Source organism: Hibiscus syriacus, unplaced genomic scaffold (genome assembly GCF_006381635.1).
Source record: "Hibiscus syriacus cultivar Baekdansim isolate YM2019G1 unplaced genomic scaffold, ASM638163v2 tig00000340_pilon, whole genome shotgun sequence".
NCBI lineage: Eukaryota > Viridiplantae > Streptophyta > Magnoliopsida > Malvales > Malvaceae > Hibiscus > Hibiscus syriacus.
Genome location: NW_024061783.1, coordinates 13,763,565 through 13,907,743, shown reverse-complemented (window position 1 = coordinate 13,907,743; position 144,179 = coordinate 13,763,565). Strand labels below are relative to the sequence as shown.

Here is a 144,179-nt window from a genome sequence, read left to right as displayed (position 1 = left end):
GATAAAGGTTCATATATGTGCATGTGATGTGTTTATATGGAAAATATGAAGTGATTTGAAAATGTGACAGATACTTATAATTAAGCCCATGTTATACGATATGAAAGCTGTAGGTATAATTGGCATGCCAAGAGTCGAGGGATATCAGTGGTCCTTCTGGACATAGTGGTCATTCGGAACAAAATATTCAGTGCCCCTAGTGGGAATTTATTCGAGTTGTGGTGACAACATTCGTGCACAACCTCAATGTACTATGTACCTCATGTTCTCAATAATGTACATGGGCATCCAAAGATAAATTGAATGAAAACTCTTATATGAAGTTAAAGTTCATATATGCATATCATAATCATATATGTCATAACTTAGTGGATACATGTAAATTACAATGTCATGATGGATTGATAATATTGCATGTTCATGAATTTATTGTTATATATTCATTTTATGCCTCACTAAGTCTGTGACTTAGCGTGTAAGTGATTTACACGTAGATACCAAGAAGTAAGAAGACCAGAATTAGGAGTTGCACGGACAACATACCCTACTAAAAGATCAGATCATAAGTAATTGAAAAAGTGTATATTTTGTTGTACATAGTGTGTTGGCATGTAACAGGTTATGAATTACACATGCTCTGATCGATTTTGTATTATTTGGTCTAATTATGTAAATTAACATATTTTATTTTATTGAAAGTTTAAAATTTCCATGATTTTCTTTAAGAGTCTAGTTTAAAAAGTCAATGTGACACATCAGTATCCGAGCCGGGTACGGGTTGGGGGTGATACAATCTTGTAACGTGAAGACTTTTATCTCTGATGAAAATTGTTCTATGATATTCATCGTTATGATCAACATTTTTTGTGATGACAGATCCCTTTGTGTTTTACCTAATAAAAAAAATTCTGATCTTTATGAGTCTTATCTTGTTTGTCATAGTCATACAAGTGTATGGCTCCAACTAGGGTCAATGATCAGCACCTTATGAATTTGCTTCTAAAAATCAATACAAAGCTTGGAGGACTGAATTCGATGTTAGAAATTGAGTAAACACCTTTAATTCCAGTTGTTTCTAAGGTTCCAACCATCATCCTTGGCATATATGTGTCTCATGGTTCTCTGAGGCAGCCTAATATTCTACTAATTGTTGTGATGGTCAGCTCTAGGCAGTGGCCTTTGATTTCCCCCTACAGAGCAGCAACACATACACAGTCTCCAAAGCTTGAAATGATAGATTCTTTTTTCAAAGTAAGGATGAAAGTTATATTGGATTTCTACGTAAGTTTAGGCAAAGAAAGCAAATTTATCAAGAAAAAAATTTGTAAGGACAAGAAGAAATTGACACATATCAAGATTTGCAAGGATGCACGCTGGCACAAACAAAGAGTGGAGACAACCTAATCAGAGATAGAATAAGGACTGCTCATGCATTCATTCCCACCATTGATCAAGAAAATATGCATCAACATAAACATACACAAATTTGCACATTTACATCATACATTCATCATCGCATGCAATAAAACTTTGTTTCCCTTCTCGTAAGGATGCTTTTATAATTACTTTTGAGAAATTAATTTCATCTTTCTCAAGATTATTCGTCTAAGAACATCAATTTAGTCTTTCTTAAGACTATTTTTTTCTGAAATCCTTATTTTATTTTTCTTAAAGGCCATTTTTCTCCTCTCACGAGAACATCATCTAATTTTCCTCCCTCAAGATCATTTTCTCCTCTCATGAGGAAAATTTCAAAAGGTCATTTTTATCAAAATAAAAATTAAAACAAATACATGAAATAAACTTCATCTTAATATCCATAAAAAAAATTCAAGATAATTATTCATAAATGCATCATTTTATATTGATATTTCAGGAAATAAAAGTTTGGTGATGACTAGACGTTCTCAACATGAATGAACAATGTCATCCACATATTTGACATCCTGAAGTGAACGATCAGATTTTCTAAAGGCATCTAGATCTCCTCAACATGCAGGAGCAAACTGTCTGCCACCTTTGAGATTGTTTCTCTCGAAACAAAGTTGTCTCATTTGAGACAGTTTTTCTTGAAACAAAATTTATCTCACTCGAGATTATTTTCTAAAAACAAGTTGTCTCACTTGAGACAGTTTCTCTTTAAACATAAGCATTGAGATTGTTTCTCTCAAAACAAATTTCGTCTTGCTTGAGACAGTTTTCCATAAATTTTGAAAATGTTTCAATTAAAACAAAATTTTATCTCACTTGATATAGCTTCTTTAACATCCTCAATACCGGGTTAGTGACCAAATTGTAAAGTTTCAGAAATTGGTGATTAAAGTAGGATAATTGAATAGTTCAATGATTTATTTGGAAATATTACCTCAAAGATGCTAGTAATTATAAAAGGTATTAAAAGGAAAAAGGGTTATTTGACCAAGAAATGAATTAAAAATAGGATATGGTAAGGATATATACACGTGGAAAAGGAGATATTTCTCCAGAGCTTTCTTCTTTCTTCTTTTTCTTCATATGTGAAAGAGAGCCAAGCAAAGGTAAGCTTTCTGATTTGTTGATTATTTGTTAATTTAAAGTTTGAGTTTTGATTGTTAGATGATAACTAAGCTTAAGGAAAGCTTAAGTTATCTTAAAATCAAAAGATAAAAGAGTTAGGGAAGATTAAAGATTTGGAGTTCTTGAATGAAATTTTGATATAGAGTTGATAATTAGAATTTGAAGTTGGATTTGACTTATCATCAATCTATTTAAGACATATGAAGTGTTAGAAGTGGAATTAAATCATGTTACAAAGTTGGTATAATTCTTGAATCTCATAAGAATGATAGGATTTTGGGGTTTAAGATGAAATAAATGAGTATAGATTAGTTTAAATAGGTGTATAAGAGTTAAGAATAGAAAAGGGATGGAATATGAAGAGTTGATAGAATAAAGAAGGGATTTTTGTGCTCAAAGTATCATTTCTGGGTTGTGTGCATCGATGTATCTTCAATGTGCATCGATGCACTCTCAAATAAATGAACATCGAATGCAATTAGTGCATCGATGCACCTGCTTAAAATAAAAACATCGAATAGGATTTATGCACCGATGCAAAGACAGTGCATCGATGCACCCGTCAAGGGATGCATCGATACATGGTGTAGTGCATCGATGCATACCTTCATTAAAAGATAAAAATAGCTTTCTTATTAGCCTAAGGAATGATAGTTTAGAATAGATCAATTAGTATACTGATATGTATCAATGTATTAATATGTAGATTTAGAACGTAATCTCACTCCGGAGCAATTAAAGGATTAGAATCGAGTCAAAGCAAGGCTAAGGTGAGTACATATTAGAAGTATGGTACAATGGAATAAGACTTGTGATAAGTCTAATTCCTATGTTGATTTTCATAGCACAATAGTTATGAACATGCATACATGATAATTATTATGATACATGCATAAAGTATATATGTTCATAGGATTTGATAAATGATATATATGAATAGATTCAAATGTACATGTGACATGGTAAAGGATATGAGTTATATGATCACAAGAGAATTGACATGAATACATGAACATATAAAATATAAGAATAATGCCCATGGTATACGATATGAGAGCTATAGGTATAGTTGTCATGCCAAGAGTCGAGGGTTCTACGTGGTCCTTCGGGACATATATGTATCATTTGGAACATTTACAGTGTCTTTTGAGACAGATTTGATCTACTGGAATATGTATATGGTTCTTAAGGAGTGGTTCTTCGGGACAAATACAGTACATAGGTCCTTCGGGACAAAATTTTAGAGCCCCTAGTGGGACCCATACGAGCTGTGGTGACAACATAGTGCACAACCTCAATGTACTCGAATACCTTGAGTTCTCAAAAATGTACATGGGCCTATAAAAGTTTATCAAAGGTAATTACATTGTTATAGTTATATGTTATCATATTATTATTGTTTACATTGAATTGTATACGAGAGGATTGAATGGATAGATTGCATGTTCATATTCATATTGAATGCATTATTATTATATTTATATGCCTCACTAAGTCTATTACTTAGCGTGTAAGTGATTTACACGTAGGTACCAAGAATCAGGAAGAGCAGAAATAGGGTGGCAAGAACATCATCACTGCTAGAAGATCAAATCAGAAGTAACAGATAAAGTATGTCTTTTATCGTGTATATGGTTGGCATGTAAGAAAAATGTCTGTTACAAATGCTCTGATCAGTTTTGTTTTGTTTTGGTTAACTTGTGTAAAGTAACATTGTTATTTTAATGAAAGTTTTAAATTTTCCTTGATTTTTTGTCAAGAGTCAAAGTTTGAAAAGTCAATGTGACACCTCGGACTCGTATCCGGGTCGGGTACGGGTTGAGGGTGTTACAGCTTCTTTTGAAACAAATTTCCACTCATTTATTTTCACTCAAATGTCGAATATTTGACAGGAATTCAAAGCAAGCAAAGAATTTATTTTGCAATTCCATGTTGAAGAGGAATATTTCATTTCAAGTCAACCATTGGCAACTATGACTAGATCTCCTCAACGAGAATGAGCAATGTCATCATTAGATTTGACATTGAGCAACGATTATCTCTCCTCAACATGAAGGAGCAATGTCATATTCAATAAAATGATCGTACTTTAAATATTAATTAATTATTTTTGAATTATTTATTAAAGGGCATTCTTTGTTTTAAAGAGAAATCACGAGATTTGCACAACTTCTGATGGGAATGATATCCCATTTATTTCTCTTTTACACGAGAAATGTTCCCCTTTCTAATGTAAAGAAAAAAACACAATCAAATATAAATTGAATATTGGTAACTATATAAATGAAGTACTATTTAAAGGAATATATATTGCATCCTTTGAATAAAAATGAATTAATTATCTTTTTTTATAAACTCGACTTATTTCGAGTTCACTCTTCGTTCGAATTGTGCCAGATCACACTACTTTGATCAATCAGTGCTTTTTACGCCTATTCTACGATAGAGTGTTCTTTGAAAATATTACGAGTGAGAAAATCTTGTCAAATATTAATAGACGAAAATATTTTAAGTATTAAAATGCGTATGCACAAACATAATACAAAAAATATACATGCAAAAAGTATATACGCCTAGATATACATTCATAAAAATATATACATAAGAATTAAACATATATATATATATATATATATATATATATATATATATATATATATATATATATATATAGTATACACATGCATAAAAAAATCAAATAATAAGAAGAACAAAATAAGTAAATAAAACAAATGTGAAAACAACTAGCATACAAAGCATTCATGCGTAGAATGTCTATATATATAAGAATATAGTATAAAGTATAAATACATTTCAAATTTACTAAATATATGAAAGTAAAATACAAAATATTTCATGTAATAACTTCAGGGGATAAAAGCGAAAAAAAGAACATCGAGGATCTAATGGGTAATAAACCCCGAACACTAAAGTACTAAAGATATTGACCAAAGTGAATACAAAACTAAGAATAAGGCTTCAAAGCGTAAATAAACAACTCTACATGTATGTAAATATGAAGGATTACAATAAAATATTATGCAAAATTAACTGTCAAAAGTCTAAATATAAATAAATATAATGACCAACTTATAAGGACTAAAATAAAACATAAAACAAATTCACATTTCAAAATACAAAAGGGTAAGATGCATTCAGTGACTAAAAAGAATATTATATAAATTAAAAGCAAGAATCAACATATATACATAAATATGATAAAAGGAGAACATGAGCTAGAATGAAAAAGAACATAAACAAAAGGCTCGAATTAAAGAATATTAAAACTTCATCTGCGATCAAAATAAAACGATACAAAAGACAAAGAACCCAAGGTGTAATTAGCCCATGCGCTAAAATACTCTCTGGTCCCTCTCTGAACGGTGTCATTTCACACATTGTATATATAGCAAAATCCAAGCCAAAAATGGCTAAAATACTCTCTGGTCCCACTCTCTCCCCCTCTCTTTTTATCCCCACTGAGGGGGAAAATGACAAGACCACGACCATCGTAAATTTGTGGCGGTGGCGTGGAAAATTGAACTTAAAACCCATTTTGCTTTCCCTTTTTGAAAACACGACAAACAAATAAAACCCCTTTTATTTTAACCCCTAAAAATACGATCTTTACCTTTCATGATGAAGGAACTTTTGCTCCGGTGAGGTGACGGCGGCGGGTGACCCAAAGGCGAGAACTTTTTTCTTTTTTCAGTTTTTTCTTTTTTTGGTTCCCGAAACTCTCATTTTGTTCGAATGTCTTTTGCCCGATCCCCATTCTCTCGATCTCTGCTCCCTCTTCATTCATTTATGTCCGAAAAATCCCATCATTTTAATCCCTTGTATGTTGATGGCTGATGATGTCTTGTGTATCCATAAATCATAGGGTATGAGTGCCTTATTTTAGCTTGTGACAGGGCTCTGATATTCCTCGGGATTTCTTTTGGATTTGTTTTTATTTTTATAGGGCTTTTAGATTGATTTGTTTGATTGACTTGATGTGGTGTATTTTCTATCACTGTTCAGTCAGATTTGATGACGGAGGCGGTGTGAGAGTTGTTGGCGGCGACTCACGGCTGAAGAGGTGACCGGTGAAGCTCACGTGCCGGTTAGATGATCGGTCTTTACTGGATGACAGCGACAGTTGAGATTTGTTAGAGTGAAACCCTAAATTCTGGATAATCTGAACCATTGATCTTCAACCCGATAGGACGACTGAGATTAAGTGGCGACATTGAGCTAAAGTGAGAAAAACCTAGTGGGTTTGGGCCTACAAGTGGGCCCTCTCCTATTGGGCCTGATTTAATGTGTGGCTTTAGAGGGCTTGGTTTTGTATTTTGGGCTTTGAGTTTTTGTTGTTGTTGTTTGGACCTTGGTTTTAGGCCGACAAAAATGTAAAAATATAATAATAATAATAATAATAATAAATAATCAAAACCATGACAAAAATGAGTGTCTACATATATAATATTATTTATAAAATATACATAATTTAAAGCCTCTAGAATTTGTACTTGAGTTCAAATTATTAATATCAACTCTTATCATATAACAATAATTTTTATTCAAATACAACAAATGTGTTTTTTTATCAAACGCACAGTCGTAAGAAGTATATATCTATATATTGAGTAGAAAAAAAATATTAACATAAGGTTATGGGTGTTGAATGAATTTTACCCAAGCGTATCCTAATTTTTTTAAATATTTTTGTGAGGTCTTCTTCTTCTTTGAATTTTTTTAGTCGGTAATGAAAACAATCTCAATAGTTGTTAATGATATTTTTTTTCTTCATATATTTTTTTTTCATTTTTTCTTAAGTTTTTCTATTTTAAATAAGAATTTATGTAATTTTAACATGTTTTTCTCTGCTCTTATGACATGTTCTTATAGTATTTGGTATGTTTTTCGCATACCTCTGTAGTCATGTTGGTGCTCGCACAAAGATCCTCGTGATATTTCTCTTATGATTGATTTATTTGTGGTTACGTATTGTCAGATATCTGATCTTTTCATCCAATCCAGTTGGCCTTCCATACTTTGCAACCCCTACAGAAGTGGATGCCTCATTGATGGTACTAGGAGTAAGCATAAAGGACTCAAGTATTGAAAAGAAACCGGTTCTCAAACGAGGTTGTAGAGTAAGCAACTTCTTGCCATATGTACACATAAACAGGCCATATATTAAGATACAAACATAGCTGCTCCTGTACCACAACAATTATGTTCTAACTTCATTAAAAGAATGCGGATTGACCTAAAAGAAATTAAAAATCCAATATATACACTCAAATAAAATTCTCTTGTATGATATCCTCAACAGTCACCTAGCAAACCAATGAAATCATTTCTTTTGAAGAGCTGTTATCCCACATTTCTTAGATTCTCTATTGCTTACGGTCTTTATGTCCAAATTACTCAACTGGTTTAAATGAAAACATTTAAAAATCAAATGGAATGCATTCAATCACTATAGTGATAGCAAATTGATGATTTTCAGTAAAAACTAACCAGAAAGAGTGAGAAACCTGACTTGCTTCTGAGGCGAATCCGGGTTTACCTTGACACATTTTGCCAATTGAAAAGAATAGCTGTTATTACGATTCCCAATACTCTAATTACCGTAAAGATTGGAAACATAGAAATCACCGGAACCCCCATTTCTGTACCACAAGCAAGATAGAGATACAAGAACAAAAAAACTAATAGGAAAGAAAATATGTGTTGTCTTGAAGGTTTTGAGGGATGGGTTTTCTCAGAAGAAGTCGAAAAAATGGTGGCTTTTGATTCCAGTGAAAACATTAGAGGTCAAAAACCAACTTTTAAACAAAGCTTGCGTTTAGATTCCAATTTTTTAACTTCTTCCTACATTTTCTTGTTAGCCAGACATAACCCATTTCAAAATTCCAACTTCAGATTCTCAAAAACCAAAATTTAACATGAGAAAGAAATTAGTGAAACAGAAAAATAATGCAAAACACAAAAATGCTTATGCATTAATCTAACCTTATTTGAGAGCTTGGGAATATGTTGAAAGATCCGAGAGCTTTGGTCTACAGAAAAGGTTTTGAGTCCATTGGATTGAATTTATGTCCAAGAGGGAAGAAGAGGAAAGATAGGAAAGAAGAGGGAAAATGAATTAGGGATCGGGCAGGAGAAAAAGGGGATATAATTGTCCTTTCGCGGCATTTACACGAAAAAACGTCACAACTGTACGTGATTTTGTGGCGTTTTAATTAAAAACGCCACTATCGCACAAGTTTATAGCGGCGTTTTACAATAAACACCACCTTTTGTCGTTATATAGCAGCGTTTATTCTAAAACGCCACTAACATATGCGTTTATAGCGGCGTTTTTAATTAAACGCCAGTACAGCTGTATATTTTAGCGGCGTTTTTACATAAACACCACTAATGTATGCGTTTTTAGTGGCGTTTTCCTAAAAACGCCACTATATATTCGGATATCGCAACGTTTGTCCAAAAACGCCGCTAAATGTAAAAAACTACATGCGTTTGCTGTAAAAACACCGCTACATCCGCCGCTAAAAACCATTTTTACTGTAGTGAATCCTCTTTGGTAAAATATTATTTGCCGATATAATCAAAATTATGTAATGAAACAACCTATCAAAATGTTTGGTTCACTCACCACTCTTTATCACTTCGTAAAGAATCTCGTTCAAAGGGAGATAATGAATTTTATGAATGTTAATGGGTTCTTTTAATGTTATATGTTATTATCATTGAAATATTTTATTTTTCTCCGTATCTTTAAGTTTAATACTTTTATTTTATGAATGAATTTTATGATAACTATTATCTTTATTTTTTTATATTTGGGTGTGTTGTAATTTAATTATTTAATTATTTTTATTAATGAATCCAATATCAATTGTTCCAAAAATATTTTACCCACACACAAAGAAGAAAGATAAAAAGAAAAGAAAAGCACAATTAAGCTACAACTAGGGGTCGGAATCAGGCCAGGCTTTAATAGGCCTGGGCCTGGCCTACAATGATTTTTGTAGGCCTGAGCCTGGCATGTGGCCTGCCAAAGGCTTTTATTTAGGTCTGGCCTGGCCTGTTTAAAAGCCTGTTTAACAATAAACATTTAATATTTTCAGTTTAGTCATTAATTTTAGAGTAAAATCCCTATTAAATTACTCTAACTAAGTGCATTTTACAAAGTAGTCACACTAAATAGGTCGGCCTATCAGGCTTATAAGGCTTTTTAATAGGCCTAAGCCTGGCTTGTTTAATTAAATAAGCTTTTAAAAAGGCCTGACCTGGCCTTTTTATTAAATAGGCCAGGCCAGGCCAGGCTTTATACAGGCCAGGCCGTAGACCCCTGTAGGCCGGCCTAGCCTATTTCGACCCCTAGCTACAACGTTCCTCGTTAGATATGGTAAGATTTAGGCGGTGTTTATTTTTGCAGAGGTAAAAGGTCTGCAGTCTGCAAACCACATCTGCAGGCATCTGCAGCAGAAGAGGTGGACCAAAAGTCTGCAGTCTGCAATAAGAAGACTGTTTGTTTTTAACGTCTGCAGACTGCTAAAATAAACTGAAATATAAATAAACTAATTTTTTAAACTTAAAAGAGTTTTGCAATACTGAGATTTAAATAATTTTAGTTTTACAATACTAAAATTTAAATAATTCATATAACTACAATAATATTTTTTTTAGAAAAACAAACACCATCTTATTAATTCTATTGTAAGTCTCGCATAATCACATGTATTATTAGTTTTATAAGTTTTATATAATAAATTTATAAATGATCATTAAATTATATGATTTTTTAAAATATGCAATTATGTAATACTTTTAATTTTTTTAAATATATATTCATAATTTATTTTTATAATTATATGATATTTTTAGAAAATATTTTTTAATTTTTTAATTTTTCAAATTATTTTATTATTATTATTTATTTAATTGTGATTATATTTTAAAATTTTAAAAACATAATTTATAATTTTTCATATTTTAAAATTTTAATTATCAAACAATGAAATCATTTTTTTATTAAGCAATGTGGTTTAAATACTTACATTTTGTATAAAAAGTTTAAATATAATTTAAAAATAAAAAATCCAAAAAATATTATATTTAAACTTAAATCAAGATAATTAAAATAAATATAAAATTTTAATAATACATAAAATAATTTATATGATATAAAATTAAATATCTATAATATAATATTAAAAAATTGATATTAAAATTAATATCTATAATATAATATTAAAAAATTAATATTTAATTTATTTAAAAAATAATATTAAAATTAAAATCAAATATAATATAAAATTAAATATAAAACCTCTTTGAAGAGGTTAGAAGACGTCTGCAGACATAAGACCACGTCTGCGCCGCACAGACCACTCGCAGACGTTAGAAGAACTTTTGTCTTCTAAAAAAACAAACGGTCTGCGAAGCCCAATGTCTGCGCGTGGTTTGTGCGACGCAGACATAAGAGCTTTGCAGACCTTGCACAGTAAAAACAAACACCACCTTAGTGTCCATTTCCTGTCTCTCTGACTCTCATGACGAGAGTGACCCTTCCTTTTCCCTTTGTCTAAGAAATACAATCAAATCATTCATTCCCCTTATTCTCTCTTCTCAAAACAATCCCCATATATATATATATATAATGTCCTATTTCACAATGTAATTTTTTTAATTTTATATAAATTTATGATCGTTAAATAAGTAAAAATAGATGACTGAGATTAATAGTAAAAAATGAGAAGATATTTAACAATGAGTCAATTTCAGTCATATATTTTCACTAATCGAACAATCTTAAATTTATATGAAATTAAATAATTTTATGTTGTGTAAGTAAATACTAACCTTGTATATATATATTTTTCTCTTCTACTATTCTAATTATTCTTGTACACCCTTCTCTCTTCTACTATTCTAATAATTCTTGTACACCCTTCTCTCTTCTACTATTCTAATTATTATTGTACACCCTTCTCTCTTCTACTATTCTAATTATTCTTGTACACCCTTCTCTCTCTCTCTTACTTCCTTTCCTGTCTTGATCCTTGCACTACTTCACTCCGCTGCCATCCCATTATTTTTCCTTTTATCTCTCTCTCTATGATAGTTAGTGTTTTTAAGCTGTGCTTGGCATCAGCTACTAATTTAGGGTTTTAACCCGTGTTTAGATGATGTCCACTTTAATCTTTTTGCTACTTTGTCCGTGATTAGATCATATTGATCCTGCTTATTATCTGTTTTTTATGATTTATCTTATCCCAAGCGGAAAATATGGTGAGTGATTTCCGCCTGTCAAAGTTTCCGGGTTAATTCTTAAGGCGCCATAACTCTCATCCCTTAACATTGCCTTGCTGCTTTTGACAGTAAGTTCTCTCTCTCTCTCTCTCTCTCTCTCTATATATATCTATATATATATATATATATATGATCTGTTAACTTCAATTGTATGCAGTATACACCCTTCAAGGATAAAGGCATGAAACTTTAATTGACCCAAGACCCTAGATGCAGGAAAATGGTTCCTTTCATTCTTCCTCTTTTCGTAGCAATCTCTCTCTCACAATCAAGAGTGTTAGGTGTTCTCGTTGGAATTGGTATTGAACTCTTGATATTAGTGATTTTGACTGAAATGATTAAATGATGGAACATCAGTTGGTTCCTCAATTTAATGTTTGACACTGCCTGTTTAGCTTAAGTAAAGCTAAAACTTGTCCTCGTTATGGAGGAACATAAAAACCAAGTGATTACTTGTGAACCAGTTCTTGTGTATGTCAAAATGCAGCTTTTTGCATCTTGGATTTAAATGTTATTTTTGTTAAGCTAAGTTAGAGAAGTTGGCATGAGAGAGCTTCCATCAGCCCACTTACGGATTCGAACAAGGGGGTTGAACTAGCTGCCGACTCATTCATTCAAGCACCCAGTAGAAAATAGATTCGTGGTTTTGCTACTGTGATTGTGTGAATGATGCGGGAGATAGTTTTGCATCCTCCTTTCTCCGTGCTTGGACTGAAGGGAGCTCCTTCTTTCTCATTTATTTCATTCTCCGTGCTTGGACTTGAATCATTGATGGCACCACACCAGTGCTGAAACAGTTTATGTATCTCCGGCAATGCTCAAATACTAGTTAAATTGGTTCTTTCTACAGGAAAAGAAAACCAAGGAGCATAGGCGGCGTATGTTAGAAGGTTAAAGCTCCATGTTGGTATGTTAAGATCAATTAGTAAAAGGACAGCGAAAGCTAGCAGTGCAAGTAAATAGTAATATTGATGTCTACTTGCGCAGTACTTCTCTTTCACAAAATTTACATTTGCAATCTCAGTGAGACAGTGGCGCACGTGTTGGCATGTGTATGTTTGGGTGCACACCTCGAAATTTAACAACAGATAGCAGCATGAGCCATTACTAACCAATAGCAGATGCGGTAAAGTAAGCTCGGAAAAAACTCTTTTATTTCCAAAGTCGCACAAATATCCTGCTTTTATGGCTAGTTATGCGTGTTGCAAGTACAGATATTGAGATTATAAATATATAAATAAATATTCTTGAAGGCTCTCTCTCTCTCTCTATATATAATGATAGTTTTGGTTACCGAGAAGTAAGTACATTTAGAACCCATACTATTTTATCGTTGGCTGCAACTGGCAGTGTGGGGAGAAATAGAAATGGCATTATTTTATGTGGTTGAACTGACACTAGTTTAATTAAATAACTAATCACCTATTGGTTGCCCTCACTGTATCTGAACTTGTCAAGCGTATTACCAGAAAGTCTGTTGTGCGACAGTTAAAAAATAACTAAAAAATGGTGTGATCGGTTAAATAAATGATCGGTTAAAATTTTGACCGGTAATATTATATTATTTAACCGGAAATATTATCAAGTATAATAACATATTAGATAGCGCTTATATAATATAATAGGTAGCGCTTATATAATAAAATAAGCATTTAACCGGAAATATTATCAAGTAAAATAACATATTAGGTAGCTCTTATATAATGTAATAGGTAGCGCTTATATTGATCTATTTTCAAAGTAAACCGGTATATTTATACCGGTAACATTGCAAATTAACCTATTACATTATTAGTATTGGTTTCGATGTTTTTTAGATCGATACAATTTTAAATGTATCGACACTTTATGCTTGCACCTGGTTGGGAATTTATATTTCATTCTGGAAAAAAGTATCGACACAAACTAACAAAGTGTCGATACATTATTTAGACCTACTCTCTCATAAAACCGATATATTTATACCGGTTACATTGAAAATTTACCTATTACATTATACTTATGGGTTTCGATGTTTTCGGGATCGATATTTTTTTATAAATGTATTAACACTTTATGGTTGCACCTTTTTTGGCATTAATTCAGGACCAAAAGTATCGACACAAATTTAACAAGTGTCGATACTTTATGCTGACCTATTTTATCATAAAACTGATATATTTATATCGGTTACATTGTAAATTTACCTAATACATTATAATTATCGGTTTCGATGTTTTTGGTATCGATACTTTTAATAAATGTATCGACATTTTATGCGTGCACCTCGTTTGTGCATTCATCCTGGACAATAAGTATCGACACAAATTCCACAAGTGTCGATACATTATGTTGACCTGTTTTCTAATTAATCGGTATATTTATACCGGTTACATTATTAATTTATCTATTACATTATAATTATTGGTTTTGATATTTTTTGGGTCGATACTTGTATAAAATGTATCGACACATATTAAGGTAGTTATTGTACATACTTAAATATGTACTGCGAATTTAATGTTGTATCCACCCTTTAACTACCACTACCAATACCACAACCTATTGAAAGCATCACGACTGAAACATGTTCAATGAACCTTTGCTTACATCTCCATCAACTCTAGGACCACTGAACTTGCACAACAAAATTTTTGCCATGGATCATACTGATGCATACAATGTTAAGCCAACCAAGGAATGCCATGAATACATAATGCCTGATGAATCTGACAGATTGGTTAGTCAGCTCTTCTGTTCACGTGATCAAGCTTGGTACTTTTACAAGGGATTTGTAGGGGAACATGGGTTTAGTGCACGTAAGGGAACAACACGGCTTGACGTGGAAGGGAATGTGAAGACATAAGAATTTTGTTGTTCCAAATAAGGGTTTTGAGTATCAAAAGTCAATATTGTTGATCGTCAACGTGCTCATACGCCAGTCACAAGAACAGGATGTAAGGCTAGAGTCGTAGTTACAGCAACAAATACAAACGATCAGTGGGTTATAAGTAAGTCTTATCAGGAACATAATCATGCATTGTGCACACCTGCTATGACATCATTTATGCGTTCTAATAGAGCTGTAAGTAAGGCTGATATCGATGAGGCAACAATATTGAAAGAGGTCGGAGTTGGCACGACACAAGTAATGAACTATTTAACGCAGCAGGCAGGGGTTATCATAATGTTGGATTTACACATAAAGACATCTACAATGCACTTCAAAGAGGTAAAACAAAGGAAATCGTCGATGGGGATGTGAATGCCCTTATTGCCTACTTTGATTATAAGAAACATGATGATCCCGGGTTTTTTATGACATACTCGGTAGACGAATCAGGGGCATTGCATAATCTTACTTGGTCGGATTCTACATCGAGATCGGATTATACATGCTTCGGTGATATAATTATGTTCGACACAACGTACAAAGATAATTTGTATGGTCGACCAATTATGCCTATTGTCGGTGTAAATCATCACCATAACACAATTGTGTTTGCCACTGCCATAATCACTGACGAGACGTCTCAATCTTTCGAGTGGGTGCTACAGAATTTTTTAGAAGTCATGATGAGTAAATCACCTATTTCAGTTGTCACCGATGGGGATAGGGCAATGCAGAGGGCTATCAAATCTGTTATCCCTTATGCTAAACACAGATTATGTTCTTGGCATCTTTCTCGCAATACACAAGCTAACATTGGTGACCCAAAATTTACAGCAGCATTCTCAAAATGCATGGCTTCCTAGTGGACAACCAAGGAATTTGATATTCAATGGCGTTCGATTGTTTCAGAATTCAATGTCGAAAAGCATCCATGGCTGATTGAGAAGGGAAATACATGGCACTTATGGGCACAAGCATATCTAACCGGTCATTTCTTTTCCAATATTTGCTCAACACAAAGGTGGGAGTTTGTGAATGCTTCATTACCGATTGCACTGAAACACAAGAAGACGTATTTAGATGTTGTTCCTGCAATTCAAGATGGAATTAGTAGAATGCGTATGAACGAGTTGAAAGTGGATTACTTAAGTTCCCATACGAAGCCCTTCCAGATCAGAAAACTGGTCGACCTTGAAAGCCATGCTGCTGCGATTTTTACCCGCAAATCTTTTCGTACGTTCCAAGATGAACTTCTACGGGAGACATTGTACCAGATTGGGGCAGAGATTTAGTCCTTATCATATGAATGCCAACATTATATTTTGTCAAAGTACAAAGAAAAAAATAGGAAATTTGAAACTAGTTTTGATTCTCATACGAAAACCCTAATTTGCTCCTACAAAAATTCGAGACCGTTGGATTACACATATTTGCCCGAGACTTTGATTCAAAGTAGGTGGACTAATGGTGCAAAGGCTTCTGCACCCAGTTATGTTGACTTGAATGTGTCTCCAGAAGTGATGCAAATGGCAAGGTTCGCTGCTCTACGTTCAACGTCAAGTAGGTTATGCTACATTGCATCCAAGACAGACGAGTCTTTCAAAACCGCAAGAGATGAGATGAAAAGACTAATAGAAGAATTAGAAAACTCGTTTGGTTTGAATGATTCAGTCAACCAGAGCATTGTAGTAAACAACGTTCGTGACCCTCAACGAAAACAACGCAAGCGAAAAGAAGTACCGAAGAACAAGGTCGAGAAGAAAATTAGGTGATGTGGGTACTGCAACGGCGAGGGACATAACAAACTAACATGTCAGTCAAGCTCAGTTTGAATACAAACACACACCTACATCAACTGATTTTTTCGAAGACGGAATGGAATGACAACAATCTCCATATATCGTAAGTATCGAATCAAAATAAAAAAGTGTCGCTACATGTTGCAGACCTTTTCTCTTATAAAATGGTATATTTATACCGGTTATATTAAAAAATTACCTATTACATTATAATTATGGGTTTCGATGTTTTTGGGATCGACACATTTTGAAAATGTATTAACACTTTGTGCGTTCATCCTTTCTGGCATCCATTCTGGACATAAAGTATCGACATAAATTTATATAGTGTCGATACATGTTATAGACCTATTCTTTTATAAAACCGGTATATTACCTATTACATTATAATTATGGGTTTCGATGTTTTCAGGATTGACACTTTTTGAAAATGTATCGACACTTTATGTGTTCACCCTTTTTGCTATCCATTCTGGACAAAAATTATCGACACAATATTAAGAAGTGTCGATACATGTTATAGACCTATTCTCTCATAAAACCGGTATACGTATACCGGTTATATTACAAAATTATCTATTACATTATAATTATGAGGTTTCGATATTTTTGGGATCGACACTTTTAATAAATGTATCGAAACTTTATGCGTGCAACCCTTTTGGATAGACACTCTTTGAAAATGTATCGACACTTTGTGCGTTCACCCGTTTTGGCATCCATTGTGGACAAAAAGTATTGACACGATATTGATAAGTGTCAATACATGTTGAAGACCTATTTTTCATAAAATCGGTATATTTATACCGGTTACATTGAAAAATTACCGATTACATTATAATTATTAGTTTCGATGTTTTTGGGGTCGTTACTTTTTATATATGGATCAACACTTTATGGGAAACTTTAAGTTTGGATTCATTATAGAAAACGATTATAAATATACCGATATTTCTAAGTATGAAAACTTTGTTGTGGAGATCATAGAAAACATTTCTTTAATAATGTGTTTCGATACATTTGCACGTAGATGTAAAATACATTAATAACTAGTATTGATATTTCAACAATCCTCAAATGTATCTGTATATAGAGAATCAAATATGGAATAATTAATGAAAATATACACATAATATAATCAAACCAAAAGATACATACACAAAAATGTTCAAATAATGTACAGACAACGAAATTAATCCGATGAAAAAGGGTTATTTCTAACGAAGTCCGTAACATTAGGCACTTTCAACAAATTTTCCAAATACTCTCGTATGTTTCCGCCTTTTTCTGAGGACATACATAAATAATTTCAATTATCAAACTAATGAGGTGCAATTTTACTAACAATAAACTAAATTCGCATAAGTATGAATACATTTTTGTCATACCTAGAGCACTGTCGTTCGAATGGGAAGCAACGTCAAAGGTATGTGGACATATGTAATTGTATTTCAATATAAACACATAAATTGTTAATCAATCAATGTATGAACACCTGTTTAACTGGAAAAAAATATTGCATAAATGCAACTTACCAGATTATAAATCACTTTTTCCGCTGAATCATCGACCAAAAGTGTATTTAGCTCGTTAAAATCAGGACACGCGTTCGAAACATCATTGAGATCTTTACAGTAGGTAACATTATCGCATGTTTTGAATTTTTCTTGATCCTGTTCACAAACAGTCGAACATAAATATGTAGAAATCATAGACAAAGAAAAGTCAGCAAACTGTAATGACATTCATCTTACCCAAACGAATAGAAAATGCTCAGAAAATAAAGGTAGTTTCTCAAGTACACGGTCGACGTTATGCCTGAGATTATAATCAAGTTTGAATTTTACATTCAATTGTATATTAATGATTTTGGCTACAGTAATTCAATTGCTCAAGAGTTCTAACCTCATATTGGAAAACCAAATGACAACAACAAAATTGTCTACACAAAATTGCATAAATTCAAATAATCCTGTTCTGAGGACAACATCTACAACATGAAGAAAATGATATTAAAGTTCTGCACTTATATGTTAAAATAATGGATACAAAATAACAGAATTAAAACCTCCAGGCATTCTTGGGATGTAGGCAAGGACACCATTGAGATCAAAAATTAAAAGTTTTCTTGAAGGCGACGTTGTAGACACGATATACTTGTTTGGATCATCATCGTCATCTTCATCTTCATTGACCGTTTGGTTGTCCACATCTGTTAAAAGAAAATAAAATACATTTCAGAACGTGTAAATGTTTAGAAACATAAATAATGAATTACCTAACTCGTTTGATGTCGTTGACGTAATTCGTCATGCAACATGGAGACTTCATCGCGCAATGATGAAATATCAGCTCTCATTCCACTCACAAGGGAATCAATATGCTCCCAAAAATTGACCATGTATTCCATCATGATCTTAATTGTGATATCCTCTCCAACTGAAGCTTCTGGAGCTTCTTCCATCATTGCGTCTCTAATTGGTTGCTCGTATTCATGGCCAATGTGGTCCATTTCCTCCCTCTATTGATCTAATCCGACCTCCTTGACAAGTTTTCAATCGAGTTTTTCAACAAAATCATATCCCGTTTTTTTATTAATAACATGTCAATCTTACAGGTTAATCGAACAGCGACATCATGCGAAAAATCAACTTCTTTCTTCTTCAACAAATGGGTGATGACACATCCATATGGTAGTGAAGTTGAAATTGTTGCTCCCTTTGTGACCATATATACAATTGTATTAACTATCAGTTTAGCAATATTTGGAGCCGTTTTGGATTTGGATTTATACTTTGCTATCTACCAATAATCGTTGTCTCGAAGCGTTGAATGTTTTCCCCTACTAGGCCAGATATACCATGTGAGCATTTTGTGAAACACTCTTGACTCTACATCTAGGTGAATTATGCTATTTCTAACAACCCGTTGTATTATAGTATCTAAATTATTTTCATCTGAATCCCTTTTATTCTCGACACCTAGACCCTCCGCAATAGTTTCCGGAGATATATATATTTCCTTCCCCATGACATGGGTATTAATTCCTATTATATTTGTCTTATTAGGCTCGTGCTGTAAGGAAGCATTGCTGTAGAAGACTTTAACTAGGTTGGGGTAATATTTTGGTTCTATACCAAAGAATTCAAGCCAACCCCAAGATGTAAATGTGGATTTAAAACTAAATGCATATTTATCATCAAACAAGAAACCCATGTCAATGACACGTTCGGGACGAATCTTCCTTACTTTAAAACTCGTCTGCCATATTTGTTTCTCAATATCGGATCTAAAGTTCAGAGTTTTGAAGGACTTGATTTCCTCAGAAGAAACGTTTGTTTGAGAAGGAGGTTGTGGTTGAGAAGAACTGGATTGAGAAGAGCTTTGAGAAAGACCGCGCTTCTGACGCTGACGTTTTGGAGCCATTTTGGGTGTGGATGCTATTACAATGGAACACAAACACATTCAGGAAAAAAACTCCAATATAGAAATCAATCAAACCCATAAAATATCGATAAATTTACCTGAATATCTTATCGTCACTGTTATGATAACGCTAGTATTCATCGGAGAGGAAGAGTTTTCTTTAGCCTTTAAGTTTAGGGTTTGTCGATTTAGAGTTTGTATCGATTTATATATAAATAATGAAGGGGGAAAAACACGCGATATTTAAATTAGTATTGACACAAAATTAAAAAAGTGTCGATACATGTTGTAGACCTATTCTCTCATAAAACTGGTATATTTATACCGGTTACATTGAAAATTTACCTATTACATTATACTTATGGGTTTCGATGTTTCTAGGATCGATACTTTTTATAAATGGATCAACACTTTATGGTTTCACCCTTTTTGAGATTCATTCTAGACCAAAAGTATCGACACAAAATTAAAAAGTGTCGATACATGTTGTAGACCTATTCTCTTGTAAAACCGGTAAATTTATACCGGTTACATTGAAAATTTACCTATTACATTATACTTATGGGTTTCGATGTTTCTGGGATCAATATTTTTTATAAATATATTGACACTTTATGGTTGCACCCTTTTTGGCATTCATTCTGAACCAAAAGTATCGACACAAAATTAAAAAGGTTCGATACATGTTATATACCTATTCTCTCGTAAAACCGGTATATTTATACCGGTTACATTGAAAATTTACCTATTACATTATACTTATGAGTTTCGATGTTTCTGGGATCGATACTTTTTATAAATGGATCGACACTTTATGGTTGCACCCTTTTTGGCATTCATTCTAGAACAAAAGTATCGACACAAAATTAAAAAGTGTCGATACATGTTGTAGACCTATTCTCTCGTAAAACCGGTATATTTATACCAGTTACATTGAAAAATTACCTATTACATTATACTTATGGGTTTCGATGTTTCTGGATCGATACGTTTTATAAATGGATCGACTCTTTATGGTTGCACCCTTTTTGGCATTCATTCTGGAACAAAAGTATAGACACAAAATTAAAAAGTGTCGATACATGTTGTAGACCTATTTTCTCGTAAAACCGGTATATTTATACCGGTTAGATTGAAAATTTACCTATTACATTATACTTATGGGTTTCGATGTTTCTGGATCGATACTTTTTATAAATAGATCGACACTTTATGGTTGCACCATTTTTGGCATTCATTCTGGACCAAAAGTATCGACACAAAATTAAAAAGTGTCAATACATATTGTAGACCTATTCTCTCGTAAAACCGATAAATTTATACCGGTTACATTGAAAAATTACCTATTACATTATACTTATGGGTTTCGATGTTTCTTGGATCGATACTTTTTATATATGGATCGACACATATGCTTACTTATTTTTTGGAAACTTTACGTTTGGGAATGATACTGGATAAAATGTTAGAAACAAATCAGTGTTTATTAATTTTTCAGTAAAAAGTCTATTTATACCAATTACATTGTAAATTTACCTTTTACAATAATCTCCATATATCATACGTATCAACATGACTCTTAATGTGTGTAAGAAACATGTACAACAACCTACTTGTAACATCCGTAATACCGGGTTAGTGACCAAATTGTAAAGTTTTAGAATTTGGTGACTAAGTAGAAGAATGAAATAGTTCAATGATTATTGGATATATATGATGAAAGTTATTTAGTAATTATTAAAGGAAATAAAGGGCAAAAGGGTCAATTGACCAAGAAATGAATTAAAAATAGGATTGGTAAGGATAAATACACGTGGAAAGTGAGAGAATTGTCCAGAGTTCTCTTCTCCTTTCTTCTTCTTCTTCACGTGGAAGCCAAGAGCAAAGGTAAGTTTGATTTAGCTGTTGATTTCTTGAAAGTTTTAAGTTGGATTTGAGTCTTTGGGGGTTATATAAGCTTAAGGAAAGCTTATATAAGTTTAAAACACCAAAGAGAGAGAATTAGAAAGGAATTTCTATTAAGGGTTTATAAATGAACTTTTATTATAAAAAGGTTTTTGAAGTTCCAAGGATGAATTTGACTTCTCAAGGGTTAATTAAGAAGTTAGAAGCAATATAATTGATTTTGGAACATGTTGAAAATTTAGTGTAATTCTTTAATTACATATGGAGAATATGATTTTGATGTTAAGGAGGTGATTAACGAATAGAAATGAGTTTGAATATGCGTATGTGAGTTGAGAACATGATAGGGGATGAAAGATGAAGCATTTGAGTGGATTTGAGTAGATTTTCGGGATTAAAATTGAATTCTGAGCTATGTGCATCGATGCACATTCAGGGTGCACCGATGCATCAAGGGTAAATCTCTAGAAATTGTTCAGTGTGTATCGATGCACAGGGAGTGCATCGATGCACCCATTAAAATGGAAACATCAAATGCGATTGGTGCATCGATGCATAAGGAGTGCATTGATGCATCCCCTAAATACAAACATCGAATGGGATTTATGCACCGATGCATAGATAGTGCATCGATGCACCCGTCTAGTGATGCATCGATACATGGGGTAATGCATCGATGCATGCTTCTATTAAAAGTTGAAAATATCTTTCTTTTTATCCTTTGGAGTGATAGTTTAGAATATATCAATTGGATACTGATATGTATCAATGTATGATTACGTAGATATCGAACACGAACAAGTTCCTGAACGATCATCAAGTTAAGATTCGATCGAAAGAAAGGAAAAATCACAAAGGTGGATTGGAACTTAGTGAGGCTCAGGTGAGTGCATATGCATTAGTATATGATGTGTGTGGAAAAGACTCACGATGAGTCTACTTCTAACATTTGATTACATGATTTTATGAATATTAATATGGGTGATATGATTATTATTTACGCATGAATATAGTCATAAGTGTTATATGTGAACATGTGAATTATATGAAAAGTAATATGAATTATATGAAAAGAAGCTATATGTCAACATGTATATGTGAAAGAAGCTATGAGCTTATATGAACAGGTGATATGAAAATGTATATGTGAAATGATATAAGTGAAAATGCCCATGTTATGTGTAAAGAGAGCTAGAGGTATAGTTGGCATGCCAAGAGTCGAGGGTTCTACGTGGTCCTTCGGGACATATATGTATTCATTGGAACATTTTCAGGGTCTTGTGAGACACATATGTGATCCATTGAAATATGTATATGGTTCTTAAGGAGTGGTCCTTCGGGACAAATACAGTACATAGGTCCTTCGGGACAAAATTCATAACCCCTAGTAGGACCTCATACGAGCTGTGGTGACAGCATAGTGCACAAACTCAATAGACTCACATATCTACAGTTCTCACAGATGTACATGGGCTAACAAAGAGATAATAATAAACATATATATTACGTGTAAAGTATATGCTTTTGTGATATGAATTGTATTATATGATTGATATGATGATGTATATATGTGTACATTTGATTACATGAAATGCTATATTGTTTTGTGTGATAGCATGATATGATATGTTCATGCATGATTAAGTAGTTAAAGTTACTTTAATGTGTTTAATGCCTCACTAAGTCATAGACTTAGCGTGTGAGTGTTTCACACGTAGGTTCTGGAAAGCAAGAAGAGAAGTTTAGAGGAGCAAGATAGGTCAGCATTTTCCTTACAACGTTTCAGATCAGAAAATAAATAATTTAAATGTGTTTGGTTAATCTGAACATAGTTGGCATTTACTAATTGATTGAGTTGAATATGCTCTGATCGATTTTGGTTATTTTGGTCAATTTATGTAAATAAACAGTTTTTATTTTAAATGAAATTGTTTAATTTTCTTTGAATTCTGTAAAGAGTCAAAGTTTGAAAAGTCAATGTGACACCCTATACTCGTATTCGGGTCGGATACGGGTTGAGGGTGTTACACTACTGCTAACTTTTCTCATCTCATACATAATTACATTTACATACAAAATTATAAATCGTATACAAAATTATAAATCTTGTACAACATTAACCCTACATTTACATCATTGCATCCTTTTGTTATTCTTGTGTATCATGGTAGTTTTTGTTATCTCCTGTCTTCGTTGATTTTGATTGTGGCTTACAAGATCGTTTAATATTCGCTATCGATCTCACTCTCCAACAACCTATATTCAAATTGTCAGAATGTTAAGTATTGTAAACCACAGCATTCAATATACGAATTTTAACAATTTTACCATAAACTAATTTTTAATTCCACTTACAAAATCACCAGTTGCCCCTGTATAACCGATCGATTCCATCCACATCATCACATACATGCCGCAATCGTATCTGTTACAAAATTTGGAAACCACACATGTCAATTATGAATCCTGCATAAATTAAGCTTTCTATTTATGATAACATCTCATACTCATTCAATTGCTTATTCTTCTTATGCTCCACAAATTTGAAATTTTTCAAGGGGAACTTTCCTAGAGATCCACAGTATTCTACCCAAATGTGTTTCTTATTATAAACATCTAATATTTTAATCTGCATTAAAAAAATATGAAGTTATGATACAAAAAAATTATGCATTATAATTTACATAATGTCCTTTCATACAAACATACATATCAATATCTTAGCATCCTTCACTCTCTGTTTAGCTACTTCAGATGTAAACATACTATCATATATTGTTGCAACACGATCTACCATATCCAACACCAACAGATACCAATGTGAATTATGGTAGTTTATTATGATCATGATCTGCAACAAATTTCACACCCAATTTGACAAAATTCAATATTCTATATCCGAAAACATCATTTGCAATTGGTATGATGTCTTACCTTCTCACAATCGGTGAATTTAACATAGTTATTCAATATGTGACCCCAGAAGGTAGCAATACTCTCAACACTTTTGTTGTTGGTATCCAACGCCTGTTGCTGCAATTACGCAACAAACATTATTAATTTACCGTCTATAACACTACTTTTCAACATTTATTAATTTAACTCACCGCTAAGTGGTATGGAATGTAACCAATACTCTGGAGTGACTTTTTCGAATCGTAGCATACTGTCCAGGTGAGCAAATCAATAACCTAACAAAATTAATTACACAATCAGAACATATTCAATAGGTTTTAACATTTTGTACTTTCTACTTACCACACCGCCAACCCATTCCGTAGGCTTCAATGTTGCAACGTCGTATACACTAGCGAATTGATTTCCCATTGAGATTACAGAACATCTGTATGAATCATTAGGATTAATATGTTGTCATGAAATATTTAAATATCACTTACAAAGCAATATATTTCACTTACCCCGATTCTAACCCACTATTCAATAAATAATCACAAATTGCATCTTCGATGTCATCAATTCCGCTTGGAATATCCGCTTTTTCAACCTACAATTTTGCATACAAATTTTTGTCACAACAACATGATAAAGATCAAATTAAGTTTTCTTTTATTCAACTTACCTTCTGCTTCTTCTTCTGGGGTGCATGACATTTTGAATCCAAATCTGCATTTATAACACTCTTCGGTGTATAGATGACATCGACATCCTTCCTCCTCATTTCTTCCATCTTTTCTTCTTCCTCCTCCCTCTTTTCTTCTTAAAATTTTTTCAGTTCATCGTATTTTTGCTCTACATAGCTCTTCATCTCTTTTATTTCACCCTTCAATTTTTCTCCTCCATCCAAGTATTGATCAACCACCCCCTTCATCCCCGTAAGTTCACTCCTCAATTCCACAATCTCCTTCACCACTCCATCAAAGTTTTCACCTGTCACCATCTTAAGATCACCCGTTAACACCTCAACTTCTTTCACCACTTCACCTCTCAACACCTCTACTTCTTTCACCACTCCATCTATGTTTCCTTCTACTTCCCCCTTATGCCTCTCAAGTGTATCTTCGACTCTCTCAAGTTTCTCTTCGACTCTTGATTGTCTTTGCATGATATAAAATTAGATTTTTTTGATATCATCCAATTCATACATCAAAATGTCGAAGTTACTCTGTTTTCCCTCACCGTCATCCCCCAATACAACTATCTCTTCTTTCTTCTCCTTTGCCTCCACTGCCTCCTCTACCTCATTGCTAATAACCTTCAAAATTAAATTACAATATTAAGACATTGATTATATTCTTAATATTATTTAATTACATTTATTACCCTTTCTTGCTTCCTCGGTCTATCCAACTTCAACTTCGCCATCACTCTAACCACCTCTTCCTTCCCCCATACACGGATACGTGCTACTCCGGTTCTTTCATAAGCCGGCATTGCCTAACAGCCTGACCAAAAATCGAACAGTGCAACCTGCATTTATAATAACATTTATAATTTTATATAATAACTATACTATCATTTTATATAAAAACACAAAAAAGTTCTTCAAGTCATTTACCTCTAAGATTGTTATGCACCCTTTGAGGTATCTCTGGCTGCCATTTTTAAAGGTGATTATTGATTCAATCAATCTCGAATGGACATATTCAGCCCAATTGAATTCACCCTTCAAGCCTTCATCGCAAATGAGCTTCATATAGTCCTTGTTCGTTGACGTATCACCCGTTGAACAAAGAAAGATACCGATAAGGTACAATAGAACTCTGGCCTTCAGCTCATCCCCCCCGTAAGATCCACTTTTGATTTCCTCTTCAAGTTCAGCATATGTCATCTTCTGCTCCAAACCATATTTGGAGGCAAGTGCTTTCCAGTTCTTACTCTTACAGACTTTTACAACACTTTTGCCTTCATTTTCTACCCCTAATATGGCTGCAGCACATGGGATCCCGAGAGGAAATGAAAAATCACCATACTTAGCAATACATTGTTTGACATCAAATTGCACCAGCAAGGATCGACACAATTCCCTCCGAATAGGTCGATCCCTTACTCCTACCAAAGATCCAAACCCTATTTCTCCCAGCACATTCAACTGACTCTTCTCCTTAAGGTGTTTAATTAATGAATTCACCCTTTTATTGCTGCACCTTGTGGACACTTCCTACATTTTTTAACAATATATAATGTTATAGTTCTTATATATTTTGTATCAACGTATTTACAAGTTTAATGAATACCTTATTTTCATGTGCTTTCCTCCGTTCTTTGTATTCTTTACTATCATTCATTGACTGTGTGATGTAAGGTTCCTTTTCAGCATAACTTATCGAATTCCATTTGGACCTCACATCTTTTGTCACCTAATATTAAGCATAAACATTTCTTAATCAATACATTAACACTAAATAATACTCAATGTCAATTTCATTTTACATACCGAACCGCTCTGTGTGCCATCTTTCTTCATCCTTTTGCATTCGGCCATACTGTCAACATTTAAAATTTGTAATCAATTTAAACTTCTTAAATACTTTAATCCAATTACCATTTCAACAATAATAACAAAAAGACATTGATACTTACTAGAAGTACATATATTCACCCTTTGATTGCTTTCGAGTCTCGGCCTCAATTTCAAAGTCATTTGCGCCACCAACAATTTTTCCACCCATTGACTCCATTTTTCCTTCATATATCACTTTACGCAAATCAAATCAAATACTTGTTACATACACTTTATTCAATATACAAATATAGATAACTACTCTTGTGGTAAAACGATTTTCTTCAAAAGAATTTGAATGGCCACTACAAAATGTATCGGCACATTTATACAACCTATAATATCATTTTCTACCTATAATATTTAATAAAAGTATCGACATTTATATTTTACCTTGAATATCACTTTCTACTTGTAATCGGTCACAAATGCTTATTTACTCCAAAACCCCAAACAACACATAAAAACCCTATTTCTGATTACTGTAATAATTAAAAACTAGGGTTTCGACAACATATTTTTCGATTCGACTGCAGCAACAAACAAACAAACAAACTTCGCTTTAGAAACACCTTCTGAAATGCAGTAACAATTACGCTTCGATTTCAAAAACTCGTCCGTTCTATATATTTTCAGAGGATATTTAGCTATGGCCTTTATATTTTCATCGGATATGTTATTTATATTTAATCGATACAACTACCAAAGTGTCGATACTTTTATGTCAGGTGTCGATACTTTCGAAAGGATAATTACCTATTTCTTTGAAAGTATCGATAATTTATTACACATACTTATTAAAGTATCGATGCTTTCAATATATCCGATAGCGCTTTACTGGTTTTATCATTTTGATACCGATTTTATCATATTTTTACCTGTTATATCGTTGTGGATCAATACATTTTTATAAAGTATCGACACTTTATAGGCGCTAAAACTGATTCTCTTTTAAATTCACAAAGTGTCGATACTTATATTAAAGTACCGACACTTTAAATATATCTGATAGTGCTTTACCGGTTTTATCATTTCGATACCGATTTTGTCATATTTTTACCTGTTATATCGTTGTGGATCGATACATTTTTATAAAGTATCGACACTTTATAGGCGTTAAAACTGCTTCTCTTTTAAATTCACAAAGTGTCGATCCTTATATTAAAGTATCGACACATTCAATATATTCGGTAGGGCTTTACCGGTATTGTCTTTTCGTGACCGGTTTTATCATATTTTTACCTGTTATATTGATATGAATCGATACATTTTTAATTTGGATCGACACAAATCGATAAGTTAAGTTTGCCGGTTGCCAAATTTTTTAATATTTTTTCATGACTTAGACTTACTACATTATTATTATTCAACATTTCCGATAGCGCTAAACCGAATTTATTAAATATATTTTAATATATCCGATAACGCTGTATATTAACCGTATATTAACCTATCTTTTCTGAGACAATCATGTATTACCATGCAATGCTTACTCTACTCTGTTTTGTGATGGTAATTGCTCCTTGGAACTTGAAATCTATTTATGGCTATTATATTATATTCGGCGATGGACTGAACTTGGGTTAATGGATGCAATCACTCTCTAAGAAACAGTGAATTGGAGAAAGTGATTTTAATGCACGATTTTAACAAAGAAGGTCATCATGTATGTTAGAACGCTTACGGAGAATTCAAAAACAAGGAGTTGCATCATAATAATTTCGAAGATGATGAAAGTCGATCCTAGTTCTTGAGATGTAAGATTCAGTTCTTGAAAATAAGTATAAGAAAGCTTGACTTTAGTCCAATGGGTAGAGCTGTAAATGAGATGAGATAGATCGTGAGTTATTTATGATCGACACGATCAAAACTCGATAAATACTCGATTCGAATGAACTTGATTTGAGTTCGACTCAAATTATTAACGAATCGAAATGAGCTACTTGATATTCGACTAAAAACGCTCGCGAACAACTTGAAAAAAATAATATGTTAAAATTTTATTTTTTTAAAAATAAATTATTAATAATATTAACATTTATGTGTTGATTCTTTTTTTAAAAAAATACAGTATAAAATTTTCATCTACTTAATATTTGATTTCGAGTTTGAGCTTCAATCAAGTTAAGTTTAAGATTTTTTTTATTTGAGTCTTTTCGAGCTTCAATTTATGATTTCGAGTTCGAATTGAGCTTAAAAATTTTAGGCTCTTGAGTTTTCGAGCCGAGTCGAGTCGAGCTCAATAATACTCGAGCTCAACTCAGCTCGTTTACAACCCTACCCACATATATCAATATAATAGTTCAGGTTAATGATCCCAATAATGTTTTAACAATTTATAAAATTGTTAATAATTTAATTTCATAGTTTAATAAGTATTTCAAATTAAAATAAAGGTAAACTTGATAGTATTTTTAAAGATTAAAGATTTATTTTATTATCTTTGATTAAGACCAATTTGATAGATTATATATATTTTGAGGGCTAAAACTATTATTATCATGTTACATCATTGTTTATGTTAATTCAATGGATAAACTTAAACAATGAGTGACCAAAAAAGAAATAAAACGTAATGTTAGACATGAATTTTAAAAAAATAGTTAAATGATCAAAATAGAAAAATAAATATATTCTAGTGACCAAATATGTAGTTTATCCTTAAAATTATGGACCAATCTAGCTATCGGTTGATATGGGCCGGTATCTCCCCTTCAATTTTCGATTCGATTCCGATCAGTTCAGGATCTCCTTCTATCTCTAGCTGACTTCCCTGTATCGTATATCCCCCCTCTTGCTCGCCGTCTGCGGCCAACACCGCTGCAAGACAACGAAAATTTCGTCTTTCATGGTGGTGCTAAACTGTTTACTATTTCAATATTTCCAAAGAGCAAAATGGACTCGATCATCTCCTCAGCTCTGGAAGAAATCTGCTTCCACGGCCAAGTAGGTATTTCTCTTTCCTCTCTCTGCACCAAAATCGGTGTCCCTCTTCCTCTCAAACCCTCCCTTTGGAAAAATCTCCTCTCCATCCCCGTTCTACGGTTCAAGGCACCAAACGCCGAGTTTCTTAACCCTACCGATGCCTCTATTCAATGCTCTGAAGTTGCGGAGAAGCTCAATATTATTATCTTGGCTCATGAAACGCTTAGAAATAATTTCGTTGGACTTTACGATGAAAATGTTCAAATCTCCTCTCAACAACGTCGCACTCTTGAGAGACTTGCTATTGCTAGGTTTGTCTTCCTTTGCATATCTAATTTTTCCCTTTGGAATATTTTCAGGTCACTTGTGTTTCTATTTTCTGGATATGACTTTAAAAGATTAGATTTTCATTCGATGAATTATACAAATTGTTAGAATAAAATGCACATGCCGTGCATAAATTACTTTGCATTTGACATGCCCTCATATTGCAAAGGTATAACAATATGAATTTCAAATTCTAATTTTTAACATTCACCATTCAATTGGCATCAGCCGTGGAGGTAATTTTGAAGGTACTGTTTATATTTGTCTTATTACACAGTTTATACTAAATTTCAAATCTAAATACTTCCTCTCAAATTCAAGTTCTCAAGGTACTCTAATTTTGAAAATGGTGGGTTTAAGAGACTTTTGTATCTAGATTGTCTTGGTCAAACTAATAATTACTTCGATTAATCACCATGGAATTCAATATTCCGTGTATTGCAACTAGTTACGCCCTTCTGACTATTAGCTATGTTATCTGATTGTTAAAGTAATAGAACTTGAGGTGAATTCGTCCTTTTTATGTGAGGCTCAGTGGTCCTACCTGATTTTTGGATTAATGGGTAGAAAATTGATGGAAAGAGGGGAAAGCTAATAAATAACTGCCGGAATTAGATTGGCATATATAATTGTAATGGACTCCAGAAAGTATTATTGCATTAGGGTTCATGATAATGCAATTCTTTAATATTGGTACGTGCAATTTGGTTGGCAGAACAAATGGAGTGACACAAAGTCATCTTGCAAAGGAATTTGGTATTGAAGGGAAGAATTTCTTTTACATATTAAAGAACCTTGAATGCAGAGGGTTGATTCTGAAGCAACCAGCAGTAGTTAGGAAGAAAGAACATTGCAGTGAAGGGGAGTTCAAAAACAGTTCACCGGTGGTCACCAATTTGATATACTTACATAGATATGCAAAGCGTTTAGGCTCTCAACAGAGGTTTGAGATTAATAAAGAAGACGAAACAGTTGAAAGTTTTGGGTATGATGATGAAAATGTTCCAGATGGCGATGGTTTTGCTTTAGAAAATGCGAACGATAATGTTCTTGTGAATGATTATCTACCTGCAATGAAAGCTGTTTGTGATAAACTAGAAGAAGCCAATGGAAAGGTCAATTATATTCAGAATGTTGTTAGATTCATGGATTTTATGTTATGCCATTATGCTGATTTTCCTTCTATTGAAGGTTCTTGTTGTCTCAGATATTAAACGAGACTTAGGTTATACAAGATCCTCTGGTCACAAAGCCTGGAGAAATGTAAGACTGCTATCTTCACTTTTTTTTTTTGGGGGGGGTTCATTTTAATTTTTGTCTAGTCCACCATTTTTTGAACATTCTTTTGAATTTGTCTTCCTCATAACATGTGTTGCATATATGTTCTCAGATCTACCGCAGGTTAAAAGATGCTGGTCTCGTTGAAGAATTGCATGCTGTTGTGAATGAGAAGGTGATGTAAATGTATAGTTCTTAATTCATGCTTTTGCAAGATTCCATATTTAATTTTTTAGCCTTTTATTCCTGTTTATATCTTTAACATTGTGTAATTGATTTTAACCTTGTATAACTGTTTAACTGTTGAATAGTTGATATATATTTTTTCAGTATTATAAGCTTTAAGAAAACTAACTTTTCAAGATTGTACATCTTTTATGAAGATTGATTTCTTCCTTTGACACACAATATAAGATCTCCTTTATGAAGTTAATGCAACTGTTCCATTCCTTTGGTCGTTCTTCGAGGCTTGTACTGTCAATAAAGAAACTTGCAGTCAATCATACGACATAAGATCATGTTAAACATTCTAGATTATATATGGAAAATATTCTGTCTAAATCTTCACTAAGTGAGTATCTATGTTCTGATATGTTCATATGTTCTTTAGGCTGAGATTTGCCTAAGGTTGGTGAAGAGGTTTCCTGAAAAGAATTTAGAGCCAAATCTTCTTGGATGTGATGATCATCTTGACAGTGGACAACAGCTGAAGTTTGGAAGGTCAATTCTGAATGTTGACCAGATTGTAGAGCTTCCCATCGATAATCAAATTTACGATATGGTTGATGCTGAAGGATCTGAGGGTTTGCCTGTTATGACGGTGCATATATATTTTCTTGACTTTGCTGTGTTATAATTTTGTTGATCTTAATGGCTATGATGTGTTTTTGATTGATATTTCCTCAATAATTTTCTCAAATTGAAGACTGGGTCTTAAAATTTAAATCAAGGCCTTTAGATATTTACTAATCATGTTTTAACAAAATTGGAATTCAATTTGAGTATGTACTGCATGGTGTTAATGGAGTAAAAAAAGCACAAGCAAGTTGTTTATTCCATAAAGTATTAGCAATTCTTACATCTGAGGGTTTGCCTGTTATAACAGTGCATATAAATTTTCTTGACTTTGCTGTGTTATAATTTTGTTGATCTTAATGGCTATGATGTGTTTTTGATTGATATTTCCTCAATAATTTTCTTAAATTGAAGACTGGGTCATAAAATTTAAATCAAGGCCTTTAGATATTTACTAATCAAGCTTTAACAAAATTGGAATTCAATTTGAGTATGTACTGCATGATGATGGAGTAAAAAAAGTACAAGCAAGTTGTTTATTCCATAAAGTATTAGCAATTCTTACAGGTTGTTCTTTTCCATCTTAGTTGAAGATTCACTTGAATTTATGGTTACCATCTAAGACTCTTCCATTAGGGATGGTGATACATTGTGAGAAATTGAGAGAATAAAAAAGAAGGAAAAGAAATTTTGTAATCGAAATTCTCATTGAAAAACAAAAAACACGACATGTATTTATAGGCTACGGATTGCAAGTTAGAGTCCTACTAGGTTTCCTTTCTTCCTAACTTTTATCTCATAAGAAACTTAACCCTAATAGCACAATATAAGTAAATTATAATTAAATTAAACTTTATCTCCTAAAATAAATTGAACTTGTAAGTAAAATAAAATTCTTAATTGTCAACAACTTTCTACACTCCCCCTCAAGTTGGGTGTTTATTTTATACAAACCCAACTTGAACTTGAATCTATGTAAGCTCTTGGAAGGGCTTTAGTAAGAATGTCTGCAAGTTGCATTTGAGTAGGAATGTAGCTCAGTTTAACAGTCTTATTGTTGACTTTCTTTGAAATAAGGTGTTTATCAATCTCCACATGCTTTATTCTGTCATGATTAACAAGATTTTTGACAATGCTTATGCTGATTGATTGTCACTTTTCACCTTGAAATAATCCTTAAAATCAACCTTTAATTCTTTTAATAGTCGTTGAAACCGTATTCCTTCACAAATTCATAAGGCAAGAGCTCAAAATTCAATCCTCTGTGCACTTCTTGAAACCATATACTGCTTGTTGCTTCTCCATGTAATAAGATTACCCAAATAATGGAGCAATAACCACTTGTAGATCTTCTTTCGGTTACTGCAACCCTTGCATCAGTATATACTTATACCTCGCGGGTTTTACTCCTTTTAAAGAGTAAACTGTGACCTAGTGTCATCTTTAGGTGTCTTAGGATTCAGTTTTCAACCTCTAGATGCCATTCTTGTAAATTATTCATATTATAATTGACAATACTCACTGAAAATACAGTATCTGGTCTTGTGCGTGAAAGATAGATTAGCATGCCCAATAATCTTTGGTATTGTTTATTAACTGACACTCCATTCTTCCTTAATGTTATATTAGAATCCGTATGAGTTTTTGTTGGTTTGCACTCAAGCATTCCAATCTGATTAACAAGTCCATGAAATACTTTTTTTAGAGAGATCACAATTCCTGCTTTAGATCGAACAACCTCCATCCTTACGAAGTATTTGAGAGCACCAAGGTCTTTGATTTCAAAGTCAGCAACAAGTCGACCTTTTAGCTTGATGATTTCTTCTGTGTCATCTCATGTTATGATAATATCATCAACATAGACAATAAGAATGATCCCCTGTACGCTATTTTCAGTATTCCATATTAAAAAGGATTTTGGAATAGAGAATCTATCTAAAATCTATTTAAAGAAGGGTCTAATGGTATCTGTTCTTATTTGATTCAATACACTGTAGTCAGTTACATTGGCGAATTAAGTGAAGGTGCGGAAAGAGAGGGATTCGAACCCTCAGTAAACAAAAGTCCACTGTAGACTTACAGTCACTCTCAACAATCAACCTACCAACAGAAACCCAACGTGAAGACATAAAGATTTCAATGCCTCTTTTAATAGCTTTTAATTCAGCAACTGGTGGGGGACCTTGACCAATATTCTCTGAAAAAGTCAGAAGAGTGCAACTATTCCAGTCTCTTAAAATACCTCCAATGCCTCCAACCGAGCCATCTAACCTTACAACTCCATCAACATTCATCTTCAAAAAATCAACAGGAGGGGGGAGCCAGCAAAGCACAGAACAACACTTAGTTTTAGGAACTGAGATACCATCTGCAAGAGATGGATCACCAATCAGCACATCCTCCTGTATAGGAAACTTTGGGAACTTGGCTAGAAACCATTTAGATAACCTAAATCTAACAATGAAAAAAAGAGACAGCCTGTCAAGAGATAATCCTTCAAACACAATTGCATTCCTAGCTTTCCAAATAGGCCAAAATACGACTCCCGGAATAAACTTCCAAATCAACGAATTCACCCTCAAATCACCCCAAGTGCTAAGTAAAGAAGGAGGGTCCCGGGGTAGAACTACGGATAAATCTCCAAAGCTTATTATTTTATTCCATAATTCCCAAACTACGTAACACGAAATAAACAAGTGCTGCACTGATTCCTCATGTTTCTTGCAAAATGGACAAAGAATATCTTCACCTAGGGGCATTCCTCTGTTAACCAACTCTACTTTGACTGCCACTTTCTGATGAGCTAGCTGCCAAAGGAAAGCTTCCACACGAGGTGGAGACAGTCCCAACCACACCCCTTTTAACCACTGATCAGTACTCCCAGACACCTTACCAAGAGCACTTCTGCAAGATTTGACCGAGAACAGTCCATCACCACTTGCAGACCAAGAAAGAAAATCTTCTATTGAGTATGTTAATTTTATATCATTCAGTTTTGACATCAAATCCATCCATTGATCCAATTCCCAATCACACAAATTCCTCCTGGTTTGTATATTCCACACCCAACAATTCGATTCAAAACTGCCAAACTTAGCAACCTTGCCCCATTTGTTAGGAGAAAGCGCAAAGATTCTATGGAAAAGATTTTTTAAAAGAGACTCATCCACCTATGCATCAATCCAAAAAGAAATGGACTTTCCATTACCCACTTGCAACTTCGAATTTGGTCTAAGACATTCTCCCTCCGAATCACTCTTCAAGAAATTATTGGCAATATCTCTCAAAATCCAAGAAGATTGAGGAGAAATAACCTTACTAATAGACATGGTGTTGCAACTAACCTTCTGCTTGCTACATAACACTCTTTTCCATAAGGAATTCTTTCATTGGCAAACTTCCACACCCATTTTTCCAATAGAGCCCGATTGGTAAGATTCAAGTCAAGAACACCGAGGCCACCACAATTCAAAGGCCTGCAAACTGTACTCCAATTCACCCAGTGAATCCGCCTCTTATCCGCATTATCACCCCATAAAAATTTGGCCATCAAAGAATTTAACCTCTTACCAATTTTGCAAGGCATTTTAAAAAATGATAGGAAAAAGATAGGCAAGGAAGATAACACCGACTTAATAGGCCTGTCCTGCCAGCCAAAGAAAGACAAGAAGTTTTCCACCCGACAAGTTTGGAATTGAAGTTCTTAAAGACTGGATCCCATAAGACTTCTGAATTCTTCTTAGCACCGAGAACAATTCATCACCACTTACAGACCAAGAAAGAAAATCTTCTACTGAGTATGTTAATTTTATATCATTCAGTTTTGACATCAAATCCATCCATTGATCTAATTCCCAATAACACAAATTCCTCCTGGTTTGTATATTCCACACCGAACAATTCGATTCAAAACTGCCAAACTCAGCAACCTTGCCCCATTTGCTAGGAGAAAGCGCAAAGATTCTATGGAAAAGATTTTTTAAAGGAGACTCATCCACCCATGCATTAATCCAAAAAGAAATGGACTTTCCATTACCCACTTGCAACTTCGAATTTGGTCAAGACATTCTCTCTCCGAATCACTCTTCAAGAAATTATTGACAATACCTCTCAAAATCCAAGAAGATTGAGGAGAAATAACCTTACTAATAGACATGGTGTTGCAACTAACCTTCTGCTTGCTACATAACACTCTTTTCCATGCGGAATTCTTTTCATTGGCAAACTTCCACACCCATTTTTCCAATAGAGCCCGACTGGTAAGATTCAAGTTAAGAACACCGAGGCCACCACAATTCAAAGGCCTGCAAACTGTACTCCAATTCACCCAGTGAATCCGCCTCTTATCCGCATTATCACCCCATAAAAATTTGGCCATCAAAGAATTTAACCTCTTACCAATTTTGCAAGGCATTTGAAAAAATGATAGAAAAAAGATAGGCAAGGAAGATAACACAAACTTTATAGGACTGTCCTGCCAGCCAAAGAAAGACAAGAAGTTTTCCACCCGACAAGTTTGGAATTGAAGTTCTTAAAGACTGGATCCCATAAGACTTCTGAATTCTTCTTAGCACCGAGGGGAAGTCCCAGATAATATGTGGAAAAAGAACCAACTGAACAACCCGCTGCCAATGCCCAATCAGATAAGATGGCCTCATCCACATTAATACCAAAAAGTTTACTCTTCGCTAGGTTTAGATGCAACCCCACCATTATACTGAAAATCCTCAAAACTCTTTTAACATTTTTAATCTGGGTAAGAGAAGCTTGGCAAAAAATGATGAGATCATCGGCAAACTGAAGATGAGACAACCGAAAGGAATCTTCAGATTTCCCAATAAAAAAACCTTGGAAAAGACCCAGGTCAACTGCTTTAGACAACATCAAATGGAGCAGCTCACCTACTATATTAAATAAAAGCGGAGAGAGACTGCATCCTTGTCTAAGTCCTTTAGCTATAGGAAACTCTTCCGAAGGGGACCTATTCACAAGAACCGAAATTGAAGCTGAAGAAAGACAATGTGAAATCCAAGATCACCATCTATTACCAAAGCCCATCTCTGACATTGCTCTGATTAATATTGGCCATTCAACAGAGTCATAGGCTCTATGAAAGTCAACTTTTAATACAACCCCTTCTAGTCCTTGTTTTCTCCAATAATCGATCTCTTCATTTGCAATAAAAGCACAATCCAACAACTGTCTTCCCGGTATAAAAGCAAACTGGGAAGGACTGATGATATCACTAACACAACAACTTAGTCTCTTAGATAAAACTTTTGAGAGGATTTTATATAAACTACCTACAAGGCTAATTGGTCTAAAGTCTTCTACACTATCCGGATTTAACTTCTTCGGAATTAGAGTAATAAAAGCGTGATTTACCCCATGCTCCCATTTCCTTCTAAAGTAGAAATCTTTAAAAAATTTCAATAAATGCTCCTTTAAACTGGGCCAACATTTCTTGAAGAACCCCATGGTGAAACCATTCGGACCTGGAGCCTTAGAGCTGTCTGAGGATGCCATAGCTTGCCGTACTTCTTGTTCTGAAAAGTGTTCCTCTAGCCTTGAAGACTGATCCCCTGACAGCTTTGCAAAATCCAGAAATAAGTCCACTTCCATTGTTGATTTGGAATTATAAGCTGTCTTGAAAAAATCAGAAATATGAGTCTTAATCTTGTGAGGATCTGAAACTACAGTCCCATTAATCTTCAAGCTAGAAATTGCATTTCTTTTGCTTCTGTTCAGAGCACACAGATGAAAAAATTTGGTATTTCTATCCCCGTCTTTAATCCATCACGTTCTCGCTTTTTGAAACCAAATACTTTCTTCAATCCTATAGAGCCTCCAAAGATCCAATCTTAACTGCATCACATGATTCCACTCCTGAGGAAAAAGATTACCACCTTGTGCCTTAAATTCCAAATCATTTATTTTCCTTTCCGATTATGAAATCTCAGAAATCCCATGAAATTTTGTGCTTGACCAATTTCTGATTGATTTTTTAGTTCCTTGCAAAATACTGAAGATACCCCTTATATTATTCCTCTCCCTCAAGTCATCCATGGAAAATTTAACCAAGTCCTCAAAGCCTTCTTCGTCTAAGAGATAATTAAAGAATCTGAAAGGTTTAGGACCCCAGTCTACACACGTTTCCTCCAGTGAAACAGGATTGTGATCTGATAGGGACCTAGGTAATAGTCTTTGCACTACATTCGAAAAACAGGTCAAAAAATTCCCAGAAATTAAGAACCTATCGAGTCTGACCCATGTAGAAACTTCTCTATTATTACACCAAGTAAAAATTCCTCCTACCAAAGGAAGATCAAATAAATTGGCTTGCTGCAGAAATTTTTTAAGAAGATCAATAGAATGCCAGTTTTGAGACTTGCCCAACTTCTCTGCCGGATCGAGATACGCATTAAAATCCCCCCAATGCAAACTGAAAAATTTTGAGCAATAATAAACTCCAACAACTCCTTGAAGAACTCTTCCTTTTTCGATTCAATGGACGAACCATAAACATTAATAATCACACTCTTCATCTGAATCCTTAAACTTCCCAAAAATTGCTATGAATCTGCTACATAAATGGCTGTTGGAAACTTTAAATTCATTATCATTCCACATAACCAGTAAACCACCTGCAGACCCAACAGCTAGGGAAAAAATTCCTCCCTTAAGAAATCTCCCCCTATCCTTATCATAAGGACCATAGAGCAATTTTCTAGCTTAGTTTCTTGAATGAGAAGGATGCACGACTTGTTCTTCTTGACCATATTGGCTACAACTCTGGATTTTTCCTTCTTCCCAATACCCCTTATGTTCCACGAGATAATATTTATATTTCTCATAAAGACAAAATTAAAACCAAAAGCCCCAAACCAAAGAAGCAAAAGAAAAGAATCCTAGTTCCCTGATTTCAACAATTCCCTACTATCACCCAAACCCTCCTCAAGGTTTATAATTTTTTCCAAAAAGGCCTTTCCCTCTTTGAATGAAATCCCCAACATCCTACTGACTTCCCACGTAGCCAAAGCCTCCTCCAAAAACACCGAGAAAGCTGAAGAAGAGGCAGTAGGACAATTAACCACATCCAAAGCGTCCCTAACCAAAATCCTTCTCTTTCCCTGCCACTGATCCAGACTGACATCCTATTTTAAGCTCTTCTACACTCCTAGAATTTTGTAATTGGCCCACTGCTGAATTCTGAAGAAAACCAACTTCCTTATCAACATAATTGAGACCTTCTTCCAAGAAAGTTGGGAAGGATTGAAGGCTCGAATTAGGATTGAATGCTTTTCTGTTTTGGTCTGTAGACTCCACTGTTTGCAATAACCCTTTTTCTCTACTCGGATTAAACCAAACCTTTCTTTCACTAGATCTTCTGTACACTCTAGAGAAAGCTCCTCTATTCCACCTTCCAACCGGAACGCTTCTAATAGACAAATTTTTAGACCGATGATACAAAGGACTCCAGCTCCTTAAACCATTTGAGAACATTTCATTGTTGATATCCAACACCTGATTACTAACTGGCTGAACTGGTATGACGTCACTTTCCACCTCTGTTTCTTCCACACTTCTAACATCCTTGTCCAAGTCCAGTACTTCCTCTAGCACTTCATCATTTGACTTATTTAATTTCCTGTTTGATAGAGGCAGAAATCTTCCATTGGACCCTCCATCAATCCATTTTAAATTATAAGCAGGCCCTGCAGGAACCAATTTCTGCAAATCTGAATTAGAATCCAAACTGTCTTCCTCTTGGGCTTGAAAGTCTAGGCCCATTTCTTCCCTCAACCCAAGACCCACGTGATCCCCTGTAGGAGATTTTCCATTTCCAAGAAAATCTGACAGCCCATAATTAGAAGGATCCTTTTTTGACTTTTTCGACAAAAACTTTCCCTCATCCCCCCTTTCAAACTACTACTATGTTCCTGTTCAAGCCACGTATCTACCTTCAGCCTAGAGTCCTAAGATAGCTTCTGATTTTCAACTTCTTCTAGAGTCAGTCGGCGGCCTCCCTCGTTCTCGGAAAAATCATCTTCACTGTACCCATATTTTGAAATTTCACCAACCTCCCCGGAAAAATCATCAGATTTCGAATTAACCGATCCCAATGACTTTGACTTTGTATGATCTACCATAAGACCCTATTGTGACTGATTCGGGGATATCAAATGGACTCGCCACCCTGATTAGAACTCTCGCCGACGATAGGTCTAACCTATTCTTTGAGGAATCATTGATGCTTATGAACTTCCCCCATTTTTGCACAAACTTCTCCAGAAACTCCCCATTCTAGCATAATAAAGGCAATCCCATTAATTCCACAAGACAGAACGCCAATGGCACTCCCTCATCATTTAGCAATGGAGCCAGCCAATCAAACCAAAAGAACAAATCCTCTTGTTTTTGTGTCCATGCTTCTGAAAACTCTTCAATCGATTTAAATGTAACGACACAGGCATTCCGTACATAACCTCATCTCGCTATTTTTACCTGATTCCTTCATTCGCCAAAGCTTTCTGAACCAATTCTTGCTCAAAGGAGAACTTTATTATCCCTGTTAAGGACCTTTTCACCCACTCCGAATCCTCAGAGGGAATGTGCAACTCCCAGACATTCCTAAACCCATTTGCAGCCTTTATTGACCTTTCCCTATTCTCCTCATTAACATTTTCACTACACTTTCTGTTAATCGTATTCACCACATCCTTGTATGATCTACCATCCCTCAAGCTTCTCAAGGATTCAACATGGCTCTTTCTAGTTGTTTTCTCAACCCTTTTTAACTTAGATCCATCCATCTTTATCATGCCTTCAGTAGCTTCTCCATTTCGGTTGTTTTGATATTTTTCTGCACCTACTATAACTCTTTTCCCATCAATCCAAGTTCTATTAACAAATTGTATAGTCCTCCTCCCTTCTACACTGGCAAACTGAACAAACTTAAAAGTAGAATTTTTATATTTCGGTTTCTCTGTAAAATTTGGGATGAATATCCTCACAACTTGACCATAATGATGAAATATTTCCCTTAACGCTCCTCTTGATAACCTCTTACTAAGGTTATCGACGAAAACAGTCCAGCTCTCCCCTGCGGCAGACTGGCATTTCACTCTCTCTCTACGCTTTTGACTCACTCATCTTTTTATATTCAGCAATGATAATCATCCTTACTGATTCCACTGCCTGAAATTCATAAAGATTGGAATAAAATTGTGTGACACAGTTCAAATCACTAGATAGCTTATTAACAGAAATAAGATTACAAACCAATTCAGGAACATAAAGGACAAAGGATAGAAGGAGGTCCTTTGTTAATTGAACTGATCCAATCCCTTCCACTTTGGAGAGTGATCCATCTGCCTTTTGAAAAATTGAGAGACTAGGTTGTGGACTGAATTTGTGACACACACGAAGATTCCCTGTCATGTGATCTGAAGCTTCAGAATCTATTATCCAATATCTCAAGTTATTGTTTTCTGCCATATATGCAAAATAAAGAGTATTTTGTTGTACGAGCATGCTTAGATGCTGTTCATCAGAGGTGTCGATGATTGTGCTGGTGGGATGATTCACTGAGCTCTGGTGATGAAGGTGGATTCATTCTCCATGATGTTCTAGGTTTGATAACCTAGAATGATACTGTCACGATTGCAAGAGAAGACTAGGACGAGGATATTAGAATTGAAGCGAGGGAATTGGGGGAAATGGACGAGGAATTAGGGATTGAGTGAAAAGAGATAAGGGAATTAGGGATTTCAATCTCTAATGAGAGGGCTGAAGGAAATTACCTGGAGTTGCAGTAGAAGAAGAGTTGGGTAAAGGAGATGGGCTCAGACGTGGATCCAGTCAACAACCCAAAGGAGGAAAATATCCAGCTGCAAGGAGTTTGTTAAGAATTAGTTATACAATTGTCCTCTTCTTATTTGCTATAGTACATTGTAATCAAATAAAACTGTGTACTAAGGAATGAGAAAGATACCTGATGAATGAATGAATTCTGATTTCTGAAATCTCTCTGCTTTTCTTTTTCTAAAACCTTCACTTCTTCGATTTTTCCTTCTTTATTCTCCTCAGTTCATAACAATTGGTATACAAAGCCTAATTTCCTGGCATTAGCAAACTGGGAAAACAGAAAAAGAATTAAGTTATGGCAGAGTCGGCTGAACTTACTGCCATTCAGCAGCAGATTGAAGATTTATCAAAAAGGGTAGAACAAGTCAGTGATGAAACAAAACCTCCAAAATGGTAGGAGGAGCAAAACAATCGTCTAAACAATCTGGAATCGAAGATGAACACCAATCAAGCCTATATAGAACAAGTCCTACGAATATTAACGGGGAGGAACGATGAGCAAGACATGGCAAGCTCAGAAAAGGAGCAGATTGCTACGCCTACTCAAACTAAGGTTGATGGAAAGAAACCGGTGATGGTGACAGTGATTAATGATAAGTCCAGATTCTCGTACAATATGGATGAACCAGGTATCCTCAAATCTAAACCCTATGAGTCACAAATGGATCAATCAAATATGAGGATGGAAAATCAAACAAAGGATAATAGTGGGGCCAAAATGGTTCAGGGAGGGGTAGTAGGAAACACTGGATTTATACTTCCTAGGCCTAAAGTAGAGCTAAAGAATTTTGATGGAACTAATCCAATGGGCTGGGTGCAAAAATGTCATAAGTTCTTTCATCTCTTTGGAATTCTTGAAGAGCAAAGAGTTGAGTTAGCTGCAATGTATTTAGAGGGAAAAGCTGAATCATGGTTTGATGGTTATATCATGCAAAAAAATCGAGTACATTGGCATGAGTTCGAAGCAGACTTAAGTCATCGATTTAGTGATATGCAGTATGCAGATGTCAGAAGAATTTAGTAAGCTAATTCAAAAAGGAACAGTGGAAGAATACCAAGTGAGGTTTGAAGAGCTGAAACCTTTCATTCTAATGCAGAATCCAACCTTGGGGGAGGAATTTTTGTGTCCATTTTCATAAGTGGACTAAAGGAGGAGTTGAAACATAGGGTCAAAGCTCTCAACCCTAAAAAAGTAACTGAAGCTTGCAGGCAGGCGAAATTATATGAGATTTCAATGGAGTTTGAAAGCAAAAGACAGAAACAAAATTCAAGATTCCCACCCTATCCAACCCAAACAAATTTTAACAAACCTACTGCTATTCCAACAACACAGAAAGTTTTACCAAATCCTCCTAACAAGAACAGTTTGCTGGAGTATCGCAGATTGAATAATTTGTGTTACAAATGTGGTGAACGATTTCAACCAGGCCACCAATGCAAGTTAAGACAATTGAATGCTATGGAGGAATTGGATAACCAGGAAGATGCAGTCATAACAGAAGAGGTTTTGGGAGATTCAAATGATAAAGATGAGAATCTGGAAATTTCAGTGAATGCTCTCACAGGTAGCATTGGGTATACTACAATTAGAATTCAAGGCTTGGTCAAGGGCAAACCTCTCAATATTCTTATTGACAGTGGCAGCACACACAGCTTTATCACTCCTAAGTGGGCTAAAGCTGGTACTGAGTTAGTTTCAACTCAACCACTAGCCATTACAGTTGCTAATGGTGAGAAATTATTCAGTTCCGCTAAGAGCAATCAGTTATGTTGGATTATGCAAGGCCATCAATTTTTCATGATTTTTGGGTACTTAATCTAGGAGGTAGTGATATGGTTCTTGGAGTTGATTGGATGCGCAAATATAGTCCAATCCTTATGGATTTTAATGCCATGACTATTACTTTTGAGAAGGAGGGACAACAACTATCTATTCAAGGACATCAAGAACCATTCCTTATGAAAACAGTTTCTAATGACAAAATGCAAAAGATTACTGCCAAGGATCCAGATTTATTGGGAGAAATTTATTTCCCAACTATGGAAACTGATGAGCAGCAGGTACCTCATGAGCTACAACCATTATTAGCAGAATTTGCAGGAGTTTTTGACGAACCTAAAGGATTACCTCCTAAACGAGTACATGACCATTCAATTATACTTAAACCGGGTGCAGCCCCATCAATTTGCGGCCTTACAAATTTCCACATCATCAAAAAGAAGAGGTGGAAAGACAAATTTCTGATATGCTAGCAGCTTTTGTCATTCAAGCAAGCAAGAGCGCTTTTGCCTCACCTTGCTTGTTAAGAAAAAGGATGGTTCTTGGAGATTTTGCGTCGATTATAGACAATTAAACAATCAGACAGTAAAAAATAAGTTTCCAATACCAGTGGTGGAGGACTTATTAGATGAATTACATGGAGCAGCCTATTTTTCTAAGTTGGACTTAAGGTCTAGCTACTGGCAGATTCGAATTCAGCCTACAGACATCTACAAAACTGCCTTTCACACTCATCATGGACATTTTGAATTCAAGGTAATGCCCTTTGATCTTACTAACGCACCTGCTACATTTCAATCTCTTATGAATGATTTGTTCACTCCCTATTTGAGAAAGTTTGTTATGGTATTTTTTGATGATATATTAGTGTACAACACTACATTGTCTGCTCATGCACTACACTTGAGAAAAGTTTTGGAAATATTGACACAACATCAGCTATATGCTAAGAAGAGTAAATGTTACTTTGGCCAACTACAAGTGGAATATTTAGGCCATATTATTAATGCTCAAGGGGTTTCCACTGATCCATCAAAAATTGTAGCCATGAAAAATTGGCCAATTCCTCAAAACTTAAAATCTATTAGGGGATTTTTGGGGCTAACATGCTATTATAGAAGGTTCATCAAAGGCTATGGTGCACTTAGTCGGCCACTTACAATGATGTTAAAAAAGGATGGTTTTACATGGACTCCTACAGCATTGACAACCTTTAATCAATTGAAGGAAGTAATATGTAAGGCTCCAGTTTTGGCTCTTCCTGATTTCACTAAAGAATTTTGTTTAGAAATTGATGCAAGCTCAGAAGGTATGGGGCTGTTTTATCCCAAGGAGGTCGTCCTTTGGCTTACCTTAGAAAAGCTTTAAGCCCTAAAAACATGGACCTTTCTATCTATGAGAAGGAATATTTGGCTATTATGTTGGCAGTTTCGAAATGGCGACATTATCTCGAGTGTGGTCCTTTATCATTAAAACAGACCACGAGCCTTTGAAGTATTTGTTAGAGCAGAAACTCACAACAACAATTCAGAAGAAAGGATTGACTAAATTGTTGGGTTTGGACTACACAATTCAATATAGAAAAGGGCGTACTAATGTTGTGGCTGATGCTTTGTCAAGATAATTTGTGCAGGTGGGTGAGTGTCAAAAGATGGGTGCCATGATTATAATTCCGACTTGGGTTAAGGACATTGAACAAAGCTATGAAAATGATGCTGATGCTAAAGAATACATTCGAGCAGTAACTATTAACACTGCTAGTGTTCCAAATTGGAAATATTCAAAGGGGGTGTTGCGTTACAAAAACAAAGTTTATGTCGGACAGTCTGGTGCTTTACGATTGAAGATACTACAGATTTTACATGACTCTCATCATGGAGGGCATTCGGGTATTCAAGTTACATACCAGCGGGTGAAATCTTATTTTTATTGGCCTAAACTTAAAAGCATGGTCTCTAATTATGTACAAAAATGTGAAGTTTGCCAACGCACTAAGGTGGAGCATGCGACTAAACCTGGGCTGCTACAACCAATTCCAATTCCTCAACAAGCATGGGAGGTGATAACTATGGATTTTATTGGAGGTTTACCTAATTCTTTGCATAAGAATTGCATTTTAGTAGTAGTGGATAAACTGACTAAATATGCTCATTTTTTAGCACTTTCTCATCCCTACACTGTGATGGAAGTAGCTAAATTTATATTTAGATCATGTTTATAAGCTTCATGGTCAGCCTAAGATGGCCATTTCAGATCGTGACAAGACCTTCACTAGTCTTTTTTGGAAAGAACTAATGAAGCAGCTGGGAACCAGCACACTCTTTAGCACAGTTTACCATCCTGAGACGGATGGTCAAACCGAGAGAGTGAATCAATGTCTTGAGCAGTACTTAAGGGGTTTGTGTTTCCTAAAACCTACTCAATGGGCAAGATGGTTACCTCATGCTGAATGGTGGTATAATACAAACTATCATACAACACTTAAAATTACCCCTTTTGAGGCACTCTATGGATATAAACCTCCTACAATGTTATGGTGTTCTGAATCTAATGTCAACAGTGTTCAGACATTATTACAAGACAGAGAACAAATTAGGCAAATTGTTAGAGACCAGTTACAGCAAGCCCAGAACCGTATGAAACAGCAAGCTGATATAAAAATCGCAGTGAACGAACATTTGATGTGGGAGAAGAGGTGTACCTGAACGTTATTTATTGAGAATTTACCAGAGAAGATCCGTTGGAAGAGGTTTGGATCTTTATTTTGCTCTCACGGTCGGGTACTTGATGCTTTTATTCCAAATAAAAGAAATTCAAAAGGAGTTCGCTTTGGTTTCATTCGCTTCGCATCAATCGAAGAAGCAAGGAGAGCGATCTCAAAAATGAATGGCTATCATATCGACGACAGCAAAATTGGAGTTTCTTTCGCTAAATTCAAACCTCGACATTCCTATTGGAGAAAGTCCTCGACAGGTGTTTTTCGTAAGTCTGAGATGGGAGATGATTCGAGGAAGAATCATTATAAAGCTGAAGGCGTTATAGATGAAGAAAAACTTCAGGTGTTGAGCAATTGTCTAGTGGGATGGTGCAAAGAATTTATCAAAATCGGTCATCTCGCTAGACAAATGCATGCAAAGGGCCTCATTGGCTTCTCCTTAATGAGAGCTGCTGGTAATGCAGTATTAATGATTTTCGAAGACTCTGCTTCATTGAGAAGTGTTGAGAACGATAAATCAAAGACTCTCGCAGAGTGGTTCTCTATAGTCGAAGCTTGGTCAGAGAGTTTGGTAATGGAGTGTCGCCGAGTATGGTTAGTTTGCGAGGGTGTTCCGTTTCACGTATGGAATTGGGATACTTTCAAGAACATTGCTGATTGTTGGGGTCAGTTACTAGCAATCGATGAAAGCTGTCAGTCACCATCATCCTTTGATCGGGCAAAAATTCAAGTCCTCGCAAAGGCTGGTGCGAGAATTGATGCGACGTTGGAATTGAAGGTTGGTGACAACTCCTTCAAGATCATGGTGCATGAGATAGAGCCTTCATTCAAGCCAAACTCTTGGACTCCTGAAGAAGACGAATCTCATTAGATCTTGTCTCTCTAATTGTGTTTTGATTTAGTTTATATGGTTGCAGGTGTTGCGTCCCTTTTGTATTATGTTCTGTTGCGTTGTTTTAATTCTATTGCTGGAGGTGTATTTAGAAATAAGGTGATTCGATTGTGACTTTGGATGAGGTTTTATGAGCTTAAGGTGTTTGTTGTAATGGTGAATATCACCATAGGAGGATATTCCGTGTTATCTTTTGTATTGGGTATTATTATTAATAAACTTTGAGGTACTCTTTTCTTCCTTCCAATGTTCGTTAACATACTTCTTAGTATGTGAACGAATACGAAGGGAGTTTTTAATGAGACCTCCAACTTCTATAAAAAAAAAAGAGGTGTACCTGAAACTGCAACCATATCGGCAGACTTCCCTGGCAATCAGAAAAAACATGAAGTTAGCAGCCCGTTTTTATGGCCCTTATAAAATTCTTGAAAAGATTGGTGAGGTTGCTTATAAATTGGACTTACCAAAAACTGCTCAAATACATCCTGTTTTCCATGTCAGTCTCTTGAAGCGGAAACTGGGAGAGAAGATAGTGACTTCATCAGACCCTCCTCAGGTAATAGATGATGGGCAACTGAAAGTATTTCCTGAGAAAATTTTAAGCAAAAGAATTTTCAAATAAGATAACCGTGTTGTTACTCAATTATTGGTTCACTGGACGAATTTAAGTGCTGAAAATGATACCTAGGAAGATTATACAGTCTTGCGTGCCCAGTTTCCCGAATTCGATCCTTGAGGACAAGGATCTGCTAATGGAGGGAGTATTGTCACGATAGCAAGAGAAGACCAGGACGAGGAGATTAGAATTGAAGCGAGGGAATTGGGGGAAATGGACGAGGAATTAGGGATTGAGAGAAAAGAGATAAGGGAATTAGGGATTTCAATCTCTAATTAGAGGGCTGAAGGAAATTACCTGGAGCTCCAGCAGAAGAAGAGTTGGGCAGGGGAGATGGGCTCAGACGTGGATCCAGTCAAAAACCCAAAGGAGGAAAATATCCAGATGCAAGGAGTTTGTTAAGAATTAGTTATACAACTGTCCTCTTCTTATTTGCTATAGTACATTGTAATCAAATAAAAACTGTGACTAAGGGATGAGAAAGATACCTGATGAATGAATTAATTCTGATTTCTGAAATCTCTCTGCTTTTCTTTTTCTAAAACCTTCACTTCTTCGATTTTTCCTTCTCATTCTCCTCAGTTCATAACAGATACCATGTGAGAAATTTAGAGAATAAAAAGAAATTTTCTAGTCGAGATTTTTATTGAAAAACAGAAAACATAGCCTGTTTTTTATAGGCTATGGATTTCAAGTTAGCTTCCTACGAGGTTTCTTTCTTCCCAACTGTTATCTCCTAAATTTAATTGTAGTGTTTTCATGTTTGATGCTACATGGATGATTCAAAAATTGAAATGCATGTGTATTATGCATGACATGTGTAAGCTTGGGGCCACTGCTCTCTACCACTCATTTGTCCCAAAGAAGTAATAGATGAACTGTTGACTCATGCGCATTCAATGCCGCCTGAAAAATGCTGTAACCGCTGTCTGCTCCATTGCTGTAATTATCTAATTTATAGTTATTTCAGCTTGACTTGGCTTCTTTTATTTTTAACCATATTATTTTGTGTAGTTTTAGTGACTGTTTTTGCATGAAACTCCCCTTAAAAGCATGTCATTTGTATCCAAACTCTAACCTCTCTAAATTCATATATGGTATGAGCAGGTTTGTGAGAGGCTTGGAATTGATAAGAAAAGGAGCTATTCTCGATTCTTCAACATGTTCTCTCGGTTTGGGATGCACCTGCAAGCTGAAAGCCACAAAAAAACTACAGTTTATCGAGTTTGGACATCTGGGAATTCTTATTGTAAATCATCAAATGCATTTTTGATTAAACCAAGTGATGCCGGTGATGACAAGCAGATTTCTGTTCTTGATTGTGGCCATTCAGAAGTGCCTGATGAATCGAACCAAAATCTTATAGAATGCAATCCTTCAACATCTGCAGTCGGTTCTTTTACTCCCGTGAAAGTGAATGATATGGAAAATGATACTGAAATTTCCTGCAGCTCCCTTGGAGAAACTAACCATATTGTTCTATATTCTGACAACGCGCAAAGGCTTCCAAGTGAGCAAAGTAATACTGCCCAGGATGCAGAACTTGATTTAGTTATGACAGAAAGCCCAATATGTGCTTCTCCTCCAAAACCAATAGGTGTTGATTTGATGAGGCCTTCTGAGTCCGGCTCATATCAGCCATATTCAAGTCAAGCTCTGACTGCTGATGGTGCTCAAAGGGAGCAAAGAATACTTGGACGTTTACAGGTATTTTGTTTATGCCACCACTTGACTGGAGCAATGTTTTCAAGGGTGCAAGGCGCACTATAGGCGCTTAACCCTTATATTGTCTCAGGCGCAAGCCGCAAAAAGAATGCTAACCTAAGTGAAGTAAGTATCTATGTGTGAGTTTTTCTAATATGCTTTATATAATAAACTCCAAAGTGGAGTCTAATTTATCTACAAAACATGCAATTTTTTATTGGTCAATATGCATGATTTCCTTATGGTCAATGTTTGTTGAATGCTCAAATATTACGAAGTATAGAGTTTGATATTACAGTCTCTTACTAGTAAAGGTCTATCAAATAAAAAAAAGTGAAAAAAAAAACTTAAAAGAGAAACTCAATCAGGCAGTTTTTTATGTATATTGCCTTGCAAAAAAGCGTGCATCAAATGGACCTGGCCTGAAAGGGTATGAGGCACTTTTGTTGAATACTGTTGAGGTAGAAGGCACAGGCATGCCTTGGCATACTCCTTGACAACACTGGACTGGAGGCTTACATTGGGATCTGTGTTACATAAACTCTTCATGTTCCATGGTACCCATATTCAACCCGTCTGTCTGACATATATATGGACTTGAGTATGCGGGTACGATCCTCCAGAAACATGAAAAACTAAAAAAATTTGAGTATACCTATGTTAGAGACATGCCCGTGTTTGATACTCCCCCCCAGCCTGGGTAACATAGTTTGTGATTAGAACCTTGTTTCCCATCCATAATGTTTTCCCAAGATACAAATATAATTTTAGTTTCCTTGTGCAGGATGAGAAGTTTCTATTGAGAGCCGAATTGTATCGATGGCTTGTGGAACTTGAGAAGGACAAGAGCACAAAATTGGACAGGAAGACAGTTGATCGATTGTTAAAGAAGCTTCAGCAACAAGGGCACTGCAAATGCGTGCACATTAATGTGCCTGTTGTAACGAATTGTGGACGAAGCCGTATTACTCAGGTGGTTCTGCACCCATCTGTCGAAGCTTTACATCAAGAGCTGATAAGTGAAATTCATGACAGATTGAGATCATTTGAAATGCAAATCCGTGGCCATGGAACATCGAAGCTCAAAAGCAATGATTCAATTCCTGTGTTAGATGGTGTCCAGAGAACTCAGGGCCATGTTGAGTCAGATGCCAAAGCTGCAAAATCAGAAGCCATTCGTGCCAATGGTTTTGTGCTGGCAAAAATGGTACGCTCAAAACTGCTGCATCGGTTTTTATGGGGATTCTTGAGTAGTTTTCATGGTTGGGATGATGATTTATCACTTGACAAACACCCACATGATCAGAAAAATCTTCACGGTTCATGCATTTTATTTTCACTGGAAGCGGCCATAAAAGCTATTCCACTTGAACTTTTCTTACAAGTTGTGGGAACTGCTCTAAAGTTTGATGATATGATTGCAAAGTGTAACAAAGGCTTTTGTCTTTCTGATCTTCACATTGAAGAGTATAAGCTTCTAATGGATACTCAGGCAACTGTAAGACTTTCTTTGCTCATTGACATCCTAAGGCGCTTGAAGGTACAACTACTTAGCCAAATTTCCAGTAGGTTAAATGGTTAATCATGTGGGAATATTTCATTCTTCTGGCAATCACTATGATTTCTTTTTTGAAATCATTTAGTTGTTTTTTCTATGAATAATCTGGGTTGTATTCTACCCAATTATGTGGTCGACATATTAGTGGCTTTGTTGTAGGGCAATGCTGGCTGCTTTAAGTTATTGATCCTAGAATGTAAATTTTAACATTTGGGCTCAAGCCTTGAACTTAAAATAAGTGGTAGCTGCTCTGGAAGAATGCCTTATTTGTAGTTATTATTATGAGTGGTTTAATGTTATATTGATGGTTGAAATATCTGCTTGAAGAGTTCCCTTTTTTCATGTCTTCTTCCATTGTAGCTGTTTGTATGAACGTAGGCTATTAGGAATATAATGATAGCAAAGTTTGGTAGGCATTAGCAGAGTTCATTCTGAGCAGTCTTGCATGAATTTTAATTTACTTGATAAGTTGCAGCATATTTTGTTTTCATTGCTGGAAAAGATGGGTGATAGAATATGTTCCAATAATATATTGGTAGAACGTAATTACTGTTTGAGCATGCAGAGTGCGTAATATTTTCATATGAAAAAAATTATAAAAGGTTTCTAGGGGACATGTTTTAATGGATGATATTATTCTAAATTATTCTTTCTGGATTAATTTCTCTCTATGCTTCTGTATCGTATGTTACTGTTTCTTTGACTGACATTATTTGATGATGTAGTTGATTCGGCTGGTACCTGATGAATGTTCAGATAACATATTAAAGGTACCACATGCCAATTTGACCCATGCTATGGAGCTTAAACCTTACATAGAGGAACCACTGTCATGGGTTGCCACATCTACTTCTAAATCTCTTGATCTTCGTCCTAGAATCAGGCATGATTTCATCTTGTCTAATAGAGAAGCTGTTGATGACTATTGGAAAACTTTGGAATATTGCTATGCAGCTGCTGACCCAAGAGCTGCTTTACATGCATTCCCTGGATCTGCTGTTCATGAGGTACGAGCTAGACAGAAATTTGTAGACTAAAAATTCATGGCTTATGTTAATATTTGAACAAATAAAACATAAAAGTCATTATTTTGAATTTTAATTGTAAGAAAAGATTGTAAAAATAGGAGATGTCCTTGTTGAATTTATTAGATTTCAACTCATTTTAAAAATTTTCAATGATAGTCAGTGATGTTACGTTCAGCTGTCACTTCAGGTATTAGTGTGTGTGTATTATGATGATTAAGAATTTCCTATTTATAAGTGTATTCAGTTCTCGTGTAGGCTATAAGCGTTCGGCACGGTTTGACAACTTTTTTGTTTTTTTTTATAGGAATAGGAAGTCTCATTAAAAACCTCCTTCTTAGTTGGCTCTTGTGGAAGAAGCAACTATCGGAAGGAGGAAAAGAGTACCTCATCTTATTAATAAACCAGAATTACATAATCTTACATCTTACATAATAAACTTCCCGAAATAATATACAAACCAAACCAACCATAAAACTATAAACATCAACCATTCCCCTCCTTAGCTAACTTGTTTGCCTCCGAATTGCAACTCTTAGGAATCCATCTAACAATAATACCCCTAACAGAAACTAAGGTCCCAATTTCCCCAACCAAAGTACTGAAAAACGTAGGGGCAGAAAATGGCAACAAAATCCAATCAACTGCTGTTTTACAATCACTCTCTAGGATTAATCTACCCTTCGATGCCCATTCAGAAGAAAAGAATAAATCAATTCCTTGTTTAATAGCTTTCAGCTCAGCTAACATAGGAGGACCAGGACCCACCGCAATAGAAAATGAGTTTAAAATATAACAATTTTTTGTTTTTTATAAGTTACATACGGTGTTTCTTGCATCTATATCCATTGTGATAGCCTGCTATGTGAAAAGTAAAAGCAGACTTAGAGAGTGGTTATTTCAGGTTTTCCTTAATCGATCGTGGGTCTCGGATCGAGTTATGACAGCTGATCAGCGTGCTGAGCTCCTAAAGCGAATTGTGAAGGATGACTTAAATGAAAAACTTTCATATAGAGACTGTGAAAAAATTGCAAAGGATCTTAATCTGACCTTACAGCAGGTAAATTATATTTTGCCTAGCGTTATTTGATACAACCCACAACTCCCTGCTGTCTTGCGCAACCGATAGTGTCAAATCAGCTTTTATCATTTGTTTGCTTTAAAACAATTTATTTTTTATTTACAGGTGCTTCGTGTATATTATGATAAGCAGCAAAAGCGCCTAAATAGATTTCGGGGTTTTCCAAATAGCAATGAAGAGCAGTATCAACGACAAAGAAATAAACGGTCATCTGATCGGAAAAGAAAGAGATGCTCAACCGTGAAATCAAAAGAAAGAGAGGTTGCTGCACTACTTGATGGCATTGATGGACTAAAAGAAGACTATTCTTTAGCTCCAGCGGGACCTGCTGTCTCCCAAGCGTATCAGGAAGCTGATTCTGTTGAAGCCATGGATAAGCTAGGGTCACTTGAAGAGGATGAGGAGTGTTATTCCTTAATTAGCCAAAATTTCTTTCCAAAAATGAAGCCAACGCGTAAAAAAAGAATCTCATGGACAGATAAAACGGACAGGTAGAATGTAGTAATATATTCTCTAGGCTGGGTGCAAATGAGAAACAAACTGAATAGAAACTGGACTTAGGAGCACTTTTTTTTAAAAAAACATAGATTTATTATATTATTCTATTTAGGTACATGAGTAACTTATCTTCAACTATTGATGCTTGCCTAGCAGGAATTTTATTAAGATATAAGATGGTTTTAGAGACTTGGGGATTTTTTTTTATGCATTTGGTGGTAGTCTATCTGGTTTACTTGATGATATATATAGTTTAGTGACTGTTAGAAGAGGAAGATGTTTACAGTATATTGTGGTTCTTCATGTTTCGCATTAATTTGGTCTATGCAGGGAATTGATAACCCAATATGCAAGGTATCGTGCTGCCATGGGGGCAAAAGTTCACCGTGTAGATTGGACTTCACTTGCTGGCCTACCAGCACCTCCTCATGCTTGTTCAAGAAGAATGGCATCCCTAAATAGAAGTGAAAAATTTAGGAAAGCATTAATGAAGCTATGCAATATGCTTAGTGAACGATTTATGAGGCATCTTGAGAAAAACCAAAATAAGTCATCCGGCAGTAGTGATTGCAGACTTCTTCGATTTCCAGCAATTCAATTCTCCAATGGAATCGAACATGACGAAGATGCAAGCTTTGAGGTGGAAAGATGGGATGATTTTGACGACAAAAAAATGAAAAGTGCTTTGGAGGATGTTCTTCGTTTTAAACAGATTACTAAACTCGACGCCTCTACAAGGGTCAGATCTATATCTGCTGAGTGGTCGAGTATAAACATGAATTCTGAGGTTAATGTAATTCCTTATTTTTAGGTCCCATATATATGTTTATTCCATTAGTTCTCCTAAAGTTTCATAAATTCATCAAATTGCAGTTGGAAAGATTTTATTGTTTTTCATCAGTGGGCATTCTTTCCTGATATTTGGTATATTATATTTATCTTGCTTATAAGTACTCTGAAATTGTTGTGTTCTTTCTTGTTTCCTGGCAGGAACGACAGGGAACTGAAATGGTTCTGGCAACCGCCCAAGATGAGGATATAGGAATGCCTGGTGCTGGTCGACGCAAAGGCTCTATTCGAAGTTCAGAACACCATCGCTTTCGTCAAAAGTTAGTTAGGCTTTGGAATGTAGGAAATGGCATTGGCAGACAAGTACACGAATCGTTGGCTGTTTCTAACGCTGTTGAACTATTTAAGCTTGTTTTTTTGAGCATATCTACAGCACCACAATTTCCAAATTATCTCTCAGAAACCTTGCATCGTTATTCAGAGCATGATCTATTTGCAGCTTTTAGCTATCTTAGAGATAGAAAAATTATGGTAAATATCAATTTGTAATTTCTATATTTTTTTTGTTATAGCAGTCTGTGCAAGTTACATAGAGATAGAGGTCTTATTGTTTTGCGCTTAGTAAGGAGCGTATTTCTTAATCTTATGAAATAAGATGCATTAGGATTAAATAAAGATCTACACTCAGCACTTTTTCTGAAGTTCCTTTTCATTTCAGTCAATCTTATGGATTTGAGAAGACATCCTTCAAGCCTTTGTGATTGGTTTTTGTCAACTTCAGACCGTTCTTGAATTTCTCGAGAGCTATTTTTCATTTTAACAGAATCTGATGATGTTCACGAAAACATCTTCGGAGTCTTAATAGTTGGCTTTTGGGGCCCATTCTCTCTTTAACTTTATAACACTCCATCTCCTGCCTTTACCTTAAAGCAGTAAAGGGATGGGTGGGTCGTACTTTATATCTTATTAATCAAGTTAAACAGTGTCATATTAGTCTGCTGTTTTCTGGTCTTTATTTGGTGGAAACTCCGTTATCGTAATTCAACTTCGTCTTACATTCCCTTGGTCACTGTACGAGCTCCTTGAAGTCTCATCTTCTCTCTAATGTACTGCTATCCATTCAAATTTCTCTCATTTACCTGTATTTTCTGACTCTCTATTTTCTTCAACTTTTGGCAGATTGGTGGTACTTGCGGTCAACCTTTTGTACTTTCTCAACAATTCTTGCACAGTATTTCCAAGTCTCCATTTCCTTGCAATACAGGCAAGAGAGCAGCTAATTTTTCTGCTTGGATTCGTGAAAGAGAAGAACTTATGGAAGGGGGAATTAATCTGACTGCAGATTTGCAATGTGGTGATATTTTCCATTTGTTTTATCTGGTTTTTTCTGGTGAACTTTCTCTTTCCCCATGCTTACCAGATGAAGGTGTTGGAGAAGCTGAAGACTTGAGAAGCTTTAAACGTAGAGCTGAGGATAATGAATTATGTGATGCAGATAAGGCTAAGAAATTAAAATCCATTGCAGAAGGAGAATTTGTTTCACGACGAGAAAAGGGCTTTCCTGGAATCATGGTATCCGTGTATTGCACAACATTTCCAACAGCCACTGCTTTAGAATTGTTCAAGGATGCAGAGACATTAAATCCTGAGCTTTTGAATGATGAAAGTTCAACTAATTTGGACCATATAAAGGAAATGCTCGAGTTCAATAGTAATGTCACCGTAGCATCGAAGTCTAGCGATTCACCTTGGGAAGATATGGCTAGTTACACTGAGCATCTGTTGTCAGATCCTTCTGATGAAGGACAAGGTGATCACTTTGATCCTGAGATCATCAAGGCTGTTTGCTCTGAAATTCAGAAGGCTGGGGACCAAGGTTTAAGCATAGAAGATGTTTATAGTCTTGTCAAATTGCCAGGTATTTCTTTTGTCATTGTTGTACTTGTGGCTCATCTTTATACTTACGAAAGAGGATATATGCATGTAACTTTCAGTTCATTGATGAGATGTTCCTCTTGCAGGAGAAAAGACACCTGAAATTATCATTGATACGCTCCAAGCATTTGGACGAGCTATCAAGGTTGTTACACCATTGGAATATAAATTGTGTATTAGTATGTAATATTTTTCTCAAACATGAATTCCCTGTGTCGCTTCTGGCCGGTAGTTGCAAGGAAGAGGTTATTGTGGAATGTGTTAAATTATTAGTAGTCATGTTCCAGCATTGACAGTAGAAAATGTTAAAACAAATCGGCAATGGGGCATCAATGACTGCATCTTTGAGACATTTGCTAGCACCAATACATCTTGAGAATTGTTAATTGGCTGGTTTTAAGTAGCCCTTGGACTATGGAACAAAGATTTATCCTGGATACCTACACTAAGGTATTGATGGTAATCGTCAAAAATCACAAAAAATGTGATACAATGAGATAAAATGCAATAGCAGTGAAGACTCAGGGAATGAGTTACCTGATCTTGATGGTCCTAGCAAACCCTCTCATTCTGACATTCTGAATTCTTTAATTTGGATAGAATGCAATAGAAACTAAGACACAAGGAATGGGTTATATTGATCTTAATGGTCCTAGCTAACCATTTCATTCTGGCATTCTGAATTCTTTAATTTGGAATGAACCGCATTTCCCCATGTAGGATTCAAACCTACAACCAGTCAATTGTATTGTTTTGTTTCAGAGGATCCATGGGAAGAGAGCATCTCAGACTGGAGCAATGGGGATGTTCAGCTACAGCAGGAAGGTCATGTGGGTTTTCAGGAGATGTCAGACACACAAAATAGGGTAGAGGAATGGGTTCAAGGTTCCAAACAAGGAAAAAACACAGAAATCGAGGGGGTTTGATTTTTTGCTTAAATTAAAAAAAATAGCAGAAGTTGTCTGCACCCAGCAGCAAAAGTCAAAAGGTTTTAAGGAAGGGAGAGAAGATGAGAGTAGGGGGGATGTTTCCGTTGGGCATGACATAGTTGACTGTGATAATGGGCTTCGGAAAGGCCTGGTGAGACAAGTGTTGGGTGGGTTGGATCAAGAGAATGGTGGAATAACCAGGGGGTGTCACATTTCCACTGCAGATATTATTGAGGAGCAGTCTCGGGCTCCTCTGCAATGTGAGCCTTTATTGGTGTCTCAGCAAAGAATTCCTGGAAACAGTGGGGCTGGAAGCAAAGTGAGAAGAGGCTCATGTAACCGTGTTTATTCGAGGTCAAGGAGGGGAGCAAAGAGCTGTGTAGGTACAAGTTCAGATTGTATTTATTCAAGGGTGGTTGCTGGAGGGGCCGAGGCACTTGAGTGCTGGAATGTTAGGGGGGAATTTAGAGGGGGAAAACAAAATTTTATGGAAAGAACAGTAACACTGGATAAGGAGAGAGAAGTAAATGGGAGTAATTAAGGGGTAGTGATTTGTAAGGTTATAGATTGATATAGATGTCAAATTGGAAAGTTTGTCTTGGAATGTACGAGGTCTAGGTAGGAGGGTCAAAGCTAGAGCAGTTAGGAGGTGTGTTGAAGAGAAGAAGCCTACAATCTTATTTATCCAAGAATTGAAATTAGAGTTAGTTAGTCCTTCATTATTGCGAAAAATGGGCGTGAAATTATTGACAGGTTCGGCAATATCTTCTGTTGAAGGTACTACTGGAGGCTTAATTACTTTGTGGAACGAAATGCATGTGATGTTAAGGAAGAGGTAATTCACAGCAGATTCTTGACAGTAAGAGGAATTACTGAAGAGTTCTCAGGGTCTTGTTGGTTTATAAATGTGTATGGACCGAGCGTGAATTCTGAAAAAGAGATTTTTTTAGGGAGTTGCTTTCTTTTTTGGAAAATGCAGACTGCCCAGTGTCTTGGAGGGGATTTTAATGTTCTGTCAGGAGAAGAGAAGGTAGGTGGTGAAGTTAATTTGGTTTCAATGAATGTTTTTAGACACTTTGTGAGCAGTGCTAATTTGGTAGATTTACCTTTAGCAGGAGGTAGATTTACATGGTGTAATAACAGGAATGTCCCAATCTATGAGAGATTAGATCGATTTCTTGTGGATCAGAAATTTTTGTTATTCTTCCCAATGATAACCCAACATCTTCAAACAAGGTCTATTTCGGATCATAATTTGATTATGCTGGAAAAGAGGGGTTTGAATTGGGGTCCTAAACCATTCAAGCTGTTCAACTATGTCATGGAGGAAGAGGGGTTTAGTAAGATGATGGAGGATGAACTTTTTAAGTTGTGTAAAGTAGAGAAGAAAAATCCAATTTCCAGTGTGCTTAAAGGGGTGCAAAAAGCTGTGAAGAGATGGTCTAATAAGAGTTACCTAGAACTTCCTGGAAAAATTAGCAGTTTAGAAAAAGAAATTTAGAAGTTGGAGATTGATTTGCAGCAAGGATTACCTGTGGTGTCTATGAAGCAACTAGTTGAGGCAAAAAAACAACTGTGGGACCTTTATAAAATTGAAGTCGATCTGATTACAAAAATAGAGAGTGAAGTGGAGTTTGGAAGGGGACAATAACACAAGATTTTTTCATCAATTTGCTGGAGGCAGAGGTAGGAGGAACTGTATAAAGTCCCTCAAAGTGGGGAATGAAATCACCTCAGATCCTTGTAGGATTAAATCATCAGTGGTGGAATTTTATAAGGATCTGTTTATACAAAAAAAAAACACTGGAGGCAGAAGATTTGGACTTGGAATTTCTAAAATTATCGAACGAGCAAAGAATGGCTCTTGAAAGGCCATTTTCTGAAGAAGAAATCTGGGAAGTAATTGCCAATTCGGACAACAACAAAGTGCCCGGACCTGATGGGTTAAACTTAGGGTTTTTTAAGAAATTCTAGCCAAGTTTGAAAGAAGTTAAGTTGTTTTTTAAGGAGTTTTATGAGGGGAAGGAATGGGATAAGGAAATTAATCACTCTTTCATTTCTCTTATTCCTAAGAAGGTGAATCCGGAGGGATTAGAATATTTTAGTCCTATTAGCCTTGGAGGTTGTTATAAAAAAATTCAAAGGTTTATGAATTAATGAAGTTATAAGTCCTCTCAATTTGCTTTTATCCTGGGGAGACACATTATGGATTGCTCCTTGATTGCAAATGAAGGCATTGACTTTTGGAGGAAGAGAGGTTTGAAGGGGGTGGTCTTCAAGGTGGATTTTAAGAGAGCTTATGACTCGGTAGATTGGGAGATTTTGATGAAAATAATGAGTAACATGGGGTTTGGAGTTAGATGGTGCTCTTGGATATACAAATGTGTGTCAACTGCTTCCATTTTGGTCCTAGTAAACGGGAATCCAACGGAGAAAATTCACCCTTCAAGAGGACTAAGGCAGGGTTGTTCGTTATCTCCGATGCTGTTTAATTTGGGAGGGGAATTGTTGCATTTGCTGTTGGCAAAAACAGTGGATAAGGGGTTGTTTTCAGGTTTTGAGCTAAGTTCTCATGATCGCTCATTCATGCTATCACATTTACAATTCGCGGATGATCTAATAATTTTCAGTAAGGCAACTATTCGTGACTTGTTGAATGTTAGAAGGGTTTTGGTGATTTTTGAATTATTGGTGGGGTTGAAGTTAAACTTAACTAAGAGCAGAATATTTGGAGTTAATGTGGAGGAGGAGGTTCTAGATGCTTGGGCAAAGGAAATAGGATGTTCAAAGGGTTCTTTTCCTTCGGAGTACCTAGGGTTACCGTTGGGGGCAAAGAGGAACTCTTTTGCCTTATGGGAATTTGTTGTGCAGAAATTCTACAGCACCTTAGCTGGATGAAGGTTAAATCCTTATTGTTGGCTGGAAGGGCTGTTTTGGTGAAATCCGTTTTGTGCTCTCTCCCCATTTATTTCCTATCTATTTTTCAGATACCAATTACTGTTTTCAACAAGTTAAATTCGATTATGGCAGCTTTTCTATGGGGAGGCTTTGCAGAAAAGAACATTCATTGGTTGAATTGGAAGTTGGTGATCAAGCCAAAGAAATTGGGAGGTTTGGGGATTCCGAATTTGGCGCTTTTGAACAGGGCTTTAATGGGGAAATGGGTTTGGAAATTTGCATCAGAGAAGAGCTCCTGGTGGAAGAAAGTTATGTGCAGTGTGAATAATTTGGATCCAAACTCTATGATGATTGGGAACAATTGCACAGCTAAAATGTCTTGGATATGGAGAGGTGTTGCAAATAATTTCTTTTCAACTGATGAATTTGGGGACTGCCTTAGGAAAAACATGTGTTTAAAAGCTGGAAATGGAGAATTAGTGGAGTTTTGGAATGATATATGGTTCCTTTAAAGGAGAGATTTCCGAGACTTTTTGCATTGTAGAATAACAAAAAGGGTAAGGTGGTAGAATTTAGGATAAACAGTAATTCCGGTTCGGTTTGGGATGTACAAATGAGAAGGAATTTGGTGGATTGGGAGGTTGAGCAATGGTTGCAGCTTATTTCCTTGTTGAACAGCACAACTATTTCATTATTGGAGGAAGATTGTTGGATATGGCTAGGAAATGGGGAGGGTTATTTTTCAGCTAAATTGTGTATCACAAAATTTTATGATCAGGAGCTCAATGATGGAGAAGAGGGTATTTGGGATAGGCATGTTTGGACAGGGGTTGCTCCTCCACGCGTAGAAGCGTTTGTTTGGCAAATTGCACATCAAAGAGTTGCAGTTAAGGAGGAACTGTTGAAAAGGGGAGTGACTGGGATTGATGATCCTTTATGTCCGCTGTGTGGGAAGTGTGAGGAGTCAATTTCACATCTGTTTTTGCATTGTGAGGTGGTTTGGATTCTGTGGTCTCGATTTTTTAGGGACTGGAACATTTCTTTTGTGGTTCCTAAGAAGCTGTTAGACTTTCTAGTGACGTGGGATGATTTATTTCCGACATCTACTATTTGGAAATTCATTCCAAGGGCGGCGGTGTGGTTGGTTTGGAAATGCAGAAACGAGATTATTTTCCAGAAAAGGAAGGTGGATTCTGCAATGTTCTTTCTGTCTAGATTCAGAACTGCTTCTTGGTTTGGGGTGAGATTTAAGGATGTTAAAGTCCCTTTTGATTCTCTAGTTGGAGACCTAAAACTGGCAGATTCTAGAGGATTTCAGAAAAAAAAAGTGTTCTCCTACTAAGTGGGTACCTCCTCCAGAAGGTTTCTTTAAACTTAATGTTGATGGGGCAATGGCTAAAGGATGGGAAAAAGGTGGAATAGGTGGTTTGATTAGGGATGACAGGGGTCTGTTACTTGGTTCATTCTTAGAAAAAATTAGAGGCGGTCCTCCTATTTTTGCAGAGCTAATGGCGATCAAAAGAGGTTTGACTCATTGAAGAAATAGGTTCTTCTCCAAGACAGAGGATTATCTTGGAATCGGACTCGACAACAGCTCTGAAGTGGATTAAAAATCCAGATTTGTGTACCCCTTTATTCCAGGCCATGGTTAGAGGTGTAGCATCTTATGTGGAAGAAAAGGGCATCATTTCAAGACATATTTTGAGAGCGGCTAACTGGGAAGTGGATCAGTTAGCAAAAATTGGTATAGGTTGATCTAGTGGTAATGTGGTGTGGTTCTTAAGTTGCTGTGCTTAGTCAGTTTTTTTAGGGTTCTGGATTTACTGCTGCAGTATGTGTTATGTTTTTAAGTCTTATGTTACAAGCAGTCTATGATTAGGAATTGGTTGTACGTTATGATTCAGATTAATAAAATTCAGAGGCACTCTTTTCCTCCTTCCTATGTCCTTCATGTTACTGATATAACATGTAGGATATGAAGAGGGTTTTTAATGAGGCCTATCTTCTATCAAAAAAAAAATTGTATTGTTTTTTGTAATAGTGGTATTTTTTAGGAAGGAGGAGACGAGAGCACTGCTTGGTAGTTTATACTCTCTTCAAAGCACTAGACAATTTCTTAACTTCATTACCAAATTCTTGTGCATTGATGTTGTGATCACTTTCATACAGGTCAATGCTTATGACTCTGTTCGCGTTGTCGATGCTTTATACTACTCCAAGTATTTTCTTTCCACAGTTTCTTGTTTCCATCAAGATCTTAAACCGTCTTTGTCAATAACATGCCAAGAAAAGGATGGTGGCAACTTAATCCTTCAGCAAGAAAATCTGAGTCTTGAGTCTGCAATGTTATCGGGGAGCGGTGATGCGCACAAAGTTACCATTCTTAATCTTCCTGAAGACCATCCTTTAGCTTCCAATGAAATTCCTACTAGCAATGCAAATGAAACCTGCATGTATGGTAAAGTTGGTTTATCAAAAGGGAATGATGGGGGGATGATTTATAAGCCTTTTTCAGGTGAACGATTGGTGCCTATATTGCCTTGGGTGAATGCAGATGGGACCATCAACAAGTCTGTCTACAATGGACTTGTACGCCGTGTTCTTGGTACTGTGATGCAAAATCCTGGGATATTGGAGGTACTGGCTTTTCTGTGCATATTAATTTAATGTCATGATTTTTTGAAGGCAAATGATGAACAATAATTTCTTACTTTGAAGTGATATGATCTTTTAGAACTGTTTTCCTTTAACTTAACCAAAAAAAAAAAACTACCTTTTTAACACTGTTAGCAACCTGTTGTAATGCATAACAACTTAGGAACCTTTTGCTTATCATGAATTCAGTTAGTTTTTTTGAAAAAAAGATTAAATTTTAGCATTCAGTTTCTGGAGAAAAACTGGTCTTAATTAAGTTTTAACAGTTTATTTCCCAGTTTTTTTATTTTCTTAAGGGCTTTCAACTTTGTTTTTTTGCAAGTGTGTTCTCCCACATTTCTTTAATTTTAGCTTTCTTGTGGTACGAGTTGAGCTTCTTCACCAATAGTCAATTGGTTTTAGGTTGGATACTTAACATACCGTAGGTTCTTCAGTTCTATAATACCCTGTATGAGGTTTTCTACATGCTGGCACCTGTTGTCCTACACATGAGGAAGTCTTTAAATGGTTTTATGTCATACCGTAGGTTCTGTTCTATTAGTACCCTGTATGAGGTTTTCAACATGCTGACACCTGTTGTGTTACACGAGGAAGTCTTCAATTGGTGTTATGCCATACCTCCCGAGTCTTGGGTTTTCTGTGGTCTTGTATTCAAGTTGACTCTCCACCTGTCAATTGGTTAAAGTCGTATGCTTATCAATTCTTTTGAGTGTAGTTATGAAGTCTTCGGACAATTTCAAAAATTAAATAACAAAACTTGGAATCAAACTGAAATGAATGGTTTTTACTGTTGTTGAATTGAAGTCAAACCTGAGATTAAGATTAAAAGGTTCAATTTGTTTGTGTTTTCTCCATTTTTTAATTTTCCCATATTTTGGACAACCCTTCTTCTGGGAAGTTTGCCCATTGCTTTGGTGATTTGTGCAAATGGAGTTGGCTTTCTCATGGTGGGGTGTTAACAACGAATGTGTTTTTCTATCATATGCATTTCTGACTTCTATTTTGTTCTTTTCTTCAATCATTGAACCAGGAGGATATCATCCGCCGGATGGATGTACTAAATCCCCAGGTATGCTGTTATATTTTTCTTCTCGAGGTTGAAGGTGGAATCTTGTATTCCATTATATAGAATGCCTTGCATCAACCCTGAGAGCTAAGATGGGAAAATGGATAATTGATGCTCATCATATAGTAAATGAATTAGGTTTTTGGACAAATATTTTGCACGGTTAGACTTGATTTTTTTCTGCCAACTTGCAATCATGGTAGTTCCAATATGGATTTAGAACTCTCTTGTTTTTGTGAGACCTGATTTTACTTTGTCATGGTGGCGAAGTAAGCTCTTAGGGGGTATACTTACCCCCATCCCCAACGCTCACACAAACAAAAAGGTTTAACAATATGAGAAAATAGCCAAAATTTATATCAAACATGTATCGAGTCCACGATATTTTGGTATGCAGACAACCAGTAATATTTGCCTTATTAATATGCTTGTCTGACATGAAAGCGTAAATTTTTAATGCACATCTCTTAACTTTCTGTAGAGTTGTAGAAAGCTGCTGGAATTGATGATATTGGATAGACACCTCGTCGTGAAGAAGATGCTTCAAACGACAGGTACCGGTCCTCCTGCCCTTTTGGCAACCCTACTTGGGAGTAGCTGTAGAGAATCAACGTTGGTATGCCGCAGACATTTCTTTGCAAGCCCTACAAGTACCTTCTTTTTGTAAGAATGTTGAAACTGGTTTCTGTAAATAAACACCATAGATCCCATAGGCAGCATTGGTTAGAATCTGAATTTTTTCTTTGCTCGTCATTGTGTCGACGCAACGATGATTTGAAGTTATCACCATGGATGTGATGCATGATTATGAACTGAATAGTGCAAGGCAAAGATGTATGTTGTATGGGAATTTGTATTATGTACATTTATCTGCAACATAATATAATAACTATCCCCATTTGCTTAATATTCTTCAATTGAGAATTTGAATGTTGTGGAGGGTTAATTTAGTCTCTGTAATGTGGGAAGAAATGAAATAAAAGGAAAATAATTATTTATACTATAGCCCTAGACTCAATAAATTGGTATCGGTGAACAAAACTTGATTTGACTCTAAAATTAATTTTTTTGACTCAAACTGACTTGACTTGTAATTTTACAAATATGACTTGACTAAAAAAATTAAAATTTAAGTCGAGATATAAAATAGAATTTAAATAATTTAAATATAACTCGTATATAACTTAGAAGTTTTAGTAATTAATAGATTGATTTTTAAATTTGAGTTGAGATGATCAACTTTATATGATATTTGTATATCATATGAAATACATATCTATTGTATGTCATAAAAATCTATCTAAATTGGAATTAAATAATATCATAATATTAGACATTAAATTTAGAATAATTTGGCTTGAAAAGATTTTGATTATATTTAAGCTATAAAAAAAAGATTTGTTTTAATTCGAATAACTCAAAATTATTTTATTCGATTCGATCAAACGTTGACCCATTTATATCCATAATGTAAGCCAATAACTCGCAACCTTTACTCACTAATTTCATAGTTATAAGCCGAGATCACATTTGAGAGGTAGTCCGATTTTTTTTCAACTACTAATTCCTTTGAACCATATGACCTTTGAAGAATCATCCGCTGTAACTGACAATTCCCTAGGGAATGTCTCATGAAAGGCGGGTTAATATACGGCTAATATACGGCGTTACCGGATACATTAAAAGATATTTAACAAATTCGGTTTAGCGCTACCGGAAATGTTGTCCAATAATAATGTAGTAGGTCTAAGTCATGAAGAAATATTAAAAAATTGTGCAATCGGCAAACTTAACTTGTCGGTTTGTGTCGATCCAAATTAAAAATGTGTCGATCCAAAACGATATAACAGGTAAAACTATGACAAAACCAGTATTGAAATGATAAAACCGGTAAAGCGCTACCGGATACATTTAAAGTGTCGGTACTTTAATATAAGGATCGACACTTCGTGAATTTAAAAGAGAAGCAGTTTTAAGTCCTATAAAGTGTCGATACTTTTAAAAAATGTATCGATCTACAACGATATACCAGGTAAAAATATGATAAAACCGGTAAGAAAATGATAAAACCGGTAAAACTTTACCGGATATATTGAAAGTGTCGATACTTTATATAAGGATCGACACTTTGTGAATTTAAAAGAGAAGCAGTTTTAGCGCCTATAATGTGTCGATACTTTAAAAAAATATATCGATCCACAACGATATAACAGGTAAAAATAGGATAAAACAGGTATCAAAATGATAAAACCGGTAAAATGATACCGGATATATTGAAAGTGTCGATACTTTCGTAAGTACGTGTAATAAATTATCGACACTTTCAAAGAAATAGGTAATTATCCTTTCGAAAGTATCGACACCTGACATAAAAGTATCGACACTTTTGTATTTGTATCGATTAAATATAAATAACATATCCGATGAAAATATAAGCTAAATATCCTCTGAAAATAGATAGAACGGACGAGTTTTTGAAATCGAAGCGTAATTGTTGTTGCATTTCAGAAGGCGTTTCTAAAGCGAAGTTTGTTTGTTTGTTGCTGCAGTCGAATCAAAAAGTATGTTGTCGAAACCCTAATTTTTTATTATTATTACAGTAATCGTAATAGGGTTTTTATGTATTGTTTGGGGTTTTGGAGTAAAGAAGCATTTGAGACCGATTGCAGGTAGAAAGTGATATTCAAGGAAAAATATAAATGTCGATATTTTTATTAAATATTATAGGTAGAAAATGATATATTATAGGTTGTATAAATGTGCCGACACATTTTGGTGTGGCCATTCAAATTCTTTTGAAGAAAACCGTTTTACCACAAGAGTAGTTATCTATATTTGTATATTGAATAAAGTGTATGTAACAAAATAATTTGATTTGCGTAAACTGATATATGAAGGAAAAATGGAGTCAATGGGTTGGAAAATTGTTGGTGGAGCAGATGACTTTGAAATTGAGGCCGAGACTCGAAAGCAACCAAAGGGTGGATATATGTACTTCTAGTAAGTATCAATGTCTTTTTGTTATTATTGTTGAAATGGTAATTGGATTAAAGTATCGATAAACTTTAAATTGATTACAAATTTTAAATGTTGACAGTATGGCCGAATGCAAAAGGATGAAGGAAGATGGCGCACAGAGCGGTTCGATATGTAAAATGAAATTGACATTGAGTAGTATTTAGTGTTAATGTATTGATTAAGAAACGTTTATGTTTAATATTAGGTGACAAAAGATGTGAGGTCCAAATGGAATTCAATGAGTGATGCTGAAAAGGAACCTTACATCACACAGTCAAGGAATGATAGTAAAGAATACAAAGAACGGAGGAAAGCACATGAAAATAAGGTATTCATTAAACTTGTAAATACGTTCATACAAAATATATAAGAACTATAACATTATATATTGTTAAAAAATGTAGGAAGTGTCGACAAGATGCAGCATTAAAAGGGTGAATTTATTAATTAAACACCTTAAGGAGAAGGGTCAGTTGAATGTGCTGGGAGAAATAGGTTTTGGATCGTTGGTAGGAGTAAGGGATCGACCTATTCGGAGAGAATTGTGTCGATCCTTGATGGCGCAATTTGATGTCAGACAATGTATTGCTAAGTATGGTGATTTTTCATTTCCTCTCGGGATCCCATGTGCTGCAGCCGTATTGGGGGTAGAAAATGAAGGCAAAAGTGTTGTAGAAGTCTGTAAGAGTAAGGACTGGAAAGCACTTGCCTCCAAATATGGTTTGAAGCATAAGGTGACATATGCTGAAATTGAAGAGGAAATAAAAAGTGGATCTTACGTTGGGGATGAGCTGAAGGCCAGAGTTCTATTATACCTTATCGGTATCTTTCTTTGTCCAACGGGTAATACGTCAACGAACAAGGAACATATGAAGCTCATTTGTGATGAAGGCTTGAAGGGTGAATTCAATTGGGCTGAATATATCCATTCGATATTGATTGAATCAATAATCACCTTTAAAAAGGGCAGCCAGAGATACCTCAAAGGGTGCATAGCAATCTTAGAGGTAAATGAGTTGAAGAACTTTTTTTGTGTTTTTATATAAAAATATAAATTTTATTATAAATGCAGGTTGCACTGTTCGATTTTTGGTCGGGCTGTGAGGCAGTGCCGGCTTATGAAAGAACCGGAGTGGCACGCATCCGTGCATGGGGGAAGGAAGAGGTGGTTAGAGTGATGGTGAAGTTGAAGTTGGATAGAGCGAAGAAGCAAGAAAGGGTAATAAATGTAATTAAATAATATTAAGAATATAATCAATGTCTTAATATTGTAATTTAATTTTGAAGGTTATTGGCAAGGATGTAGAGGAGGCAGAGGAGAAGAAAGGAGGGATGGTTGTTTTGGGGGATGACGGTGAGGGAAAACATAGTAACTTCGACATTTTGATGTCTGAATTGGCTGATATCAAAAAAATCCAATTTGATATCATGCAAAGACAATCAAGAGTCGAAGAGAAACTTGATAGAGTCGAAGAGAAACTTGAGAGAGTCGAAGATACACTTGAGAGGCATAAGGGGGTAGTGGAAGGAAAAATAGATGGAGTGGTGAAAGAAGTAGAGGTGTTGAGGGGTGAAGTGGTGAAAGAAGTTGGGGTGTTAAGGGGTGATATTAAGATGGTGACGGGTGAAAAATTTGAGGGAGTGGTGAAGGAGGTTGTGGAATTTAGGAGTGAACTTACGGGGGTGAAGGGGGGTGGTTGATAAATACTTGGATGAAGGAGATCAATTGAAGGGTGAAATAAAAGAGATGAAGAGCTGTGTAGAAAAAAAATACGATGAACTGAAAAAATATGAAGAAGAAAAGAGGGAGGAGGAAGAAGAAGAGATGGAAGAAATGAGGAGGAAGGAAGTCGATGTCATTTATACACCGGAGAGTGTTATAGCAGCAGATTTGGATTCGGAATGTCCTGCACCCTAGAAGAAGAAGCAGAAGGTAAGTTGAATAAAAGAAAACTTAATTTGATTTTTATTATGTTGTTGTGACAAAAATTTGTATGCAAAATTGTAGGTTGAAAAAGTGGATATTCCAAGCGGAATTGATGACATCGAAGCTGCAATTTGTGATTATTTATGGAATAGTGAGTTAGAATCGGAGTAAGTGAAATATATTGCTTTGTGAGTTATATTTAAATATTTCATGACAACATATTAATCCTAATGATTCATACAGATATTCTGTAATCTCAATGGGAAATCAATTCGCTAGTGTATACGACGTTGCAACGTTGAAGCCTACGGAATGGGTTAGTCGTGTGGTAAGTAGAAAGTAGAAAATGTTAAAACTTATTGAATATGTTCTGATTGTGTAATTAATTTTGTTAGGTTATTGATTTGCTCGCCTGGACAGTATGCTACGATTCTCAGAAGTCACTCCGGAGGATTGGCTATCTTCCATACCACTTAGCGGTGAGTTAAATTAATAAATGGAGATAAGTAGTGTTATAGACGGTAAATTAATAATGTTTGTTGCGTAATTGCAGCAACAGGCGTTGGATGCCAACAGCAAAGAAAGTGTTGAGAGTATTGCTACCTTCTGGGGTCCCATATTGAATAACTATGTGAAATTCACCGACTGTGAGAAGGTAAGACACCATACCAATTGCAAATGATGTTTTCGGATATAGAATGTTGAATTTTATCAAATTGGGTGTGAAATTTGTTGCAGATCATGATCACAATAAACTACCATAATTCACATTGGTATATGTTGGTGTTGGATATGGTAGATCGTGTTGCAACAATATATGATAGTATGTTTACAACTGAAGCAGCTAAACAGAGAGAGAAGGATGCTAAGAGATTGGTATGTATGTATGTATGTATGAAATGACATTATGTAAATTATAATGCATAATTTTTTTGGATCATAACTTCTTCTATTTTAATGCAGATTAAAATATTAGATTCTTATAATAAGAAACACATTTGGGTTGAATCCTGTGGATCTCTAGGAAAGTATCCCTTGAAAAATTTCAAATTTGTGGAGCATAAGAAGAATAAGCAATTGAATGGGTATGAGATGTTATCACAAATAGAAAGCTTAATTTATGCAGTATTCATCATAATTGACATGTGTGGTTTTCAAATTTTGTAACAGACATGATTGCGACATGTATGTGATGATGTGGATGGAATCGATCGGTTCTACAGGGGCAACTGGTGATTTTGTAAGTGGAAAGAAAAATTCGTTTGTGGTAAAATTGTTAAAAGTCGTAGATTGAATGCTGTAGTTTACAATACTTAACGTTCTGACAATTTGAATATAGGTTGTTGGAGAGTGGGATTGATCATGAATATTAAACGATCTCGTAAGCCACAATCAAAATGAACGAAGACATGAGATAACAAAAGCTGCCATGATACATAAGAATAACAAAAGGATGCAATGATGTAAATGTAAGGTTAATTTTGTATAAGATTTATAATTTTGTATACGATTTATAATTTTATATGTGAATATAATTATGAATGAGATGAGAAAAGTTAGCAGTATGTTGTTGTACATGTTTCTTATACACATTAAGGGTCATGTTGATACTTTAAAGTAAAAGGCAAATTTACAATATGGCCAACAGGGTGCAACCATAAAGTGTCGAACCATATATAAAAAGTGTCGATCCCAAAAACTTTGAAAACCAAAAGTATAATGTAATATGTAATTTTTCAATCTAACCGGTACAAGTATACCGGTTTTATGAGAGAATATGTCTAACTAATGTGTCGACACTTTTTTAGTTTGTGTCGATATTTTTGGTCCAGAATGAATGGAAAACAGGGTGCAACCATAAAGTGTCGATCCATATATAAAAAGTGTTGATCCCAAAAACATCGAAAACAAAAAGTATAATGTAATATGTAATTTTTTAATCTAACCGGTACAAGTATACCGGTTTTATGAGAGAATATGTCTAAATAATGTGTCGACACTTTTTTAGTTTGTGTCGATATTTTTGGTCCAGAATGAATGGAAAACAGGGTGCAACCATAAAGTGTCGATCCATATATAAAAAGTGTCGATCCCAAAAAATCGAAAACCAAAAGTATAATGTAATATGTAATTTTTCAATCTAACCGGTACAAGTATACCGGTTTTATGAGAGAATATTTCTAAATAATGTGTCGACACTTTTTTAGTTTGTGTCGATATTTTTGGTCCAGAATGAATGGAAAACAGGGTGCAACCATAAAGTGTCGATCCATATATAAAAAGTGTCGATCCCAAAAACATCAAAAACCAAAAGTATAATGTAATATGTAATTTTTCAATCTAACCGGTACAAGTATACCGGTTTTATGAGAGAATATGTCTAAATAATTTGTCGACACTTGTTTAGTTTGTGTCGATATTTTTGGTCCAGAATGAATGGAAAACATGGTGCAACCATAAAGTGTCGATCCATATATAGAAAGTGTCGATCCCAAAAACATCGAAAACCAAAAGTACAATGTAATATGTAATTTTTCAATCTAACCGGTACAAGTATACCGGTTTTATGAGAGAATTGGTATATAATATGTATCGACACTGTTTAATGTTTTGTCGTATAGTGTTTTTCCACCGTTCACTATATATAATCTAAATCAAAAAACCCTAAATATAAAGGCAAGCAGGCAGAAGATAACTCTTCCTCTTTCTTCTAGCGTTATCATAAGTGACGATCAGCTATTCAGGTAAATTTATCGATATTTTATGGGTTTAATTGATTTCTATATTGCATTTTTTTTCCTGAATGTGTTTGTGTTCCATTGTAATAGCATCCAACCAAAATGGCTCCAAAACGTCAGCGTCAGAAGCGCGGTCTTTCTCAAAGCTCTTCTCAACCCAATTCTTCTCAACCACAACCTCCTTCTGTAAACGATTCTTCTGAGGAAATCAGGTCCTTCGAAACTCTGAACTTTAGATCCGATATGGAGAAACAAAGATGGCAGACGAGTTTTAAAGTAAGGAAGATTCGTCCCGAACGTGTCATTGACCTGGGTTTCTTGTTTGATGATAAATATGCATTTAGTTTTAAATCCATATTTACATCTTGGGGTTGGCTTGAATTCCTTGGTGTAGAACCAAGATATTATCCCAACCTAGTTAGAGTCTTCTACAACAATGATTCCTTACAGCACGAGCCTAATAAGACTAATATAATAGGAATTAATACACATGTCATGGGGAAGGATATATATATATCTCTCCAGAAACTATTTCGGAGGGTTTAGGTGTAGCGAATAAAGGGGATTCAGATGAAAATGGTGAAGATTGGTCTACAATTAAACGGGTTGCTAGAAATAGCCCAATTCATCTCGATGTAGAGTCGAGAGTGTTTCACAAAATGCTCACATGGTATATCCGGCCTAGTGGGGGAAAACATTCAACGCTTCGAGACAGCGATTATTGGTGGATAGCAAAGTATAAATCCAAAACGGCTCCAAACATTGCAAAACTCATATTTAATACAATTGTATATATGGTCACAAAGGGAGCAACAATTTCAACTACACTACCATATGGATGTGTCATCACCCATCTGTTGAAGAATAAGGAATTTGATTTTTCGCATGACGCCCCTGTTCGATTAACCCGCAAGATTGACATGGTATTTATTAAAAAAGCGGGATATGATTTTGTTGAAAAAATCGGTTGGAAGCGTGTCAAGGAGGTCGGATTAGATCAAGAGAGGGAGAAAATGGACCCCGTTGGCCATGAAGAAGAGCAACCAAGTGGAGACGCAATGATGGAAGAAGCTCCAGTTGCAGAGGATGTCACAATTAAGACCGTGATGGAATACATGGTCAATTTTCGGGAGCATATTGATTCCCTTGTGAGTGGAATGTGATCTGATATTTCATCATTGCAACATGAAGTCTCCATGCTACGTAACGAATTACGTTAACAACATCAAACGAGTTAGGTAATTCATTATTTATGTTTCTAAACATTTACACGTTCTGAACTGTATTTTATTTTCTTTTAACAGATGTGGACAACCAAGCGGTCAATGAAGATGAAGCTGACGATGAAGATGACGATGATGACGACGATGAAGCTGACGATGAAGATGATGACGATGATGATGATGATGATGATGATGATCCAAACAAGTATATCGTGTCTGCAACGCCGCCTTCAAGAAAACTTTTAATTTTTGATCTCAATGGTGTCCTTGCCTACATCCCAAGACTGCCTTCAGGTTTTAATTATATTCTTTTGTATCCATTATTTTAACATATAAGCGTAGAACTTTAATCTTATTTTCTTCATGTTGTAGATGTTGTCATCAGAAGAGGATTATTTGAATTTATGCAATTTTGTGTCGACAATTTTGTTGTTGCCCTTTGGTCTTCAAAGATGAGGTTAGAACATTTTTGGAACAATTGAATTACTGTAGTCAAAATCGTTAATATACATTTGAATGTTAACATTCAAACTTGATTACAATCTCAGGCATAACGTCGACCGTGTACTTGAGAAACTACTTGTATTTTCTGAGCATTTTCTATTCGTGTGGGTAAGATGAATGTCATTACAGTTTGCTGACTTTTCGTTGTCTATGATTCCTACATATTTATGTTCGACTGTTTGTGAACAGGATCAAAAAAAATGCAAAACATACGATTCTGTTACCTACTGTAAAGATCTCAATGATGTTTGGAACGCGTGTCCAGATTTTAACGAGCTAAATACACTTTTGGTCGATGATTCAACGGAAAAAATGATTTATAATCCGGTAAGTTGCATTTATGCAATATGTTTTTCCAGTTGAACAAGTGTTCAGACATTGATTATTTTAACAACTTATGTGTTTATATAGAAATACAATTACATGTCCACATACCTTTGACTCTGCTTCCCATTCGAACGACAATGCTCTAGGTATGACACAAATTTATTCATGCTTATGCGAATTTAGTTTATTGTTAGTAAAATTGCACCTCATTAGTTTGATAGTTAAAATTATTTATGTATGTCCTCGAAAAAGGCGGAAACATACGAGAGTATTGGAAAATTGTTGAAGGCCTCTAATGTTCCGGACTTCGTTAGAAATAACCCTTTTTCATCGGATTAATTTTGTTTGTCGGTACATTATTTGAACATTCTTGTGTATTTATATTTTGGTGTGATTATTGTGTGTATATTTTTATTAATTCCATATTTGCTTTTATGTGTACATATACATTTGAGGATTGTTGAAATCAATTCTAATGTATTTTACATCTGCTTGCAAATGTATCGAAACACATGACTATAGCATTGTTTTCGATGATATCCACAACAAAGTTTTCACACTTTTTAATATTGTGTCTGTACTTTATGTCCAGAATGGAAGAAAAATGTGTCGATACCATTTAAAAAAGTGTCGATTGAAAAAACATCGGAACCCAAAATTATAATGTAATAGATAATTTTATAATATAACCGGTATAAATATACCGGTTTTATGAGCGAATAGGTCTACAACCTATATCGACACTTTTTAATATTGTGTCGGAACTTTATGTCCAGATTGGAAGAAAAATGTGTCGATACCATTTAAAAAAGTGTCGACATTTACACATCGGAACCCAGAATTATAATGTAATAGATAATTTTGTAATATAACCGGTATAAATATACCGGTTTTATGGGTGAATAGGTCTACAACCTATATCGACACTTTTTAATATTGTGTCGGAACTTTATGTCCAGATTTGAAGAAAAATGTGTCGATACCATTTAAAAAAATGTCGACATTTACACATCGGAACCCAGATTTATAATGTAATAGATAATTTTGTAATATAACCGGTATAAATATACCGGTTTTATGAGCGAATAGGTCTATAACCTATATCGACACTTTTTAATATTGTGTCGGAACTTTATGTCCAGATTGGAAGAAAAATGTGTCGATACCATTTAAAAAAGTGTAGACATTTACATATCGGAACCCAGATTTATAATGTAATAGATAATTTTGTAATATAACCTGTATAAATATACCGATTTTATGAGCGAATAGGTCTACAACCTATATCGACACTTTCTAATATTGTGTCGGTACTTATGTCCATATTGGAAGAAAATGTGTCGATACAGTCAAAAAGTGTCGACATTTACAAATCGGAACCCAGAATTATAATATAATAGATAATTTTGTAATATAACCGATATAAATATACCGGTTTTATGAGCGAATATGTCTACAACCTATATCGACACTTTCTAATATTGTGTCGGTACTTTATGTCCAGATTGGAAGAAAAATGTGTCGATACCATTTAAAAAAGTGTCGACATTTACACATCGGAACCCAGAATTATAATGTAATAGATAATTTTGTAATATAACCGGTATAAATATACCGGTTTTATGAGCGAATAGGTCTACAACCTATATCGACACTTTCTAATATTGTGTTGGAACTTTATGTCCAGATTGGAAGAAAAATGTGTCGATACATTGTCAAAAAGTGTCGACATTTACAAATCGGAACCCATAATTATAATGTAATAGATAATTTTGTAATATAACCGGTATAAATATACCGGTTTTATGAGCGAATAGGTCTTACAACCTATATCGACACGTTTTAATATTGTGTCGGTAATTTTAAGTAACGCGGTTTTTCTTCCTTCATTCAAAATATTTATATGTACATACAATAGGAGTCATGTTGATACTTACGATATATGGAGATCGTTGTCATTCCATTTCGTCTTCGAAAAAATCAGTTGATGTAGGCTGTGTGCTTGTACTCAAACTGAGCTTGACTTGAGGACATGTTAGTTTGTTATGTCCCTCACCGTTGCAGTACCCACATCGCCTAATTTTCTTCTCGACCTTGTTCTTCGGCACTTCTTTTCGCTTGCGTTGTTTTCGTTGAGGGTCACGAACATTGTTTACTACAATGCTCTGGTTGATTGAATCATTCAAACCAAACGAGTTTTCTAATTCTTTTATTAGTTTTTTTCATCTCATCTCTTGCGGTTTTGAAAGACTCGTCTGTCTTTGATGCAATGTAGCATAACCTACTTGACGTTGAACGAAGAGCAGCGAACCTTGCCATTTGCATCACTTCTGGAGACACATTCAAATCAACATAGCTGGGTGCAGAAGCCTTCGTATCATTAGTCCACCTACTTTGAATCAAAGTCCCGGGCAAATATGTGTATCAATTGCTTCAAAATGTGAAGTTGATGGCGACAGAAGTCCAACGGTCTCGAATTTTTGCAGGAGCAAATTAGAGTTTTCGTACGAGAATCAAAACTAATTTCAAATTTCCTATTTTTTTCTACGTACTTTGACAAATATAATGTTGACATTCTGATAAGGACTTAATCTCTGCCTCAATCCGGTACAATGTCTCCCGTATAAGTTCATCTTGGAACACACGAAAAGATTCGCGGGTAAAAATCGCAGCGGCATGGCTTTCAAGGTCGACCAGTTTTGTGATCTGGAAGGGCTTCGTATGGGAACTTAAGTAATCCGCTTTCAACTCGTTCATACGCTAAATATGTTGAGTGAATATGTCTTCTTGTGTTTCAGTGCAATAGCTAGTGAAGCATTCATAGACTCGCACCTTTGTGTTGAGCGAATATTGGCAAAGAAATGACCGGTTAGATATGTTTGTGCCCATAAGTGTCGTGTATTTCCCTTCTCAATCACCCATGGATGCTTTTGGACGTTGAATTTTGAAACAACCGAACGCCATTGAATATCAAATTCCTTGGTTGTCCACCAGGAAGCCATGCATTTTGAGAATGCTGCTGTAAACTTTGGGTCACCAATGTTAGCTTGTGCATTGCGAGAAAGATGCCAAGAACATAATATGTGCTTAGCATAAGGGATAACAGATTTGATAGCCCTCTGCATTGCCCTATCCCCATCGGTTACAACGGAAATAGGTGATTTATTCATCATGGCTTCTAAAAAATTCTGTAGCACCCACTCGAAAGATTGAGACGTCTCGTCAGCGATTATGGCAGTGGCAAACACAATTGTGTTATGGTGATGATTGACACCAACAATAGGCATAATTGGTCGACCATACAAATTATCTTTGTACGTTGTGTCGAACGCAATTACATCACCGAAGCATGTGTAATCCGATCTCGATGTAGAATCCGACCAAATAAGATTATACAATGCCTCCGATTCGTCTACCGAGTATGTCATAAAAAACACGGGATCATCATGTTTCTTATAATCAAAGTAGGCAATAAGCGCATTCACATCCCCATCGACGATTTCCTTTGCTTTACCTCTTTGAAGTGCATTGTAGAGGTCTTTATGTGTAAATCCAACATTATGATAGCCCCCTGCCTGCTGCGTTAAATAGTTCATTACTTGTGACGTGCCAACACCGACCTCTTTCAATGTTGTTGCCTCATCGATATCAGCCTTACTTACAGCTCTATTAGAACGCATAAATGGTGTCATAGCAGGTGTGCACAATGCATGATTATGTTTCTGATCAGACTTACTTATAACCCACTGATCGTTTGTATTTGTTGCTGTAACTACGACTCTAGCCTTACATCCTGTTCTTGTGACTGGCGTATGAGCACGTTGACGATCAACAATATTGACTTTTGATACTCGAAACCCTTCTTTGGAACAACAAAAAACTTGTGTCTTCACATTCTCTTCCACGTCAAGCCGTGTTGTTCCCTTACGTGCACTAAACCCATGTTCCCGTACGAATCCCTTGTAAAAGTACCAAGCTTGATCACGTGAACAGAAGAGCTGACCAACCAATCTGTCAGATTCATCAACATTATGTACTTGATGGCATTCCTCGGTTGGCTTAACATTGTCTATATCAGTATTATCCATGACAAAAATTTTGTTGTGCAAGTTCAGTGGTCCAGGAGTTGATGGAGATATAAGCAAAGGTTCATTTTGAACACGTTTCAGTCGTGCTGCTTTCAATAGGATGTGGTAGTGGTAGTTAAAGGGTGGGTACAACATTAAATTCGCAGTACATATTTAGGTATGTACAATAACTACAAGTATATTATCATTAAATTTATGTATGTACAATAACTACATATTTAGGTATGTACATCTTTTGAGTGAGTTTTAAGATATTAATTTAGTAATTATAGGCGTCTAATGATTTATTTTTTACGTTACGGTATATATTATTATTAAATTAAAAACAATAAACATATATTACATATTTATTATTATCTTTGGTTAATATTGTTAAATTTAAATACTAAATAATATTTTATAAAATATCAAAACAATCAAATAATTTTTTGTGCAAATGAAATTATTAAATTAATATTGTAGGTGGAAAACATGAAACACTATTAAAAAATTGAAACATAAATTACATAACTTTAAAAAAAGTATCGATCTTTTTTATAAAAAAGTATAGACACTTTCAGCATATTATAATGTAATAGGTAAATTTGTAATGCTATCGGTATAAATATATCGGTTTACTTATAAAATATGTCAATATAAGCGCTACCTATTACATTATATAAGCGCTACCTAGTATGTTATTGTACTTTATAATATTTCCGGTTAAATAATATACCATAATCGGTCTAAATTTTAACCGATCACTTATTTAACCGGTCACACCGTATATTAACCGTTTTTTAGACGCCGCACCGCAAAACCACCCCAATTCCCTATGGTTCTGTGCTTGGAAAATTAGTCATAACCACCATGGATTCTCGAAACAACAATTCTATCAAATTTTCTTAGACTTGATTTAAAACGTAAAAAAAATATAGAAATTTACATTAAAATTTTTAAAAACTTTGAAGCAATCTTATCTATCATCACATCATGTACCATCAGGCTAGAAATCTGAACCCTTGAATCTGTCTTCTACCTTTGCACACTCTCTTTCAGATTAAACTACTACATATGTCAGAGTAGGTCTATCAATGCTTGAATGGGAGCCATAAATGATGAAAGATATGGACCATTAGGACAAGAACAAGATTAAATCATAATTTTTTTTTCCTGAAAATTAAAGGGATCTCGTTAAAAGTTCCTCATATCTCAATCGAGCCAATGTTATTTCAAGAAAGCGGAAAGGGAAAAGAGTGTCCATATCTTTATTAAGAACCCGACAAAACATATTAAAACATAATATGACCCACACCAATGACCAGCCTCCTGCTCACAATGTAACCTTGCCAAATTCCACCTAAGAGCAAAAACTATTGGGTGAGCAGAGATTAGAGAACCATATATGATAGTAAGAGAGTAGCACGATCCAACACCTAGGCCATCTGATCAACGGAAAACACAATCCAAGGTCCTGCACTATAACCCAAAGTAACACATCATTTGGAGCTTAGAACCTACCTATAAACACATCGACTGACCCAAGACCTAAACCTCGAGAGTCTTAAGGATCAAACGACCACAGTACAATGGAGATCCGCACGCATTCAAAGCCAACAGAACAAAAGAGCCTCAAGCACAAGAATAAGGAAAGATCCACACGCAGAACCACCCTACCAGCAAAGGGAACTAATCAACTTTGCGACCACCACACTCTCAGGCACATAAGTTACCCACTATACCAATCTGTGCCCAATCAACACTCTTTCGAAGGTCAGCCACTCATGACTACACCTGACTAGCGCATAGTCGTTATACTAGTCGGGACTCAACTATCCAAGGAGGCAAGACAATCAGAGTGTTTAGCTTTAAACCACCAAGCCAGTCGGGACTTAACAATGAATAACAGCTGAGAAACATCCAGAATTTTATTATTAAAAACGACCTCATTCCTCGTGAGCCAAATAGACCAAATAGTGGCAAAGGGGATGAGAAGCCAAGTTGGTTCAGGCCTTCATGAACATAGAACAGCCTGCCATGTAATGAAAAAAGCAATAGGACCTTGTGGAAAAACCAGATTAAGTCCCCAATAAGCAGCCGAATAAGTCCATATACACCATGTAAAATGACACGAGAAGAATAAATGATTAACCGTTTCTGGATGAACTTTGCATAGTGAGCATAAAATGTCATTGTTTAATGAAACTTCCTGCTTCATTACACGACCATGCAGAATTAACCAAATGAATGCTTCAACTTCTGCCCAATCCATACCACTTTATCCCAATTAAACTTAGAAACAATATTTTGGAGATGAGCTTGTTAAAAGTTTTGGTCGAGTAGCAGCCATCACTCGAACCCTTCCACTTAACCCAATCTAAATCCAAATTTGTAGCTCTAAAACCTGATATGTAGTTGCTGTTGAGTTGGAACATAGCTTAATTTGATAGTTCCATTATTGACTTTTTCTAAAGTAAAGTGCGTTTCGATTTTCACGTACTTGATTCTATTATGATAAACATGATTCAATCTGAGCCTCAATCTTGTTCATCCTATTTTAACCATCAAAGTTGTGATAGTTCTCCAGCAACAAATTACTATCCAAAATTAACAAGATTCAAAATCTAGCTCCAAAATACCAATTTATACGTGTAACAATTATTAGTGTGATGATTATTTCAGAGTAGAATTGTACATCGGTTTACAATCACCTAGCTCACACCGCATCACATGAACAACCGCACTATGGTTTAAAGTACAACCTCCAAAGACAGACATTGAAGAAATTAACAGCTCCTCTCTCAAGCTAGAAATGGCAAGAAAGCGATCAAAGAACCACAAACCACACTGTTCGACTCTGACCGAGTTCTTTCTACACCCGCAATTGTTTCAGCAATCAGCAAGTGCAATAAGCTGATCAACTACACCAGGTTCGGCTAACGTGCTAGTGTCTCCAAGTTCATCTAACTGTCTGGATGCAATTTTCCTCAGAATCCTCCTCATTATCTTTCCACTTCTCGTTTTTGGGAGGCCAGGTGCCCAGTGTATTTTGTCAGGTGCTGCAAATGCTCCTATCTGTGTCACAAATGGATAATCTTTAGACTACTAGATTATAAAATTCAGACCAAAGATAATGCAGGTGTCAATTTCCTCGTCATGATTCTCGAGAAATGGTTTTAAAGTTCAAACCTGATTTCGCACTGCGAGTATAAGGCTCTTCCGAAGCTCTTCACTGTAAGAAACACCTTCCACAATAGTAACAAAAGCATATATGCCCTGTCCTTTAACCTACCAGCAACAAAAAAAAAAAAAAAAAAAAGATAGCTATGACTTACAAAGCATATGTCTTGGCTTATTGGTATGTTAATCTTAAACAGATACACCAGACCACTTGAATACCTCATGCTCAACACCAACTACAGCAGCTTCTGCACACTGAGGATGAGAGACTAGAGCAGATTCCACCTCAGCTGTGCCAATACGATGTCCACTGCAAATATTAAGATTGCATCATTCACAGGCAATAGGAAAGAGAAGGTCTGTTTAGTTAATTGCTAAGGAACGCGAAGACATTCAACAAGCTGGCTGTTTTCCAGATAACAGCAGAACTTCGTATACCTAACATTGATAACATCATCAACTCTTCCGGTAAGCCAGTGGTACCCATCCTTGTCCCTGAAACAAATAAGACAGTAACTCAATGCTAGTCCCTGGGTTAGAATTCCGTCAGTGGCTAAACATATAGAGATGCATATTAAAATCCAATATTCTGCACAAAGAAAAATCCAGACCAGTAAAAAGGCAATTCAGTGTTAGGACCATCATACCTGCTGCAGCCATCACCAGTAAAATAATATCCAGGGAATGGTCTAAAGTATGTTGTCTCATATCTCTCATGGTCACCATAAAGAGTTCGAAATGCACCAGGCCATGAGCCTTTCACACACAGATAACCGGTACACTCACCATCAATCTCATTTCCTTTTTCATCCACTATGACAGGCTGCAGTTGTACCAGTAGAAAATATAAATGAAAATTTTAGAAGAAAAGGCACTAATTTTCAGTAACAGTTACACTAAACCTGAACTCCAAAAAAGGGAAAGGTAGCAGAACCAGGCTTTTGTGGCCAGGCACCCGGAAGAGGAGTGATCTGCCAGTTAAGATATGGAAAACAATAAAAAGGTTGAAATATGCACATAAATAAGAATAAAATCAACCAAGTTATCAGCCAAAAAATAATCAAAAGTTGAAATATGCACATAGCCCCATATAGCATAGGTAAATCCACCAAGATATTTAAGGAAAAAATGTTTTACAGAGTATCTTCCAGGAAATGCTACCAAAATACTTAACATAAAGGAAAAACTTACCATAAAGCCACCTGTTTCAGTTTGCCACCAAGTGTCAGAAATAGGGCACCTAGATCCTCCAACTAAATTAAAAAACCACCTACAAAAACCAGGATCATTTTAGGTTACACAATTCCTTTTTACATATGCATACGAGATAAAAAATAAGTAAAAAAAAAAACTTATTGAATCAAAAGGAGTTATCTAAAGCTGCAAACCTCCAAGCACTTGGATTAATAGGCTCACCAACACTTCCAAGGACACGCAAGGACTTCCGTGAGTAGCGTGTAACATACTACAAACACAATAACAGTAATATCGATAAAAAATCTGGAAATACATCAAGGGGAACTCAATGGATTCTCTCGAAAACATAATAACCAAAGCAAAACAGTTCTTTGCGTGCCAAAATATAGTTTCATATATCATGCAAGTAAACTGTCATGCCAGAATTAAACAAAATACTTGGATTCTTGCAAAATTTAATGGAGTTTCTCTAATTTTAGTTGACAGAATTGGAAGATAAAACAAACACAAAAGTAAAATGGAGCTATGGAAATTATAAATCTGGATGTCAAATACCAACATAAATAAGCTAACAAGGAGCTGTTTTTATTTACAACAATACTGATGAACATTTTGAATCAAATATTTGTAGTGTGTAAACAAGGTTAGAGATATATATCTTGCCTCATCACCCTCACGCATGAGAGAGCGCACCAATGTGGGTGCAGTGTAGAATATGGTCACCTTGTATTTGTCAACAATGTCCCAACATCTTCCAGAATCAGGATAATTTGGGGCCTGTATAGAACATGCAGAAACATTGCTATCCATGGCAACATCTATAAAATATTGAAATCAAAATATTGGGTTTAAGACATAAATATTCTTGCACTCACTAATGGCTGCTATCTCCAACACTCAAATTTTAATATTTTCTATGCTGGTATGCTGCAATATATTAGTTTATTCCAGTTACAAATTTCACACTCATTTCTAAAATTAACAACAAATTATTGATGCAAACAATAAATTATAAATATTCTTTTATTAAGTTTCCACCATTTTATTTTTATTTTTATAAAAATTCTTAAAATAGTCATTATTTTATTCTACACGTTTTTATTACCTAGTTGCTCATCGATGAACTTCCAGAAACACCAAAAGACATGTCAAACCTTCTATACACCACAATCTTTCATCCAACATTTTCTAACGTTGGATTAAACGTTTTTCTCCTCAGTCCTCAATGATAATCTTAGGGAATCAATAGTTACATTACAAACATTTTTCAGCATAAGATATATTTAGAGCTGAATTAGTAGTCAATCTTGAAAGCCTAATCTATTTTTCTATGTCAATAGTGACAGAGAAATCTTACTCCCTCATATACAACAACTGTTGCTCCATTAAGCATGGGTCCATAGGTTACGTAACTATGCCCAGTAATCCAACCACAATCAGCTGTGCACCTAAAGTAAAAGATATGTCAAGTAAGACCCAACATCAAGAGGTTACTAAACAAAAAAATATATATATAAATTCCACAAAACATCAAGGGTGCAGAGTGTCCAAAGTACCAGAAAATATCAGACTCTTTGTAGTCAAATGCATATTTAAATGTTGTTGCTGTGTACACCATATATCCTCCGGTTGTGTGGAGTACGCCCTTTAAATAGTTCAAATTAGAACAATAAAAGGAAAATGAGAAACTACATAAAATACTTAAACCAAGCAAAATGAATACCTTTGGCTTCCCGGTGCTCCCACTAGTATACAATAGGAAAAGGGGATCTTCAGCATCAACCCACTCAACTTCACAGGTAGTAGGATATTTTGGGACAACATCCTAGTGAAAATCAGCACTCCACAACTAAGAAAAAGGCCATAAAAAATTATGGTTACTGGAATCACCAAATTCTTCTCTATTTTACACTAACCTGCCACCACACATCTCTTCCTTCCTGCCACTTAGTGCTTTCTCTTTCCAATGCTGATTGATTTTCATAGGTTAAGCATACATCTGCTCAAAAGAAGACATAGTCGTAAATAGACAATCAAATAAATAAATAATTGATCAAATAGTCCCACTGGTGATGGTAATCATTGGAGCAACTTGAACTAGTAGTTCAATTGCAAAGCACAGTATGCTGGTAGTTAAATGCTAAGTACTTACTAACTTGATTAACATCAATCATGCTCTACATGTTGCCCTACATCAGTTATGTTAAACCATATTTGGCTAGCACACGGTACTATCCATTAAGAATGTTTGGAAAATTGGCAACCACTCTAAGCTATTAAAACATTCTGAATCGAATAGAAGGAACAGTAGCACAAGGGGAGATTGTAGCCCAAGATTTTCATTGATATGAAAAACAAATTTTAGGTTAAAGATAAGTGCTCCAATGCATTGTCTTAAGTAAAAACCTAAGATTCAACAGAGGAAATAGGTTTGATCCAGTCCAAACTCTAAATATGCATGAACTACTATGGAGAAAACCATCTTCAAATCAGATACTGGTTTCTTAACGTAAACCAACCTATGGAGACTCCATTCTTGGCCGATTCAATAAGGGCAGCATCAACAATGTCCTTGAGATGGATGGTCTTAGGGCCTCTTTTAACAGCATTACACGTAATAACAACTTTTGGTTTGCAGTCCACTATTCGTTGGGCAAGAGAATCTGAAGAAAATCCAGCGAATACAACCTAAAAGGGAAAACGAGTTGGGAATTTGTTCAATAATAAAAATAGAAATTAAAAAATTAATCTCTTATAGCTTAGTATGTAGGTTGTTTTGCATTGTTAATCCTATTTATGTGCAAGAAGGGGTGTGTACCGAGTGAACTGCACCTATGCGAGCACAGGCAAGCATGGTAATAGGGAGTTCCAATAACATAGGCAAATAAACAATAACGGCATCACCCTTTTTAACTCCAATACTTTTCAGGTAGTTAGCGAGCTGCGGAGAAGAAAGCAATAAATCAGATTTGATTCCAATTGAAGAAGTTGTAAAATGTGGAGAATTAATATAAAGTTGAAGAAACCTGGCAAACTCGGTGCAGTAGCTGGGAGTAAGTCAAATGGGCATCAAAGCCAGGTTCACTGGATTCCCAGTAAAGGGCGATTTTGTCTCCAAACCCAGCATCGATGTTTCTATCTAAGCAATTGTAGCATATATTGGTGATCCCGCCTTTGAACCACTGGTAAACCCCCAAAAATAAAGTGATCCAACCAGCGTTGATCCGAATGATAAACTAAATAAATCCAAAAAAAGAAAGAACAAGGAAGAGGATAGAGAGAAATACCTCGATCTTGATATTTCCTTTATTGACATCGAGATTCTCAGAGTAGACCTGATCTCCCCATTTTTGCTTCCAATAGAACTCCGATAAGGCAATATCTGACCAAAATCCAGCGGGATCCTCTATTGACCTTTTGTACATCTCCAGATACTGGTCTCATCTCGCCCCACAAAGACAACTTTTTCAGACTCATAGATCATTAAATTAATTACTCAGAACGAGCTAAATCTCGGGGAAATAATAAATGAAAACGCATTTATGTTTTCATGTACAGTTGCTACTGCTGTTATGCTAATAAATGTAGTAAAATCACGTCAATACTAATATTTTGTTTTGGTATAATCATTCATTTTTCATATTCAATAAGAGAGAAATGAGAAGGAACCTTGTGTGGAGAAGGAATGAGAGCCTGGCTAGAGAAGTCATGGCTTGGGAAAACCAAGTCGTTCTCCTCGGAAGCAAGCGCCTCGCCCAATATGACGGCGTTCAAATTGGAAATGTTGCCGGCGCCGGAAGGGAAGGAGGTCATGGACTCGACATGTCTCAAATGGTTGGTGGTGGTCAGCTTGTTGGGAGAGGAGGATGCCATGACCGATACTTGTCTAGTCCACCTGTTGCAGGATGATGATGATGGTGATGATGATCCAACTGTTGTTTGAGACGATCTCTTTTATAACCATGAAGATGCTGTGGGAAGAGTCTCCTGGGATGGGAGGAAATATTCATCGTCATCGTTTTTCTCTTTCTTAATTTCTTAATTTTTTAATTATATTTTTTGAATAAATTCTCACGCCAAACCGCCTCACCATTGTTGACTTCTTGGATTTGAAATTACAAATATAGATGAAGCTTATATATTCATTCCAAAAAAATAAAAAATAAGAAGTTATAGTTTTATCATGGGTAAGCTGTTAGAATAGTCCTATCTGTTTTTAGTATTATTGACTTTGGTCATAATTTAAAAATTAAGGGTATATGATCCGTTCGATTTTAGTCACTTTGTTGTTAACTTCCGCTCGATTTTAGTCCATCTACTATGTCGCATATTCGTTAAGGGTTAATGAAGGAGGGAATTTGTAGACATCCGTTTTTGTTCGGGTTTACAAAACATTTATTATTATTAATTTTTTTCCAGGTCCAAGTTCAACCCCACTATCTTCACCATTCCACGTTCAACTCCACTATCACCACCTCGTACGTTTGTTCAATAAAATGAAAGTGGGAATCTTTATAGAGGGGTCTACTTGTTTATTTAAAGGAACTTTGGATTGGAGAAGGGGGATGTAACCCCCCAGACCGATACGGGTAACTCGATCTGATCTGGAGTGTTACATTAGGGCCACCAGAGCGACCCACTGTAAAATCTCGAAAAATTTAAATTTTTTTATCAAAACATGTAAACTCATAAAATCATTTATCAGTATTCAGAAATAAAATAGATTTTCAGACTCGTATTTAAAACAAAATACAATTACATGCCCCCTGATCATATGTACCATACTCTGCAAACAACTCCAGAAGAGCTCCTTTACTGAAGTCGATAGCTGCACTGGTACAATTCTTTTAACCTGCAATGTTGAGTAATAGAGTGAGCTTCGAAAAGCTCGGTAATACAGAACTACCAAATGATGCTTAAGAACGTGCAGATACAGCTAAACATACATTTCCTTATTGGTTCATATATCTACAGATTTTTAGGCTGAGCTGAGGTCCCAGTGATATCGCAGGTAGTAACAGATAGTATTCAGTTCAGATGGAAATAATTCGGATATCTAGGTTCAGGAGATCAGAATAGGTATATCCTTTTAAAACATATTTTTTAAAAGTCAGAAATCATAGTAATTCCCTCAACCGCTACACATCATAATGTGTAGGTTCCCCAAAACCATACACCCAACCGCACATGCCAGTAAGGCCCTGAGCACAAAGCCGAGGAACCTGCAGATATACTTCCTCCAACAATAACCCCCAAATAAAACATTTTTCCGTTGATAAATGGAGATATCAGAAATCAAAACAAAATTCAGACCAGATATCAAAATAGAATCCAGATCAGAAATCAGAACATAATTCATAATAGAATTCAGATCAGAAATTAGAACAGAATTCAAATAAGAAATCAGAAAAAAATTCAAATCAGAAATCAGATAAAATACTCATGTGATTAGGGAACACACTAATGGTTTACAAATATTATTCAGAGGTACTGGTTAATCTTATAAGGCATATAAAAACAGATCTTCAGTATGTCGATAGAATGTTGGAATTTAGAATCACTATAGGAAGGGTTCAATAACTGACGGAATCATTAGTTATTTAGAATATGAATTATCATGATCATATCTTATTCGGGCATTTTTCAGAAGTTGTACGTAATCAGAAGGGTATTCAGAATCCTTTACAACTATGTCGATTGATTAGATAATCGAACAACTTGTGACGAATAGCTCTCAGACCAAATGTTTGTCGACTGGTCAATTCATTGTCCTTCCAGGGTATTTACTCATTAATACCACAAATTATTGTCCATAGATCATCTTTGGAATCATCGTTGAAAAGATCTTAAGGAAACTAATAGATATTCCAATGCTCTTTATCTCATTTCCACGCTTCCATGATATCATGAAATGCTAACGTGCTTAATTTGTAGTTCATTACCCATAACATTACATCATATATGATCATTAACGTTTCCAGACTCATCCAAATCACTTACTTAATCCTTAGTCCTTGAGGTTACTTAATTCATTTAGCAGTCAAGTCTATTCCAGTTACTTCGGGGTTTTCCAGAGTAATTCGTATGTTTCTGAATTTCGGATACATATTGTACTCCTGTTCTGTTCAATTTGGTCTTCATGGTTGATTTGTTTAACGAATATCCCCTTCTTAGTACAAAATACGCTATAGAGTTGAGCAGAGCTAAGTACTTCCAGAATTATCATCGATCCAAACTTGAGAAGACGAACAAGGATTCGAGTAATATCCATGCCGTTCAGCTAGTGACATATCATTAAGGTTGATCGGCTCACCTAAGTTGTGTTCCATAACTTTTAAGGGTAGTACAACACTCATATTTACTTGGATTTCTTAATTAATCCAAAACATCTACTTAGTCTAGGCCATAAGGGTATTTTGGTCATTTTGGTGTTTAATTTTATTCCATTAATTTCAGAGCTCGGGGATATCCAATCATTCCTGAGTTTGGTGATATTCTTGGTCATTTCCATTCTAGGGGTATTCTGGTCATTCTACAGATCCAGTGTATTTCAATCATTTCTTTCCGTCCGATCTTATTATTAATTTCAAACTTATCATTTATTTCAGTCAATTCGAACAATTCTGACAAAAGAACACCCCTGATAAATTGTTCTTCAGGTATTTACTCATAACTCAGATATTTTCGGGTCAAGTGCCTTCTCATATTTTACAGAATATCATGAATTTTTCTGCACTAAGTCAAGATCTTAACAATCAAATCCATACTTAATCGAGTTAAGTACGAATCCTCAAAGTACTTTCTCATTCAGGGTCAACTATGACTATTTTACCTCTCAAGGGCATTTTCGTAACTTCTTAACCAAATAATTTCGGTATTAACTCTTAACAAAAATAATATAATTTAGAGATCATATGATTAATTTCTTTCTTGAACATTCTCTGATCTTGAAATGATTCCCTTAATAGACTTCTAGTATCTTGCACAAACCCTCTTGGGGTTAAAAACTGATTATCCAAATTTTCTAAGTAAACTAACATTTCTTATACACATCTGTAGTTTTATCAGATCAATAAGTCTTTTCAGAGTTATTAATAAACTTTCAGGGACAATTCTTGTCATTTTACAACATAGGGGTATTTTCATAATTTTACCTAACTAAAATATTCTCATAATTTATCATCCAAGTACCTTTAATGAAATAAATTATAATCTACATATCCACTGATGATTCCTTTATCACTTAATTCCATAACTTGTAATTTAATTCCAACTGTCCTCCAATTCTTATAATAGTAATCTGAGCCATATTCAGTTACCTACTTTCTACCACATTTGTATCGAGTGTAGAACTTCATTAATTACACATATGAGACCAAACATTTTCATTCATGCATTTATCAATACCAACATGTTCTATAAAGCATAAAGAGGTAGTAATGTATTACCTCGATTTCAGTGCCATACTGATCAACCATTATATTCCATTCGAACGCTCTCGATCTTGAAATCAACTTCCAATAATTCCTCATATGCATATCAAAAGAAATTACATAAAAAATGGAGCTTAATTCCAAAAAACGGATCGAATCGGATAAATCAGTCAAAAACAACTTATCAGTTTGAATTTGACGAAACGATCTTCGGATTCGGATTCAGAATGTCGAAAAACATAAAATATGACTTTTCAAAAATTGACTTTTCGATCAAAGTCAACGGGTTTGACTGCAATTTCAAGGCTTTCGGGTCCGAATTTCAAAAAACGGACTGCAGAATCAAACTCAGGACGTCGAAAAACATCAAGATAGGTGTACTCGGGAAAAGTCAACGGTAGTCAACGCCCAGTCAACGCCGGTCAAAGTTCTGGTCAACGGTGGTTAACGTCGGTCAACGCTCAACAGTTTTTCACAAATATCACCCTAATAGAAATTAATTACAAATTAGGAACCATTCTAAAAAATATTAATAAAACTAGCACCCGAGTTTTTTTACACAAATATTACCAAGATCGGTTCACAATTTTGAACGACGGAGATGTCGATTCCGAACATCGAAAACTTTAACTTTCTCACCCCCTCCATGCGTCGACGACTACAGAGACATGGAGGACACCGGTGGACTCAGAACGATGCAAGGAACACGATGGTGTGGGAGTTGTCGAAAACGGATGGTCGGATCAACGTGAATCAATGAAAAACCAACGGAAATTGAGTTAAAACCGACGATACTTCCAACTGAAATTAACGACAAATGACGACGATTCACGATGATAGGTTTGAGGAGATTTGTTCATCGGTCGACAACGAACACGATGGTGGTTTCGATTCATCGAACGGAGGTCGGACGACGAGTAGATCGAAGTTGAAAGGAGGGTTGAATGGGGAGGGAAACTGGGGAAAATCAGCAGAAAACACACAGGGAGGGGTTATAATTCATCCTATTAAAAAAATGGGTAAACCATGAGTTTAGTCACTGAACTTCCTGCACTTCTTAAAATAGTATGCCAATTTTATGATTTTATAATTTAATCCTCAATTTCTTCCAAAATATCAATTAAATCCAATACTTTATACTTTCTAAATTTTAACCCTAAATTAGGGTGTGACAATTCTCCCCTCATTAAAAAGAATTTCGTCATCGAAATTCATTCATGTCACATAATTGCATAAATGAAACTTCCATCTGTTATTTCATACCTTAAAGTAGTTCTACATAAATGTGGGTTCTTTATTAATCCTTAACCAGCTGAGCATACTTTCTTATCATAACTTTTCCTCAATTCAATAAAATAATCTAAACGAAAATTTCCGTGAAGAATCAATTCAGCCTTGGTTACGAAAATAGGCTCATTGAGCTGTAACATATCCAAATTTCATTTATGGAGTTGGATCGAAATTTCTCAGATACAGATAAGGATTCCTTTATAAAACGATAGAGTCCTAATGGATGAAAACTTAAGTTTGCTCATTACAAATAAGGATTCAACCTTAGAGTTCTAGCTCAGAGAGGTACAATTATAGTCTGGGGGCATGTACTGATCAGATATCTTTTTGAAATTTGATCGGTCGGTTTATCTGGAAAAAAATTTGACTCAATCATAGATCTGATACCACTAAATGTAACCCCCATACCTATACGGGTAACCCGATCCGATCTGGACTGTCACATTAGGGCCACCGAAGCGACCCACTGTAAAATCTCAGAAAATTTAAAACTTTTTATCAGAACATGTAAACTCATAAAATCATTTATCAGTATTCAGAAATAAAATAGATTTTCAGACTCATATTTAAAACAAAATACAATTACATGCCCCCTAATCACATGTACCATACTCTGCAAACAACTCCAGAAGAATTCCCTTACTGAAGTCGATAGTTGGACTGGTACAATTCTTTTAACCTACAATGTTGAGTAATAGAGTGAGCTTCGGAAAGCTCAGTAATACAAAACTACCAAATGATGCTTAAGAACGTGCAGATACAGCTAAACATACATTTCCTTATTGGTTCAGATATCTACAGATTTTTAGGCTAAGCTGAGGTCCCATTGATATCGCAGGTAGTAACAGATAGTATTCAGTTCAGATGGAAATATTTCGGATGTCTAGGTTCAGGAAATCAGAATAGGTTATCTAGTGTGTTCCCGCAAAACCAGTGAAAAGATACAAATCCTTTTAAAACATATTTTTTAAAAGTCATAAATCATAGTAACTCCCTCAACCGCTACACATCATAATGTGTAGGTTCCCCATAACCATACACCCAACCGCACATGCCAGTAAGGCCCTGAGCACAAAGCTGAGGAACCTGCATATATACTTCCTCCAACAATAACCCCCAAATAAAATATTTTTCTGTCGATAAACAGATATATCAGAAATCAAAACAGAATTTAGATCAGAAATCAGAATAGAATCCATATCAGAAATCAGAACAGAATTCAGATTAGAAATCAGAACAGAATTCAAATCAGAAATCAGATAAAACACTCATGTGATTAGGGAACACACTAGTGGTTTACAGATATTATTCAGAGGTTATCAGGCAGATAAACAAAGATCTTCAGTATGTCGATAGAATGTTGGAATTTAGAATCACTATAGGAAGGGTTCAATAATTGACGGAATCATCATTTATTTAGAATATGAATTATCAAGATCATATCTTATTCGGAAATTTTTCAGAAGTTGTACGTAATCAGAAGAGTATTCAGAATCCTTTACAACTATGTGATTGATCGGATAATCGAACAACTTCAGACGAATAGCTTTTAGAACAAATGCTTGTCGACTCGTCAATTCATTATCCTTCCAGGGTATTTACTCATTAATACCACAAATTATTATCCATTGATCATCTTTGGAATCATCGTTGAATAGATCTTAAGGAAACTAATAGATATTCTAATGCTCTTTTTCTTATTTCCACGCTTCCACGATATCATGAAATGCTAACGTGCTTGATTTGTAGTTCATTACCCATAATAACATTACATCATATATGATCATTAACGTTTCCAGACTCATCCAAATCACTTACTTAATCCTTAGTCCTTGAGGTTACTTAATTCATTTAGCAGTCAAGTCCATTCCAGTTACTTCGGGGTTTTCTAGAGTAATTCATATGTTTCTTAATTTCAGATACATATTATACTCCTGTTCCGTTCAATTTGGTTTTCATGGTTGATTTGTCTAACGAATATCCCCTTCTTAGTACAGAATGCGCTCTAGAGTTGAGCAGAGCTAAGTACTTCCAAAATTATCATCGATCCAAACTTGAGAAGACGAACAATGATTCGAGTAATATCTATGTCGTTCAACTACTGACATATCATTAAGGTTGATCGGCTCACCTAAGTTGTGTTCCATAACTTTTAAGGGTAGTATAACACCCATATTTACTTGGATTTCTTAATTAATCCAAAACATCTACTTAGTCTAGGCCATAAGGGTATTTTGGTCATTTTGGTGTTTACTTTTATTCCATTAATTTCAAAGCTCGGGGATATCCAATCATTCATGAGTTTGGTGATATTCTTGGTCATTTCTATTCTAAGGGTATTCTGGTTATTTTACAGATCCAGTGTATTTTATTCATTTCTTTCCGTCCGATCTTATTATTAAATTCAAACTTATCATTTATTTCAGTCAATTCGAACAATTATGACAAAAGAACACCCCTGATAAATTGTTCTTCAGGTATTTACTCATAACTCGGATATTTTCGGGTCAAGTGCCTTCTCATATTTTACAAACGGAATATCAGGAATTTTTCTGCACTAAGTCAGAATCTTAACAATCAAATACGTACTTAATCGAGTTAAGTATGGATCCTCAAATTATTTTCTCATTCAAGGTTAACTCTGACTATTTTACCTCTTAAGGGCATTTTTATAATTTCTTAACCAAATAATTCGGTATTAACTCTTAACAAAAATAATATAATTTAGAGATCCTATGATTAATTGCTTTCTTGAACATTCTCTGATCTTGAAATGATTCCCTTAACAGACTTCTAGTATCTTGCATAAACCCTATTGGGGTTAAAAACTGATTATCCAAATTTTCTAAGCAAACTAGCATTTCTTATACACATCTGTAGTTTTATCAGATCAATAAGTCCTTTAAGAGTTATTAATCAACTTTCAGAGACAATTCTTGTCATTTTATAATATAAGGGTATTTTCGTAATTTTACCTAATTGAAATATTCTCATAATTTATCATCCAAGTACCTTTAATGAAATAAATTATAATCTACATATCCATGGTTGATTCCGTTATCACTTAATTCCAGAACTTGTAATTTAATTCCAACTCTCCTCTAATTCTTATAATAGTCATCTGAGCCATATTCAGTTACCTACTTTCTACCGCATTCGTATCGAGTGTAGAACTTCAATAATTACACATATGAGACCAAACATTTCCATTCATGCATTTATCAATACCAACATATTCTATAAAGCATAAAGAGATAGTAATGTATTACCTCTATTTCTGTGTCATACTGATAAATCGTTAAATTCCATTCGAACTCCCTCGATCTTGAAATCAACTTCCAATAATTCCTCAGATGCATATCAAAAGAAATTACATTAAAAACGGAGCTTAATTCTGAAAAACTGATCGGTTCAGATGATAAATCAGTCAAAAACAACTTACCGGTTTGAATTTGATGAAACGGTCTTCGGATTCAGAACGTCGAAAAACATAAAATATGACTTTTCGAAAATTTTGATTTTTTGGTCAAAGTCAACGGGTTTGATTGGCAATTTGAAGGCTTTCGGGTCCGAATTTCGAAAAACAGACTGCAGAATCGAATACAAGACGTCGAAAAAAGTCAGGATTGGTGTACCCGGAAAAAGTCAACGGTCAGTCAACGCCCCGTCAACGTTGGTCAAAGTTCTGGTCAATGGTGGTCAACACTGGTCAACAGTCAATGCGGTCAACGAATCAATAGTTTTACAAAAATATCACTATAACAGAAATTAATTACAAATTAGGCACCATTCTAAAAATATTAACAAAACTAGCACCCGAGTTTTTTTACACAAATATCACCCTGCGGCTAGAACTTCGCCACGCGTAGTGGCGGCGCGTGCGGTGCCGTGGAGGGTCCAAAAATTCCTAAAAATTATTTTAAGGCATTTTGAGACACTTACCAAGCTCGATTCATAATTTTGAACGGCGGAGAGCTCGATTCCGAACATTAAAAACTTTGACTTTAGCACCCTCTCCACGCGCCGTTGACTCAGAGACACGGAGGACACCAGTGGACTTGAAACAATGCAAGGAACACGATGATATGGGAGGTGTCGAAAACGGATGGCCGGATCAATGTGAATCGACGAAAAACCAACGGAAATTGAGTTAAAACCGACGATACTTCCAACTGAAATTAACAACAAACAACGATGATTCACGACGAGATGTTTGAGGGGATTTGTTCATCGGTCGACAACGAACACGATGGTGGTTTCAGTTCGTCGAACGGAGGTCGGACGGTGAGTAAATCGGATTTGAAAGGAGGGTTGAAGGGGGAGGGAAACTGGGGAAAATTGTAAAACCCCCAACTCGTATCCGACCCGGATACAAGTTCGACGTGTCACATTGACTTTTCAAAACTTATATTTGTATACCAATATAAAAAAATTCACTTTTATTCAATATAAGTTCATAATTCATATCATTAAAAATAAAAATATCTTCAAAACTGATCAAAGCTTATATAATTCAAAACATTAATTACATGCCAACTATTTCCAATAACCAAATACAAATAATTCTAAACTCTTTTCTAATCTGATCATAGGAAAGAAGAGGCTGACCTGTCTTGCCTTGACTATCGCTACTTCGCTTCTCTATTTGCTTCCAGAAACCTACGTGTGAAACACTCACACTCTAAGTCGATGACTTAGTGAGGCATATAAAACGTATAAGGTAACTATAACTCTTAATAATTAATGCATAATTTATACAATCAAATCATAAAATCTCATATACACATTCATGTAACAAATATGTACATACAATTATATCATCTTATCATATAGTATTGTGTACTGTTTCATGTTCATATAATCATTTATTTTGCCTTACTCAGCTTATAACACATTCACTTGTTATCATTTAACTCATTCCATTTTTCATAATTCTCATTCCATTTTTCATAATTCTTAGTCATATAATATCTATACTATAATCATCTATCTTATTTCTTATTTCCATTTACTTTTATTTATCATATACTCATAGACTCTTGCTACATATTCTATATCATATCTTTGTGTACTAATTCTTTATATTCTATTAGTTCATTTTTTCACACAATTTGCCACATAAACATATTATCATAACCTATTATAATTTTAATTTCTATAATGTTCTCATATGATTTCATTTCCTAGATCTGTATATTATGTTTTATATCACTTAAGAATTGAATCAGTTTTAAATCATCATTTCATTCAAACATATGGAATTTTCTATACAATATATATATATATATATATATATATATTCCCTATTTGATGTACTATTTATTTATCTCCATTAATTTATCTAAATTCTCATTTCCAAGTATAATTTTATTATACTAGTTTATCTACAAAGTGTATTCCCACTATACAATCATAACTATTCTATTCATATAATCATATAATCCATCATTTTATTACATATACCTATACTTATGGAATTCATAACATTTCTCATGTAATTACTTGAAACATATCATATAAGTTCATTATAATCTCATATATTCCAACATATCAAACTAACATAATTTTTAACATAGATAATAACATATGAAATACATACAACCATTACACTTATTCCAACACACAATTACATAACAATCATATCAAATTTATTTATATTATCGCTTTATTAGCCCATGTACATCTGTGAGAACTGTATATATGTTAGCCTATTGAGGTTGTAGACTATGCTGTCACTACAGCTCGTATAGGGTCCCACTAGGGGCTATGAAATTTGTCCCGAAGGACCACTATGAAATATCCCGAAGGATCACTGTATGTCTCGAAGGACCGCGTAGACCCTCGACTCTTGGCATGCCAACTATACCTATAGCTCTCGTATCATATAACATGGTCATTTTCACTTATATCATTTCACATATACGCTTTCATATTACATGTCATATAATCTCATAGCTTCTTTCACATATACATATAGTCACATATCTTCTTTTCATATTCTCATAGGATCACATACCTCATATCTTATACCTTGTTTTCTCATGTTCACATATATCATGTCATATGTCTCATATCTTTCTCATGCAGTCACATAGCACATACTTCTTATATCATCACATTCAAAAGCATGTTAACACATATAATCATGCATACAAACAATTCATGTCATTAATATACGTATAATCATATATTCATGCATTTTAATATAGGAAATAGACTTGTCGCAAGTCTTGTTTCCATTTAGCACCATAGACTTTTATGATTTCCTTTCTTTCGATCGAATCTTAACTTGATAATCGTTTCAGAACTTGTTCGTGCTCGATATCTATATAATCATACATTGATACATATCAATATCCAATTGATATATTCTAATCTATCATTTATTAGACCAAAAGAAAGGTATAATTCTATTTTACCCCTGAAGTGCATCGATACATTCTACAGTGTATCGATGCACTCTTTAACATGTGCATCGATACACTACCCATGATTGATACACATATCACATTCGATGTTTTAATTTTAAGGGGGTGCATCGATGCACTCCTTATGCATCAATGCACTAATTGCATTCGATGTTTCCATTTTTAATGGGTGCATCGATGCACTTCCTGTGCATCGATACACACTGAATAATTTCTGGAAATACCCTTGATGCATCGGTACACATTGAATGTGCATCGATGCACATAGCCCATAAATGTCATTTTAGCACGAAAATCTCTCCAATTCTACTTAAACACTTCATATTTCATCTTCTACCATATTCTTAATTCTCATATTCATACTTAAACTCATTTCTACTCATTAATCACCTCTTTAACATCAAAATCCTATTCTCTATATGTAATTCAAGAATTACACTAAATTTTCAACATGTTCCAAATTTAATTCTATTGTTTCTAACTTCTTAATTAGACCCTTGACAAGTCAAATTTGGTCTGAAAATCCCATAAATGTACCAAGATTTCATTTATTCACTTCATTCCTTTAATCCTTTCTATACCTTTCCTCTTATTGTTTTATGACAAATTAAGCTTAAGAGTCACTTGATAATCAAAACCAAACTTAAAATTCAACAAGAAATCAATTAACCAGAAACTCACCTTTTCTCTTGGCATCCACGTGAAAAAGAAAGAAAAATAAAAAGAGAAGAAGAGAACTCTGGAGAAATCTCTCCCTTTCCACATGGTTCCCTTATCTTATAAAGAAAAATAAAAATCTTACTTGTCAATTGACCATTTTACCCTTTAATTCATTCAATAATTACTAAATAACCTTCAACTATATTTCCAATAAGTCATTGAACTATATAACTATTCTACTTTTATCACTAAATTTCAAAAATTCTCATTTTAGTCTCTGACCCAGATTTCGAGATGTTACAAATCTCCCCTCCTTTACAGAAAATTCGTCCTCGAATTTTCACTGAGCATATCAATAAGAACATATCTTCTAATATTCTCATGTTGCCTCTTTTACTTAACATTTCATTCCTTTATTTTTTTCAACTGCTTTTTTTCCTTTATACATTCATTTACTATCACTTATCAATTAAACAACAACCAGTAACTTCAATCCATTTTTGTCTTTTCTCTCCTTCTATTCTACATTTTCCTTTGACCATTTCTAAAATTTCATATAATGTCACTAATCATGTAGACAGTAACATTAATTTTCATCACTTAACCTCATAAATTCATCTCTAATTACCTTATAACAATAACCAAACTCATTTTCCATCATCATTTAACCAAGAACACAACCTTAAATCTTCTTTAAATATGATTAAACATTCACTTTAAAGAATCTTTTCACATCACCTTGTACACTTTTCGTACTTCTATATCGAACTTATCATCTACACTTCCATTTAACTTTCATCATATCTGATCCCTTAAACTCAATCCTTTTCATTTCTTTATTCCATTATTCCTTTATTCATTCCAAATTGAAATCTCCTTAAACATAAATCATATATTTCCTTTCATATTCATATTCATATTCATATACTCTTGTCCTATCACCTATACTCATCTCTGTGTACCAATCTTCATTAAATCTTCGTAGCTTTGATAACCCAATTTTCTTATATATAGCTTCATTCTTTACCATCTTTTATACTTGTATTTCCTTCTTTAAAGCCTTTTTTTTAAAACATACAAATACTTATCTCCTTGCCTACATCATATTTGTATAATCAAAATATATAACCACATCCAGATTCATATCATACTTAATTAACTCCACTTTATCTTTTCTTCCAATCTTATAACTTTATCACATTACTAAGATCCAAATATACATCTGTATCCAGATCCACTTTATATTTGGTTATTTTAACCTGTTAATATCTTAAAATCTTTCAACTCCAATACACCTTTCATCACATAATCTGGTTAGCCAACGCCAACTCTTTCCATCTAAAATGCAACCTCTTATCATATCCATACTTTTGCTTATACACAACACTATTCCTTTGTTCCAACTCATAAACTCTGGTTTTCTATATCTTATATGATTATCATTGATGCACTTATTCTTGAACTCTTATATAAATTCTAACCACATCTTTAGATCTTTTAACTTTCTTATGGTGACACTTGTTCACCATATTCTATCTTATCCATGAAATAATAAGAATACTTCACCTCATTTTTTCCGATTCAAAACTGTGAAAACATGCTATCACTAATTTAATATGATTTCAACTTCTGAAATCAATCTTTGATCTTACGAGGCATTTCCTGATGTGTTCACTCTTCATTATGCCTGGCCAGGGCAGGTGAATTGCTATCACAATCAGATTAACCTCTCACTTCATTTAGAAACTATTGCAATCAGATTTCTACTATATCATACTATTCTTATTCTATTAGCAAGACAGTATACTACTTACAGTTATCAGATCAGAAATTATTAACTTTGTGTTGGCATGTACACATTTTAAATCTCATTTAACTTCGGTTTAAGCCTATATAATCGGCTAAACCTTAGCTCTGATACCATTAAATGTAACACCCCAAACTCATATTCGACCCGGATTCGAGTCTGAGGTGTCACATTGACTTTTCAAAACTTATATTTGTATACCAATATAAAAAAATCCACTTTTATTCAATATAAGTTCATAATTCATATCATTAAAATAAAAATATCTTCAAAACTGATCAGAGTGTATATAATTCAAAACATTAATTACATGCCAACTATTTCCAATAACCAAATACAAATAATTCTAAACTCGTTTCTGATCTGATCATAGGAAATGAGAGGCTGACCTGTCTTACCTTGACTATCGCTGCTTCGCTTTTCTATTTGCTTCCAGAAACCTACGTGTGAAATACTCACACTGTAACATCCTCAATACAGGGTTAGTGATCAAATTGTAAAGTTTCAGAATTTGGTAACTAGAGTAGAACCATGGAATAGTTCAATGATTTATTTAGAAATAAATCATAAACGTTATGGTAATTATTAAATGAAGTAAAGGGTAAAATGGTCATTTGACAAGGAAGATTTTTATTTTCCCTTATAAGATAAGGGAACCACGTGGAAAGGGAGAGATTTCTCCAGAGTTCTCTTCTTCTCCTTTCTTCTTCTTCACGTGGAAGCCAAGAGCAAAGGTAAGTTTGATTTAGCAGTTGATTTCTTGAATTTTTAAGTTGGATTTGAGTATTTGGGGGTTATATAAGCTTAAGAAAATCTTATATAAGTTTAAAACACCAAGAAGAGAGATTTAGAAAGGAATTTCTATTAAGAGTTTATAAATGAACTTTTATTATAAAAAGGTTTTTGAAGTTCTAAGGATGAATTTGATTTTTCAAGGGTCTAATTAAGAAGTTAGAAGCAATAGAATTGAATTTGGAACATGTTGAAAATTTAGTGTAATTCTTGAATTACATATGGAGAATAGGATTTTGATGTTAAAGAGGTGATTAATGAATAGAAATGAGTTTGAATATGAGTATGTAAGTTAAGAATAAGAAACGGGATGATATATGAAGTTATTAAGATGAAAAGAATGGATTTTCGGGTATAAAAATGAATTCTGGGCTATTTGCATCGATGCACATTCAATGTGTACCGATGCATCAAGGGTATTTCCAGAAATTCTTCAGTGTGTATCGTCGATGCACCCATTAAAAAATGGAAACATCGAATGCAATTAGTGCATCGATGCATAAAGAGTGCATCGATGCATAAAGAGTGCATCGATGCATAAAGAATGCATCGATGCACCCCCTTAAAATAAAAACATCGAAGGTGATTTGTGTATCGATGCATGGGTAGTGCATCGATGCACATGTTAAAGAATGCATCGATGCACTGTAGAATGTATCGATGCACTTCAAGGGGAAATAGAAATGGACATTTCTTTTGGTTTAAGAAATGATAGATTAGAGTATATCAATGGGATACTGATATGTATCAATGTATGATGATGTAGATATCGAACATGAACAAGTTCCGGAATGATCATCGAGTTAAGATTCGATCGAAAGAGAGGAAATCATAAAAGCGGTATTGACTAGTGAGGCCAGGTGAGTGCGCAGTATTTTATATATGATATTTAATGGGAAATAAGACTTGCGACAAGTCTATTCTCTATAGTATTGTGCATGAAGTATGAATATGAACATGTGTTTATTATGAGTGTCTGAGTTATATGTTATGGTATGTGTTGACATGTTATTTTATATGTATTTCATGGTTGATATGAATATATGCTATGTTATGATGATATAAACTATATGATATGATAAGAAATTATATGAATATAAAATAGAAGTTATATGATAAGATCTTTGAGATATATAGAAATGGAATATAAGACTACGCGAATACATTATATGGGATAAATTAGGTAATAATATGAGAATATGGTAAAAAGTGAGTTTAGGAGAAATGATACGAATGAAGTAATCAAATGTAAAGGTTATATAAACAATAAGAATGTGAGTTGGGCAAGTACATAGTGGTATGATCATTTATGTGAAATAGTAAAATAGAATTATATCATTAAATGAGAATTGAAACAAGATAGATAATATTGACTTATAGGATGATATGAGAATAGTATATCAAATAGGAGACTTGAACATAAGTGATAATAGGAACATATAAGATAAGCTAGATGGGAAAGATACATATGCTTAAATAAAATTATGATATATGGGTTGTATGATAGAAATATACGGATTCATAGTAGAAAGTTATAGGTATTATATGAACTGAATTAGGTAAATATATTAGATTAGTATATAAATGAAATAATAGAAGTGATATATGTTTATAAGTATGAAAGAGGTAATATGATCTAAGTGAATATCATAGAATGAGGTGTAAGCTATATGATATAATATAAGTTATTTTATACATATATGATATAAGTTATTAATCATGACATATGAGATTATGAGAAGGAGAATATAAATGATGTGAATACAAGTATATGAAAGATGATATATATATAAATATAGGAAGATGAATTATATGAATACACATTTAGATGATGAAAAGATGGACTATATGAATATGTGAATATATATGATAAGACATAAAAAATAAGATATAAACAATGTGACCAGAAATGTGAAATAGCATGAAAAGTTGATATAAACTACGTGATCTGTGAAAGTGATCTATGTGATTATACGTATAGGTGATTCAACTTATGTGACATAATCTACGTGCTATGTGAAAGGGAACTACTTGTTTATGTGAAAATGTGAAATGACATAAATGATAATGCCCATGTTATGTGTCATGAGAGGTAGGGTATAGTTGGCATGCCAAGAGTCGAGGGTCTACGCGGTCCTTCGGGACATATATGTATTCTTTGGAACATGTGTGAGGTCTTTTGAGACACATACTTGATCCTTGTCATATGTATATGATTCTTAAGGAATTTTCTCCGTGGTCCTTAGGGACAACCTTATATGGCACTTTGGTGCATTTCTACGCGGCACTACGGTGCAATTCTACGTGGCACTTCGGTGTATTTATACGAGCTGTGGTGACAGCATTAGTGCACGCGGCACTACGGTGCAATTCTACGTGGCACTTTGGTACATATCTATAGTTCTCACATTTGTACATGGGCTAATAAAGAAATAACAACAAACATATTACATGTGACTTGTATGCTTTTGTGCTATGAATGGTATTATATGATTTATATGATGATATGTGGATTGTATGATTAAATGAGTCAAATGTTGGTTAAATACTAGGTATAAGAGGATATGTATTAAGTGATATAAACGATAATAATATTGATAATGAAATAAGGCTAAAGATGGAAATGATGAGTGATGAGTATAGGTGTGTGTATATGTTCTTATATGTAATGATATATTGTATATGTGTTATAGGGATTTGTTACATGAATAAGGGTATGAGTAATAGCATTAATTGTTCACGCATGATCACAAGCTATAGTTTATATTATATGTTTATTTGCCTCACTAAGTCATAGACTTAGCGTGTGATTGTTTCACACGTAGGTATCGAGAAGAATAAAGAGCAAAGTGGAGCAAGACAAGTCAGTTACTTCTTACCGAAGACCAGATCAGAAAAGATGTCTTGAATTAGATGTATTCTGTATTTTGAAAATAGTTGGCATGTAATTAATGTTTCAAATTGTATATGCTATGATCGGTTTTGCAAAAACATTTAAGCTCTGAATAGTTCTGGAAATCTTTTGAATAAGTTACATGTATAAAAGTTTTAAATTACTCACTAATTTATACAAGTAAATGTTTTGAAAAGTCAATGTGACACCTCGAACTCGGATCCGAGTCGGGTACGGGTTGGGGGTATTACACACATGCTAAGTCGATGACTTAGTGAGGCATATAAAACGTATAAGGTAACTATAACTCTTAACAATAAATGCATAATTTATAAAATCAAATCATAAAATATATCATTTAACTCATTCCTTTTTTCATAATTCTTAGTCATATAATATCTATATACTATAATCATCTATCTTATTTCTTATTTCCATTTACTTTTATTTATCATATACTCATAGACTCTTGCTACATATTATATATCATATCTTTGTGTACTAATTCTTTATATTCTATTAGTTTATTTTTTTCACACAATTTTCCACATAAACATATTATCATATCATATTATAGTTTTAATTTCTATAATGTTCTCATATGATTCCATTTCCTAGATCTCTGCACTATGTTTTATATCACTTAAGAATTGAATCAGTTTTAAATCATCATTTCATTCAAACATATGGAATTTTCTATACAACATATTTCTATATATATATAGTCCCTATTTGATGTACTATTTATTTATCTCCATTAATTTATCTAAATTCTCATTTCCAAGTATAATTTTATTATACTAGTTCATCTACAAAGTGTATTCCCACTATACAATCATAACTATTCTATTCATATAATCCTATAATCCATCATTTTATTACATATACCTATACTTATGGAATTCATAACATTTCTCATGTAATTACTTGAAACATATCATATAAGTTCATTATAATCTCATATATTCCAACATATCAAACTAACATAATTTTTAACATAGATAATAACATATGCAATACATACAACCATTACACTCATATTCAAACACACAATTATATAACAATCATATCAAATTTATTTCTATTCTCTCTTTATTAGCCCATGTACATCTTTGAGAACTGTAGATATATGAGTCTATTGAGGTTGTGCACTATGTTGTCACCACAGCTCGTATGGGGTCCTACTAGGGGCTATGAAATTTGTCCCGAAGGGCCATTATGAAATATCCCGAAAGATCACTATATGTCCCGAAGGACTGCGTAGACCCTCGACTCTTGGCATGCCAACTATAACTATAGCTCTCGTATCATATAACATGGGCATTTTCACTTATATCATTCACATATACGCTTTCATATTGTATATCATATAAGCTCATAGCTTCTTTCACATATACATATAGTCACATAGCTTATTTTCATATTCTTATAGGATCACATAGCTCATATCTTATACCTTGTTTTCGCATGTTCACATATATCATGTCATATGGCTCATATCTTTCTCATGCAGTCACATAGCACATACTTCTCATATCATTACATTCAAAAGCATGTTAACATATATAATCATGCATACTTTTTGAAGTCTTGTTTCCATTTAGCACCATAGACTAACTAATATACACTCACCTGGGCCTCACTAAGTTCCAATCCACTTTTATGATTTCCTTTCTTTCGATCGAATCTTAATTTGATAATCGTTCAGGAACTTGTTCGTGCTCGATATCTATATAATCATACATTGATACATATCAGTATCCAATTGATATATTCTAATTTATCATTTCTTATACCAAAAGAAAGGTATAATTCTATTTTACCCTTGAAGTGCATCGATACATTCTACAGTGTATCGATGCACTCTTTAACATGTGCATCGATACACTACCCATGCATCGATACACATATCACCTTCGATATTTTAATTTTAAGGGGTACATCGATGCACTAATTGCATTCGATGTTTCCATTTTTAATGGGTGCATCGATGCACTTCATGTGCATCGATCCACACTGAACAATTTCTGGAAATACCCTTGATGCATCGGTACACATTGAATGTGCATCGATGCACATAGCCCATAAATGTCATTTTAGCACGAAAATCTCTCCAATTCTACTTAAACACTTCATATTTCATCTTCTACCATATTCTTAATTCTCATATACATACTTAAACTCATTTCTACTCATTAATCACCTCTTTAACATCAAAATCCTATTCTCCATATGTAATTCAAGAATTACACTAAATTTTCAACATGTTCCAAATTCAATTATATTGTTTATAACTTCTTAATTAGACCCTTGACAAGTCAAATTTGGTCTGAAAATCCCATAAATGTCTTTCTACCAAGATTTCATTTATTCACTTCCTTCCTTTAATCCTTTCTATACCTTTCCTCTTATTGTTTTATGACAAATTAAGCTTCCCTTAAGCTTAAGAGTCACTTGATAATCAAAAACAAACTTAAAATTCAACAAGAAATCAATTAACCAGAAACTCACCTTTGTTCTTGGCTTCCACGTGAAGAAGAAAGAAAAATAAAAAGAGAAGAAGAGAACTCTGGAGAAATCTCTCAATTTCCACATGGTTCCCTTATCTTATAAAGGAAAATAAAAATCTTACTTGTCAATTGACCATTTTACCCTTTAATTCTTTTAATAATTACTAAATAACCTTCAACTATATTTTCAATAAGTCATTGAACTATTTAGCTATTCTACTTTTATCACCAAATTTTAAAAATTCTCATTTTAGTCACTGACCCGGATTTCGGGATGTTACAAAAATCTGCAGAAAACACACGGGGGAGGGGTTATAATTCATCCCATTAAAAAAGTGGGTAAACCATGAGTTTAGTCACTGAACTTCCTGCACTTCTTAAAATGGTCTGCCAACTTTACGATTTTATAATTTAATCCTCACTTTCTTCCAAAATACCAATTAAATCCAATACTTTATAATTTCTAAAATTTAGCCCCTAAATTGGGGTATGACAGGAGAACTAACCACAATGGAGGGAAAAAGACAACAAGGGAGCTACTGGAATTAAAAATGTATAGAGACAGAATATGTAAAATCAAGGGAAGAAATAGAGAGCACAGTGATTGAGAGAAGGATAACCGAGTGGAAGCATATAAAACAGAGGTTGCGTTTGAAGTCCATGGCCATGGGCAGCTGCGGAGCCACATGGAATCCAAGACCCAGAATTTCAACCATTTTTATCATCGATGAAGATGAACAAATGCCTCCAACGAGATCGTTTAACGCCCTCTCTGCCAAATATGTTCCGTTCAACGCCGGACCCGACTCCCTTGAGTTATACTCTCTCGACGAGATCGTTTACCGGAGCTGTTCAGGTGGACTACTCGACGTTCAACACGATATGGAGGCTCCAAGCTCCTACGACGATGTGAACCGCCAAGACCTTGGCTACGACCCGAACTTTGTCCCTGACTCCGTTAAGTCGTTCGTCGTCCACATTTACCGTCATATTCGTGAGAAAAATGTGTACGAGATTCACCATATATATGAGATCTCATTCCAAATACTCTTCGACCGTCTCTTTAAAGATACTCCTTGTCCTCCGTCTATGCGGTTGCTCATTATGTAGATAACGACCAAGGCGAAAATGAAGAACAAAACTATGCAAGAAATTGTTCTTCTCCGCCAATTTGACCAGGCATGGAATGTGTATAGGGTGATCAATTACTTGCAAGCGTTTGTGGAGAAGTCATATTATTTAGATATTGGAACGCGTGGAGGATTCAAAGCCAGTATCTAAAACACGAGGAGTGCCAGAGCACTTGCATTTGCAAATCTAGTTTGTTTCTCTGCACACAAAACATGGGAGATGTATCCACTTTTGACTTATTCTTTTTATTTTATAATTTTTTTTCATTTGATTTATTTAATATTCATTTATTATTTCTTATCTGACATTTTTTATCTTTTAGGTGTAATTTCAATCGATCAAAGGTAATTATTGTGAATTGAATTTTTTTTAAATTTTAATTTTTGAAATTAAAGAAAACCGACAAATTAATTGGTACCGAAAGGGCGGTTCAAGGGTGTTAATCTTTCCTTGATCGTAACCGACTCCCGAACTCGACACATTTCTGGTAAAAGCAGATCAGGTAAGATGGTATCCGATCAGCCTAAATATTTTTTATATGATCGGTGGCGACTCTAATACAATTCATTCAAGTCGAAGCCCAATTCCGGGGCCCAACCGAAAGACTGTTTCGACAAACTTAAATTAGACAGACATATAATATTAGGGACCATTTACCCTTAATTTTTAAATTGGTGACTAAAGTCAGACATACCTAAACGAAAGGGACTATTCATATAATTTTCCCTTTTATTATCCGTGCAATTTCATTAATATTAAAATGTATTTAATGATTTTATATATTAATTTGAACAATATTTTAAAAGAATTTAATTATATTATTAAAGAGATTTGAGTATTATAACATTAGGACTATTAGAGTGCCCAAAATTTTAAAAATGTTAAGAAGTGTACATTAATATGATTAAAATAATTTATACAAAATTAAAAAAAAAAATTATTTTAAATAATAGATATACAAACAAATTGATTTTATTGTTGTTTCATCGCGAATTAAGAGTGTTAAGAGAGAAAAATATAGAGAGGCAACCCGAGAGAGAGAGAGATAGATAGAATCTTTTTTGCATCGGTCTTGTATATCGACTTATATACTAGCCTTAGTGATGTGTTAGACATAAGATTATGATAGTTATTTATAGATTGGCAAACTAAATATATTTGGAGGAATGCTCACGTGAGGCGCTTAATATAAGGCTAAAAAAGTGGTACCAATTTTGTTATTGGCTAAAAAAAAGTGGTACCGGTTTTGTTATTATTGTGCATAACAAAACCGGTAAAAATTACCGAAAACATCATTATTTCTACCGGTTTTGTTATTATTTGGCATTTTATCCGGTAAAAATATACCGGTTTTGTTATTGTTGTGCATAAGAAAATCGGTAAAAATTACTGAAAATATCATTATTTTAACAAAACAGGTAAATCGCTACTGGTTTTGTTATTTTTTTACCGGTTTTGTTATTGTTGGGCATTTTACCGGAAATATTTAAAAATATTGATGTTTTAGGTAGAAATAATAATATTTTAGGTAATTTTTACCGGTTTTATTAACCCAACAATAACAAAACCGGTAAAAAATTTAATTTTCGAGTCAGTCGGGATTTGGTCACCCCACGCGAGAGTCTAGGGGTGTTCAAAATTCGGTTTTAATCGAATTAACCGACCGAACCGAATTAGTTCGGTTAACTCGGTCGGCCACCGAATTAATTCGGTCGGAGAACGGTTAAGAATTTTTTTAGAATTCGGTTAACGGTTAATTCGGTTCGAAATCGGTTAATTAACCGAATTAACCTTTAAATATAATTATATTAAGAGGCCCAATCCATTTAAAACCCAAATTAATATTAATTAATTAAAATAATATCAAAACTAAATACAAAATATTTGAATCAAATTGATTAAATATTATTTATAATTAAATATTATTTAAATTAATTGTAAATTATTTTTTTAATTAAAAAAATATTAAATTCTAAAATTCTAAAAAATTTCGGTTAATTCGAAAATTAACCGAAATTTATTCGGTTCGGTTAATATTTTCGAAAAAAAATTTGATTCGATTAACGGTTAAAGAAAAAAAAGTTCGCTTAATTCAAAAATAGTAATTCGATCGATTCAACCACCGAATTAACCGAATAAACATCATGTGAGAGTACAGTTCACCAAGTTTAAGGTTTAAACGGTTATCGTTGTTTGTGTTTAGGGTTTTAGCATATTTTTGTTCCTCTCCATTAACATTTCGACAATGTCCCTCTTCCGCCTCCTCCTCCTCCGCTCCCTCAACCACCACCCTCCCAAACACACCGCTCTTGTTCCCCTCTCACACTTCTTCCACAATGTAGCGCTTAACCATGTCTCGGAAAACACAATCCAGGATCCTCCCATTCCTCCTCCCCCTCCCCAACGCTCCTACGCCTTCACTTCTGCAGAAGAAGCCGCTGCTGAGCGACGCCGCCGCAAGCGCCGTTTGCGGATTGAGCCCCCAATACACGCCCTCCGTGCCTCTGCCCCCTATGCCCCTCCCACTCGTGACCCTAATGCCCCGAGACTTCCAGACAGCACCTCTGCCCTCGTTGGCCATCGCCTTAACCTTCACAACCGTGTTCAGTCCCTTATCCGCGCATCTGACCTAGATGCTGCCTCTCTCCTTGCCCGTTCCTCCGTGTTCTCCTCTACTCGTCCAACCGTCTTCACTTGTAACGCTATCATCGCCGCAATGTACCGCAACAAACGCTTCAACGAGGCAGTTGCCCTTTTTCACTTCTTCTTCAAGCAATCCGATCTTGTTCCAAATGTTGTATCTTACAACAATTTGATTAATACCCATTGCGATATGGGTGAAGTTGATACTGCTATCCAGGTTTACCACGAGATCTTGGAGAATGCACCCTTTAACCCCTCTCCTATGACGTATAGGCACCTAACCAAGGGCTTGGTTGATGCTGGGAGGATTGAGGAAGCTGTGGACCTGTTAAGGGAGATGTTGAATAAAGGGCACGGTGCCGACTCTTTGGTTTTCAACAACCTCATATCAGGGTTTTTGAATTTGGAAAATTTGAACAAGGCCAATGAGTTGTTTGATGAATTGAAAGAGCGTTGCTTGGTTTATGATGGAGTTGTCAATGCTACATTTATGGAGTGGTGGTTTAATCAGGGGAAGGATAAGGAGGCCATGGAGTCGTATAAGTCGTTGTTGGATAGAAATTTTAAGATGCCTCCTCCCACTTGTAATGCCCTTTTGGTGGTTTTGCTTAATCATGGGAAGACAAAAGAAGCTTTGGCCTTGTTCGAAAATATGTTGGATAATCATACCCCTCCTAACACACAGGCAGTGAATTCAGATACTTTTAGTATCATGGTGAATGAGTATTTTAAGTTGAGGAACTTTGAGGAGGCCATTAAAACTTTTAGGAAGGTAGGTAAGAAGTTGGGATCCAAGCCTTTTGCTATGGACACTGCTGGTTATAATAATATCATCTCCAGGCTTTGTGAGCATGGGATGCTATCTGAGGCGGAGAATTTTTTTCAAGAACTGTGTGGAAAGTCTTTGACACCAGATGTTCCAATGTATAGAACAATGATCGATGCATACTTGAAAGCAGAGCGGGTTGATGATGCGCTGCGGTCTTTTACCAATATGGTTGAGTCTGGTTTGAGGGTAGTTGCCAGTTTTGGAACCAGGGTTTTCAGTGAATTTCTAAAGAATGGTAAGAACATAGAAGCGGCTGCACTTTTGACAAAAATGGGAGAGAAAGATCCTAAACCAGATGCCTCAATTTATGATGTTGTAGTCAGAGGGCTTTGCAATGCTGGTGAGCTAGACAAGAGCCTAGATATATTGGACCAGATGATGAAGTATTCCATTGGTGTTACCCCTGCATTGCGGGAGTTTGTGCGTGGAGCTTTTGGGAAAGTTGGGAGGAATGAAGATATGGGTAGAGTTTTAAATGAAAGCAGGTGGAGATTCACTGGGCGTCAACCTCGATCTTTTGGACAGTCACCACGGTCACCCTCTAGACCTGCTGAGATGGGTGGATGGCAGCCATCAGTTTCTCCTCAGATGGGAGGAGGACATCAATATTCTGGTTCTTCACAGATGGGAGGAGGACATCAATATTCTGGTTCTCCACAGATTGGAGGAGGACATCAGCATTCTGGTTCTCCACAGATGGGAGGAGGACATCAGCATTCTGGTTCTCCACAGATGGGAGGAGGACATCAATATTCTGGTTATCCACAGATGGGAGGAGGACAGCAATATTCTGGTTCTCCACAGATGGGAGGAGGACATCAATATTCTGGTTATCCACAGATGGGAGGAGGACAGCAATATTCTGGTTCTCCACAGATCGGAGGACAGCAATAGTCTGGTTCTCCACAGATGGGAGGAGGTCAGCAATACTCTGGACCTTCTTGATCAGCTTAGATATTGATGCAGGGGTGATGCAAGGTTTCATTCAGTTTCACTCTGGAACTAATCTCTTTTGTGCATCTATTTTTATTATGGTTTAATTATTCTTGTATTCGAGGAGGTCTCACAAATATACTTGAAAGTTTGATACATAGCTTTATGTCGTGTTTAACTTCTTTGTCGAGAACGCTATGCCAAAAATTGTATTAGAACTGTACTTGTCTGTCAATCAGTAATAGTACTAATCCTGGCAAAGCTTATCATGGTTTTATTCGACTGTCACTGCATCTTTAGTATTAATGTTTATTGAATTGAACATTGTGTGATTTTTTTCCATATCTTTGGCTGCTAATACTAGCTCACTTGACATCTCTGAGAGAGAGCGCATGTTTCACGCTTGTTTGTGATTACATTAATTCACATCATCACAATTTCATTGAGAACCACAATAGAAACAATGAGAGCTACTAGGTGAAAAGGTAAAGATGGTTTCGTAAACTTTTTGTTGGTCATAGTTCTTTGCTCGAAGGGCAACCTTTTTCAGTGGGTTGTCAGCATTTCTCTTATTAATAACTTCAGATTCTCCTGTTCCATCGTCTCCTTCAGAAAAAGACTGATGTGCTAGATCAACCAGTTATATTTGCATCCCCCCTCCTCTTCCAAGAATACTTCAACAGCCTCTTCAATCACTTGAGTTTATCTTTTCTGTAGATAATTGCAGCATCTGTGATGGAGGATGACATTCACGTGAACTAGCCAATTCAACTGGTGCAAAGCTGGCTGTAGATGTTTTTTTACTTGTTTTTCTTCATCACACTGACTAGGCAGGTCTTGATGCTCTTGTATTTCCACCCAAGCAGTTGGTGAGATGGTTAATTCTTCCTCTCATTGGGAAGGCAATAAATTTTAGGCTGTTATCGAAGTCAGGAGCAAGTTCACTTAGAGCCAAGTTCACACCACATTTCACTTGGCAATGTGACTGTCTTTCTGACTGAAAAGCATCATCGCGATGATCCTGTGATGAAACATCCTCATCCTGGATCTCATTCAAAAGACAAAAGCACTACCAATCACATTTCATATGGCAGTTTAACTTTCTGACTGAAAAGCATCATCACAATGATCCAGTGATGAAACATCCTGTTCCTGATGCTCATTCTCCAAGACAAAAGCACTGACAATGACAGCACTCACTCTCTTGAGGATCGAATTATCGTTGTTTTCCTAAGCGTACAACTGAGAAGGACTTTTCGAACTTGTTAAACCCTAGATGTATCTCCTGAAGCTTTATAGAGAAATGGCTTTGAGTCCAATGGAACCACGCTACTTTTCTTTGACACCCTTGTATACAAGCTTCTGTGGAACTATACTGGAAGAATCCCCAGGTGCGGCTGAAACTTTTGTTTTTGGTTTTTTGCTGCTTCTCTTTCACACCTGCTAGTTCTAGATTATGAGTTTGGTTTGCCTTCACATTTCTTCAACTTTTATTGCATTTCACATTAGTTATTACCTTGTATATGTATATTATCTCTGTATAAATACCTATATTATTTCAATAACAAAATATAGCTTCCTCATATCTCACCTGATATACTCCTAAAATCTTTTTCGGAAAAGTTTTCAGCAATAGCGGTCCACTATTAAGATTTAAATAGTGGAGTGACACGGTTCGACTTTATATAGAGTCTATAGGCAAGGACGATCACTTGATCAAAGAATCTCTTATTGATTAAACCAAATACAGTTGGCTGACGTAAGATTCGAAGTTATTTTTGCAAACAAAGAATTCCATTAATGGTCAGACAATTGGTCCTGAATTTGCTACAAAAATGTAAGGGTAAATTACATATTTAGTACATGAAATATCAGTTTTGATCTATTTTAGTATCTAAACTTTCATTTATACCTAAAGTTTACTTTTAGTTTTATTTTAATATCACGTTGTTAAAAACTTAACGCGTTTAGTACTTAAACTATCAGTTTTGATATGTTTTAGTATCTAAATTTTCATATTTTTTTTCAAAACTTAAGTGATTTAGGTACTAAACGAGTTTTGATACCTAGACTTTCATTTTTTTCAAAACTTTACAGTGGGGTACTAAAATGAAATAAAAAGTAAACTTCAGGTATGATTTTGAAAAAAATGGAAGTTAGGGTACTATAATGGATCAAAATTGATAGTTTAGGTACTAAATCTGTAGTTTATCTAAAATTTAATGGGTTATTTGGAATTTTTGTATACTGGCAAAGGTAATCTAATATTTTTTTAAGTTTACAATGCTTCTTATCGTACTAAAAATGGGGATAAATATATAACTATGTATTTATGGAAATTAAGAAAAGTGAAATTTTGAGAACAATAAATGTTCTTACCGAAATCTGCAAATTTATCTCCTCTACTTTTATTTTTGTCAAAATTAGTCCCTATAGTATACTGGTAGCACCTTAAAATTTTTGGTGTGAACATTTTTATTTTGACTTGGAGTGAATACCAACGCTATATTTATTTCGTGTCAACTCGTTGAAGCTGAGATGTTCGTGTTCCCGATTGAATTAAGGATGCCTCGAACTAGGTAGACTTCGAATTGAAACTCAATTGAAATGGTGCGAAAATGATGGATTGATGGGTGAAGTGTTTGATGGTAATGAAAGAATGGAAGATGGTGATCTAATAGTATGAACAAGAACAAGGAAGAAACTAGGTTATATTAAAGTTTAATCCCAAACCTGACAAGTTCTATGCTCGGGTGATAAAAAGGACTAGGACCCTTTGGTTATAAAACAACCAAGAACCAGAAGTATCGAAGTGGAATAGAGGGGTGGTGCCACAAGCAAAGCTTGATAAGTCAAATATAAAAGTGAGACAATCTCAACTTGTATTTTACCAAGGAAAAATTGTAAATTCTTATAAGAAATCTTATTTTTTTCCTTTAAATTAATTAAAAAAGGGTAAAGAATACAAATAGTCCATCAACTTTACGATACTGTTTTGTGGAGTCCTCTGACTATTAAAAGTTATAAAATGATCTCTTGACTACAAGGCTTTGCTTTGTTTAGTCCCTTGACTATTAAAAGTTACAAAATAGTCACATGACTATTCATTATGTTTCAGACTCGTCCTTTTTCGTTAAAAAATTAACGGTCGCCTGTATTGATCATTAACATGTTGAGTGAGATATGATAGTCGTTTGAGATAATGAGATCATAACTTTATCATATCTCATTCACCAGATTAACGTCTAGCTTAGACTGTCGTCAATTTTTTAACGAAAATAGATGAGTTTGGAACATAATGAATAGTCAAGTGATCATTTTGTAACTTTTAATAGCCGAGGGACTCAACAAAGCAACGTCCTATAATCAGGGATCATTTTATAACTTTCAATAATCGAAGGACTCAACAAAATAATATCTTATAGTCGAGAAATCATTTGCATACTTACCCTTATAAAAAATAAGTTTAATCGATTTCGATCTTCAAAATTAGATGAGAAATATTTTAGATCTTTAAAAAATAAGGTTAGATTTATCATATTAAATGAAAAATAATTTAAGAATTAAATTTAGAATGAGTTGAAGAGCAAATTAGTCCGCGAAAGTAAAAAAAACACAACTTAATTTAAGGTTAAAAAAGATAAAAAAATAGATGCAATTGAAAATACATAATATTTTAAGTTAGATATAATCTAAAATATTATATTTTTCATAATATATTTGGTTAAATCTAAAATATTAGGAAGAAAATAATATTTTCAGATTATCCCATCAAAATTTACCCCTAACTTGGAATTTGGGACAAGGGAAATGGTAACAAACTTTTACCCATTTGACAGGTAGAACAACAACAACAACAACAAAACCTTATTCTCATATGCAATGGGGTAAAGGGGAGGTAGGTTAATAGGCTGCCCCCAACGCCATGTTGAGAGCAGCTTCCGTGGAAGACCTCCGACAGTTAGAAAATTAAAAATAAAGATAAAATGCAATGCATATATAAATAAATAAATACATAGTTGAACAGTCTTCACATGCAGTAATTCAAATGTGCGTCTGTAATGGGAAGTAATCCCTAAAAATAAATCTCTGCGTAAAAATCTCTTCATATAGACAGAAACATAAGTCTCAGCTAAATTTAAAAAGAGGAAACATGAAGAGAAGGATACACAGAAGTCAGCGATAGCAAGTTACGAGAAGGACTAAATTCAAAACGGTTAAAACCTAAACTAAGGGAACACTACTCCGCTACCTTAGTTCTAAGCCTTCATAAATTCTAATGACAAAAACGTATAAAAAGTAGAGGTCATGGAAATTACTACAAAGGCAATTAAAAAGGAGACAGAGATGCTACACCCTATGGTTGTGACCCACACTACTCAGCTACCATGGTCTTAAGTCTCCATACTTTCCTATCAGAGGTCATGTCCTCGGTAAGGGATAAATCCTTCAAATCCGATCTCAAGCAGTCTACCCACTTCCTACTTGGTCATCCTCTCCTTCTGGCACCGTCGACTGTAATCGACTCTACCCTCCTGACCGCATCCGACGATTATCACCTAAGGACATGCCCAAACCACCGTAGTCTTCCCCCCCCTCAATTTTTCGGATACATGCACCACCCCAATGACATCCTAATAGCAGAGTTTGTTGTCATGTCCCACAGAGTCCTACCACATGCCCATCGAAGCATTCTCATTTCTGCGGCCTCCATCATTCTTACGAGATCCTTCTTGATTGCCCAACATTCTGATCCATACAACAACACTGGTCTTATTGCCATTCTATAAAATTTTCCCTTAAGTTTTAGAGACACCTTCTTGTCACACAAAACTCTAGTAGAAGCCCTCCACTTTAGTCATCCCGCCTTTATACGGTGTGTAACGTCATCATCCACACCCCCATCTTTATGTATCATAAACCTTAGGTACTTGAAACAATCCTTTGAGGGGAGAACGTGTCCTTCGATGCATACTTCTACATCTTCATCGTTTTCGTTCCCACTAAAGTTTGAACATAAATACTCTGTCTTTTCAATATTGATCCTTAGACCTTTTTCTTCTAAAGCAGTCTTCCAGGTAGCCAGTCTACTATTCAACTCATTTTTTTGTTTCAGCAACTAGGACAATGTCGTCAGCGAAAAGCATACACTATGGAACACCGTCTGGTGTCGCACAGTAGATGTCGTCCATAATCAAGGCGAATATGTAAGGGCTAAGAGCCGACCCCTGATGGAGTCCGATTTCCACCGGGAATGCCTCGGTGTCGCCAACTGTAGTCCTGACGTATGTATTAGATCTACAGTACATATCACGAATCTCCCGAATATAAGCAGTTGGGATCCGTCTCGTTTCCAAGGTCTTCCAGATTGTATCGCGGGGTACACTATCATATGTCTTCTCAAGGTCAATGAACGACATATGAAGATCTCTACTTTTTCCCTATATTTCTCTATAAGTCGTCGAAGTAGATGAATCGCCTCCGTAGTAGACCTGACTAGTATAAAGCCAAATTGGTTTTCCGAAACCCTAGTAACCTATCTCAACCTAACCTCTATCACCCTTTCTCATAGCTTCATGGTATGACTGAGTAGTTTAATACCTCTATAGTTACCACAACATTGGGGATCTCCTTTATTCTTATAGATTGTCACCGTAGACTCTCTCTACACCTCTGGTATCTTGGTAGTCTCTAAAATAATATTAAAGATGTTGGTCAATCACTTAACACCCTCTTCTCCTAGGGTTAACCACACAGTGATAGGAATTTTGTAACACCCCAACCCGTATCCGACCCGGATCCGAGTCCGAAGTGTCACATTAACTTTTCAAAACCTTTACCTGTATAAAATAATGAGTAATTTAAAATTTATTATTACATATAACTTATTCAAAACCTTTACCGAACTATTCAGAGCTTATACAATATATTATTTTGAATACATGCCAACTAGAACTTTATATATTAAAATACATATTATTCACCTTTCTTCTAATCTGACCTTTGGAAAGGAGAACTGACATGTCTTGTTCCACATTGATATTTACTCTTCTCACTTTAGTAACCTACGTGTGAAACAATCACACGCTAAGTCTATGACTTAGTGAGGCAATAATCATAAAATATAAACTATAGCTTGTATTCATGCATGAACAATTACTACTATCACTCATACCCTTATTCATGTAACAAATCCATATAACACATATGCAATATATCATTACATATAAGAACATATACACACATATATTCATCACTCATCATTTTCATCATTAGCCTTATTTCATTATTAATATTATTATCGTTTATATCACTTAATACATATCCTCTTATACCTAACATTTTAACCAACATTTGACTCATTTAATCATACAATCCACATATCATCATATAAATCATATAATACCATTCATAGCACAAGAGCATACAAGTCACATGTAATATATTTGTTGTTATTTCTTTATTAGCCCATGTACACATGTGAGAACTATAGATATGTGAGTCTATAGAGGTTGTGCACTAATGTTGTCACCACAGCTCGTATAAATGCACCGAAGTGCCACGTAGAATTGCACCATAGTGCTGCGTAGAAATGCACCGTAGTGCTGTGTAGAAATGCACCGTAGTGCCGCGTAGAAATGCACTGTAGTGCCGCGTAGAAATGCACCGAAGTGCCATATAAAGTTGTCCCTAAGGACCACATAGAAAATTCCTTAAAATCATATACATATGCCAAGGATCAAGTATGTGTCTCAAAAGACCTCACACATGTTACAAAGAATACATTTATGTCCCGAAGGACCGCGTAGACCCTCGACTCTTGGCATGCCAACTATACCCTAGCTCTCATGATACATAACATGGGCATCATCATTTATGTCATTTCACATTTTCACATAAACACGTAGTTCACTTTCACATAGCTCGTAGATTATGTCACATAAGTTGAATCACATATACGTATAAACACGTAAATCACTTCCACATATCAGTAGCTCATATCCACTTTTCATACTATTTCACATTACTTGTCACATTGCTTATATCTTATTTTTATGTCTTATCATATATATATATATATTCACATGTTCATATAATCCATCATTTCATCATCTAAATGTGTATTCATATAATTCATCTTCCTATATATATATATATATATATATATATCATTTTTCCTATACTTGAATTCACATCATTTATATTCTCCTTCTCATAATCTCATATGTCCTGATTAATAGCTTATATCATATATGTATAAAATAACTTATATCATATCATATAGCTTATACCTCATTCTATGATATTCACCTAGATCATATCACCTCTGTCATACTCATAAACATATATCACTTCTATTATTTCATTTATATACTAATCTAATCTATTTACTTAATTCAATTCATATAGTACATATAACTTTCTAATATGACTACGTAGATTTCCATCATACAACCCATATATCATAATTTTATTTAAGCATATGTATCTTTCCCATCTAACTCATCTTATATGTTCCTATTATCACTTATGTTTAAGTCTCTTATTTGATCTACTATTCTCATATCATCATATAGGTCAATATTATCTATCTTGTTTCAATTCTAATTCAATGATATAATTCTATTTTACTATTTCACATAAATGTTCATACCACTATTCACTTACCCAACTCACATTCTTATTGTTTATATAACCTTTACACTTGATTACTTCATTCCTATTATTTCTTCTAAACTCGCTTTTTACCATATTCCCATATTATTACCTAATTTATCCCATATCATGTATTCACGTAATCTTATATTTCATTTCTATATATCTCAAAGATCTTATCACATAAATTCTCTTTTATATTCATATAATTTCTTATCATATCATATAGTTTATATCATCATAACATAACATATATTCACATCAACCATGAAATACATATACAATAACATGTCAACACATACCATAACATATAACTCAGACACTCATAACAAACACATGTTCATGTTCATGCTTCATGCACAATACTATAGAAAATAAACTTTTCGCAAGTCTTATTTCCCATTAAACATCATATATAAAATAATGTGCACTCACCTTGGCCTCACTAAGTTCCAATCCATTTTTATAATTTCTTCTCTTACGATCGAATCATAACTTGATAATCGTTCCGTGACTTGTTCGCGCTCGATATCTATATAATCATACATTGATACATATTAGTATCCAATTGATATACACTAATCTATCATTTCTTAGACCAAAAGAAAAGTATAATTCTATTTCCCTTGAAGTGCATCGATGCACTACCCATGCATCGATACACAAATCACCTTCGATGTTTTCATTTTAAGGGGGTGCATCGATGCACTCCTTATGCATCGATGCACTAATTGAATTTGATGTTTTCATTTTTAATATGTGCATCAATGCACTTCCTGTGCATCGATGCACACTGAACAATTTCTGGAAATTTACCCTTGATGCATCGGTGCACATTGAATGTGCAACGATGCACATAGCCCATAATTTATTTTTAAGCCCGAAAATCTACTCAAATCAACTCAAATGCTTCATCTTTCATCCCCTTTCATGTTCTCAACTCATAAACACTTGCTTAAACCAATTTATATCCATATAAACCATCTTTAACTTCAAAATTCTATTCCTCATATGTAACTCAAGAATTAAACCAACTTTGCAATATGTTTTAATTCCAATTCTATGGCTTCTAACTTTTTAATTAGACCCTTGACAAGTCAAATTTAACTTCCAACTCTAGTTATGAACTCTATTTCAAGATTTCATCTAAGAACCTCAAATCTTTAATCCCTCCTAACTCCATCATACTTTGATTTTAAGATAACTTAAGCTTTTCTTAAGCTTAGTTATCATCTAATAATCGAAACTCAACCTTAAAATCAACAATTAATCCATAAACAAAGAAACTCACCTTTGAGCTTGGAGATACGGGAGGAGGAAGAATAAGAAAGAAAACTCTGGATAATTCTCTCATTTCCCACGTGGTTCCTTTTCTTATAAAAGGAATATAAAAATCTTACTTGTCAATTTACCATTTTACCCTTTAATTCATTCAATAATTACTAAATAACCTTCATCATATTTTCAATAAATCATTGAACTATTCAATTATCCTACTTTAATCACCAATTTCTAAAACTTTACAATTTGGTCACTAACCCGATATTGAGAATGTTACAAATCTCCCATCATTTAAAGAAAATTCGTCCTTGAATTTTCACTGAACAAATCAATAAGAACATATCTTCTATTGTTCTCATGTTACATTCTTTCTTAATCTTTCCTTCCTTTATTTCTTCAACTACCTTTTTCCTTTATACATTTATCTACTGTCACTGATCATATAAACAATAACTAGTAACTTTAATCCCTTTTTGTCTTTTCTCTCCTCCCATTATGCATTTTCCTTTGACCATTTCTACGACTTCATATAATATCACTAATCATGTAGATAGTAACATCCATTTTCATCACTTAACCTCATAAATCCCTCTTTAATTGTCTTATAACAATAACCAACTCGTTTTTCAACATCATTTGACCGAGAACACAACATTAAATCTTCTTTAAATATAATTAACATACACTTTTAAAGAATCTTTTCACATCACCTTGCACACTTTTCTTACTTTTATATCAAAATTATCATCTACACTTCCATATAACCTTTATCGTATCTGATCCTTTAACTCATCCCTTTCATTTCTTTATTCCATTATTCCTTTATTTATTCCTTATACCCAAATCATATCTTTCCTTTCATGTTCACAAACTCTTGTCTTATCGCCTATACTCATCTCTATGTACCAATCTTCATGGCATCCTCATAACTTTGATAACCCATTTACTTATATAAAACTTCATTCTTTATCATTTCTTATACTTGTATTTCCCTTCCTTAAGGTTCCATACAAATACTTATCTTCTTTTCTACATCATAGCTATCTGATCAGAATATACAACTATATTCAGTTTCACATCATAATTGATTAACTCAACTCTATTTTTTCCTCCAATTTTATAACTCTATCACCTTTACTCTAACAGCTAGTCAATAACATCTGTCCAATCTAGGGCACAAGCCCTAGTCAACCAACCATATACATTCTTTCCAATCGAAATTATCTCAAAATTAGTTTATTTAACTTATCAATTTCACCTCTATTCTCATACATCCTGTAATTTCCGTTGCTCAAACTCAACATTCTGACTTCCTTTGTCTTATAATCTGATCATCGATATACTCATTCTTAAACTCTTCTTATTAATCCTCAACTTTACTCAAATATGCAAATCCTTACTTCCTTTTCCTTTACTATACCACATTACTATGATCCAAATATACAACTGTATCCAGATCCATTTCATATTTGGTTATCATATCCTGGCAATATCTTATAATCTTATAATTCCAGTATATTTTATCACGTACTCTGGTTAGCCAACGCTAACTCTTTCCGTCTTAACTGCAAACCCTTATCATATAAACACTCTTACTTATACACAATATTATCCCTTAATTTCGAACTCATAAGCTCTGACTTTATACATTTTATACGTTTGTCACCGATACACTTATTCTTGAACTGTTCTACCAATTCTCACTGTATCATTTGATCTTTTAACGCTCTTATGGTGACACTTGTTCACCTTATTTTATCTTATCCACGAAATAATAAAACTACTCCCTATCACTTTTCTGATTCAAAACAATGAAAACCTGCTATCACTATTCTAATATGATTTCAACTTTCTGAAATCAATCTTTGATCTTACGAGGCATTTCCCGATGTATCCGCTCTTCATCTTGCCTGGCCAGGGCAGGTGAATTGCTATTACATTCAGATTTACCTCTCACTTCATTTCAAAACTATTACAATCAGATTTCTATAATATCATACTATTCTTATTCTATTAGCAAGACAGTATACTCCTTACACTTATCAGATCAAAAATTATTGACTTTGTGTTGGCATGTACACATTTTAAATCTCATTTAACTTCAGTTTAAGCCTAGAATCGGATAAACCTTAGCTCTGATACCATTAAATATAATACCCCCAACCCGTATCCGACCCGAATCTGAGTCTGAAGTGTCACATTGACTTTTCAAAATCTTTACTTGCATAAAATAGTGAGTAATTTAAAATTTATTATTACATATAACTTATTCAAAACCTTTACCGAACTATTCAGAGCTTATACAATATATTATTTTGAATACATGCCAACTAGAACTTTATATATTAAAATACATATTATTTACCTTTCTTCTGATCTGACCTTTGGTAAGAAGAACTGACATGTCTTGTTCCACATTGCTCTTTACTCTTCTCACTTCAGTAACCTACGTGTAAAACAATCACACGTTAAGTCTATGACTTAGTGAGGCAATAAACATAAAATATAAACTATAGCTTGTAATCATGCATGAACAACTACTACTATCACTCATACCCTTATTCATGTAACAAATCCCTATAACACATATGCAATATATCATTACATATAAGAACATATACACACATATATTCATCACTCATCATTTTCATCATTAGCCTTATTTTATTATCAATATTATTATCGTTTATATCACTTAATACATATCATCTTATACCTAGCATTTTAACCAACATTTGACTCATTTAATCATACAATCCATAAATCATCATATAATACCATTCATAGCACAAAAGCATACAAGTCACATGTAATATATTTGTTGTTATTTCTTTATTAGCCCATGTACACATGTGAGAACTATAGATATGTGAGTCTATAGAGGTTGTGCACTAATGCTGCACCACAGCTCGTATAAATGCACCAAAGTGCCACGTAGAATTGCACCATAGTACCACGTAGAAATGCACCGTAGTGCCGCGTAGAAATGCACCGAAGTGCCAGATAAAGTTGTCCCTAAGGACCACATAGAAAATTCCTTAAGAATCATATACATATGTCAAGGATCAAGTATGTGACTCAAAAGACCTCACACATGTTCCAAAGAATACATATATGTCCCGAAAGACCGCGTAGACCCTCGACTCTTGGCATGCCAACTATACCCTAGCTCTCATGACACATAACATGGGCATCATCATTTATGTCATTTCACATTTTCACATAAACACGTAGTTTACTTTCACATAGCACGTAGATTATGTCACATAAGTTGAATCACATATACGTATAAACACGTAAATCACTTCCACATATCACGTAGCTCATATCCACTTTTCATATTATTTCACATTTCTTGTCACATTGCTTATATCTTATTTTTATGTCTTATCATATATATATATATGTATATATAGATATTCACATGTTCATATAATCCATCATTTCATCATCTAAATGTGTATTCAAATAATTCATCTTTCATATATATATATATCATTTTTCCTATACTTGTATTCACATCATTTATATTCTCCTTCTCATAATCTCATATGTCCTGATTAATAGCTTATATTATATATGTATAAAATAACTTATATCATATCATATAGCTTATACCTCATTATATGATATTCACCTAGATCATATCACCTCTGTCATACTCATAAACATATATCACTTCTATTATTTCATTTATATACTAATCTAATCTATTTACCTAATGCAATTCATATAGTACCTATAATTTTCTAATATGACTACGTAGATTTCCATCATACAACCCATATATCATAATTTTATTTAAGCATGTATCTTTCCCATCTAACTCATCTTATATGTTCCTATTATCACTTATGTTTAAGTCTCCTATTTGATCTACTATTCTCATATCATCATATAGGTCAATATTATCTATCTTGTTTCAATTCTAATTCAATGATATAATTCTATTTTACTAATCACATAAATGTTTATACCACTATTCACTTACCCAACTCACATTCTTATTGTTTATATAACCTTTACACTTGATTACTTCATTCCTATCATTTCTTATAAACTCGCATTTTACCATATTCCCATATTATTACCTAATTTATCCCATATCATGTATTCGCGTAATCTTATATTTCATTTCTATATATCTCAAAGATCTTATCACGTAACTTCTCTTTTATATTCATATAATTTCTTATCATATCATATAGTTTATATCATCATAACATAGCATATATTCACATCAACCATGAAATACATATATAATAACATATCAACACATACCATAACATATAACTCAGACACTCATAACAAACACATGTTCATGTTCATGCTTCATGCACAATACTATAGAAAATAGACTTTTCGCAAGTCTTATTTCCCATTAAACATCATATATAAAATAATGTGCACTCACCTTGGCCTCAGTAAGTTCCAATCCATTTTTATAATTTCCTCTCTTGCGATCGAATCATAACTTGATAATCGTTCTGGGACTTGTTCGTGCTCGATATCTATATAATCATACATTGATACATATTATTATCCAATTGATATACACTAATCTATCATTTCTTTGACCAAAAGAAAAGTATAATTCTATTTCCCTTGAAGTGCATCGATGCACTACCCATGCATCGATACACAAATCACCTTCGATGTTTTCATTTTAAGGGGGTGCATCGATGCACTCCTTATGCATTGATGCACTAATTGCATTCGATGTTTCCATTTTTAATGTGTGCATCGATGCACTTCCTGTGCATCGATGCACACTGAACAATTTCTGAAAATTTACCCTTGATGCATCGGTGCACATAGCCCATAATTCATTTTTAAGCCCGAAAATCTACTCAAATCAACTCAAATGCTTCATCTTTCATCCCCTTTCATGTTCCCAACTCATATACACTTGCTTAAACCAATTTATATCCATATAAACCATCTTTAACTTCAAAATTCTATTCCTCATATGTAATTCAAGAATTAAACCAACTTTGCAATATGTTTTAATTCCAATTCTATGGCTTCTAACTTTTTAATTAGACCCCTAACAAGTCAAATTTAACTTCCAACTCTAGTTATGAAATCTATTTCAAGATTTCATCCAAGAACCTCAAATCTTTAATCACTCCTAACTCCATCATACTTTGATTTTAAGATAACTTAAGCTTTTCTTAAGCTTAGTTATCATCTAATAATCAAAACACAACCTTAAAATCAACAATTAATCCATAAACAAAGAAACTCACCTTTGAGCCTGGAGATACGGGAGGAGGAAGAAGAAGAAAGAAAACTTTGGATAATTCTCTCCTTTCCCACGTGGTTCCTTTTCTTATAAAAGGAATATAAAAATCTTACTTGTCAATTTACCATTTTTACCCTTTAATTCATTCAATAATTACTAAATAACCTTCATCATATTTCCAATAAATCATTGAACTATTCAATTATCCTACTTTAATCACCAATTTCTGAAACTTTACAATTTGGTAACTAACCCGGTATTGAGGATGTTACAAATTTGATCTGGACTGACAGCTTTGTCCCTCCCCATCTTTCTAAGGGTCATTTTGACTTTATCAATCTCAATCATACTTGTAGGGCAGTCATTGTCCGTAGTATGATGGTCGGCTGACCCATCAACGTTGCTATGTCTACAGGGAGAGGCACCGTTATTAAATAAGCCAAAGAAGTAACTACCCCAAACCCTCTTAATATCATGATCTTTCACTAAAAGAACACTATTGTTGTCCTTCATAAACCTAATGCTACCTAGATCCTTTTTCCTATTCTCCCTGGATTTTACAAGCCTGAAGATGTCGTTTTGTCCTTCCTTGGTGTCTAATCTCTTGTGCATTTCCTCGTATGCCTTATCCTTTGCTTTAGCTACTGTTTTCTTGGCTTCCTGCTTTGTGTCCTTATATATTTGTTTAGCTCTCGATCTTTCTTCATCGTCATTGCATTGTAGCAACTCCTTGAAGCAAGTTTGCTTTGTCTTCACCTTAGTTTGGACTTCGTCGTTCCACCACCATGATTCTTTATGTTCCTTGGCCTTCCCTGTCGACAACCCAAGTGTGTTTTTGCCCACCTCTCTGATGGAATTTTCCATATTTTTCTATACCATATCTATATTATTTGAGTTTGTAGTTCCAAAACCTGTGTGATACAAAACCTTACTCCTAAATCATCAGCTGCCGCTCCATGTAAGTTCTTCCAAAGGATCCTAGGTTTACCTAGTTTAGCCCTCCTATGAGTGCTCCGCCCGTGGCATACGCAAAACACCAAAACCAATAATCCGTGTTGTGTTGCACATGCCTCTTCAGGGAACACCTTATAATCAATGCAAGCCCATCGATCCCAATTTCGAACCAGGATATAGTTGATTTAGGTACAATGTCCCTCGATATGAAACGTAATCAAGTTCATATCTCTCTTGTTAAAGAAGGAGTTAGTGACCACCATATCGTGTGCAGTAGCATATCTTCACACCATTCTTTCTACCTTGTACCTTCATGTTACTTACGTCTCTGACAAGCCACAAGAGGATCGACACCAAGTAAATTTATCGGCATTGATCGCCTTCGTCATGAAATCTGCTATGTTATCTTTGGTATGAATCTTCTGCATATCTATCGTCCCTTCTTCCACCTTTTCACGAATGAAATGGTATTGAACTCGTATGTGTTTTGTCCTTGAATGAAATGTTGGATTCCTTGCTAGATGCAAGGCATGTTCCTTCTGTATTAAAAACTAAGGCTTAGCCTTGTGTAGTCTGACAATCAAAGCTATACAAACCTCTATTTAGATATATATGTTTTCATCCTTTACATGCAGACCTTAGAGTGAAATTCAAAATACAGACTTGTTCTTTGCAAATTTTGAAACATATTTTTTAATAATTTGAGGGACATATAAAAGCACCTTACCCCTGCTTGTGCATGTTTGCTTAGCTTGAAAGGTGGAGAGATTGGTCATCACGTCATGCGTGGCTTCCGAGTCTGGAAAGCCATTTGGAAAAGGTTGCAGCCCCAATTATCATTTGGAAACCATACTCATAATTATCGTAGTAGTAATATTCGTTACGTCCATAATCATGATAAACATAATACAATCAAGTGATTATGATTGTGACTGTAAGTAGACTTATCAACATATTAATCTTTCAATGTCAACTCAATCTTAAACTTTGGGCTTATCTATATCTTTTACCTTTATTTTCCTCTTATCTAATGATTGGATGAACACTACATAAATATTTTAAAAAGTTTCAATCAATAATTTCATGTTGTTTATTTTTAAAAGTAATAATTATCCAATCCCACATTTTAAAATGTTCTTAAAGTATTTACGGATTCTACAGAGAAAAATACCATTATATATCATGACATGTAGCGGCGTCTGTATTCCACATGCCGCTAAATAATCTAACCTTGCATAGCGTTTGTCAACAGAAAACGCTGCTAACAGTTCTAGCGTTTGTATTAACAACATTTTTTACAATACTTTTGTATTGTCGAGAGTATTTTTAGCAACGCTTTTAAACGTAGTTATAAGGGAAAAAAGACCGCTACAGACCTATTGTGCTATAGTGCATATTTTAAAATATTCTTAAAGTTTTTAGATTATTTTTATTGAAACTTTTATATATAGTAGACAAAGTTTGGAGTTTGGATGGGGCATATCTATCCGTAAACAAGCTTACAAACTTATTTAGACCCCATACTCTATTTGGTTTAAAAATAAATAAAAAAGTGTTAATAACTTCTCTTATAAATTAGATGGTAAATTATAAATTTTATCACTAAACTTTAATCTTTCTCATATCTTGGTCACTCCGCCGTTAAATAGTTAACGACATTAAAAACGACGTCGTTTAAAAAAATTCATCAAAACGATGTCGTTTTGCATCTATATAGCAACCCATTTTAATGTCGTTAACTATTTAATATGTAAATGACCAAAAAACCTAATGTATTAAGATTAGTGAGGAAATTAAAAAAAAATTAAAATACATTAAATGAAATAAAAGAGAATAGATTTAGTTACCAAATTTTTAATTTACCCTAAATTAAAAACAGTTAAAATATGTTTTTTCCTGCAAATGATTCCTAGAATATACCGTCTTGGAAAATCAAAGGAATAACGAATGCACGTATAATTTTATATAAAGAGACGAATTTATAAAAAATTTAAAAAAAATTAATTTTAAAATAATTAATTTTAAAAATGAAAATTAAATAAAAATGAAAATTTAAAATTATATGAAAATTTAAAATTTTAAAGAGATAGATCATGACAGCTCTCACTTAACACATGCTCAATAGTATCTTATAACAAATTCAAGACGGATTGGAAAGTTTGATGGTTGAAATCCAATTAACTGTCAACACGTGTACGGTAGAGAAATTAAAGTTTTTAATTTCAAATTATACTATTTTTTTATTTATCAACCGTCTTACATCTATTTTGGTGGGTGAGTCTTGCGGTATAGATTTTTTACATATAAGATTTGAACTCGAAATCTTATTTAAGTGATATCAAGCTGTTTATCACTTAAACTAACTCCTGTTGGTTAAATGTAAGTATTATTAGTTGAGTATTTATGGCCTGAATTTATTAAATTTGTATAGTAACAGATTCAGATTTAATTCAGACTACATTATTCATTCTACATTTTTAAATATTTTTATTTTCTGTTAAACATAATTTTTTTAATACATTTGACTATATGATAAACAATATAATTGACTCAAATTTAAATAAAAAATTCAAATTCAATAAAATAATAAACGAATTTGGATTCTAAATCACAATTTAGATATTATATAATTTGGAAAAGCAACTAGATATAACCTATATTAGTTTAAGTGGTAATCAGTTTGATATAACTTCAACAACTTTCGAGTTAGAAGTCTTGTGTATACAACAAATCTCTATTAAAAGATTTATCTATTAAAATTAAATATACGACACAGATCGATCAAGACAAGTTAAGATAAAACCCTGTAAAACCGGGGTTGAACCAAAAATGTGTTTCTAATTTAAGAAGTAAGATTGGTTGAAATTAAGGGTGCTTGATTGCTCGACCTATATAAGGTGGTCCACGATGAACGATTGATGATCCCCTAGCTTTTAGCAAGCTAGCCAAGCCCCACACTGGTGACAGCCTACATCCCACTATGCAGAAGCCAGATGCCAAGGGAATGCATTAGATATGTGGGTAACCTACATGTTTAGTACATCAACTATCATTTTATTCTGTTCTGGTCACTTAATTATTGTTTATCTCAAAATCATATATAATATTTGTCGTAACCGTCTTTCGGTTGGGCCACGGAATTGGGCTTCGACTTGAAAAATGTGATTGGAGTCGCCACCGATTATTTATTTAAAAAAAAAATAGGTTAATCGGATACCTTATATCTTACCTGATCTGCGTCTTACCAAAGATATGTCGGATTCGGGAGTCGGTTATGGTCAATGAAGGATTAGCACCCTTGAACCGCCCTTTCGGTACTACGTAATTTCCAGTTGTTTTTAATTAAGAAAATCGAAAGTTAAAATTTAAAGGTAACATATGATCCAAAATTACTTACCTCCGATCAATTTGAAAGAGTACCCTTAAAAAGTCGAGAAACGCGTTAAAGGAAAAAGGAAATAAGAGTAAATGAAATAAAGAAAATAGAAGGGAAAAAATAAAAAAAAATGATGAAAAACTAAAAGATGAATAAAAATATATAATTATTAAGTGCAAAATAATAATAATGATAATAAGTAGTAAAATAAAAAAACGCAATCACACCAAAAGAAAGTAAAAAAAGAAAGTCAAGGTTTGGTGAAGTATAACTGTCGGGAAGGAAAAAGACGATAAGGGGTAGGACCGTAGTTAATAAATGAGTGTGATGTATCCCTATAATATAGTAAGAATGAATAAACAAAAAAAACATTATGATATAATATATATATATATAATAAATATAATAACGAAAAAAAATAATTTAATAAAGTAAAATAATAATAATGTAATATAATATAAATACATGAAAACAAAAAAATAAAGAAGTATAAAATATAAAAATATAATTAAATGTATATATATATGCATATGTTTAAAAAAAAGTAAAAATAAAATACAATAAAATACAATAAAAAAATATTCATATAATGATAATAATAGTAGCAAAAGAGAAAAATATATTTATATACGTTAATAGTAAAATAATAATAAATATAATAGTTATAAATATATATATATATAATAACTTTAAAAAACATTAAAATAATATTAGAATAAAAATAATTAATATATATATATACTTAATAATACGAATTATCAAAAAGAAATAAATAAAAATATGAAAATAATACATAAGGGACCGTTCATCGGCGGAAAACCTCGAAAAAAAAATTGATTTTAAAAGCCTTTCCTTCCCTCGTTTTAAATATTCTAGTATTTTTCCAAAACGGCCTCGGGGTTGTGTAGATCTAAAAGAAAAGTTTCGAACGACAACCCCTTTTCCTCGGCCAAAACTATTTTTTTTCAAGCACAAAGACAAATAACAACACATACAAGTGAAGAAAAGAATGCGAAAGGTAAAAGCTTTCACCTTTTATTGCTCATGAATTGTTTACAATAGCTTCAAAACAATCTATTTGCTCGTATTTTTTTCTGGTAATTTCGTATGCCCATCGTGTGTTACAATAGTGAGCTACAATGGCTATTTATAGTGCTTGTGGATCCTATCTTTAGGAGTTTAAAACATAGCAAAATTCTATCATATTTTTAGGAGTTGAATCCTAGCAGAATTCTATCCTATTTTTGAGAGTTTGAATCCATAGTCGTGTAACGGGGATAGGGCAAAGATTGAAAGACACACTTTTCGTTCGGTGGAGTTGAAAATTGACTATGATGTTTCAATAACTCCCTGTCAAATTGAGTTACGGATGACTCCTCCGTCGTGAAGTCGAGTTCATCTGGAAGCTTCTGAGCACTATATCCTTCATCGTGAAGTTCGAACTCAAAGCTTTTGGCGAGTGGCCTTTGAATCGTCTTTTGGATCAAGATATTTCATCGTGAAGGTGAAACTTGACCTAAAGACTTCAGTGTTGATGCGTTACAGATGACTCATTCGTCGTGAAGTTGGGTCAATCTGTTTGTGAAATTGGAATCGTACAGGGCCCCTTCGTCGTGAAGTTGAGCCTGAGAATTGGATATCCTTCGCCATGAAGTTGAAATCCAAATATTGTTCCGAGTCCAATATCCTCCGCTGTGAAGTTGAAATTGGTTCTGGAACCGGGAAATTGTTTGTTGACAGTCAGCCGCCCCTTCGCTGTGAAGTTGAGCTTGTGCTGTCTCGAGTCTAATATCCTTCGCTGTGAAGTTGAAATTGACTCTGAACGAAATCTTGTTGACAATCAGCTGTCCATTCGTTGTGAAGTTGAACTTGTGTTGTCTCGAGTCCAATATCCTTCGCTGTGAAGTTGAAATTGGCTCTGAAATTTGAAAAATGTTTGTTGACAACGAGCTGTCCCTTCATTGTGAAGTTGAACTTGTGTTGTCTTGAGTGGCACGATATCCTCCGTCGTGGAGTTGAAATCGCGGATGAAACTGAAAAGTTGTTCGTTGACAACCAGCCGTCCCTTCGTTGTGAAGTTGGACTTGTGTTTTCTCGGGTAGCACGATATCCTCCGTCGTGGAGTTGAAATCGGTTCTGGAATTGGGAAGTTGTTCGTTGACAACCAGCCGTCCCTTCGTTGTGAAGTTGAACTTGTGTTGTCTCGGGTAGCACGATATCATCCGTCGTGGAGTTGAAATCGGTTCCGAAATTGGGAAATTGTTGTTGGCAACCAGCCGTCCATTCGTTGTGAAGTTGAACTTGACTCTAGCTAAAACCTGAAAAAGTTATGCATATATGTGATGAGATGGATGCAATGCTCTTAGGTATGCCTAAAATGCATATGCAACATATGTTATTTTTGGGCTCAGGAGAGAAATCTCGATCTCCGGTTGTTTTTCTGGAATCTTGGCTCTGGAATCTTCAAGTTCTGATCCCTGGTCTCAAATTCTTCAAATGTTCAAATATGATGTGCACATTCTATTTTTGATTTGAGAAATGCTATCCCAAGTATATGTCTGAGCTGAGTGTAACGATTCAGATGATGCTTCAAGAGAAATTGTCTCAAAAGAGACAGAACTCGTTTCAAGGGAAACGATCTCAAAGATATTTGTTTCTTCAAGGGAAACGGTCTTAAGGGAGACAAAATTTTGTTTTAAGAAAAACTGTCTCAAGAGAGACAAAACTTAGTTCCAAAAGAAATTGTCTCACGGGGAGATGAAATTAGTTCCAAGGAAAACATATTCAAAGATGATGCTTCAAGAGAAATTGCCTCAAAAGCGACATAATTCGTTTCAAGGGAAACGATTTCAAAGATATCTGTTGTTTCATGAGAAACGAAATTTTGTTTTAAGGGATAAATTCAAAATTCAAAGTTTTGTGTTTCAAGAGAAACTGTCTCAAGGGAGACAAAATTTGTTTCAAGGGAAATTATCTCAAGAGAGACGAAATTCATTTCAAGGGAAATGTTTTCATGTTTATGTTTCAGAGAAACTGTCTAAAGGGAGACAAAATTTGTTTCAAGGGAAACTATCTCAAGAGAGACAAAATTCATTTCAAGGGAAATGTTTCCAATGTTTATGTTTCAAGAGAAACTGTCTCAAGGGAGAAAAAATTTTGTTTCAAGGGAAACTATCTCAAGAGAACAAAATCATTTCAAGGGAAATGTTTTCAATGTTTATGTTTCAAGAGAAACTGTCTCAAGGGAGAAAAAATTTTGTTTCAAGGGAAACTGTCTCAAGAGAGACAAAGTTTGTTTCAAGGGAAACTGTCTCAAGATAGACAATGATGAGCACGATTCCCTTCGTCGTGAAGTTGAAATCGTGGGTGGCCCCTTCGTCGTGAAGTTGAGCCAGGAATTGGATATCCTTCGTCGTGAAGTTGAAATCCAACTTGAAAATGTGAACTGGATCGGTTCTGAATTATCTCTCGAACTCGTCTGAAGTTGATTCTAAAATCTGTCGATCTTTCAATATGTCAAATTGGTTGAAGTGTAGCTTCTTGCTGCTGAGTTAAGCAACCAACATCAATCTTTAAAGGTGCTTTTGATTCGAGTATCCTTCGTCTTGAAGTCGAAACTTGACTCTAAAAGCTGCAAAAATTATGTATGTGGGAAAAAATGATGCTCTAAAATGTATGCATAAGATGCATATAACATGAATTGGTTATATTTTATCTCTTGAAAAAGGCCTGATAATTCGCATTAGGATGTTGAATCCCCAAAGATGCCCAAAAAAATGCTTCAATATTTCATGTTGAATCTTCAAAGATGCCCCAAATGTTCCTCATTTCTTGCTTCAGCATTGATTCTGAGCATGAGTTTTGTGTATAAGAGTCACATGTCATTTACCAAGATTCACTCTAGAGAGACTGTCTTGTTTGAAAAAAAATGTTTTTCTTTCTCTTTTAATATGAATTAAAAGAGTTTCAAAAAATGTTTAATCCCAAGTTTTAAAAATATTGCCCCTTTCACGGTTTTACAATTGAGACAAATCATAAAACTAGAGTTCATTGGATATCAAAGAATTAATTACAATGTTAATCCTTCAATAAATTATAGCTATTTGACAAGTGTCAAGATCAAAGCTATCTTTGAGAGATGGTCAAGTAAGGAAAGGATAAAAAGTCTCAGGTCATTGTGTTTGGTCAAAGGTTTGGCATTTGATGCTCAAAGGATTGATGGGGTAGCTTGCATGTTTCTCTACTGGAAGTGTTCTCTGACTCCCAACCTTCGTTGTCACACTCGGATTGTGCGATGCCTTATCAAGGAATTTGTGTGATCGTTTCAGTTGCACAATTTTTATATTCGAGCCGCCTTTTCAGGTTTTCAACTCGAATCCTCCTTTGGTTCAAGACGTTATTCAGGATTTACGTCTTGAACCCCCCCTTTGTTATTTTTCTCTACCATACATTAATTACATTATTTTTTTGCAAACAAAGATTAATCCTGATGGGCGGGATGAAATCTGAAGATAGTCTCTTCTGTTTAGAAATCCATGTATGATTAGAAGGGACTTTTAAGGCACGTAATGTAGGCCAGGGTTCGTGGTTATGAAAGAAAAGGATAAATAGGCCTAAACAAGTGTTTCAGGGTATTGAACCAAGGATCAATTCATTCTGATGCCATCGATCTTGTCTTGCTCAAAATGTCTCTTTCTCTTGATGCTCTATGATCTTCGAGTGAAGGGATTCAGTGATTCGGGAATGATTGTGCTAAATCAATCTCATTGAAGCTTGATGCACCATTTGTCTTTAGGGAATTTTTGCATGTGCTTTTTGTTCCATTTTTTATTTTTGTTCTTTCTTTTTTGTTCTTGTTTTTTCCTTTTTTGCTTCTTTTATTTTTTCTTTTTGCCCTTTTTGTTCTGATTGAATCATCGCACTTGGCATTTGGTTCACCTTTCGGTATCAATGTCTTCACTGATGTGAGCAGATTTTCTCCACCTTGCCCCCCAGTGTGGAGGGTGATCCTTGGTTAGGGTTGAATCAGAAGAAAAAAAAATACTATAGGCTCAAAAGGGAATGCAAGGGATATATATTTTCTCCTGTTGTGAAGGGATAAAGAAAGAAAGCCGTTCATCATTTCATACATGTAAGTCTTCACAGAAGAGGTATCCCCAAGGGGATAGATTTTCAGGATTAATTCTATTCACATGAAAACAGTGCAATTAATGCATGATAGAATTATTTCGAATGAATTATTTTTTTCTGCTCCTTGCTCCCAACATGTCTCAATGTTCAGGCTCATGGCGAAATGCCCCAAACAGTATCTTGGAAGAATGCTCATGTTCAAATGAACAACTCAATGCCTTGGGTTTTAATGGTAAAAAAGGTTAATTTTGAGTCTAAAAAGACAGTTGTGTGATCTTATTGACTCAAAGAAAGGTGTGGGTGTATCAAGAATTTCAAATGGAGGTAATGTCAAAATTTGGTTTTTTGATAATGACCATGAGTTATTTTGGGTAAAGAATCAAGGTGTTTTATTCTAGGGTTTGAGACAGGGTAAGAAAGGTATAATCTTGTCATATGTCAAAAATCTATAATTCTTGAAGAATTAAAAGAATCCTTAATTCATTTAATATTCAAAGAACTAAAGATTAAAATTTTTTCAATTGCTCCACCTTAGAAAGTAACATGAATTCAATCGTTTAAAAGATGTGTTCAAACAAAATAATCCTCTAAGTGCAAATGGTATATGCCATGCCCCCTTCTTCGGCAAGCGCCTTACAGTTTTCAGAAGAATGTTTGGGAATCCTTATGCGGCAACAACTTCAACATCGTAGCCCTTAGGAGATGGGTACTCTTTTCTCAGATCATCCTGGCAGGCTTAGTCCTACAATCAGCTGATCCAGCTCCCCCTGTACTGATTTCAGTTTTTCTTTAATTGTTAAAATCTGGCTTCCATGTGGTGTAATGTGGTTAAGACCACTTCATCGAATCCTCCGTGATTTAATTTCATGTTTATAAAAATGCTTAAAAATGTAGATGAAGATGCAAGAATGCAAGAATGCATGAAATGTTCGAGGCATTGATCCAAGAAATGTGACTGTTATTATGAATAATCCTTATTGGGGACAAAAATGTTTTATCTTTTAAGAGAAAAAAATATCCTGACAGCTTCTGACATGTTGACTAGTCTTCTGCTTTCGTCTTTCACCGGTTGAATAACCTGTCGAACAGCTCCGGCCTCTCTGGATGAACCGTGAAAATGTTGAGTTATTTTTTGTACTGGTCTAAGAAGTCTCGAATGATCGCATCTTGAGCATTTACTTTTGTTGAGCCTGTTCCCAACGAATTCGTCATTGGAGCCCTTAATTGATAGGAACTATGTGAAGTTCATTAATCTGTTTCTTGAATTCGCCGGCAATGGTCTCCAATTTCAGCTATCATTTTGCCATTATTGTGTTCAAAGGGACTTCCGAGATACATAACCTTCATCTTGCCCCTGCAACCTCTGCCAGTCAGTTCTTCAAAGATAAGCTTTCATTGTGCTTGATGTAGACTCGGTTCATTTTGGGTCTTTTATAATGCAGCAGAGTGATATACTCTTCAATTGTGGGCACCACGTCTTCTGGATTGAATGTGACACATAGTCGCCTTGTAGACTATCCTATGTATTTTCATCTCTTGTATTACAACACCTTTGTCCATGGATTCAGATTATTCGAGTTTTAACAAACACGTTTTAGTGGATCAATGACCTCTTTTTAATGATGCAAGTGATGGAAATAAAATAAAATAAATATGAAAAGAGTTAGTGAGGTGAAAAATAATCAAAAACGATCATAAAAATGAAAGTCCTACCCCACATGATATCTACCCCACATGCTTATTATTCCTACTCGGACATGATCTCTATCCCGCATGCTAATTTCAAACAAATCCTAACCGCATATTTGTCTAGTTCGCATGCTTTGAACAGAAAGTAAAGCATGAAATAAAACAGCCTAGGGTTTGAAGTGAGGTTTTGGGGTGGGCTCTAATTCTCCATAGTCTCCGGTTTAGGTTCTAAAAAAACGGTACCCGAGTTCTCCTTGCTGGTGCCCCTTTGGGCTTGCCAGACCCTTAGTCCTAAACCCATCACAGGTTTGTGTGGACTAAGTTAAACTCGAGAGGACACATTCCCTTATGTCTATGCGGAGAATAAATTCACACGAAGACATAAGGTATATGAATCCCGAAGGCTACTTGCTAGGAATATGCGGTGAATAAATTCACACGAATGCGTCGCTTTCACCCCCCACTTAAAACGGGTTCAGAGCTTGGGTTTAGAGCCTTAGATGAAAAAAGACTTTAAGGGATGAAATCATTGAGAAAACAGTTAGTACAATTAATTACTCGAAAATATAATCAAAAGTAAGTAATAAGGATCGAAATGTTACCTTAAAATTTAAACTTACCCTTTTCAAAAAGACAACTGGAAATTACCTTAGCCTGACTCACTTACCTGTGTCCCCAGAGTCGCCAAGCTGTCGTAACCGTCTTTCGGTTGGGCCACGGAATTGGGCGACTTGAAAAATGTGATTGGACGCCACCGATTATTTATTTAAAAAAAATAGGTTAATCGGATACCTTATATCTTACCTAATCTGCGTCTTACCAAAGATATGTCGGATTCGGGAGTCGGTTACGGTCAAGGAAGGATTAGCACCCTTGAACCGCCCTTTCGGTACTACGTAATTTCCAGTTGTTTTTAATTAAGAAAATCAAAAGTTAAAATTTAAAGGTAACATATGATCCAAAATTACTTACCTCCGATCAATTTGAAAGAGTACCCTTAAAAAGTCGAGAAACGCGTTAAAGGAAAAATGAAATAAGAGTAAATGAAATAAAGAAAATAGAAGGGAAAAATAAAAAAAAAATGATGAAAAACTAAAAGAGGAATAAAAATATATAATTATTAAGTGCAAAATAATAATAATGATAATAAGTAGTAAAATAAAAAAAACGCAATCACACCAAAAGAAAGTAAAAAAAGAAAGTCAAGGTTTTGTGAAGTATAACTGTCGGGAAGGAAAAAGACGATAAGGGGTAGGACCGTAGTTAATAAATGAGTGTGATGTATCCCTATAATATAGTAAGAATGAATAAACAAAAAAAAACATTATGATATAATATATATATATATAATAAATATAATAACGAAAAAAATAATTTAATAAAGTAAAATAATAATAATGTAATATAATATAAATACATGAAAACAAAAAAATAAAGAAGTATAAAATATAAAAATATAATTAAATGTATATATATGCATATGTTTAAAAAAATTAAAAAAAATACAATAAAATACAATAAAAAATATTCATAATAATAATAATAGTAGCAAAAGAGAAAATATATTATATACGTTAATAGTAAAATAATAATAAATATAATAGTTATATATATATATATATAACTTTAAAAAACATTAAAATAATATTAGAATAAAATAATTATATATATTAATAATATGAATTATCAAAAAGAAATAAATAAAAATATGAAAATAATACATAAGGGACCGTTCATCGGCGACAAACCTCGAAAAAAAAATTGATTTTTAAAAGCCTTTCCTTCCCTCGTTTTAAATATTCTAGTATTTTTTCAAAACGGCCTCGGGGTTGTGTAGATCTAAAAGAAAAGTTTCGAGCGACAACCCCTTTTCCTCGGCCAAAACTGTTTTTTTTCAAGCACAAAGACGAATAACAACACATGCAAGTGAAGAAAAGAATGCGAAAGGTAAAAGCTTTCACCTTTTATTGCTCATGAATTGTTTACAATAGCTTCAAAACAATCTATTTGCTCGTATTTTTTTCTGGTAATTTCGTATGCCCATCGTGTGTTACAATAGTGAGCTACAATGGCTATTTATAGTGCTTGTGGATCATATCTTTAGGAGTTTAAAACATAGCAAAATTCTATCCTATTTTTAGGAGTTGAATCCTAGCAGAATTCTATCCTATTTTTGAGAGTTTGAATCCTAGTAGGACGAAAAGGTGTGTTGACAATATTGCGTTTTAGTTTTATTTTGGTCACCCATCATTAAAAAATTAACGGTGATACTGATGGGTCACTATAAGGTAATGTCATGCCATCATTGATTTTATTTAAATGTCACATCAATAGTTATGTTAATTTTTAATGACTTGTGACTAAAATGAAACTAAAATATATCGTTATATGAGATTTAAAAAAAAATTGAGTGAACGAAATGGAACGAAAGTGATAATTAGGTACTAAAAGTGTAGTTTACCCTAGGTATATTTATAATATTTTTGGGATCATTAAATTATATTAACAATATTTTTTTATTATAATAATTTTAAAAAATTTAAAATATTAATTAAAATTAAAATATTTATAAAACAACCATTAAATTTTATTAAGGTATTATAAAATAATCCTTAAATTTATCATTATTTTATAACATGTAATGATCATTTTTTAACCACTTAAAAGTTTAATAATCATTTTATAAAATTTAAAATTTTAGTAATTAAAATGATTATTTTAACATAATTTAATGATAATTTACATCTTTTTACCTTTAGGTTTATGATAATATATTAATATTTACCTTATCACTAATATCTCTATTCAAAAAAACTTATAACTAATATATATATATATATATATATATATATATATATATATATATTATTAAACTAAAGGTGATTACAAAGTAATAATTATTTTAAGTACTCTCAATCATTTGACAGTGAGCGCTTAATTATCCTTGCAGCCGTTGGTGCTTAAACCCATGACCTCTAGGAACAATAACAATTCTTTTAATCACTGAGGTAAGTTGGTTCGTGCCTTATATATAAATCTATACATTTTAATTGAATCATATATTAATACACATATATTAGAAATCGATTTAAAGACTGAGGTGGAGGTGGTCATTGTTCTCAGTCCTCAAGCAAAGCATCAAGGAAGGATACCGTGGGGGTTAATTAATGAGAATAATAGTTTTTAATTTTATTACGAAAATACTATTCAATCAATATTATCTTTAAAAATTATATTTTTTAGGTCACGTAAGATATTCCACGATATATTCAGAACTTCATAAACTTCAATTGATCATAATCTTTTAACATGACCGTTGATAGGCATTCAAGATTTGCTAGGGCCATATCTTGTGTCAGATAATCGAACTTTTAGATCTAATCTACATATCTACAAATAGCAATCACGATCTTAGGCCTAATACCCTCACGCAATGAGCTTCAATATATAAACCCTTGTGTATGAGGGAAAAGAGAAGAAAAAAATTTTAAATTGTAAATTTTCTTCATTTCATTTCTTTGAGGGGATGTGATTGACTCTTTTAACAAAACAACCATTGGCTACGACTCTTCGTTTAAATAAAAAGGGATGAATCAGTTACAACCGACATAACGCACATTGTTACAATCAACAAGTAATTTATTATATCTTATCAATATTAAAATTTTTGAATTGCCCGTCTAGCTCAGTTGGTTGAGTGCAAGGCTCTTAATCTTGTGGTCGTGGGATCGAGTTCCACCGTGGACAATTCATAATTCTAACTGTTGGAGGTCTTTCACGGAAGCTGCTCTCAACCTGGCGTTGGGAATAACCTACTACCTACCTCCTCCATACCCCCATTACATATGGGAATATGGGTTTGACATTTTTTTTATCAATATTAAAATTTTAACATGTATGAAAAGTTATAAATATATAGTAATGAGAATTCTTAAAAATTTTAGGTAACAAGTGATCATTTTCAAACATTTTGAGGGGATCTAATTAAAATATTAGAAGATTTCAAGGGGTCTGTTGACAAATTTTCAAAATCTTGGAGGGCCAAGGCTCCCGCTGGTTGCTGAACTGGTGGTCCTCATTGTTCACTATCCAGCCCTAGATATCTTCAGTTTGTTTTGACCACCCACGTCTTTGGACTGGACCACATTATGCATTATTTCATTTCGTTTCCATTTCTCACTAAGCCAGGCAGAGTACGAATACAGAGAAAAGCTATAAATAATATGTGAATTTTTATTTTTTTAAGGTGATTATAAAGTAGTAGTTGTTCTAAATTTTTTTAACCATCTAATAATAAACATTCAATCACCTTTATAATCGTTGGTGTTTAAATTCGTGACCTCTAAAAATTATAACAATTCTTTTAACTATTAAAGTAATTTAGTCCGTGCATATGTTATTGCATACACTACGGCATGTATTATTGTTACTGTCCACCCACTGTTGAACCCATCTGTCGGCATTGCATTATCCTATTTGGGTCGCTTGTTTTGTTTTGTTCTCAATCCAAATGAATATTTCAAGAGAAAATAATCTTAGTGATCAAAAAGCTCATATAATATACGATTTTAATCAATTTTTTCCGGATTTGCCAAAATGACCAACAAAATCGCAATGCGATCGCTAATTCGCAACGCGATCTCCATTATCGCAAATCAGTTTCCAGATTCACAACGCAATTATTATTATCGCAATGCGATTTTCTAATTTAGTGTTGTGATTTTCCCAATTCGCAATGCGAATAAGTAAATCGCAATGCGAATTTGGAAAATCGCAATGCGATACTGACTATCGCAACGCAATTTTCCTAATTCGCATTGCGATTTACGTATTCGCGTTGCGATTTTTATAATTCGCAATGCGAATACGTAAATCGCAACGCGATTACGTAAATCGCAATGCGAATTAGGAAAATCGCAATGCGAATACGTAAATCGCAATGCGAATCTGACTATCGCAATGCGATTTACATAGCGTCATTCGTATTAACGCGTATTTTTTTTTCAAATTCCAAACACAAATTTTTTCTTAATATATCGGAAACTGAACCGTCCACAGTAATTACAACTCATAACCTCAAACCTAAAATCACAACACTCAGTCCCATCTCCATCTCTCACTCTCTACGGCGAAATCCGTCCCCATCGCCGGCGAAATCCCTCACAATCATTCAGAAATGGAAAATCAACCTCCGAGGGTTAGTTTTTTTAATTATTTTTATTTTAAAATTTTTGCATTATTTTAGGTTTTTCATATTGAAATTGATGATAAGTTTACTGGTAATTTCAATAATAGATTAACCATTTCACTTAGATTTCTTATTAAATTCATTCGATTGCTGTCAATACTGCTAAACTGTTTAGTATTTAACCCTGTGAAGTTAGTATTTGCCTTTGTTTTGTCTTTTGGTTGAAGTAATGCAGAAGAAGAATAGTTTCGAGAATGAAAATCGCAACGCGGAAATGACTATCGCAACGAGAGAATCGCAATGCGAAATGAAAATCACAACGAGATAATCGCAACGCAAAATGAAAATCGCAACGCGAAACCAAAATCGCATTGCGATTTTCATTTTGCGTTGCGATTCTCTCGTTGCGATTTTCATTTCGCGTTGCGATTCTCTCGTTGCGATTTTCATTTCGTGTTGCGATTCTCTCGTTGCGATAGTCATTTTCGCGTTGCGATTTTCATTCTCTCGTTGCGATTTTCATTTCAACCAAAAGACAAAACAGTGTTGCAAATTTTAGTTTCAAGAATAAACTACTATTTATGTTTATTGTTTTTGGTATATCTTCACAGTGTAGTTTTTGGTATATCTAACTTGGTATGTTTATTGTTTTTGTAGAAATTTTTTTCGGCTTCATTGACATTAAGGAATAAAGTTAGCCTAGCCACTACAATTGCTTCGAAGCTTTCACCTGCACAAAGAAAATTGTTTGAGGAAACCTGCTTCGGGCCATGGCTGAGAGTACAGCATCCGGGTGGAGATGCTAATTTGACCCATTTGTGGCTTCAGACCATGACTAGTGATCTGCCCGACAGTATACAACGTGGTGAGGAAGAGATATGGTTTCATTTTCCACCGACGTATACTTGTTTTGGGCGGAAGGAGTTCTGCTTAATCACTGGTCTACGATTCGGACACGATGATATAGGCCGATACACTCGTCATATCACCCGCCCATCATGGTTATCTAGGGTTTTTCCTGATGAGTCAATAGAGAAGCCGAACTTACACGTCGACGACATGAAGAAATTGTTTAATAAGAAAGATGGTTTTACTCGGATGAATGACGTCGATGTTGTCTGAGTATGCCTTCTACTACTTTTGTATGCCGGCTTTTTAGGCAGAGAGGTCAGACAACCTATTCCTCAGGAGCTAATATTATTGGTAGAGGACCTAAATGCATGGAATCTGTTTCCGTGGGGTTCGTATATATGGAAAGCTACCTGGACTAAGTTGTCGTCTTCCTTTGATGACCGCAAAAGTTTGCGGGGCAATGGGTCGAAATACACTTTGTCAGGCTTTGTTTGGGCCTTTAAGGTAAGAATTTCTATATAATGTTTTCAAAATTATAATTAATTATTTAACAATTACTAATGTTTGTTATTATATTGTTTGTAGATTTGGATATTCGAGGCTTTCCCCAGTA

General features: G+C 34.5%; 3 protein-coding genes across 9 annotated transcripts; 2 read left to right on the top strand and 1 right to left on the bottom strand.

Annotated features, from left to right (window-relative positions):
- Positions 1 to 30,031: 30,031 nt before the first annotated feature.
- On the top strand, positions 30,032 to 65,390 carry LOC120204817. 5 transcript variants are annotated; one of them, XM_039204849.1, is made up of 17 exons: positions 30,032 to 30,567; positions 31,299 to 31,698; positions 31,775 to 31,846; positions 31,974 to 32,036; positions 32,472 to 32,681; positions 49,635 to 50,234; positions 51,016 to 51,771; positions 52,515 to 52,796; positions 53,719 to 53,874; positions 54,001 to 54,386; positions 54,724 to 55,180; positions 55,384 to 55,713; positions 56,362 to 57,100; positions 57,204 to 57,262; positions 63,114 to 63,581; positions 64,630 to 64,668; positions 65,147 to 65,390. In XM_039204849.1, the coding sequence occupies exons 1-17, from the start codon at positions 30,227 to 30,229 to the stop codon at positions 65,330 to 65,332; spliced, it is 5,544 nt and encodes a 1,847-aa protein (XP_039060780.1). In that variant the 5' UTR covers positions 30,032 to 30,226; the 3' UTR covers positions 65,333 to 65,390. The 5 variants fall into 5 exon arrangements, with proteins under 5 accessions (XP_039060780.1, XP_039060775.1, XP_039060768.1 ...); XM_039204844.1 differs by having other exon boundaries at positions 55,381 to 55,713; XM_039204837.1 differs by having other exon boundaries at positions 54,724 to 55,186.
- Positions 65,391 to 81,142: 15,752 nt separating this feature from the next.
- LOC120204807 (acetyl-coenzyme A synthetase, chloroplastic/glyoxysomal) lies at positions 81,143 to 86,793 on the bottom strand. Its single transcript, XM_039204824.1, has 18 exons — positions 86,516 to 86,793; positions 86,134 to 86,280; positions 85,873 to 86,028; positions 85,665 to 85,787; positions 85,366 to 85,534; positions 84,763 to 84,845; positions 84,570 to 84,671; positions 84,403 to 84,491; positions 84,204 to 84,294; positions 83,510 to 83,623; positions 83,038 to 83,114; positions 82,841 to 82,919; positions 82,552 to 82,620; positions 82,297 to 82,472; positions 82,088 to 82,144; positions 81,869 to 81,959; positions 81,659 to 81,757; positions 81,143 to 81,544 (listed from the first exon to the last, which is right to left on the bottom strand). Exons 1-18 carry the CDS (start codon positions 86,717 to 86,719, stop codon positions 81,359 to 81,361), a joined length of 2,112 nt encoding a protein of 703 aa, XP_039060755.1. The 5' UTR covers positions 86,720 to 86,793; the 3' UTR covers positions 81,143 to 81,358.
- A 23,207-nt stretch (positions 86,794 to 110,000) lies between these two features.
- On the top strand, positions 110,001 to 112,351 carry LOC120204782 (pentatricopeptide repeat-containing protein At1g10270-like). Of its 3 annotated transcripts, none has more exons than XM_039204814.1 (2): positions 110,001 to 112,007; positions 112,149 to 112,351. In XM_039204814.1, the coding sequence occupies exons 1-2, from the start codon at positions 110,036 to 110,038 to the stop codon at positions 112,154 to 112,156; spliced, it is 1,980 nt and encodes a 659-aa protein (XP_039060745.1). In that variant the 5' UTR covers positions 110,001 to 110,035; the 3' UTR covers positions 112,157 to 112,351. The 3 variants fall into 3 exon arrangements, with proteins under 3 accessions (XP_039060745.1, XP_039060740.1, XP_039060735.1); XM_039204809.1 differs by having other exon boundaries at positions 110,001 to 112,079; XM_039204804.1 differs by having other exon boundaries at positions 110,001 to 112,351.
- Positions 112,352 to 144,179: the final 31,828 nt, after the last annotated feature.

Coding starts and splice junctions, on each gene's coding strand:
- LOC120204817 (XM_039204831.1), top strand. CDS start 30,227: ATGGACTCGATCATCTCCTCAGCTCTGGAAGAAATCTGCTTCCACGGC. Junction 30,568..31,298: donor GAGAGACTTGCTATTGCTAG/GTTTGTCTTCCT, acceptor TTTGGTTGGCAG/AACAAATGGAGTGACACAAA. Junction 57,263..63,113: donor CATTTGGACGAGCTATCAAG/GTTGTTACACCA, acceptor ACTTTCATACAG/GTCAATGCTTATGACTCTGT.
- LOC120204807 (XM_039204824.1), bottom strand. CDS start 86,719: ATGGCATCCTCCTCTCCCAACAAGCTGACCACCACCAACCATTTGAGA. Junction 83,624..84,203: donor CAGTTGTTGTATATGAGGGA/GTAAGATTTCTC, acceptor TGTTCTATACAG/GCCCCAAATTATCCTGATTC. Junction 82,621..82,840: donor CTGAAACAGGTGGCTTTATG/GTAAGTTTTTCC, acceptor CTTAACTGGCAG/ATCACTCCTCTTCCGGGTGC.
- LOC120204782 (XM_039204804.1), top strand. CDS start 110,036: ATGTCCCTCTTCCGCCTCCTCCTCCTCCGCTCCCTCAACCACCACCCT.